At 45.9% G+C, this 139,870-nt stretch overlaps 6 protein-coding genes, 1 non-coding gene and 1 pseudogene across 20 annotated transcripts; 5 read left to right on the top strand and 3 right to left on the bottom strand.

Annotated features, from left to right (window-relative positions):
• The first annotated feature begins 816 nt into the window (after positions 1-816).
• On the top strand, positions 817-24,986 carry CUNH14orf93 (chromosome unknown C14orf93 homolog). 2 transcript variants are annotated; one of them, XM_036281100.1, is made up of 8 exons: positions 817-875; positions 14,103-14,246; positions 14,327-15,145; positions 17,275-17,595; positions 21,934-21,995; positions 22,228-22,331; positions 23,864-23,976; positions 24,255-24,986. In XM_036281100.1, exons 3-8 carry the CDS (start codon positions 14,552-14,554, stop codon positions 24,672-24,674), a joined length of 1,614 nt encoding a protein of 537 aa, XP_036136993.1. In that variant the 5' UTR covers positions 817-875; positions 14,103-14,246; positions 14,327-14,551; the 3' UTR covers positions 24,675-24,986. The 2 variants fall into 2 exon arrangements, with proteins under 2 accessions (XP_036136993.1, XP_036137002.1); XM_036281109.1 differs by lacking the exons at positions 817-875; positions 14,103-14,246 and having other exon boundaries at positions 14,256-15,145.
• Positions 24,987-30,416: 5,430 nt separating this feature from the next.
• AJUBA (ajuba LIM protein) lies at positions 30,417-41,247 on the top strand. Its single transcript, XM_036247381.1, has 8 exons — positions 30,417-31,695; positions 34,482-34,583; positions 36,247-36,314; positions 36,425-36,487; positions 37,904-38,034; positions 38,116-38,167; positions 38,850-38,918; positions 39,831-41,247. The coding sequence occupies exons 1-8, from the start codon at positions 30,660-30,662 to the stop codon at positions 39,954-39,956; spliced, it is 1,647 nt and encodes a 548-aa protein (XP_036103274.1). The 5' UTR covers positions 30,417-30,659; the 3' UTR covers positions 39,957-41,247.
• Positions 41,248-56,435: 15,188 nt separating this feature from the next.
• Positions 56,436-65,800, top strand: HAUS4 (HAUS augmin like complex subunit 4). The gene is made up of 10 exons (XM_036264147.1): positions 56,436-56,539; positions 58,271-58,338; positions 60,149-60,291; positions 60,382-60,513; positions 61,102-61,236; positions 63,502-63,598; positions 64,088-64,233; positions 64,622-64,752; positions 65,126-65,194; positions 65,336-65,800. The coding sequence occupies exons 2-10, from the start codon at positions 58,284-58,286 to the stop codon at positions 65,517-65,519; spliced, it is 1,092 nt and encodes a 363-aa protein (XP_036120040.1). The 5' UTR covers positions 56,436-56,539; positions 58,271-58,283; the 3' UTR covers positions 65,520-65,800.
• A 15,395-nt stretch (positions 65,801-81,195) lies between these two features.
• Positions 81,196-81,268, bottom strand: TRNAR-ACG. Its single transcript has one exon. It is a non-coding gene; the product is annotated as a tRNA-Arg (tRNA).
• Positions 81,269-81,505: 237 nt separating this feature from the next.
• On the top strand, positions 81,506-89,763 carry PRMT5 (protein arginine methyltransferase 5). The gene is made up of 17 exons (XM_036262275.1): positions 81,506-81,704; positions 82,361-82,479; positions 82,790-82,875; positions 83,043-83,177; positions 83,810-83,922; positions 84,069-84,118; positions 84,334-84,497; positions 85,165-85,326; positions 85,728-85,805; positions 86,029-86,087; positions 86,174-86,296; positions 86,383-86,558; positions 87,024-87,133; positions 87,381-87,474; positions 87,647-87,763; positions 87,942-88,006; positions 89,227-89,763. Exons 1-17 carry the CDS (start codon positions 81,595-81,597, stop codon positions 89,377-89,379), a joined length of 1,914 nt encoding a protein of 637 aa, XP_036118168.1. The 5' UTR covers positions 81,506-81,594; the 3' UTR covers positions 89,380-89,763.
• Positions 89,764-91,047: 1,284 nt separating this feature from the next.
• RBM23 (RNA binding motif protein 23) lies at positions 91,048-119,842 on the top strand. 6 transcript variants are annotated; one of them, XM_036262331.1, is made up of 14 exons: positions 91,048-91,160; positions 95,267-95,342; positions 96,223-96,323; positions 96,778-96,825; positions 96,958-97,128; positions 97,655-97,708; positions 97,875-97,992; positions 98,084-98,092; positions 98,319-98,456; positions 99,047-99,112; positions 100,954-101,152; positions 101,238-101,378; positions 101,477-101,561; positions 119,743-119,842. In XM_036262331.1, exons 2-14 carry the CDS (start codon positions 95,277-95,279, stop codon positions 119,825-119,827), a joined length of 1,281 nt encoding a protein of 426 aa, XP_036118224.1. In that variant the 5' UTR covers positions 91,048-91,160; positions 95,267-95,276; the 3' UTR covers positions 119,828-119,842. The 6 variants fall into 6 exon arrangements, with proteins under 6 accessions (XP_036118224.1, XP_036118180.1, XP_036118206.1 ...); XM_036262287.1 differs by having other exon boundaries at positions 98,084-98,236; XM_036262313.1 differs by lacking the exon at positions 119,743-119,842 and adding an exon at positions 101,641-107,147 and having other exon boundaries at positions 98,084-98,236.
• Positions 112,326-128,092, bottom strand: LRP10 (LDL receptor related protein 10). Of its 8 annotated transcripts, XM_036262203.1 has the most exons (12): positions 127,534-128,092; positions 127,097-127,141; positions 126,478-126,613; positions 124,633-124,823; positions 123,491-124,508; positions 123,018-123,147; positions 122,623-122,884; positions 115,872-115,952; positions 114,407-114,748; positions 114,089-114,162; positions 113,169-113,376; positions 112,333-112,822 (listed from the first exon to the last, which is right to left on the bottom strand). In XM_036262203.1, exons 1-12 carry the CDS (start codon positions 127,562-127,564, stop codon positions 112,527-112,529), a joined length of 2,814 nt encoding a protein of 937 aa, XP_036118096.1. In that variant the 5' UTR covers positions 127,565-128,092; the 3' UTR covers positions 112,333-112,526. The 8 variants fall into 8 exon arrangements, with proteins under 8 accessions (XP_036118113.1, XP_036118096.1, XP_036118104.1 ...); XM_036262211.1 differs by lacking the exon at positions 115,872-115,952 and having other exon boundaries at positions 112,335-112,822; XM_036262238.1 differs by lacking the exon at positions 112,333-112,822 and having other exon boundaries at positions 113,268-113,376; positions 114,504-114,748.
• A 2,565-nt stretch (positions 128,093-130,657) lies between these two features.
• LOC118622364 lies at positions 130,658-130,753 on the bottom strand (annotated as a pseudogene).
• Between the last annotated feature and the right edge of the window lie 9,117 nt (positions 130,754-139,870).

The following is a 139,870-nucleotide window of genomic DNA, read 5'->3' as shown; positions in this document are numbered from 1 at the left end:
AGAGGGAGGGAGAGGAAAAGAGAGAGAAACATCTGCGAGAGAGAACATCCACTGGCCGCCTCCTGCATGCCCCCCACTGGGGACCGAGCCCACAACCTGGGCATGTGCCCTGACCAGGAATCGAACCCGCGACTTCTTGGTGCTCAACCACTGAACCACACCACCGGGCTCGGGTGAGGATTAAAAAAAAAAAAAAAAAAATTCGGGTGCAGGCAACCATGTCTTCATGTAGGAGGTCAAGAGAAGCCATTTTAGTTAGGTTCTTAAGCATGTAGTCAGTCAAGTAGTGAAAAGCTGAGGAGTCAGGATGAGCAAAAACATCACCGAAAGTGGAAGCCACTTTCACCTGAAGGATACCTGTATGAATCTTCATTTAAAGGTGGGAATGTTAAGTGACAGACGTGACCCGGAAACATTCCACCTGAAATCATCAGCTCGGTTCCTCGGACCAAGTCCTTGTTGCTTAATCCCAGTCCAAAATTTACTGACCAGTTAACCAAATTCAGCAACTTGTCAGGAGGAACTCGCTCGGGGGATTCCTATTTATACGGGTACGCTGACCTCTTTGCACTGAGAAAAAATGATGGGAAAGGGTGAGAAAGTGAAAGGAAGGTGAGAGAGGTAAAGCGGACACGTGAGAGCGGGACCCCCAGAGTCCAGGCGGGAGAGAGTCCGGTCGGGGGTCAGGCGGCCCTCAGGAGGCCCCACGGGGCTCGCGCCTCCCGCGCCGCGCGTGTGCTCGCGGGCGGGGCGCCCCGCGGCCGCCGGTGGCCAATCCGGGCGGGCGTCCGGGGAGGGGCGGGGCTTGCCGGCTCGGGCGCCGCGAGTCCGCCTTTTTGCACACACACGAATACAAAGAGCCATACGACCTTCGGGTATCCTTTTTCCATTTTTTTCTCCCCTCTTTAATCTGTGTGCGTTTTCAAATTTTTAAAAATAGAGATCTGTGGCAGTGCTGGGGTGAGGAAACTGTTGCTAAGGGGAATTTGCGCTTTCCCCCATTTCTTTTTCTGTCTCTCTTCCTCTTTCTTTTTCCTGGTCAAGGTTTTAAATATACCAAGAAGTTGAGAAGCAGGATGGTCGTGTACAACTGTATCCAGCCAAATTTATAGAGATTTTTTTTTTCCTTTTTGCTATCACATTTAAGAACTGGTAAATTTTTAGGGTTGAGGGATTTATAAAATTTTAGCTGCTCGGGAAGTATACATTTCGTTTTTTAAGCGGGCTGAAGGGATAATGTAAATTTCTGCCACTGGCAACGTCAAAGGAAGGGCAGATTTAAGACTCCTTCACAAAGCTGTTTGCGTGCGTTTTACACACTCTCACGCAGAACCAAAAACAAGTGGCTTGAATGTGGCAATTGTCCAAGGCCAGTAGGTTAAAAATGTTTGGCTATTATAATTTAGACATTCATTTCCCTGGGGAGTGGGTCAAAGCCCTTTTTACAGTGTGTATTAACACACATTTTCATGAGTATATATGTGTTTCATGAAGTAAATATAAAGGTTTATCTTGGGGTTTTGTGCTTTGTGTATATGTACAGTGTGTGTATATGTGCCATATTAGATTTTGTTTTCAGAAGTGATTGCCTTTGGTTTTGTGTGTGCAAAGTAGCCCCTAGACTGAATTTTTTTTTTTTATGTTGTGTCCCCAAATGTGATCAAAACAGGTCTTTGTATGCAAATTTGAGTTTAGAAGAATTTCTATGCTTAGCATACTCCAGCACTTTCAATTTACTCTATTTTCCTGCTCCACTTCTAAAGGATCAGATTGGTGAATAATAATTGCCAGGGAGTATACAGTCCATGTAGTAAATGAGGGTAGGCAATTTATTGAATCTATGGTTCAAAACCTTTTTTAGTGACTGTTTTGCCTAAGTGGTTTTGCTTTTTATTGTCTCCTGTTCTTAAATGTACAGCTGTGTATATTTTGGCCTTTATGTGTGGTTTGGTTGGTGTATTCAGGAAGGGAAGTTCTCTCTTGGCTTTTTGACAAAATTGCCCTTTATATTTGGGATTTGTTTGAAAAGCTCCACAGCTGGCAAAGCATCAGGAAAATAATCCAGTCAAATCCAATTCTCAGAAACTGTTCATGGTGGTAGGTGGTGAGGGAGAGGGGTCAGGGGAGGCATAGGCAAATAATAAATAGGAGGGATGAGAAATGCTTTTTTATCATGTTGTATTTTTGAAATAAAAAGCCTGCTCATGTCTGAGTTACAGAGAAACACATGTGAATTAGAGGACAAGCTTAGGGCAGACCCTCCAGTTATTTAAACTATATTTTCACTTCACTCTGTTACAGAACCACTGTCTCCTATTAGGAGTCATACAAAAAATATTTATATTCAACTCTATGTTCCCACATTGGAGTGAAAGCATTGAAGTATATGGGGTGATGAGGGAGAAACTGGAATGTCGAAAGTGTAGTAGCAACCAAGAGATTAAAGGATCTAATGTAGAGTTCTAATTTCATTACCACAATGTGTATGATGATAATACATTTCCATTCTTCACCTAGTGTCCTAGTTTCAAGCAATATAGACGCCTAAATAACTACAGCGATAAAATTATTGGTACAGATCTTGAAATCCTTATAGTGAAAGTGGCCCTGTGTGGGCTCTGTTTCTTACCTGAACCAAATGTATTTTTATTCCCTAACAATGCAAGCCAGATTAGTGCTCTATAAATACAGTTTTAAAGGTGGATCATTCTACAAGTTTAGACCTGCATAACTTTGAAATCTATTGAAATCAGATTTTAGTGACTTTTGTGATGGTGGCAGTGCTGGAAATTTATAATGGAGTTTTGCCCTTTCTAATTATTTTCTGCAGCACTGCAGATCATCACATACACTTTTGCCACTTTTTAGATCCCTAGAGTAGGGAGGGCTCTTCCTAGAGTGAAACACAGCCCAAGCCCCTGACTTCCTAGGCTATTTGATTTTTATTAAGACCCTAGGCTCATATCCAATATCCTTGCTTTTGAGTTTCTTTCAAGAAAGATAATTCCTCTCACTAATATATCTTGACTTGGCCTTCCTACCAAAGCAAAGCAAAACTTAACTTGATTCTGCTTGGGAACCTGCGAGGCCCCTAGAGGTGAAAAGGTCTTTAAAGGTAACTGCCACTGTGCTAGTTGATATCTGAAAGATTTGTAACCAAGGCCGGCAGGACCGAAAAGCCTTCCACCTAAAGTAATGAAACCGATTTTGTGAGAAGAAAAAAACAAAAACGATTTGTAGCCATTATATTTATAACCTTGTACACGCAGCTTTTGTTAGCAGTAAAGAAACAAAAGCGAGTAAATAACAAAAAACCAAGTTAAAGATGGCGCCTGACGGGCCTCGAAAAAGCCTGCAGTCGTGTCCCTCCCTGAGACGGCCCCTCCCCTCCCTGGCTCGTTGAGTGACTGTGGATTGGAGCCAGTAGCGTCCCTGGCTCTGCTCCCCACCGTACTCTAACTGCCAATCGTAGGGAGCCAGAGGAAAGTGGGGCGGTGCCTCCTCGCGTGCGCGCGCTGGTCCGGTACACGGGCGGCGCCGTGGTCTCCCTCAGCCGCCGGCGCGCGGGATTTGGCGGCGCTGAGTCAGCTGGAGCGGTGGTGCGGGGCACACGTGGTGGAACACCGTCCGGCTGCCGTAGAGGGGCCGCAGGGGGAACTCCAGCGCCGCCCTCAGCTGAAGTCCGCAGAGCTTTCGTGGCCACGTAGTCTACCCACGGTATCCCAGCTAGATCCCCTAGCGCGCCTCGGGCCACCCTGCCGGCCGCCACCCCCTCGGGAATCCTGCCTTTCCCCGGGACTCCCAGGACGCACTCTACGGCTGGGTTCAAGGGCCGCTCGCTCTGCTTCCTGTGGCGTCGGAGGCAGTACTGAGCCCTGTTCCCCTGCGTCGCTGCGGTCGCCCTACCTGTAGCCGAATCACACTCTCTCTTCGGAAATAGTTCTGTCCCAGTGCCCACCTTGTCATCTTTGACTAATATTTAATCAACTAACATTTACCGAGGGCTTTCTGGGCACACGAGAAAGCTTTAGTTTTAAAATTTCCAGTTTCTCCAGAAATGCAGTAAGAATCCTTTAACATCAGGCACTTATATGAAAAGTTTAAACCGGAAAATTTAATTTTACCACGTTGCATTTTAGCAAATGTAAATAAAGACTCCTATACTGAGTTAAAAAGTCACCGCTCTACAATTATACTTGGAATTTTTTGGCTTAGGCAGAGTCCTTTTCATTTTACCCGATTCTGCCCTCTGGGTCTACATCTCTTTTTTTTACCGCTAAAAATGAGATCTTAGGTTTTCTTTGCAGGGCAGTAGTATTTTATATTTGCTTACCTACTCTTGTGTAATAAAGAGCTCATTTCTAATAGAAATAGATTTCCAGAGGATCTTTTAACAAGTGAGCCATTTTGCACCTTAAAGTGGAGGAGTGAGGCCGACCAACACAGCAGGAGCTTTTAAGTGGCCATTTTCCTTTTTTATTTCTTAAAATGAAAATTATGGCACGAATTGCCATGCTTTCAGTAATCACATTTAAGGAAGTCCATTGCTAGCATGACCCTGAATGAGTCAGGGGCCCATTATAAAAACATATATCATCAGGGTGATACCATATCATACACATCTATTAGTGAAAAAACTTTTATTTTTCACAGTTTGGAGGTGAACTCAGTCATGCAGAAAATTCAAACTCAGAATGGGTAGAAAGCAAGCAAGGGAGCTGCCAACTGTGTGATATATTTAGTTCTAACAAAAATACATGTGACTTGGGAGGAAAGGGGCAGTTAAGATTATGGACAGCCTCTCCCTGAACTGTCTGTCTGTCTAAAGAAAATGAGTTTTCATTATTTTTTAATCCAAATACTCGTGAGGAAAATATAAAAATTTTTGAAAAGTACATTTTCTAGGCTCCATTCATATGTATTAAAAATAGACCAATACTGAAATGAACCCAAACACATATTTTATGCAAACTTACATTTGACAGCTGCTGTCATTTTGTGTTGGCAACTCATAAGATTGAAGATCTTTTTCTGAACACTCAATTTTAAAAGTTGATAGCATTTTACAGAAGACATGTATGTTATTCCATGATGGTCAGTCTTAGTTTATTCCTATTTTTTCTTGAACAAAAATATGAACTCAATGTTAAAATTAATTAGCAATCTGAAGTTGCAAAAGTTGACAGTATCATTGTTTAATAATAATGTTTTAGACACTACCTGGTTAATTTACCACAGTTAACCATTGCTTTGCCAAACATTCCATGTATTGCTTCATGGGTTATTGAATTAAAGTTACACATTTTGAGAAGTAAAAGCAAAATAAATTTTAGGCATGTTAATGTGGTAGGGTTAAATGGGCTTCAGAACCTTCAACTAGTGATGGATAAAAGCAAGAATAATTATGTTAGGCCTGGGGTGTTATGAAAGAATTGAACAGGTTGTGACACAGATAATGTAGCAGTGCCTGTAAGAAAGTTCTGTTGTCAAATTGAATTATTCCTACTGAGGAAAGTCTGTCTCCAAAGTAAAAAGAATGTCTTTATATTATACAACTTTGTCTTATTCTCTCTACCTCAACGAATCTTTGTCCCTGCATACATGTTTTTCTTCTCTTCAGTCTCAGGGAAAAGCTCACCTTCCTTCCTCTCATATTGGGAGGATCCTTGCTAGGAGAAAACTTAAAACCTTTTCTAATAGCTTCATTCTTTACTTTCTCACTGGCCTTTTTCTTTCTGCAATTTAAATATACTAGAGCTTGCCCTGGCCGGTTCGGCTCAGCGGTAAGAGCATCAGCCTGCAGACCAGAGAGTCCCAGGTTCGGTTCCCGCTAGGGGCACATACCAAAAACAAATAAATACATAAATAAGTAAATAAACTAAAGCTCTAGAGCCCCTACTTTCCTATTTCCTTTCTTCCTTACCTAACTGAACCCTAGAAAACTTGACTTCATGTTTTGCTTTCATTTTCTTTCCATCAATTCCCCTTTCATCTACTACGTAGTATTACTTTCACTACAAATATATATATATATATATATATCTGGTTGTTGCCAGTGACCATCAGACACATTTTTTTTCATCTTTTTAAACCATTCTGCTTCACTTGTCACCATTGATTAGACTCACTTTCTTGACGTTCTGTATCCTTCTGCTTTCATAACACTTTTTCTCCCACCTCACTGACCATTCTTCTCTTTTAATGAAGCCTCTTCCATGGATTGGCTTGAAGTGCTGTCCTTGGCCTTTGGGTTTCACATTTCATATTTACCCCTTGGTGAACTCATTCACTCTCAGTTTTTACTACAACCTCCCACTAAAGATTTTAAATCTGTATTCCATTCCAGCTGGTGTGACTCAGTGTACTGAGCATCAGTCCCATGGACTGAGAGGTCCCGGTTTGATTCCCAGTCAGGGCACATGTCCAGGTTTCAGGCCCAATCCCTAGTGAGGGGTGTGCAGAAGGCAGCTGATTGATGTTTCTCTCACACATCGATGTTTCTCTCTCTCTCTAAAGTCAATAAATCTGCATTCCAGCTCTGACCTTCCTCTTGGTTGTCTTTCTCAGTCTTAGTTGCTTTTAGTACATTTTAATTTTTTTTCTTTATTGATTTTAGAGAGAGAGAAAGGGAGAGGGAGATAGAGAAACATCAGATGAGAGAGAACATCGATTGGCCACCTCCTGCATGCGCCCCACTGGAGATCAGGCCCACAACCTTGGCATGTGTCCTGACCGGGAATCAAACTGGCACTCTCTTGGTGCATGGGTCGATGCTCAATCACTGAGCCACACCTACTCAGTACATATTATTTGAAGATGCCACCAGTTGAAATTTAACATGTTAAATAAATATACAACTCTATCATGCTCATGCCTCCTCTCGATTTCCTCATTTCTATCATTATGTCAGTGGTGCCATCTTATGACCTTGAAGTTGTCTTTAACCAATATCTCTGTTCCTCATATTTATTTATTATTTTTTAATCCTCACCCAAGGATATTTTTCTATTTATCTTCAGATAGAGGGAGAGGGAGAGAGAGAAATATCAACGTGAGAGGGACACATCAACTGGTTGCCTCCTGCACAACCCTGACCAGGGCCAGGGATAACCACACCGAAGTATGTGCCCTTGGCTGGTATTGAGCCCATGTCTCATTGATCCATGGGCTGAAGCTCTACCGCTGAGCCAAACCAGCCAGGGCTACCCCTCATATTTATTAAGTAAAGAAATATTATCAGCTCTTCCTTCAGGATGTTGCACCTTTATATCCACAACCCTCTCATTCTCATTAACTCACTCCTTGATTACTTAAAGAGTCTCCTAACCTCTAACTTCCACTTTTAGGTTTCTAAAACAGGGGTCAGCAAACTAGCCCATAGACCAGCGGTTCTCAACCTGTGGGTCGCGACCCCTTTGGGGCTCGAACAACCCTTTCACAGAGGTCACCTAAGACCATCGGAAGACACATATTTCCGATAGTTTTAGGAACCGAGACACCGCTCCTCTATCCTTCTCCAGGCGGGTCCGCCCACATGCAGATATGCCCACATACAACATGAGGAACTGTATTCAAGGGTGGCAGCATTAGGGAGGTTGAGAACCACTGCCATAGACTAAATCTGGCCCAGCACCATTTTTGTATGGACCCATGAGCTAAGTATGGTTTGTATAATTTTAAATGTAATATTTTATATTTCCGTATCTGTAAATAAAGTTTTATCGGAATAACCATGCTCATTTGTTTACCGTATTGTCCATGGCTTCTTTGTGCCATAATGGCAGAGATGAGTAGTTGTGACAGAAAGCACATGGCCTGCAAAGCCTAAAGTGTTTTCTGTCTGGTCCTACAAGAAAAAGGATTGCGGATCCCTGCTCTAAGAGTTTCTTAACTTAGTTTTCAAAGTCCTCTGTTAGCTTTCCTTACTTTTCTCTATAAGCCCCTTTGTTGTGACCTCTCACTTGTATCCTGTTAATTCCTGTAACGGGTATTTTTTCTCATCTATTATGTCTTCTTACTACCCTACCAGTTCATCCTATAAATTACTCAAGGCTCAAGTGGAAGTTTTTCTTCTATAAGATCCCTTTCTCATATGATTTCATTTTTTGATTTTTCCTACTTTTAACTAACTCAGGAGTTTTTTGGTCTGTACCATATTTTTAGGCACTTATGTGTATTTTCCTTTGTTCTTTAGACATTCCCATTCTTACATACACGGTTAGCTCTTTGCATATAGGGACTTTGTCTTCTCTTTGAGTACTTAGACGTGATAATCCATTTTGCATGTTATTACATAGAAAGTTTTTAGAAACACCTCTTTTAAAAGAAATTTTTCATCATCTGTAATGGGAATAAATTAGTGTTTTTTTTTTTATCCTCACCTGAGGACATTTTTCCAATTTTTGTTCAGATAGAGTGGGAGGAAATAAAGAGGAAGAGAGAGAGAGAAACATCAACGTGAAAGGGACACATCGAGTGGCTGCCACCCACATGACCGACCAGGGCTGGGGACAAACTGCAACCGAGGTACGCGCCCTTAGCGGAAACTGAATCCGGGTCTCTCTGGACTGCAGGCTGACGCTCTAACCGCTGAGCCAAACTGGCCAGGGCTAGTGTTTTGTTTTTAATCATTATCCAGCATTTTTTTGGTTAGTAAATATTATAATATGAAAAAAAATTATACTTATTCCTTTATTCCCTGCTGACCCAGTTTCTTGTCCTTTCATTTCAATGTCTTAGAGTTTATGTGGGAGACTATAGAAGGAGGCAGGGAAATTAAGTCAGTAATATTTATGGAAACCGAAAAAGAATTATTTGAATTCCCATTGTGCTACAGTGTACTGTACTTAATAAAAGGAAACACCGTTTCTTGTCCTGGATGTGACATTCTAAAGTGGACATAGTATGTTAATACACAAAATAAAATGAAAAACAGAAAGAAATTGAGGAACAAAAAGAATTCATAATAGGATTATATAATTGTTATTAAAAGCTAGCAAAGTTTAATAATAGTCTTAGTCGAAAGCCATATATGATAGTAAATAAATTGCAAGTACTTTGTTTTCTTAATTATCTTTCTTATTTGCGTCATAGAAACTTTTATACCTATAAATGCATCTTTGTAGACTTATAGAATTTTGAGACTAAATTTTGGGGAAATCCCCAAATCCATTTCAAGCCATTGCTGCTTTTTTTCTCCCCTAAGATTAGGAAATCAGGATGGGTGACCAGGGTGGGAACACAAATGTTTCAGGAATAATCGTAATATTGTCCAGCTGCTATTGTGGAACACTGGCTGTGTGCCAGAACTCCTTTGATGCCTTGTTCTGTAGATAACAGCACTCTGTAGATAATCTTAACAAAAACACTCCAAGTAGACAGACATAAGAACTCTGGGCTCAAAAAAAAAAAAAAAGATCCTTTGCCCAAGTTCATACAGCTCTTAAGTGGTGCAGCAGGATGAGAACCTCCCGCCCCACTTTTTTTTTAAACTTCTAATTCAGTGCTGCTTTGAAAGGATGGCCTAGGAAAGATGGTTTAGTGGGGAGGGAAGGAGTCAAGGTAGGCACCATGCAGGTGGGGTAAAGGCCTCATGCAAGAAAGATCTTTGGGGCAAGAGTGTAGAAGTCACCAGTTTGGTATCAGAAAAGGTCCCCACCCAGTGTCCCAATTTGATACATTTTTTGTTGTTCAGATAGAGTGGGAGGGAGAGAGAGGGAGAGAAAGAGAGAGAGAGAGAGAGAGAGAGAGAGAGAGAAACAAACATCGACGTGAAAGGGACACATCGAGCGGCTGCCACCTGCACGACCAACCAGGGCCGGGGACAAACTGCAACTGAGGTACGCGCCCTCAGCGGGAACCGAACCCGGGTGTCTCTGGACCACAGGCCGTCGCTCTAACTGCTGAGCAAAACCAGCCAGGGCCCAATTTGATACATTTAAAAAATAATTTTTCTTTATTGATTTTAGCATATTTTTTAAATTTTATTTTTCCTTTATTGATTTCAGAGAGAGAGAGAAAGGGTGAAGGGGAGAGAGATAAAACCATCCATGAGAGAGAACATTGACTGGCCACCTCCTGCATGCCCCCCACTGGGGATAGGCCCACAACCTGGGCATGTGTCCTGACCGGGAATCAAACCGGTGACCTCTTAGTGCATGGGTAGACGCTCAACCACTAAGCCACACCAGCTGGGCCCAATTTGGTACATCTTAATTTCTGATTTTATAAATACTGAACCCAACTGACAAGCATTTGTATGTATGTTACCATTTACATAACTTTCCTTTTCTCACAACACCATGTTTCAGATTAAACTCCTTGAATGATGTTGGTTAAAAAAATGAAAAACCGCCACCTGGTGTGGCTCAATGGTTGAGCGGCAACCCATGCACCAAGAGGTCACCGGTTTGATTCCTGGTCAGGGCACATGCCCAGGTTGTGGGCCTGATCCCCAGTGTGGAGCATGCAGGAGGCGGCCAGTTGATGTTCTCTCTCATTGATGTTTCTATCTCTCTCCCTCTCCCTTCCTCTCTCTCTAAAATCAATAAAGAAAAAAAAATTAAAAGAAAACCCCTACAGGAACAGTGAAGGCTCTTGTTTAGGGAGGAAGAGGATATGTAAGTGATTCACCCATGTATTGACATAGGAGTCACTTAGTGCTTTCCTTTTTAACCTTTAGTTTTACTTTGGCTTTCACCTTTTGTTTTAGGCTTAGTTGTGCCTTCCAGTGACTCTAATGACAGAGAAGCTATAATTGATTTGAGTTCAGTTCTTGCAAGAAGTGACTACCTGGGCCATGGCTGGTTTGGCTCAGCAGTTGAAGCGTTGGGCTGCGGACCAGAGAGTCCTGGGTTCAGTTCCCGCTAGGGGCACATACGAAAAAAGAAGTGAATATCTGGAACAGAAAAACATTTTTCTTAGATTTCAAATGCTCCAGAGAATAACAGTTTTGTTTATTTTTATTTGTTTTATTGATTTTAGGAAGAGTAAGTGAGAGAGAGAGGTAGGGAAACACTGATACAAGAGAGAAACATCAATTAATTGCCTTCTGTACATGCCTGAACTGGAGATCGAACCTGCCACCTTTTGGTGTACTGGACAATGCTCCAACCAACTGAGCCACACTGGAAAGGGCAGAAAAGCATTTTTTAATTTTTTTTATCCTCACCTGAGGACATTTTTGCATTTATCTTCAGAGAGAGCGGAAGGAAGAGAGAGAGAAACATCAATGTGAGAGAGACACATCGAGTGGTTACCACCCACATGACCCCTCCCAGGGCCAGGGACAAACTGCAACCGAGGTACGTGCCCTTCACTGGAATCGAACCTGCAACTCATTGGTCCACAGGCTGACACTCTAACAACTGAGCCAAACCGATCAGGGCAAAGACTATAATAACCAAATATAATGAACATGCATTGTCAGATTTACACTTTAGTACCTCAGAGGCATTGATATTACCTATTTCTGAAATAAGATTGCTGATTTAAAAAAAAACAACTCAATGCCCGGCCAGCAGTGTGGCTCAGTGGATTGAGCATCAGTCCCATGGACTGAGAGGTCCCTGTTTGATTCCTGGTCAGGGCACATGCCTGGGTTGAGGGCTTGATCCTGGGTTAGGGGCATGCAGGAGGCAGCTGATCAATGTTTCGCTCTCACATCGATGTTTCTATCTCTCTCTCCCTTCCTCTCTCTCTAAAAAATCAATAGAAACATATTTAAAAAGAACCTCTCAATATACATAAAAATTTCCTACCTTCTCTCCTTTTAATTGTGATGTTATAATTTTCAGGGTAAGATAGAAATGTATCTCTTGAGGAAATTGTAAACATACTTAAGATTTTGTCACTTGGGGAACTACAGGCAGAAGAATTCTTTTTTCAATAATCAAATATCATTTAGAAAATGACAGTATGAAGTTCCTTGGAGTGTTCTCAGTGGTACAAATCAATCCTCCCACACCTTCTCTCTCTCTCTCTCTCTCTCTCTCTCTCTCTCTCTCTCTCTGTCTCTTTCTCTCTCGGAATAGTTTAGTTGCTTAACTATAGTGATTTCAAAAGAGAGGCAGTTTGGTTTATTATTGCTATTCTGTTTTATCCTTTTATGAGGATTGGTCATGTGTGCAAAGTGGCAGCACTTAGCTATTTAGACATGCCTGTTGAGCTTTACCTCTCCCTTAAGGAACACGAGAAGTGGAGATGAGGGACCCCAGAGGTGATCTCTCTGGGCCATGGGCTGAAAGATTCAGAACAGCTAGTTTCCTGTGCAGAGGTGGAGGCCCAGGTATACAACAGAGCAAGGGGCTCTGCAGCCCCGGGTTACCACAGCTCAATTCTCTGATCCAGTTGTCCTTTCATTTCTTTATCCCATCCCCAAAGCATTAATGATATAATAGTATGAGGTTGATGACATATTGGTGGCTTCAGTGACCAGCCTATTTCTTTTCTTTTTTTTTAATACTCACCAGAGGACATTTTTGCATTTCAGGTAAAGTGGAAGGGAGAGAAGGAGGAAGAGAGAGAGAGAGAGAAACATTGATGTGAGAGAGACACATCAAGTGGTTGCCACCCACACGACCCCAACTGGGGCCGGGGACAAACTGCAACCCAGGCACGTGCCCTTAGCGGGAACCGAACCTGAGACTCTGGTCTGTGGGCCGATGCTCTAACCGCTGAGCCAAACCGGTTAGGGCTCAGCATATTTCTTATTTAGGAGTCTTACTCAGAATGCATCTGTATGAAAATTATAGAGAGGATAGCCCTGGTCAGTTTGGCTCAGCGGTTAGAGCGTCAGCCTGCGGTCTGGAGAGTCCTGGGTTTGGTTCCCACTAGGGGCATGTGCCTTGGTTGCAGTTTGTCCCTGGCCCCAACCAGGGGTCATGTGGGTGACAGCCACTCTGTGTGTCTCTCTCACATCAGTGTTTCTCTCTTTCCTCACTGTATCTGGAGATAAATGCAAAAGTGTCCTCGGGTGAGGATTAAAAAAAAAAAGTAGAGAGAGGATAGAATCAGGATTATGTCAACAAAAAGTGCTATCAGCCCTGGCCGGTTTTGCTCAGTGGTTAGAGAGTTGGCCTGTGGTCCAGAGAGACCCAGGCTTGGTTCCCGCTAAGGGCATGTGCCTCGGTTGCAGTTTGTCCCCGGCCCTGGTTGGGTCGTGTGGGTGGCAGCCACTTGATGTGTCCCTTTCATGTTGATGTTTCTCTCTCATTTCCTCTCTCTCCTTCCTGTTCTATCTGAACAAAAAATGGAAAAATGTCCTCAGGTAAGGATAAAAAAATTTAAAAAATAAAAAAGTGGTATCAGTTCGCCCTGGCCAGTTTGGCTCAGCAGTTAGAGCATCAGCCCATGGTCCAGACACACCCGGGTTCGGCTCCCGCTAAGGGCATGCATCTTGGTTGCAGGTTGTCCCCAGCCATAGATGGGGTCATGTGGGTGGCAACCAGTCAATGTGTCTTTCTCCCATCAATGTTTCTCTCTCTCTCTCTTCCTCCCGCCCTCCCTCCCATTCTATCTGAAGATAAATGCAAAATGTCCTTCGGTGAGGATAAAAAAAAAAGTGGCCCTGGCAGGTTTGGCACCGTGGTTAGAGCATTGGCCCGCGGTCCAGAGAGTTTGGTTCCCGCTAAGGGCATGTACCTAGGTTGCAGTTTGTTCCCAGTCCTGGTTGGGGTCTGTGGGTGGCAACCAGTTGATGCGTCTCTCTCACATCGAGGTTTCTCTCTCTCTTCCCCCCTTTCTCCCTCCCGCTCTATCTGAAGATAAATGCAAAAATATCCTTGGGTGAGGATAAAAAAATATATATTAAAAAAAAAGTGGTTATCAGTTCAAAACAATGAATGCTAGGTTGAAAATAGATAACTAGATTCTGCTGTCTTCCTCTGACCTTAAAAAAGATATAATTTCTTCACATTGTCTCTTCTCTGGACCTGGTGTGTAATATATGTTTCCTAGAGCTGTCCTATGGATAAGATAACCTATGTGAAGTGTTCTGAACTCCTTAAGGAATGATATCAAATGCAATGTTGTTATTAAAGCAAAGATAGTGAGGAGGAGAAGACAGATCAACATTTTCTTCCTTAATCTTCTAATCTTTTCAGATCACAGAGGTCCTTTCGAGTCCCCTCTCTGCTCCTTAGGTTGGAATGAAGGAGGTTCCATCCTTGGGTGCAGGAAGAATACCTTCTACCCCCTGAAACTGTTCATCAGGAAAGCCTTTGTAGGCACCACCCTCTCAGAAAGGGGTGAGTGTGACATCCAGTGTGTTGTGCCAGGGGAGCACATGATCTGCAGACACAAGAAGGCATCTCTCTCTCCTCTGCAGGACAAGGAGAAGCAGCCATGGACTGTGTGCTCCTTCACGGCTTGCGTACTCCTTCACAGAATGCACCGCCTGGTGCTCAGGCTCCTCTGACCACCATCCATGAGGAAGAAAAGTGAATCCAAAGAGGCCAGTGCTTTCTACCAAACTCGTGAAGTTCAGTCGACTAGAGACACCTTTTGGAGCAGTCTAGCATTGTGAGCGTGGTTGTTCCTCATTCCATCAGCCATGTCCTTCAGTGCCACCATTCTCTTCTCCCCTCCCAGTGGCAGTGAGGCCAAGTGCTGCTGCTGTGCCTGTAAGAGCGAGACTAATGGGGGCAGCACAGGCTCTCAGAGTGGGAACCCTCCTCCCAGCACCCCTATCACAGTGACTGGACATGGCCTGGCAGTTCAAAGTTCAGAGCAGCTCCTGCATATTATCTACCAGCGTGTGGATAAGGCAGTGGGTCTGGCTGAGGCTGCTCTGGGTCTTGCCAGGGCCAACAATGAATTGTTAAAACGTCTCCAGGAGGAAGTGGGTGAGTTGAGGCAAGGGCAAGTGTCCACCCCAGATGAAGATGGGGATAGCCGGGCACATGGTTCACCACTTGAGGAGCCTGGGCCTCTCAAGGAGAGTCCCCGGGAAGCCTGCAAGGCTGTGTCTGCCATGGAAGAGGAGTGTGACAGCGTGGGCAGCAGTGTGCAGGTGGTGATTGAGCAGCAGCTGGGAGCAGCCTTGGCTGTAGGGCCTGGGCCTTTGGGCTTCCCAGCTGCTCAGAGAGATGTGCAGCTCCCAGGATGTGCCTTGGCTGCCAGCGAGGGGGCCCCGACACTCAATCCCGTGAGTACGGCTGCAGAGCAGGACACTAGTGTTGCTGCTGCTTAGTGCTTTTCCTGGCCTTCCTCTTTTTTCTCTCTTTCTGTATCACTCCCCCACCCCCACCCCTTAAGCCTTTCTTTTGGTTATATTTGTGAAAGAACAGTACCAAGTTTCCTTTGCCTTCAAGGATAATCAGCACTCTTGTTTTCTTCCCGAACCATAGGCTCTTTGGCAGGAGGTCATTTCTGGTGTGTTTGGTGATGGGGGTGCCCTTCCTTCCCTCTCAGTAGCTGCATGACACCTTCTTCTCTACAGCTGTCTCCGCTGCTCCATGCTCTCTGCCTCTCCTGGCAAGAATGCCTGCCGTGCACAGACGGCTCATTTATATTTTATCACGGGCCCTCTGCTTGCCAAGAGGAATTCAGTACAGAGAGATGGGAATGAGAGGGGAGAGAGGCAGAGGTGGGAAGAGCGAGAGAGAGAAGGAAACAGTGAGAGGGGAAGGACAAAGATAATAGAAGACAGGATAGGGAAGGAAAGAGGCAGGTGGAAATGAAGGGCTGAGGAAAAAGAAAAAGTGAAAAAAGGGAGCATAAAAGAAAGGAGAATCTAAATGGAAGAAGAATTTACGCAAGAGAATATGAGGTAAGGTGGGAAGCAGGTAGAGGAAAGGAACTGAAATGAGGAAAAGAAGTAGGTCACTGAGAGTTAACAGTAAGAGAATAATGTAAGGAGAAAGAGGGAGGCAAGCGAGCATATTTGTGAGCAGGAAAAGACATAAAAGTACTTTGTGTTATTTCAGTTTCTTTATTGCTCAAGGCCATATGAGCAGGCAAATCCTGGCTGAGTAGAGTAAAAACTGTAGAATGTCACACATGGAAGTATGAAAAGGAGATGGAGCAACTAGAGAGATCATAGAGATGAGAAAATAACAGATGTGTTGCCTCTTGAGAGACAGTGGGAGGTCTGTCACCTCTCCTCCACCAAGTTCTTCCTCTGCCCTTTCCCTTGTCCTCCTTGCCACAACAAGGCCCAGGCACCTAAGAGTAGAGGAGCAGATCATACAGGGTGGATGGAAGGGATGCAACACCCGGCCCATCTGCTGGATACGAGAAAGAGATGTGTAAGCTCCCTTGTCCCCCTCCAGTGTCACACTTCAGCTGGTCACTGCTCCCCAAAGTCCTAGCCACGTGGGTGGGTGATGACCACTGCTGCTCTCCCCAGTCTGTGCCTGGCCAGGACTGTCAGTGGTTTGGGGCTGTGGGAGGAGGAATTGGAAAGGTGGGAGGAGGCAGGAGTGTACCAGACCTGGCAATGCCCTGAGCTGTGGTTCCTTCAGGCAAGGAACTTCCAAACTGAGAATGGAATTACATTTCCCAGCGCAGAAAGCAGTTCACAGGTCTACAAATCTCAGCCTCTTCCCCAGCTTCTTTCTGTACTCCCCCCCCCCCAAACTATCACCGTTTAGTTTTCTTGGCTGCAGAAATCCCCCCTCCTTCTTCTTCCCCCTCTCTCCCTTCCTCCCTCCTTTCTTTCTCTGCCCTGTATGTCCTTGAGTGAGGGCACAGGCAGGCAAGTAGATGTCAGGACAGTGACAGCTGGATGTGGCCAGGACAGGATCAAGGTGAGGGCACAGTCTGGCCCTAAAAAGGGAATGGGGATATGGGGTTGTGGGAGTGGGTGCCAGCCTCTCTAGAGATTTCTGACTCTATCTCTCTCCTTTGCTCCCATTTTTCTCCTCTTTATTATTGTTACCATTTTATATTCTTGCTCCTTCTTTAGCTTGGTTTTCCTTTCTTGTCATCACTTCCTCCCCGAGTCCCTTTTAGACAAAACACTTACCTAGCTACAGTTCTTATACCCAAGAGCAAATCATAAATGACCCCTCACAAATAGAGCGTCAGAAACATGCCTTATCCTTGTAATCAGTCCTCTGGTAATGACCCAACATGAGAGGCCCTGTACACACGGAAATATTTGCCCAACACTCCCATAGGAGTCCCACAGAAACAAGCCATAGACCATTAAAGACTGTGCTAGATTCCCCCTGCTTTCCACTTTCTGTTCATTATCCTTGGCCAGAGATTGATGGTTAACCAGGTTCCCCTAAGCCTGGCTGGCTAATAGGCTATTCTTTTTTATGTTCTTAGCTGGTGGATGATTATGTGGCCTCTGAGGGTGCAGTACAGCGGGTGCTGGTCTCTGCTTATGCCAAGCAGCTCTCACCAACCACACAACTGGCTATCCAGCGGGCAACTTCAGAGACAGGGCCAGAAAATGGAACCAAGCTGCCACTGCCTTGCCCCGAGGACATGCTCAGTGCTGCTGCTGCGCTGGAAGGTGCCTTGGAAGAGTCAGGCCCAGGGGGAACTGGGGAGCTGAGACACTCTCTAGGGTTTACTGCTTCCCCGTGCAGGACCAGAGGGAGTGGGCAGAAGAACTCCAGGCGCAAGCGGGATCTGGTACTCTCTGTGAGTGAGCTCAATTTCTATGAATTTTTCTTCAATCTGGAAAGATAAATGAAGAGTAAAGTATGGGTTGATTTCAATTTCCCATATTGAATGAATGGTATCCTGAATCTTACTGGAGTGGGAGGGGCAAGAAGAAGATTGTTCCATAGCTCTAGAGTTAGGCAGTCCCCCTGCTACCAATGGAACTTTTTTAAGGCTTTTCCAGATAGAGTGATATCTTCCATTTTAAAATTGAGGCACATCTCCCAGGGATCTAATAATCCTAATGGGAAGATCTTTAAGGGATTGAGCAGTTCGACACTGAAGGGTAGCACTGGAAACTGCCTGCAAATTACCAGTGTTCAGGGTAAGCAGCAAGGAGCCCTTTGGACAGAAAGGCCAGTGTTCTGAGGTGGTCCCAAACCCCAAAGATGCAGAGGACCACTAGATACTAAGCTTCGTTATAAAGATTTGGGGATTCTGGTGAGCCAAAGAGCTCTTGGCAGAGAAGGAACTGGCCTGAACTAGTTCTGTCTAAAGCCTTGGTGTGGCATAAAGCCCTAGGAACATCGCTCAACATTCTACAGGGCCAAGGACAGTTCCCTACAATTGTCTGTCCTAAAATGTCAATAGTGCCAAGGTTGGGAAACCTGTACTAGGTTGACCACACTCCTATGGATTGACTCTATGCCCAAAAAACATCTTTCTGATGATCATGGGGATGTTCTTTAGCCATATAATGTTCATATTGACTGTAACGGGTTTCCATGCCCTGGATATTGGCTGATGAAGTAACTTGAGAGTTCTGATTAGGAGTGGAGAACACCACTCACATCCAACTGAAATCTTCCCACAGTATGCAGTATCACCCTTTTCTTCTTGTTACAGTTTTAGCAAAGATTGAAAACATTTATACCTCCTTTATTTACACTACTTCTTTCTTCCTTTCCCCTTTTCTAAGAGATCCTACTCTTACTCTCCATTTGATTTGTTTTTACCTTGAGGGATTCTTATTTTCCCTCTAGGAAGGAAGACACCATAGTCAGTATCAACTGATTTCTAACCTTCATTTCAAATTTTGGTTATGCTCAGGGACATCTCCCCACTTATCAAGAACAGGCAATGGGTTTAGTTTCTTTGTCATGAATTTCTGGCCCAAGAGATCCATTCTTGCAGCCAGTGATAGAAATGGAGGCATTTCAAAGGATTTCTGCAAATTTCATAGTGTTTAGGTTATGAATAAATGTATGATAATTCTAATTTACATAAAATAAGGATTTTTCTATCACTTCCATTCCTCTCCTGCCCATTGCCTCCAGTAAGAGATCCACTGTCAAAGCCTGCTTCTTCCTGCCCTTTGGGGATCTTGGTGGAACAGCAGACCTTCTGGGGAGACAGAATGCTCACTTAGTATAGTACTTGAAAAGGATCTAGAGGACCACCAGTCCGGGAACTTTGCTGCCCATCACAGAGGAGGATTTAAAATGTTCTTGTGCCAGCCTTAGTTTAAAGGAGGAGGGATACTTGTAGATCTTCACTATTCCAACCTTTAGCTCTGGGCAGGAATTAGAGAGGCATCTCTTCAGTCTTTTGAGGCTGCTGTGGATTGCTGGGATTGCTGCTAGGGATCCAAAAGCAACAAACCAGAACTCTTAATTCCTTGGAATGCTGTACATCCCAGCCACCCCTTGTGGAAGTCCACTTATTTTTAGCTCACTCAGGAGTAGATGAGCCAGCAGCCATTTTTAATACTTACTATTTTCTAGAGTATTTTCCCTTTCCACTTCAAGCCTGGTTTGATTTTTATCAGCTCATGGCTTCCAAGCCACTTGAATTGGAAACTATGTAACTCATTTTTTTTCTTTCTTCTTTTGCAACTCTTTCCATTTGTTTCTGGAGCATTCACACATCCCCCTGTGATTCCTTAAGTTTGGACTTCTAAGAGGTAAAATAACTCTATCAAATATGAAGCTAGTATAATAGTATTTTTTTTTATAGTGTGGAGACCCTAGCCACAAAGAATTAACCGTAATTTCCTAAGTTGATATGGTCAGTCAGCCATAGAGGTAGAAGGGTAAATTGGGCATTTCTGAATATGAAGCTGAAGTCTTGATATCAGGATATGAGTTCATCACCTTGGGACTGGGTAACTTCCATTGACTGCAGGAGCTTGGGATGAAAATATAATCATAGCCCTGGCCGGTTTGGCTCAGCGGTTAGAGCATCGGCCTGCGGTCCGGAGAGACCCGGGTTCGGTTTCCGCTAAGGGCACGTACCTCGTTTGCACTTTGTCCCCGGCCCTGGTTGGTTGTGCGGGTGGCAGCCACTCGATGTGTCCCTTTCACGTCGATGTTTCTCTCTCTCTCTCTTCCTCTCTCTCCCTCCCACTCTATCTGTGCAAAAAATGGAAAAATGTCCTCGGGTGAGGATAAAAAAAGAAAATATAATCATAAACAATAGAACTAAATTTAATAGGAAGAAATATTAAATCCTGCATTAAAAAATTGTATTGCGCCCAGCCGATGTGGCCCAGTGGTTGAGCATTGACCCATGCACCAAGAGGTTGCCAGTTTAATTCCCAGTCAGGGCACATGCCCAGGTTGTGGGCCCGATCTCCAGTGGGGAGCATGCAGGAGGCGGCCAATTGACGTTCTCGCTCACATCTATGTTTCTATCTCTCGCTCCCTCTCCCTTCCTCTCTTTCTAAAATCAATAAAGAAAAAAAAAATTTTTTTTTTAATTGCCCTGGCCGATTTGGCTCAACGGTTGGAGCATCAGACCATGGACCAAGGGTTCACAGGTTCGATTCCCAGTCAAGGGCATGTGTACCTGGGTTGCAGGTTCGATCCTAGGCCCCGGTTGGAGCAATTGATGTGTCTCTCTCACCTCTCTCTCTCTCTCTCTCTCTCTCTCTCTTCCTCCCTCCCCACTTATCTCCCTCCCTCATTTACACTCTATCTAAAAATAAATGGAAAAATATCCTCAGGTGAGGATCAACAACAACAAATTTTTTTTTTTTAATCTGAAGAAATGGTGGAGATAGCAATTAAGCCTGTGAAAAATAAACTTGAGTTTACAGGTTGACTATGAGTGAACCCTATGACACTGTGAGTAGGGGTGGGAAGAAAGGTAACACCATCTTGGGTTTCATTCCTAGAAGTATAGAGTTCTACTCAGGGGAAGTAATGCTTCCTTTGGCCAGACCTCAACTGATGAGTTAGATTCAGTTCCAGGTGCCACTTGTGAGAGGGACACTGGCAAACCAGAGAACCTCATAGTTTCATGGTGAGTTTGTCTGGAAACTCTATCATGAGAAATGGCTAAAGGATGTGGGGGTATTTAGACCAGGTAAGAGAAGTCTTTGGGAGTATATGAAAGCTGTCTTCAAATATTTCAGGTGCTATTAAGAGCAAAATGGGTCAGATTTTGGAGCATCTAAGGTAGAATTTTTTGACAGATGTTCAACAGTAGAATAAGCTGATTCAAAAACTAGTGAGGACCCATCATTAAAGGTGTATGAGAAAAGCTGAAAGACAGCCTGTTTAATGGTGTGAAAGGGAGGCTGGGTGACAGTCCTTAAGGTCCTTTCCAATTCACATTTATGTTATTTTAGGTTTGTGTTTTTCAGACAATGGTGTGTGTACCCCTGGGATTTATGGTAATGTGCAAAGGGATATACCTGGGGCATTTTCCTGGGTTGTCAATTTTACTAGAAGACTTTAAAAGATATTTTTATATTAAAAGAAATACAGTCTTGGCTGGTTTTGCTCAGCGGTTAGAGCATCGGCCCACGGACCAGAGAGTCCTGGGTTCGATTCCGGCCAAGGGCACGTACCTTGGTTGTGGTTCGTCCTCAGCCCCGGTTGGGGTCATGCAGGAGGCAACAATTGATGTGTCTTTCTCACATCAATGTTTCTCTCGCTCTCTCTCTTCCTCCCTCTCTCCCTCCCACTCTATCTGAAGATAAACAGAAAAAAAAGAAAAGAAATACAGATGTATTGTGAAGCAAATTTTTAAAATTTGCAAGAGTAAATTTGCAATAGTCCTGATGTATATTCGCTTTCTCTTTGCTATTGGGAATATGTTTATGGAAATGTTTGAGACCCTCTGCTCTAGTGATCACATTCCTCAGGAGCAACAGTAAGACCAGGAATGATCTTGGAGTCTTCACACAAATTAATTGAAGGGTGCTGGCCATTAGAAATACTAACTTGGATAGGATCTCTGGCTAAGAAAGGATATTGACAGAAAGGATTCAGGCGGAGAATCCAATTGGGACAATGCATAGGGACCAGAGGAGGGTTTCATCATATCCATTCCTGGTTTGATTCTGTGTGTTTGTTTGTTTTTACCCCCTAGAAATTGGTCCACAATGTGCATAACCACATCACCAATGACAAGAGATTCAATGGGTCTGAAAGGTATGATCCACTTAAGGGAAAAGAGTCACACTGTACTTTGCCAAGGAGAGGGAAGTTGAAGGGGCTGCTGTAGTATATTAATGAGGCTAAGACTTTGGACACACCATTGCCTCTTGTATCCTGCCTTAGGCCATGGAGAAATTCACCACAAAGTTGATTAGTGCTGGGAATCTCCATTTGTCTGGTTTCAAAAATGCTGACTGCCTTATTCACTCTCTTCTCTTTGTGGCAGCATCAAATCTTCTTGGAATATTTCAGTAGTGAAGTTCCTTCTGGAAAAGCTCAAGCAGGAACTGGTAACCAGTCCCCACAATTACACTGATAAGGAGCTGAAAGGTGAGAAAAACTTAGTTAACTCCCATTTCATAACCCACCCCCCCCCCCCCCCCCCCGTTCCTGGTCAAAGGAGAAAAGGCATAGTGGAGATGATTTGAAAATGGTGGATAAAAAAATTGGGGGGAGGGGGTTCTTCTCACCTACAGTATTCACAGGATTCTCTAATTGCCTTTTTTTTTAATCCTCACCCGAGGACATTTTCCATTTTTTGTTTGATGGAGTGGAAGGGAGAGAGAGGAAGAGAGAGAGAGAAACATTGACATGAAAGGTACACATCTAATGGCTGCCACCCGCATAACCCAACCAGGGCTGGGGACAAACTGCAACCAAGATACGTGCCCTTAGCGGGAACTGAACCCGGGTCTCTCTGGACCACAGGTCAACGCTCTAACTGCTGAGCCAAACCGGCCAGGGCTCTAATAGCCTTTTTATTCCCCTACTCAGTCTGAAATGAAATGGGAGAAGGAAAGGGCTAGAACATCATTATATAGGATGTTTATAAAGGGCCTGAATCTAGGGTGCTATGAAAAGGAGATCAGAATCCAGGCCAGCCCTTTTGTCCCTAAGTAGTATATCCAGGGCTTTCTATTTCCTTGCTCGTCTGTTACTTGTCTGTAGCTAACCCTGAAGCATTAAGAACACTTCTGCTGAAAAGAGCCAATGTCACAATTCAGTAGAGGTGGCAAACTTTTCACCTGTCTGAGTCAGGAGGGCTCCTAGTTCTCACTGGCACTGCTAACCAGAAAACAGACGGACCAAGAGACAAAAATCAACTTGCTTAAAACCACCTGGCAAGTCAGTCGCAGAATCAGGATGGGCCTGATGGCTCTGTCCACCCCCAGTCCAGGGAGTACACCATATCACATGTAGCTTTGTTGGACTCAGTCCTAAACAGAGACCTGGCACCTCCCCCACATCCAGTCTACTTGGCTCTATCTTGGGAATGCTCTGGCACCAGGGCAGCAGTCTCCAGACTCATGGGCTTTAACCCCCGCCCCCTGTAGCCCCTGCCTGCAGCCTCTCACTGCTGGTGGGACCCAGAGACTCAGGCATGTGGTCTGTTAATGACCCCAGTGGGTGGGGCTGACCCAGCTTCCAGGGACTGTCAGTGTGTATGCCAAAATGGCATAACTGAGATAAAGTGAATAAATGACAAATAAAGCCACCTTTTTACAAAAAAAAAAGAAAGCTTCCACTGAAGAAGCACTTGTAATAGACTATCAGCAGAGTAGAATGGGGGTTAGTTTAATTGGGGGAGGGGGAAGGAAGTTACAAAAGCATTGGAGTTTTCTTTTTCTAGTGGGAGATACGGGAGGAGTTAGTGTTAGAGATTGATATGGTCAGGGAGAGCTAAACCAAAGATGAAGTTTTGAAAATAGTGGATTTAAAAAAATTGTTTGCTGATGGGTGATTACTCCAAGAAAACCCATCCTCTAAATAGTGATACTGACCCCCCCATCCAGTAGTGTCAGGGCAGAAGAAAGGGCTGAGAACCACTGCTCTTTGCTCCCTCCCTTCTCTCTCCCCACCAGGAGCCTGTGTAGCCTACTTCCTTACTAAGAGGAGGGAGTACCGCAACTCCCTGAATCCCTTTAAAGGCCTGAAGGAAAAAGAGGAGAAGAAACTTCGAAGTCGCAGATACCGGGTAGGTTTCTAGACCTTCCTTTTCAGGATGCTAAACTCTAAACCCTAATAAGCACCAGTGGGAAGGGCCAGAGGTAATGGCATCTGAGAAGAGAGTTGAGAGCCAGGAATGTAGGCAGACAGAGGAGGAGGAAGCTGAGCCAGTTCTAAGATTTGACTTGGGGGCTGGGTCCTCTCAGGCACAGATTTCACACAGACTTCCTCCTACTCAAACCCTCTCTCCAAACATAATTCATAGTTTGTTTCTCTTCCTAATCTCTGCCTGGGTTCCTACAATAGCTTTTTGCCAACCGATCCAGTATCATGAGGCATTTTGGACCTGAGGACCAACGCCTGTGGAAGGACGTGACGGAAGAGCTGATGTCAGATGAAGAGGACAGTCTTAATGAGCCAGGGGTCTGGGTAGCCCGGCCTCCTCGTTTCCGGGCCCAGCGTCTCACAGAGCTCTGCTACCATCTTGATGCCAACTCTAAGCATGGCACTAAAGCCAACCGTGTATATGGGCCTCCCTCAGACCGATTACCTTCTGCTGAGGCCCAGCTCCTTCCACCAGAACTTTATAATCCTAATTTCCAAGAAGAGGAAGATGAGGGAGGTGATGGAAATGGACCTGTCTCCCTATCTTTTGACCAGTCCCACAAAACCTGCTGTCCTGACTTGAACTCATTTATTGAAATCAAGGTGGAAAAGGATGAGTGAAATCTATAACCAAGAGTAGCTCTGGCTTCTGCCACTGCCCATGTCCCAGAAACGGCTATGGGGCTTCCCACAATGAGTTGTTCTCTGCAGTCTGAGAAAGCAAGTCTGCCTCTCCTCTTAACACAGTTCCTACTGGAAGTGGAAGCTGGTAGCTCTGGTGGGATAAAAAGACTTACCTGAAAGGGGGGAAACTCCCCCCACTGTGAATGGCAAGCCAGAAAATGCTTATTCCTAAGCATAAACAGTGCCTCAGAAGAGCCTGGGATGAGAAGAGGAGGATGGATCTAAGAAATATGAGGCCTTCTTGACATATGCTCTGGTCTCTGAGTTTTTTGTTTGTTTGTTTTGTTCTGTTATTTTTCGGGTTTCACTCAAAGCTCTGGGGAAGCAGCCCTGGTTGCACCTTCTGCTTCCCAGGACTGCTGGTCTTGCTCTGCAGCGGAAGCAGCTCCGGACCAGTTCAGGGTAATACTGCCACCTGGTGGGAAGTTCCAGTCATGGGCTTGATTCTTCTGAGCAGAACAGGGGCTCCATCCCTTTTTGGGAATTAGGATTTAGATGTAATAGTTTTATTGGATTATATAAAGCAGATTTTATTATTTGCATCTTACACATGAGAAAATTAAGGCTGAAAGAGTTCTCATGTCTCACTGGCACCCCCTCTCCCACTACACACTAGCACACAAAATTTGTGCATTTTTGAATAGATTGAAAAGTAAAATGGCTTTCTAGTCGGTCATTCATATAACATTGATTGCTTACTAGGTGTCAGATACTGTGATATAGACACACTGTTGATCAAGGTAGATGCTGATCAGAGGTTTTATTATGTAATGAGAAAGCCAGGCAATTAAATAGGCAGTAAAATAAACTGATAAGAGTGATAATGAGGGAGTGTAGGGTGCACTGGCAGTACACAGCAGGGGTAGCTAACCTGCTCTGGTGGTCTGGAAAGTCATCTCAGAGTGGTGTTTAAACTGATACCTGAGCCCTGGCCTGTTTGGCTCAGCGGTTGGAGCGTCTCAGCGGTTGGTTGGAGCATCTGCCTGGCCTGCGGATCAGAGAGTCCCTGGGTTCAGTTCCTGCTAGGGGCACGTACCAAAAAAAAAAAAAAAAAATCAATAAACTGATACCTGAAAGATGGGGAGGAGTTAACCAAAAGGGAAAGGGAGGCCAGGAAAGTGTTTCAAACATAAGGAACAACAGGTACTAGAGATCACAGACAAGGTACAATTCTACTACAGAACAATTTGGGGAACAGATAATGCTGAGAGGAGAGGCTGGAGAGGTAGAAAAACCTTCTAAAATATTTTAAAGAGTTTGGACTTCAATTCAAGGGCAGTGAGAAATCATTGTCAGGTTTTAAGGAGGGAAACGAGTTGATCAGTTCTGTTTTACCTCAGCTTCCCCCCCCCCCTCCAATTCTCTGTTTTTGTTTTTCTTTATTGATTTTAGAGAGAGAGGGAGGAAGAGATAGAAATATCGACGAGAGAACATCGATTGGCTGCCTCCTGTATGCCCTGTACTGGGGATCTGGCCCACAAGCTGGGCATGTGCCCTTACCCAGAATTGAACCAGCGACCTCTTGGTGCATGTCAACCCTCAACCACTGAAACACACTGGGCAGGCTCCAGTTCTGTGTTTTAAAAGAACCACTTGACCTTAGGTTGTGAGATAGCTTGGAGGAAGAAAGCCTTGGCAGTGAGACTTTTGCAGCGGTTCTGGAGAAAAAAGATTGTGGTCTGAGAGGGAGAGTGGTGCCGAAGGGAGGGCAGATTTGAAAGATATTTAGGAAGCAGAATTGATAAGACTTGGTGATAGGACTTAGCTGGATCTGAAGTTAAGGGAGGAGGACATAGGTTGATGTTCAGGTTTCTGGCTTAAGTAGATGAATGGTGAATGGTGCCATTTTCTCAGGGAATGCTGGAGGAGCCAGTTTTGGGAGGCAGGGAAGGTGAGGTCAGTTTAGGGTGTTGTATGCCTTTGAGACAACCAGGTAGAGATATAGCAGTCAGATGAGTTTTTTAAATCCACGGAAGTCTGGGCTAGAAATATGGATTTGGCAGTCATCAGTATGTCTATATCTACCTTAATTAAAGTCTTGGGGGTGGAAAAGAGGACCTATGGAGTTCCTGGCTCCAGCTCAGACTATGAACTGGTTACCCCGAGGTTGTGAGCACTATTGGAGCATTCCCTCAGTGTACCCCTCTCCCTCTTGTGTTGGCTTCCTATGTATGATCCCCTGAAAACACAGGGTGTTGATCCCAAATGTGCTCACTGCTACCACCACTAACTCCTGGGTGGGCCTCCTTTAATGGATTTTTAACTTTTCTTAAGATTTACTCTCCCTGCCCTGGCCAGTTTGGCTCAGCGGTTGGTTAGAGAGGGTTAGAGAGTTGGCCCTCTGACTGAAGGGTCATGGGTTCGATTTCTGGTCAAGAGCATGTACCTGGGTTGCAGGTTCGATCTCTGCCCCGGTCAGGGTTGTGTGGGAGGCAACTAATCAATGTGTCTCTCTCACATCGATGTTTCTCTCTCCCTCCCTCCCTTTCACTCTATCAAAAAATCATTGGAGCCCTGGCCGGTTTGGCTCAGCGGTTAGAGCGTCGGCCTGCGGTCCTGAGAGACCCGGGTTCGGTTCCCGCTAAGGGCATGTACCTCGGTTGCAGTTTGTCCCCGGCCCTGGTTGGTCGTGCGGGTGGCAGCCACTCGATGTGTCCCTTTCACATCGATGTTTCTCTCTCTCTTCCTCTCTCCCCCTCCCACTCTACCTGAACAAAAAATAGAAAAATGTCCTCAGGTGAGGATAAAAAAAAAAAAAAAAAAAAAAAAAATCATTGGAGCCCTGGCCGGTTTGGCTCAGTGGTTAGATCATCGGCCTGTGGTCCCGAGTTCGGTTCCCGCTAAGGGCATGTACCTCAGTTGCAGTTTGTCCCCGGCCCTGGTTGGGTCGTGTGGGTGGCAACCACTCGATGTGTCCCTTTCACATTGATGTTTTTCTCTCTCTCCCTCCCACTCTATCTGAACAAAATATTGAAAAATGTCCTCGGGTGAGGATTAAAAAACAAAACAAAACACTGGAACCCTGGTCAGTTTGGCTCAGCAGTAGAGCATCGGCCCTCAGACCAATGAGTCCCAGGTTCAATTCCGGCCAAGGGTTATGGTTCGGCCCTGGCCCTGGTCAGGGTCGTGCGGGAGGCAGCTGGTAGACATGTCCCTCTCACATCAATGTTTCTCTCTCTCCCTTCTTCTCCCTCTCTCTCTACCTGAAGATAAATAGAAAAATATCCTCGGGTGAGGATTAAAAAAAAAAGATTGCCCGCCAGTGTGGCTCAGTGGTTGAGCATTGACCCATGCACCAAGAGGTCACCGGTGTGATTCCTGGTCAGGCACATGCCCACCCAGGTTGTGGGCCAAATCCTCAGTGAGGGGCATGCAGGAGGCGGCCGGCCAATCAATGTTTCCATCTCCTCCCTCTCCCTTCCTCTCTCTCTAAAATCAATAAAGAAAATAGACCTGGCTGGTTTTGCTCAGTGGTTAGAGCGTCGGCCCATGGCAGAGAGTCCCAAGTTCAGTTCCCACTAAGAGCATGTACCTCAGTTGCAGTTTGTCCCCAGCCCTGGTTGGGGTCATGTGGGTGGCAACCAGTCGATGTGTCTATCTCACATTGATGTTTCTCTCTCTTCCTTCTTCTCTCCCTCCCGCTCTATCAAAAGATAAATGCAAAAATGTTCCCGGGTGAGGATAAAAAAAAAAGAAAAGAAACATTACAAAAAATATATTTACTCTCCCACCCTCATCCCAGTGGAGCAAATCTTTCAAATATTAGAGGCTGTGCAGATATTTTGGATGTAAATAATTGGGAGGAAGAATTCAGATCCTCCTTCCCCATTTGGAGACAGGAAAGGATGGAGAGCCCTATGGTTAATTCTGAAGATGTTACCCACAGCAAATTCTGGATGCACTCTGATAACTCCCCTCTATTACTAATGTTTTCAGCCCTCCTTGCTTCCAGTCTGATAGTAAATTCTCCTCTAGATCAGAGAAAAGCTGTAAGCCTGACCATGGAAACAGAGGCTGATTCTCAGGAGAGATGAGGTCAGGGAAACAATGCAGCTAGGACAAAGAAGCCAAATAGTTTTTGCCAAATTAATTTCCCAAAAGATATTAACCTCCTTTCCATCCCCATTCCCTAAGGCTACACTAAGATTATAAAAGGTATTCAAGCCCTGGCTGGTTTGGCTCAGTGGTTAGAGTGTCGGCCTGTGGTCCAGAGAGACTCGGGTTCGGTTCCCCCTAAGGGCACATACCTCTGTTGCAGTTTGTACCGGCCCTGGTTGGGTCGTGCGGGTGGCAACCACTTGATGTGTCCCTTTCACGTTGATGTTTCTCTCTCTTTCTCTCCCTCCCACTCTATCTGAACAAAAAATAAAATAAAAGGTATTCAAAATGTTGAGACAAAAAAAATATGCATGATTTGTTTGCATATAATTTTCATACTCTTTTACTATCTAAATATAAAGGAGTAATTTTCCTTCTCCATTCCACTTCCTTCGACCCTTACCCCTGGTGTGTTAGTCTGGGCAAAATCAGTTGGTTGGTATTTAATTTATTATTTCAGCCTCAGCCACAGTTTCTTCTTTTCCTTATTCTTGATCCTTCTAGTATGGCCAATATCAGCCTCTTTTCCTTTTCCACCCTGATCATTTTCACTTACTATCTTCTTTAAATGGCATTTCTCTATTCCTCTTAATACTTACTTGTTATCACCACTCTGGGCCAACCAAAGGAGGCGTTCGCTAGCCCTAAAACCAGACCTTCTATCCCATAGGAGCCTGAAATGTTTGCTAAAAATCTCATTTCTCAACACCAGGGGGTGTCTGTCTATCCCTCTATCTGTCCTAACCTGAAGGTATAGATTAGTTCCAAACCTTCTCCTCCTTTGACAGAGACTCTAAAGCTCCTCTCCTCCCTAAACAGAACTTTGGGTTCAGAAAGTGGTATCTTTTTATTGCAGTTTGTCTTTTTGTCTTATTCTCTCTGGACTTGCACACATTTGTCTTTTTTCTTAGTCTATTCATCCTTCGGTCTCTGCTCCACCCTTAATCCCCTTTGCTCCTTTTCCTTTCGCTATGTGTCTTCCACCACCTCTCTATATGGGCTTCCTCGCTTTCTGAACTCGACCTAGGCGTCTCTGAAACTCTTTATGTCTACCTTCTTTCTCCCAGTCTTCCCCTTTATGGAACCCTCTCTGTCTCACCACTTCTACAACAGTCTCTCTTCTTCTCGCCCAGTCCCCCCACTAGGAACAAAGTCATGGTGTTTGCGCAGAGCATGCCTCGAGTCGCCCCGTTCTGAACCGAGACATTACACCGTGCCCCTCCGCGCATTCCAACTGCAAACAAAGAGTCCCACCATGACTTTTTCCTGCCTCAATTATTGAGCGATGTAGTAGCAACTGCCCAAACTTGCCCTCCTCTGCTCTTCTGGCGGCGGATCTCCACCTCCAGGACAGTTAGCACCAGCTCCCACCGCCCCATTCAGCGCACCAGAGATCCCTGCGCAGACACCCCCGTTTCTCTTGCACTCGGTGCTCCGCCCATCCAGGAAAGTAGATCCGGCCAGGCAGACAAAAGTTTGGGAGAGAAGTTCCGTCCGTGCTGAGTGAGAGAGCGAGGGGGGCGGGGGCTGGGGAGAGTGGGGTGGCAGGGTGAGTCGACGCGTGGATAGACCTGCGGACGGGACAGCTGCGGCCGTAGGCCCTCCAAGCCCTTCTTAACCCCTGATGCGCGGGGGGACGCAGCCCCTCTTGCTGGGGGATGCTGTGGGATTTCTGGTGCCGGGCATCCGGGCCGCCTGATAAATCCGTGTGCTTACCCAGTGCCCCTGGGGAACCGGAGTCCCGCCGCAGGGGAAGAGAAGCGGCGGCCGAGACGCTGCAGCGTACCGGGCTGGAAGGGGGCTGGAAGCCCCAGGCCCGAGGGCATGGAGCGGTTAGGAGAGAAAGCTAGTCGCCTGCTGGAGAAATTAAGACTCTCGGACTCCGGCAGCGCTAAGTTCGGCCGCAGAAAGGGTGAATCTGGCCGGTCTGTGTCTGATGGGACCCCCGGGCCGGGCAAAGGGCGCCTGAGTGGGTTGGGGGGACCTAGGAAATCAGGGCCCTGTGGAGCTACCGGGGGACCTGGGGATGAGTCTTTGGAGCCAGCCCGGGAGCAAGGCCCCCTGGAAGCTGAGCGGAACCCGCGCAGCTCCTTTGAGGGGCAGCGCTACGAGGGCTCCTTTTCCGGGGGTCCGACTCCCACCCGGGCCTTGCCTCTACCTCAGTCACTGACCCCAGACTTTCGGCTGGAGACCACGGCCCCAGCCCTAAGCCCCCGCTCCAGTTTCGCCAGTAGCTCAGCCAGCGATGCGAGCAAACCGTCCAGCCCCCGAGGCAGCCTGCTGCTGGACGGGGCGGGGGCTGGCGGTGCCGGAGGTAGCCGTCCTTGCAGCAATCGTACCAGCGGCATCAGCATGGGCTACGACCAGCGCCACGGCAGTCCCCTGCCCGTCGGGCCATGCCTGTTTGGCCCACCTCTGGCCGGGGCTCCGGCGGGCTATACCCCTGGAGGGGTGCCGTCCGCTTACCCGGAGCTCCACGCTGCCCTGGACCGACTTTGCGCTCACCGGCCCCCGGGGTTCGGATGCCAGGAAAGCCGCCACTCGTATCCCCCGGCCCTAGGCAGCCCTGGGGCTCTAGCCGGGGCTGGAGTGGGAGCGGCAGGGCCCTTGGAGAGACGAGGGGCGCAACCCGGACGACATTCGGTGACCGGCTACGGGGACTGCGCTGCGGGCGCCCGATACCAAGATGAGCTAACAGCGTTGCTGCGCTTGACGGTGGGCACAGGTGGACGTGAGGTCGGTGCCCGTGGGGATCCCTCGGGGATTGAGCCGTCTGGTCTCGAAGAGCCGCCGGGTCCATTCGTTCCGGAGGCCGTCCGACCCCGAATGCGGGAGCCGGAGGCCAGAGAGGACTACTTCGGTAAGTGAGAAAAGTGGTTAGGGAATAGAAGGGACCCGTCACCGCATTCTGTGTTCCTCACTGACCCGACGGCTCAAATTGCCGGGTGGTCGGAGGCGGAGACGTGGGGCTAGAAAAGAGGCGAGAGGGACTTCCCCTTCCCACTGGGTTTCAAATGGACTAGGGGCACCTATCCTGCTGAATTCTAATCTCTCCTGCTTATCTCGTGAGTCCCAGTTCCCCAAGCTTTAGAGTCTTGGTTTTTCGAGGTAGCAGGCCTCTTTGGGAGGGGACCATGGGGCAATGAGAGCATCCCCCATCATGCTCCCCCCTCGGTGGCGGTGCCCCTGCAGGCTTCTGCGCGCTGAGCCCCCACGCGGGCCCAGGCTCCGCCCGCAGGAATTCGGGGAATTTGCAGGGGGGCCACGGGGCGGGCGGGCCGCGTGCGTGCCGGCTCCTGTCCCGGCGTTCCAGGTGCCCGCGGGCGGGGCCGGCCGCGCCGCTGTGGGCTGAAGGGCGGTGTGCGGCGGAAGGGGGGCGGGGGAGTGCTTCCTAACACGCGCGGAGCTGCGGCTGCTGTTGGGCAAATGGAACCTGGGAGGGAGGATGAAGCGCCCTGGGTCGGAAGGCAGGAACCCTACTGCTGCTCGCCCCAGTCATGCTGGCTCGCTGCGTGCGTGGGTTTTAAAGCAAAGACCTGGTGGTGTCAGCTTCTATTTTCACCATCTGGAAGCCAGGGCAGAAGGTGTGACCTCCCGAACACCACCACCCCGATGGATAACAACGCTGTGTAACTGCCAGAATAACCTGGCCTTCAGTTTTGACCTTAACCTGCTCAGAATTCTGGCTGGAAGTAGCCTCTTCTTTCCTGCTGCTCTTAAGGAAACCTGGTGGTTGTCTCTCTCCCCCACGTGGTTATCTTTAGGAAGTATTGATTTATTTTATGTCTCAGCTATGGGGGCATATTGGGGTCTTGAAATATCTTCTAGCCAAGACCTACAGGCACCACTTCACTATGTAAAGAAATACTAACCTGATTGTGATAGAAAGAACAGAAAAAAGTGGAGGGCTCAACCCCCAGGGCTATGGGCCTCTTCCAAGCATCTTCTCACCTTTCTCACCATCCAGGTTTCTGCTCTAGACCCCTATGGCTAGAAATGTGAATAGGGAGAGAACCCTAGCCAGGGAGGGAAGGCTGGAGAGGAGGTACAGAGGTAACAGCGCTGCAGATGAAGTGGCCTGCCTGGTTCAACCCACCCCCTCCCATCCTTTCCCTCTGCCCTTACTTGGAGGGGAAAGCCCAGAGCAGATAAAGTTTTGGTCAAGGGAGACTAAATAAGAGGGTCCTTATTGCAATTTTCTTCTGAGGCCCGGGAGAAATGGCTGTTGAGTGGAAAGAGGTCTCTTTGCCTAAACCATCAGAGCCAAAAGGAAAAATGAACTCAGAGAGTGCAATAAAATGGCAGGTAGGACCTAGGTGTGGATATCCTGGGTTAGAAGCGGTGAGGCAGACATGCCTGAGCAGTTTGCTCTTGTCTTCCGGTAAAGTCCAAGGCTTCCCAAAGAAATGGTTTTGACCAGGCCCCCTGGCATGGCAATCTTGAGGCAGATTTCCACTCTCGTGGGGAGGCCACATTTTAACCCCATAGGTAGGGGCCTCTTCTCCCTGTGGGTTAGGTTGCCTCCTCTGATAGACCCCTCAGCCTAACTCTACCCTCCTACTCCTGCCCTTAGTAGGGGCCCTCTTCCTTGGCTACAGCTTTGCCCAGCTGCCAGAGGGTGGGAGCAGGACAGGCCTGGGCCCATCAGTTGCTGCAGCTGCTGCACAGGCTCCCAAGCCTCTAGGCAAAGACTGGGATGGGCCCCAACAGGCAAGGAGTGTGGCAGTGTGCCGAGGGGGAGAGGTAGGGCGGGGTGAGGCGGGCCCGTTGGGATCTGCTCCCCAAAGACAGGCCCTCACCCTCACTCATGGGCCTGGAATTGGGGAGTGGAAGGAGGAAAGAACACACCCAGGAAAGGTGGGTGCCAGAGCCAGGTGTATGTATCTTACGGGGTTGCCAGGAAGGGGGGGCAGTTCATTTCTGTCCCTCCCATGATAGAAGATGACAGGGAGACATTAGGGGTTTTTACCACCCTTCCCCCTTTCCTATGCAACCCTCCTGGGAACACACCCTGCATTCTCAGCAGCCACCTCCCTTCAGGAGTCATGCTCACATGGTCCCCTCTGCATGGGTCCCACTGCTGAGCCAGATCCTTCTTTTTCCATCCTTGGACGCCTGATGTATAGAGCAGTGAGAAGTTATTCTGTAGCTGAATATCAGTTCATTTTACAGATGGAGAAACGGGTCCCAGAGAGGCTTTCGCACCTGGCCTGTTTTCTCTAGGGAGGTTTCTGAGTCTGCTACTGGGCATGTGGACTGGCATCTCTGACTATTTGTCCCACACAGTGCAGCAGGGATCATACTTTGTCTGTTTAGTCTTTTCTCCCCAATAGAAAGTAAGCATTTGAAGGCCAGGGACCATATCTTTGACTTTCCTTTGGTTTTCCACAGTCATGAGCACAATATTTTTGCTAGGCACAAAATAGATTCTCTGAAAATATCTGTTGATGAACTAATAAATAAGAATGGATCTGCTCAGCCAAGACCTTGTTTTATTCTATTTCTCATTATCCTCTTTTCCCAGAAGAGAGCCCATCAAAGGGAGGCTCTGACTTATGGTACTCTGGCACTATCAGGAAAGACCAGGAATACCAGGTTTTGAGCAGGGGGAGTAGGATGTGATGCTGACAACATCTCTCCCCTCAGGCACCTGTATCAAGTGCAACAAAGGCATCTATGGGCAAAGCAACGCCTGCCAGGCCCTGGACAGCCTCTACCACACCCAGTGCTTTGTCTGCTGCTCCTGTGGTGAGTGCTGCCCCCAGACCTGGACCAGAGCCTGAGGCCTCAAGCACTCCCCACACACATACACAATCACAAGTGCCTAGGGAAACAGGAGCAGAACAGGTGCCCCTTCATTTTCTCACAGAGCAGCTGTCCCCACCATGTGTCTGGAAGGCCACTGCTGCCCCACTTTCTCTCTTGCTTCCCTTCCGTGTTCTACCTGGCTTTCCCTCCCCTATGCTGGGTCTACTTTCTGGAGTCAGTCTTCCCTCAGTTCAGCTGCTTTCCTCCCTCTATTCCTTCCTCTCCTGCCTCCCTGCTCGCCCTGCCTGGACTCGCGCCTGGCCCTCCAGCCTCTCCTCTGTGGGGTTTGGTCTTGGGCAGCCGAGTTGCCTAGGGCGACAGTGAAAGACTGGAATGTAGGAAGGGTGGGGGTGAGCTGAGGGAGTGCGGAACCGTGGGGGGCAGAAAGGGGGGTTTTCTCTTGGCTGGTCAGAGTTCAGCCACCTCGCTGGAGTGCAGGCCACGGGCCATGCCAAGCTGATGACATCACGCTCCAGGAATGCCCGCTGTTAGCTCAGGAGGCCTGAGGCAGTGGGGGAGGGGACCTGCTCCCAGCAGCGGCCTTAACTCCCCAGCTCTTCCCTCACGTCCCTCATTACCTCCTCCCCACTGCTTACCCACTCTGATTCCTTCACTAAACCTTTAATCTCCTATCTCTGCCTGTCTGACTCCAGCACTCAGCTTTTCTCTCACCCCCGACCCCCTAGCCTCTGCCTGGTTCCCTTTAGGTTCATCTGTCTGTCCTGTTTATAGGGCCTCTTCTGGTACATCTCTTTTCCTCTCTACTCCTCTGTGTCTCCTGAGTTTCTAAGCCAGCTTTTCTACACCACCGAGCAGAGCTGGAAGTGGAGATTTTGATAAGAGGGCAGAGGTGGGAAAATTGCCCATTCTCCACCCTGGTCTCACTCCTCCTCTATTCCTGACAAGTTAGATGCCCTGGAGGTGTTCCTTACATGGGGATGGTCCTGCCTTGTCTGCTCATAGAACATCCTGAGCTGCCTCTGACCCTGGAGACTCTGGGTCCCTCTAAGCTTGGGGAAGCAGCCTCGTGCAGCAGGAAGGGGGACCGACTTTGCCCCCAAACAAAGCACTTTGTCCTCAGCAGTAACTCCAATAAGTCCTGACCTCCACAGAGCCTGGGGGTGGGGGGGTGGAGGGGTGCAGATAGGGCTAAGAGAGCAGGAGAGCTGTGCTCAGGCAAAGAGGCTCCTAAGTTGAAATATCCCAGAGGGCAAGCCCTGTGACAATGTAATCATCTCTGTGCACATGTACATCACCTTTTTCAGAGCTCCTTTAACCATGTACTCCAGCTCGTGGTGGGCTTTGCTTTCCCAGGTGGCTCCCCATGCACCAGGCACTGGAGAGGAAGGCACTCATTTAAGACAGGGTTGTAGAAAACTGCTGAGGCAGGAGCAGAGAACAGGGGAGATCGGCAGGAGTGAGACTAAAGCAAACTGGAATTGCATCAGATGGGATTCTTGTAAGGGGAGGGAGGACAGACAAGTTAGGAGAATAAGCACTAACATCCCGATTTAAATACATCACAACATTGGAGAGCACTGAATGGGGAAGCCCTGTTCCTGGACACCAGGATAGGCTACAGCCCCTTCTCTGCTGCTTCTAGGGCGAACTTTGCGCTGCAAGGCTTTCTACAGTGTCAACGGCTCTGTGTACTGTGAGGAAGATTATCTGGTGAGTGAGAGGGATCCCCTGGGCTTAGAATTGGCTCCCACACTGGTGGTCCAATGGGGTTCCACCCTTCAGGTTCTTCTCAGCTTGTAACATCCTCCCTTGGTCTGTAGTTTTCAGGGTTTCAGGAGGCAGCTGAGAAATGCTGTGTTTGTGGTCACTTGATTTTGGAAAAGGTAAGCAAACCGTTTTCATCGGAGACCGTGAGGCTGAGGGGTGGAATCGGGAGCTAAATGGGTACTGAGAAAAGGTAGGGGGGACACCTATCACCAGACAAATCACTTTCATCCATTCCTTCCCAGAGCAACTGTTCAGAGTGGCTTCTCTCTGCCTGTGATGAATATGCCTGGGTAATATTTCTGGGGTGGCACCCAGGCTTTGATGGTCATCCCTGGATGACCCTGGTCATTATGGCTCAGTTGGTTGGAGCATCATCCTGTACACTGAAATGTCATAGGTTCAATTCCTGGTCAAGACACATACCTAGGTTGTGGGTTCAATCCCTGGTTAAATGGAGTGCATGCAGGAGGCAACTGATCAATGTTTCTCTCCCTCTCCTTTCCTCTCTCTCTAAAATAAATTAAAGCATGTCCTCGGTAAGGATTTACAAAATAAAACGAAGTTATTAAAAGCTCCCTTGAACCCTGGCTAATTTGGCTCAGTGGTTGGAGTATCAGCCTGTGGACCAAAGAGTTGTAGGTTCGATTCTGGTCAAGGGCATGTACCTTGGTCGCAGTGCTGGTTCCTGGCCCTGGTCAGAGTCATATAGGAGGCAACCAGTTGATATGTCTCTCTCACATCGATGTTTTTTTCTCTCTCTCTCCCTCCCTCCCCTCCACTCAGTCTGAAGATAAATGGGAAAAAAATATCCTCAGGTGAGGATTTAAAAAGAAAAAGTTTCCTCGATGATTCTTATGCAGCCAGGGCTGAGAACCACTATTTTGGGTGCTCTCTAAAACCTTTTTCAGGCCCAGCCAATGTGGCTCAGTAGATTGAGTATTGTCCCATGGACTGAGAAGTCTCGGTTTGATTCTGGGTCAGGGCACATGCCTGGGTTGCAGGCTCAGTCCCTGGTTGGAGGTGTGTGTGCAGGAGGCAGCCGATTGATGTTTCTCTCTCACATCGATGTTTCTATCTCTCTCCTTTCGTCTCTCTCTAAAAAAAATCAATGAAAACATATTCATAAATAAAACATTTTTCAGGGTTTCTGCCTCCCCTCTTTTTTTAAAATTTATTTTTAGAGAGGAAGGGAAAAGAGGAGAGAGAGAAACATCAATGTGAGAGCAAAACATCAATCTGCTGCCTCTGACACACCCCCCACCAGGATCTGAGCCCACAAATCAGCTACGTACCCTGACTGGGAATCAAACTGGCAACTTTCTGTGCATGGGATGACACCCAGCCAACAGAGCCTCACTGGCCAGGGCTCTGCCTCCAGTTTAAGACTCCCTGGTCCCCTCAGATTCCATAGCATTGAACTGAAAGAGTAGCAGGGGGTTGGGTGAGTTTTGTGGGAGCAGCAGAGAACATCATGAGTAGCTGGAGAGGTGGGACTAGAGGAAGACTGATTCTCCTCCCACTCCACGAGCCAGATCCTACAGGCAATGGGAAAGTCCTATCACCCAGGCTGTTTCCGATGCATCGTGTGCAACAAGTGTCTGGATGGCATCCCCTTCACAGTAGACTTCTCCAACCAGGTGTACTGTGTCACTGACTACCACAAGTGAGTCCACCCCTTGGGGTATGGCGTGGAACCGGGGTCAGGGATTTCTGAATCTCAGCTCATCTCTGCCCTCTCTTTCAGAAATTATGCTCCTAAATGTGCAGCTTGCGGCCAACCCATCCTCCCCTCAGAGGTCAGTATGTCTGGTTCTCCTGCAGGGCAGCCAGTGCTGCTGCCTCTGGGGAAGGGATGGGGACATGCTGCCTGGACTCCCGAGGGATGTTGTGGTGCTGAGGAATGTATTCTGTGAAGATTCCCGTGTGACTCTGCTCTCAGGGTTACCACTCTGACCCTAACATCCGGGCCTGGATAAGTCTGACAGCCTCACTGGGCCCAGGCTCTGTCTCTTCTCTCCCAGTCCAGAGGAGGAGATTTTTCTTTTCTTTGAGGTTAAGGTCACCAGATCCCAGATGTAGGGGCTGGAAAAAGGTGGGGGAAATCCTCAGGGCCAGTAGGAAGAGGTTAGAAATTATTTATACTATGTGTGCTTAGCCAAAGCCAATGAGGAACCAGACTCCAATGGACCTCCTTTTCCCCAGCTTAGCCTACTTTATTTATATCACCTGTCCCTTTCCCTTCCCTCCACTTCCCCTATAGTTGGTAGAGGTAGGTAAGGCCAAGCCCCTGGAGCCAAGGAAGGTGTGGGGAGTTCAGTAGGATTTGCAAAGCCCATCTGAAAGCTGCTGATGATTGCAGAGAGGCTCTGGAGGCCCCTGTGTGATCTTCCCATTGGGGCGGGAGGGACCTGTACAGGGGAGAGTAGAGTCAGGGTTGTCATACTGCTTTCATCCTCATTGAAGTCTACGTTATTCCAGGGCTGTGAGGACATTGTGAGGGTGATATCCATGGACCGAGATTATCACTTTGAATGCTACCATTGTGAGGTGAGTGTTGGGGGCCAGGGCTCTTGGAGAATTGGAATGGGGCCCAGGGAAGAGTTAAGTCCTAGAACTTGACTGTAGGAGAGTTTAGAGCATGGAACACTAAGAAAGTGCTCTGACCTATCTCCAGTCTCTTCCTCATCCTCCATCCACACTCTCTGATCCTAGTTGTTTAGTCCTTTCTAAATCTGGCTTCCCCAAATGGACATAGACAACAATGCTGGTGGGGGCAGGATGAGGAGGAGAAGGTTTAGGGGGGGAAAAGGAGAAACATCTGTAACAAAAATAAATAAAAAATAACAATAAAAATAAAAATAAATCTGGCTTCCCCAGAATCAAGACTGGTAAAACCATAGGGCTTCCTGGTATCCACTGGAAATGGGAGCCTGTCTCATTATTTCTGCTATAGCAGCGACACCTGGTGTCCAGATGAGGTATTTTATCAGGTTTTTCTTTTGGAGAGTCCATCCCTTCCAACCCACCCTTTTTCCCCCAGTCTTTAGAAGTCTGGTGTTGCCCTGGCCCATTTGGCTCAGCGGTTAGAGTGTGGGCCTGTGGACCCTTTTGGATTTGATTCTGATCAAGGGCACGTACCTGGGTTGCAGGTTCCATACCTGGCCCCAGTTGGAGTCCTGCAAGAGGCAACCAATCAATGTGTCTCTCTCACATTGATGTTTTTCTCTCTCTCTCTCCCTCCTTCCATCCGTCCGTCCCTCCCTCCCTCTTTCCTTCTCCCTCCATCCCTCCCTCCCATTCTATCTAAGAATCAATGGAAAAATATCCTCTGGTGAGGATTAAAAAAAGAAAGAAATGCATGTCCAAAACAAAAAAAAGAAGTCTGGTGTTGAGCAGGGCAGACTCCTAAGTTGTCCAAGGTGCTTGGGTTGAAGTGAACTAGGTGTCCTTTTTCTCTAGGACTGCCGGATGCAGCTGAGTGATGAAGAAGGCTGCTGCTGCTTCCCTCTGGATGGACACTTGCTCTGCCACAGCTGTCACATGCAGCGGCTCAATGCTCGACAGCCCCCTGCCAACTATATTTGAGCTGCAGTCACTGCTACTGTCATCACCACCATTGACAAATTCCTCTGGCCAGTGAGCCCCTCTGAGGCCAGCTGAGGCAAAGGATGTACTTTGCAGGCCTGGCAGAAGAGTCCTATGGGGAGGGCCCCAAGGGCCAGAGACCCAAAGATCATGACATTCCAAATGGATTGTGGAGGAGGAACCTTTCAGTTACCATGGTGGGGGTGACTGGCCTTCTTTCCACATGTGCAACTTGTGCTGTAATATATACTTAGGCACGCACAGGCGGATTCCAATACTCTCTGAAGGCCTGATTCTAGTCTGTATCTCCAGTATACATCTGTGCATAAACCAAGCAGTTCTGGTTCTGGATTATAGAAAGAGAAGACATCATGGAAGCTTTTCACTATTTTGTACCCCACACGTGGGTCAGATATGAGGTCAGCCAGGTTCTTCCCTCACCACAAGATCTTATTTTTGTATCTAGATGAAGAGGTGGACCTTATTAATGAGTTATTCTTGGCCACCTTTTCTCCAAGGACTAAGAAAGCTGCTCACCCCTCTGCTGGGAATAAAGATCAGCTCCAGGTGGGCCTGCTGCCTGTATTGCCTATTTCTCAGGGACTCACATGGCCTGGGAAGACTACTGGGTGCCTATACCTTGTTCCTCTTCTGAGCTTGGGGAGGAGGTAATGAGTGGATCTCTGGGTGTGGAGTTGCTGGGGGAGACGTTTAGGAAGCTTCAGGCTATCCACATTCCCCAGGTGTAAGTGCACTGAGCCCTCCCGCCCAGTATGTGCACCCATGGGCATGTCCTCACACACACCAACTCCCTTCTTCTCAGGTCATTCTTACACTTGGTTCCCTAGCAGTAGCTCACTACTCCAGAGCTGCCATCTTTCAGAGGGATCCAGGATCACATCTACTGCAACTCCCAAACTCTGAGGTTCTGGGGGAGCCAGAGGGGCAAACACTGACTTGGTTCTAGTCAGTTTGGCTGAAATTGGTTCAACTAAAACTAGATCTCTTAAAACCAATTCACTGAAAACCTGTGTGTTTAAAGTTCCTATCACTGCCAAATGTTCAAATCCCTTTTAGGTTTTTTTTTTTTTTTTAGCCATTTAGGTGTTCTGTTCTTTTTTGCCGTGCTTTGGGTATTTCAAGGATTTCTATTTTCATCCAAGAGTACTTCTGAGTTGTTAGCAACATCAATGTATAAAATTTGCAGCACTTTGTAAATGATGGGATTGCTTCCTCCTACCTTGACCATTATCTCTTTTTATGTTATTTACTTTTCAAACACTTTTTTAAAAAGCTTAAGGTTTCTAGCAATAAACATAATTGGTACAAGCATTTTGTGTGTGTGTGTGTGTTTCTTAATCCAATGTTCATTTACAAATTAGATGCCTTGAAAAATGTAATGAAGCTCAATATGATTTTATGCTTTGGTCTAACTTCTACATCCATGCTGTTAAAAATGCCAATATTTTCTAAGAAAATGAACAGGTATGTGGCATATTCAGTTGACTAACAATTCAAGGTCATACAGACAACATCAATAAAAAGTGAAAGGGTGAATCTGCTAAATTCTTTTGAAAATGCTACAGATTTTATAAATATTTTAGACTGTCTCTAGGTAAATTGGTTTTAGGCAAATTAATATAATAATTAATCTTGGATCCTTAGTCTTCATTCTCTCTCAGAATTTGATAGTGGAAATGATGACTTCTGAGAACAGATTCCATATTTAGGAGTTACTCTAAGATGTCTGTGCCAGCCAACCTGGGAAATGCACAGAAGAGGCCTCGGTGAGAATGTGCAAGTTAGAGTTCAGATTCATACCACTGACTGCCAGAGGAGGTAATGCACTTTTTTTGGAAGGATGTGTCCTGATACTGATTACTTGGTCTACAGCCAGGATTACTTCTGAACTATTGTTATTAAATAAGTGAATACAAAGACTGTGACTGGGAGATTTTCTCAGCAGGGTGCTCCAGGCCTGGGAAATCCAGAGAAGTATGTGTAGCTTTATAGCCATCCCTTCAGTTCTGTCTTTTCTCTTGGGGGTCTTGTCCACTCTGTCATTCTGACCCTTTGTTTCTTACTCTGATTTTGACTATCTGCTGCTGACTGGCCGATTCCTTTCTAGGTCTATGTTCACCAAGACTGTTCTTGCCACTGTGGCTACTCTCTCCTTCCTGAGGAAAAGCAGTGCTAACGTATGATGAGGACGGGCCCAGGAAGGCAGGCTATGGCAGAATAGCAGCCCCAGCCACTCTACGTCACTGGCAGGTTCCCAAGTGTACCCTGCATCATAAGAGTTTCCTTTTTTCCTACTCACTGGGAGTTTGCTTACCCTTAACAGTTCTATTTAATTTACAGTTGAGTCTGGCTGGTGTGGCTCAGTGGTTGAGCGTCAACCCATGCACCAAGAGGTCACCATTTCGATTCCCAGTCAGGACACATGCTCAGGTTGTGGGCCCGATCCCCAGTGGGGGGCATGCAGGAGGTGGCCAATCGATGTTCTCTCTCATTGATGTTTCTATCTCTCCCTCTCACTTCCTCTCTCTCTCAAATTAATAAAGGGAGAAATTTTTAAATAATAATTTATAGTTGATAGTGAAAGATTCATAAGGTGCTGCCAAGGATATAGCAACAAGTAGACTGTGTTTGGCAGCTCACCACCTCATTTTCATCAACAGCTACTAGGCCTGAGATGGGGTAAAGGAGACAATAAAAGAATTATGGATCCATTTTGTATCGCTTTAGATTACAGTCACAGGACAGGGGTCAGGCTTTCACAGAAGACTTTGGCTATTAGCTCTGGCTAGCCCTGTTATAGGCCTGAATGTGGTTTATCAAGAGTAAAGCTGGCTTACTCCCTTCATCATCTAGAGCTCTCAAGACCAGGAAACCATAAGATTCCATTTATAACCAGGCTGGAGACTGTCCTTAGCCAAGGAGGAGAACAGTTTGTTTCTATTTTGTTTGTTAGTTTATTTTGTTCTTTATTTTTTTTAATTATTATTATTTTTTATCCTCATCTGAGGACACTTTTCCATTTTTTGTTCAGATGGAGTGGGAGGGAGAGAGAGAGAGAGAGAGAAACATCGATGTGAAAGGGGCACATCGAGTGGCTGCCTCCCGCACAACCCAACCAGGGCTGGGGACAAACTGCAACCAAGGTACGTGCCCTTAGCGGAAACTGAACCCGGGTCTCTCTGGACCACAGGCCAATGCTCTAACCGCTGAGCCAAACTGGCCAGGGCTAATTTGTTCTTTAGATTCCACATATAAGTTAAATCATATAGTATTTGTTTTTCTCTGTCTGATTTATTTCATACAAAAAAAAAAAGAGCTAATTCCAGGCACATAAATCCAGTTGGATGAGGTCCTTGAGATTGCACCTGCACAGAAGGAAATAAAAAGGTGAAGGAGCCCTGGCCAGTTTGGCTCAGTGGTTAGAGTGTCTACCTGCGGTCCAGAGAGACTGGGTTCGGTTCCCGCTAAGGGCACGTGCCTCGGTTGCGGTTTGTTCCCGGCCCTGGTTGGTCGTGTGGGTGGCAGCCACTTGATGTGTCCCTTTCATGTCGATGTTTCTCTCTCTCTCTCTCTCTCTTCCTCTCTCTCCCTCCCACTCTATCTGAGCAAAAAATGGAGAAATGTCCTCAGGTGAGGAAAAAAAAAATGGTGAAGGAAACTGTTAGACCTGAAATAAAAGGATTGGGAAGAACAAGTAAGCTAAAGCATTTTAATTTAATTTAATTTAATTTAATTTAATTTAATTTAATTTTTTTTTATCCTCACCCAAGGACATTTCCCCATTTTTTGTTCAGATAGAGTGGGAGGGAGAGAGAGAGAAACATCTACATGAAAGGGACACATCGAGGGGCTGCCACCCACACGACCCAACCAGGGCTGGGGACAAACCGCAACCAAGGTACGTGCCCTTAGCAGAAACCGAACCCAGGTCTCTCTGGACCACAGGCTGATATTCTAACCGCTGAGCCAAAACCGGCCAGGTCTTATTTAGTTTTTTAGAAAGACTCATACCTCAGAGCTGGCCTGGGGTCATTCAGAGCCCTAATGGTGAGGTTCCACAAGGACAAGGGTTCAACCAATCTTAGCCCTCTCCATCCTCTCTTCCCTTGCAGCAAGGAGACCTAAGACTGGGCCTCTGCTGTGACAATTGCTTGTGTAGGGCCCTTGGAATATCCACACTTGGCTCTAACTGTAAAAGATTAAGGTTTGACTTTGGAAATATGAGCAAGTTTCTTGGGATGTGTAGATTAGACCAGTCTAACTGTGATGGTAGGAAAATCATCAGAGGCAAAATTCTGTCTGTGGGTATTATTTCACCTAAGCTTAGAAAGAATCCTGCTGACTGTGAAGGGAGCCACAGTGCTCTCCAAGCAGGGAGAACTGGGTTAGGAGGAACACACTAAAAGGTACTGCTAATGCATGTATCCTAGAGACTTAGAGCCAAGCTGGATGTGATTTTAGAGATATTCAGTCACCTCATTTTACTGAATAAAGAAATAGAAACTCTGAGTGATGACAGGACTTACCCAACGTCCCATCTAGGAAATTACTTCTAACTTTTGAAGACCAACAAAGAGCTTATTTTCCCTCTTTCCTCCCACCCCCATCCCAGGTATTCCCATAGCACAGGTAAACTGTAAATGTGATAAGTACTTCATTATGATAGATACTTAGGGAAAGTTTTAGTGGGAAAGCCAGGGAACACAAGAAACAATAATGAAAACATTTGGTTCTTATTAGTGCTTTGTTGTTGTTGTTACTTAGAATTAGCAACAGCCAAAGTAGTTTTAAAATCATATTAGGGCCCTGACCATTTTTGCTCAGTGGTTAGAGCATCAGCCCGAGGACCAGAGAGTTCCAGGTTCAGTTCCCGCTAAGGGCATGTAACTCGGTTGCAATTTGTCCCACTTCCCATGGTGTTGAGTGGGTGGCAGCCAGTCGATGTGTCTCTCTCACATCGATGTTTCTCTCTCTCTTCATCCCCTCTGCCTCCCACTCTATCTGAAGATAAATGCAAAAATGTACTCAGGTGAGGATTAAAAAAAAAAATCATATTAGGAAAGACCCTGGCCAGGTAGCTCAGTTAGTTAGAGTATTGTCCCATTATGCCAAGCTCGGTTCCATCCCTGGTCAGGGCACCTACAAGAATCACCCAATTAATGCATAAATAAGAGGAACAACAAATTGATGTATGTCTGTCTGTCTGTCTGTCTGTCTCCCTTCCTTTCTCTAAAAATTGATTTTTTTAAAAAAGCACATTAGGAGAAGCAAAGGAAATATATTGCAGGAGAGTCGCTGCCTTTGAGGAGGTCACAGTCTAGCCAGGGAGAAAAATAAATAAAATGCCTTGATAAGATTACAAGTAACATGTTGACAAGTGCAAAGTGATTGAGAGTTACAAAAAAAAGACCTAATGCTGCAGGGTATAGATGACAAGGGTGAGATTTTTTTCTGGCTTGGATTGTAGATCAGAAAGTGGAGGCCCATAAACTAAATCCTGCCCCCCAATTCATTGAATTTGGTCCACTGGCAGTTATTTTTTATAAAACTAATTTGAACTCTAGTTGGGGGGAAAACACCAGCTACTAAATATAGAAAGAATGATAGAATTAGGAAAAAACAGCATTTTGTGAACTTAATAAAATTATTGATCTGGTCTGGCCAGTGTGGCTCAGTGGTTGAGCATTGACCCATGCACCAAGAGGTCGCTGGTTGGATTCCCGGTCAGGGAACATTCCCAGGTTGTGGGCCTGATCCCCAGTGTGGGGCATGCAGGAGGTGGCCAATCAACGTTCTCTCTCATTGATGTTTCTATCTCTACCTCTCCCTTCTTCTCTCTCTAATAGTCAATCAATAAAGGAAAAAAAAAATTTTTTTAATTATTAATCTGGCAAAGATTATTAATTGATGTTAAAACCATAGGTGACATGGTTGGTGGACAACTGGACATTCATATAGTGCCAAATAACACTATCAGTTTATAGTCTTGAGGCCAGAAATGTCACTGTATGTTGGAGGGATCAGACTGTTATCACTTGTTTCCTGGAAGGGATCTTGGTATCACTAACCAGTAGACCAATTGTGGTGTAAGGCAAATACATAACCCAACCTAGTATATATTCTAGCTACTCCCTACCCCCTTAAATAATTATTAGATGTAATTTTGCAGTTTACAGGAAATATTAGGGCTAGAGAAACAAACTAAAGGACACTAGGAGGAAGCAACTAGACAAATCTAAAAGGTGAGGCATTCTGCAGGGCACCTGACCAGCTCTCTTCAGCAAGTCAATATGATTTTTTTAAAAACATCAAAACTACTAGGTTAGAAATACGTAAGGTATATGATAACAACATAATGCATGGTCCTGGATTCCCATGCATATTGGTTTAAACAAGTTGCTATAAAAGATAACTGGGGTCACCCTGAGCAGTAGTTAGAGCATCAGCCTGCGGGTCCAGAGGGACGCAGGTTCGGTTCCCTCTAAGGGCACGTACCTCAGTTGCAATTTGTTCCCGGCCCTGGATGGGTTGTGTGGGTGGCAACCACTCGATGCGTCCCTTTCATGTCGATGTTTCTCTCTTTCTCTTCCTCTCTCTCCCTTCCACTCTATCTGAACAAAAAATGGAAAAATGTCCTCGGGTGAGGATAAAAAAAAAAAAAAAGATAACTGGGGTCAATTGGAAAATTTTTAATATGGACAGGATTAGATGAGATGCAAATTAACTAAGATGGAAAGGTCAAAATCATTAACAAAATGCAAGTTCCAAAAACATATATGCAGTGTAATCATATTTTGTTTTTAAAATGTCTATATATTTGCCCAGCTGGTGTGGCTCAGTGGATTGAACGTTGTCCTATGGACTGAAAGGTCCTGGTTCAATTCCCGGTGTTGTGGGCTCAATCCCCAGTAGGGGGCATGCAGGAGGCTTCCAATCAATGTCTCTCTCTCACATCAATGTTTCTATCTCTCTCTCTCTCTCTAAAAAACCAATAAAAATATATTTTTAATAAATAAAATGTCTATATGTTTATGAAAAATAGACTTGAAAGGATATGTACGAAGGTGATCTCTGGTGAAAATATCCTTTATTATTGTTAGCCTACATTTTCTATTTTCGATATTGTATATGAAGAGCTGGATTTCTAAAGTTTTTTGAATAATCAGATCTGTCACCCCTGGACTACCAGTCCCACGTGGTAGCAGTTGGTTGGAACCGGGTGATGTCTGCTCCTTTATTCAGTGTATTCTCTCCTTAGTTTTTCACAGTCCCTACCATTCTTTTTTCTGCTTCACAAATTACTTACCTGACTGACTCCCTCAGATATCTGAGTAAGCAACCCTTTTTTTTGTTTTATCCTCACCCTAGGACATTTTTGCATGTATCTTCAGATAGAGTGGGAGGGAGAGCGGGAGGAAGAGAGAGAGAGAAAAACATTAATGTGAGAGAGACAAACTGACTGGTTGCCACCCACGCAACCCGAACTGGGCCAGGAACAAACTGCAACTGAGGTAAATGCCCTTAGTGGGAACCAAACCCAGGTCTCTCTGGTGCGCAGGATGACACTCTAACCGCTGAGCCAAACAAGCCAGGGCAGTAACCCTTGATTTGAATTAACTTAGCGGGAACCGAACCCGGATCTCTCAGGACCTCAGGCCGAGGCTCTAACCGATGAGCCAAACCGGCCAGGGCGATTTGAATTAACTTAATGGCCTCCCCATCCATAGAGCCTCTCATTATTAGTCACTTGAAGGTACCGATAAATTAACTGACCAAGAAAATCATCTATTTCAGAATGATCTGTGCCTGTTTTTTTGTTGTTGTTGTTGTTTTTAATAAGACAACCCAGTCATGGGAAACCCAGATGTAATACTTCATCTACTTAGCTACCATGTTGCATACTGTAAATTAGTTTAACAAAATTTCTCTCTGATAAATGGAATATCTAGAAAGTATACTAAATTGTTAACTTCTTTAAGGTTTTGCTTTTTTGTCCTAACACCTTAATCATAGGAGGTGTTTCAAAATTTATAATATATGTTCTTCCAAAGCATGAAACTCCGAATGCGCTTTGGTTAGTCTGTTTCTCTCACTGGTTCTGTTACAATTTTTAAAGGAGAAAATCTCTTTCACATGCACCTCAGTATAAGACAGTGTCACCGCCCTGGCCGGTTTGGCTCAGCGGTTAGAGCGTAGGCCTGCGGTCTGGAGAGACCCGGGTTCGGTTCCCGCTAAGGGCACGTACCTCGGTTGCAGTTTGTCCCCGGCCCTGGTTGGTCGTGCGGGTGGCAGCCACTCGATGTGTTCCTTTCACATCTGTTTCTCTCTCTCTCCCTCCCACTCTACCTGAACAAAAAATGGAAAAATGTCCTCCGGTGAGGATAAAAAAAAAAAAAAGACAGTGTCACCATCAGTTTAAAATCCAAGGAAATACTCTTATCAGCCTGGCACATTTCTGCATTATAGCAGCACACTTAGTCGTTATAACAAGAACTGCACATCTTGTGCTTCACATCTAACTTTTCAAAATGATACGAGTTGTTTTCTTCTGAATCAATTTCCTTTACTGTTTCGTATTCCTTTGGGAAAAAAAAATGTTTCTATCTGTCCCTTTTTTGGAGCCAAATCCCTCAGCTTTTCTTTGAAATTTAAAATTCCCTGTTGAGCCTTGTGTATATTCTAGTACACAGTAGTGTCTTAAAGTAAAATCAGGCTTTTTCCAGATTGTACAACAAAAGTTTCCACGAACAAATAGCCAATCCTTGAAGCCACAAGGGGCTAAGTTAGATATCCCTTAGAAGGGTCAAGCAATTGCAAAAATGGCACATTATGAACATTTGTTCTAAAATTTTCACTTGATGTCATAGGTTGATTACATATTTCTTACCCACTTGTTTTCTCCTTAAATCATGTACTCACAATAGGCATGAAATATTCTAGCTTAATCATCAATAGTTGTGGCTCTGAATACCTTCATTTTCCAGTGAACATCCTTGAAAATAATTTTAAAATCTGAGTGCCTGTAAAATTTTAATTCCTGAAACTGGTTTCTGGGACTAAAATACCATAATACATTCCTGCTATTTGTCTTCAGATAGTTTCAAAGTGGTACTTTTTTTTTTTTTTTTAAGTGTAGTTCCACAGTCCAATGGCTATTTTAATGTCCTAACCTTTGAAACTGGTTATTTAAGCCCACCTTTTCAGTGTGAGACATATTCTACTCAAAAGTTTCCACTAGTTTGATAAGTAGAATACTCACCTGAAATCTCTATCTTTGGAGTACCATTTTGTTTCCTGGCTAGAGTGTGGGAGGCAGAGTCCCTGCAATGTCACAGCAAGTCTCCATTCTTTGCTGTAATTCTAAACAATGCCACAAAGGAATGTCCAAACCTGAAAGGGTAAGTAGACTTTTTCTTAGATTCCCATTTACATTTTTCAAGTTAAAAACATATACATCAATATTTTTAAATACTTGATCAAGAGCAACATCTTCAAGAAGGTGGAGCTAGCCCTGGCCGGTTTGGCTCAGCGGTCGGAGCGTCAGCCTGCGGTCCAGAGAGACCCGGGTTCGGTTCCCGCTGAGGGCACGTGCCTCGGTTGCAGTTTGTCCCCGGCCCTGGTCAGTCGTGCGGGTGGCAGCCACTCGATGTGTCCCTTCACATCGATGTTTCTCTCTCTCTCTCTTCCTCTCTCTCCCTCCCGCTCTATCTGAACAAAAAATGGAAAAATGTCCTCGGGTGAGGATAAAAAAAAAAAAGAAGGTGGAGCTAGATTGTGGGTAGCAATTATGCCTAATTTATCTTTTTACCTCCCCTCCCCCCCAAGAATCTAGCTCAGGAATATTTGAGCACATTGTTGGTTTATCATTAAAGAACAGAGTGATTGGCCCTGGCTGGTTTGGCTCAGCGGTTAGAGCATCAGCCTGTGGTCCGGAGAGAACCGGGTTCGGTTCCCGCTAAGGGCATGTACCTCGGTTGCAGTTTGTCCCCGGCCCTGGTTGGTTGTGCGGGTGGCAGCCACTTGATGTGTCCCTTTCACGTCGATGTGTCCCTTTCACATCGATGTTTCTCTCTCTCTCTCTCTCCCTCCCACTCTATCTGTACAAAAATGGAAAAATGTCCTCGGGTGAGGGGAAAAAAAAAAAGAAGTGAGTGATTGTATTTTGCATATGACATAGCAGAAGGTGAGAGGAACAACACTGATGAAGAGACAGACCTATAAAGGCCAAGCATTCCATAGAACAAACAAAACTATATAAAGTATTAGCACTGTGGGAGTGGTCAAAAATTCATTCTTTCAACAAATAAGTGCCTCTGTATGCCAAGCCCTAAGATAGATATCTTGGGGTCTTGGAGGAAGCAACCCCCTTAAATACAAATCCAAACCAATTAAGTTTTTAGAGAAGATTCTGTTCTACTTCTTAATAATAAAAAGACATGAACTTAAAACAACCATGAGGTATCACCTCACACCTGTCAGAATGGCCACCATCAACAAATCAGCAAACAACAAGTGTTGGCGAGGGTGTGGAGAAAAGGGGACTCTAGTACACTGCTGGTGGGAATGCAGACTGGTGCAGCCACTATGGAAAACAATATGGTGTCACCTCAAAAAATTAAAAATTGAATCGCCATTTGACCCAGTGATCCCACTTCTAGGAATATACTGTAAGAAGCCTGAAACACCAATCAGAAAGAATATATGTACCCCCATGTTCATAGTAGCACTATTTACAATAGCTAAGATCTGGAAACAGCCCAAATGTCCATTAGTAGACGAATGGATAAAAAAGCGGTGGTAGCCCTGGCCAGTTTGGCTCAGCGGTTAGAACGTCGGCCTGCGGTCCGGAGAGACCCGGGTTCGGTTCCCGCTAAGGGCACGTACTTCGGTTGCAGTTTGTCCCCGGCCCTGGTTGGTCGTGCGGGTGGCAGCCACTCGATGTGTCCCTTCACGTCGAAGTTTCTCTCTCTCGCTCCCTTCCTCTCTCTCCCTCCCACTCTATCTGTACAAAAAATGGAAAAATATCCTCGGGTGAGGATAAAAAAAAAAAAAAGCGGTGGTACATATACATAATGGAGTACTATGCAGCTGTAAAAAAGAAAGAGCTCTTATCCTTTGAGATGACATGGAGAGACCTGGAAAGTATTATCCTAAGCAAAACAGGCCAAGCAGAGAAAGACAAGTATCATATAATCTCACTTATTTGTGGAATATAATGAACATAACAGTCTGAAGAAAAGGATAGTCCCAGAGACGTGGAAGTAGGGTACAGACTGACAATTCCCAAAAGAAGGGGTTTGGGGGGGGAGATAAACCACAGAACTTATATGCATGTATGCATGACCAATGGACATGGACAACAAAGCTGGGGACAGGGCGGAGAAGGAGGGGGAGGAGGGTGTCAATGGGGGAAAAAGAAGAAACATCTGTAATAAAAATAAATAAATAGCCCAGCCTGAGTGGCTCAGTGGTTGAGCATCGACCTGTGCACCAAGAGGTCACTAGTTCGATTCCCAGTCAGGGCACATGCCCAGGTTGTGGGCCTGATCCCCAGTGAGGGGCATGCAGGAGGCAGCCAACTGATGCTCTCTTTCATGGATGTTTCTATCTCTCTCTCTCTCTTCCTCTCTCTCTAAAATCAATAAAGAAAAAAACATTTTATAAATAAATAAATAAATAAATAGCCCTGGCCAGTTTGGCTCAGCGGTTAGAGCGTCAGCCTGTGGTCCAGAGAGACCTGGGTTTGGTTCCCGCTAGGGGCACGTACCTTGGTTGTAGTTTGTCCCTGGCCCTGGTTGGGTCACGCAGGTGGCAACCACTTGATGTGTCCCTTTCATGTCGATGTTTCTCTCTCTCTCTCTCTCCCTCCCACTCTGAACAAAAAATGGAAAAATGTCCTCGGGTGAGGATAAAAATAAATAAAATACAATAAAATAAACAATACAAAACAAAAAAAGACATGAACTACAAAAATGAATTATTATACTAGCAATAACATGTATGAATCTCAGAATTAATTATGCTGTGAAAAAAGCCCAAAAAGAGTACATCTTTGATTCCATTTATATAAAATTCTAGAAAACACAAACAAATCTATAGTATCAGAAAGCAGATCAGTGGTTGGGATGCACCAGAGAGGAATTATAGTGGGGCAAAGTAAATACTTAAGGACTTAGGGGATGATGCATATGTTCACTGGCTGGATTGTGGTGATGGTTTCACAGATTTATAGTTATGTCAAAACATAACGAACTGTACACTTTATTTTTGTTGTTGTTTTGCGATTTTTATTAATTTATTTTTGTTACAGATGTTTCTTTCTCCCCCATTGACACCCTTCTCCTGATCCTGCCTCCCCACCCCAGCATTGTTGTCTATGTCCATTGGTTGCACATACATGCATATAAGTTCTGTGCTTTATCTTTTCCCTCCCTGCTCCCCCGCCCCCCTCTTCTGAGGTTTGTCAGTCTGTACCCTACCTCTGTCTTTGGGTCTATTTTGTTCTTCAGCTTGTTTTGTTCATTATATTCCACAAATAAGTGAGATCATATAATACTTGTCTTTCTCTGATTGGCTTATTTCACTTAGGTTAATATTCTCCAGGACCCTCCATGTCATCTCAAAGGATAAGAGATCTTTCTTTCTTACAGCTGCATAATATTCCATGGTGTATATGTACCACAGCCCTTTTTTAAAAATTATTATTTTTAATCCTCACCTGAGGACATTTTTCCATTTTTTTGTTCAGATAGAGTGAGAAGGAGAAAGAGGGAGAGAGAGAGAGAAACATCGATGTGAAAGGGACACATCGAGTGGCCGCCACCCGCAAGACCCAACCAGGGCCGGGGACAAACCGCGCTCTTATCGGGAACCGAACCAGGGTCTCTCGGGACCACAGGCCAATGCTCTAACCAATGAGCAAAATTGGGCAGGGCTACCACAGCTCTTTTATCCACTTATCTGTTGATGGACACTTGGGCTGTTTCCAGATCTTAGCTATTGTAAATAGTGCTGCTATGAACATATGGGTACATACATTCTTTCTGATTGGTGTTTCAGGCTTCTTAGGACATATTCCTAGAAGAGGGATGACTGGGTCAAATGGCAGTTCAATTTTTAATTTTTTGAGGAAACATCATATTGTTTTTCATAGTGGCAGCACCAGTCTGCATTCCTACCAGCAGTGTACTAGAGTCCCCTTTTCTTCACACCCTCGCCAGCACTTACTATTTGATGATGTGTTGATGGCTGAACTGTACACTTTAGATATTGTATGCTAAACTATCTCAATAAAGCTGATTTTTAAAAAAATCAGAACAAAGCCCTGGCCGGTTTGGCTCAGCAGTAGAGCATGGGCCCTCGGACCAATGAATCATGGGTTTGATTCGGGTCAAGGGCACATACCTTGGTTGTGGTTCGTCCCATACCCTGGTTGGGTCATGTGTCAGGCAAGCAGTCGATGTGGCTCTATCACGTCAAGGTTTTTGTCTGTCTCCCTCTCTCCTCTCCCTCTCTCCCACTCTATCTGATGATAAATGGACAAATATCCTCGAGTAAAGAATAAAAAAAACAAAAAACAAGAAAAAGAAGGGAGGGGGCAGTAGGAATGGGAAGAAAGAGAATAAATTCTAGGGCCTCTTGCAATCCTTTCTTGTTCAAGGACACCAGATGGTATCTGATTATAAGATCCCTTTTCAGTATTTTTGTTCAGTTTTCACTGCTAGGATGGTCTATCTGCTCAACTTTCTAGTCTTATGGAGAACTGGCCTATAAAATCTAGCACTTCAGCTGGACCAGTTTCCTCTTGGACCCAGAATGCAGCTTGAATTCCTTGTCTCTACCTCCACTTGCTGGAATGTTTCCTCCATTCTAAATGATCCAGATGTTCTCTCCTTTCAGGCCCAGGTAAGATAAGATTTCTTTCATAATCTTTCCCATCCATTCCTGAAGAAATAATTCTGTACTTTCGAGTTTCTCTAGTATTTGTAATCTAAACTGCTCTTTTGACACCTTTTTGCTGCTTTATTTTATTTGCTGTTCATGTGCATGTCTTATCTTTTCAACTACGTATATTCTGAACTTCTTCAGGTTTGGAACTGGGTCATATATTATCTTTGTGTCCCTCCCAAGGCACTTAGTAAATGCTTAATACGTGTCAATTTTAAATCATCTCACTTTGATAGTCTTTCCAAAGTACTTTCTGAGCCATTATCTCATTTGATCATTACATCAACACTATAAGATTGGAGGAGCTAAAAAAAAAAAAAAGTTATTTCTTCCTTTTGACAGATAAGGAAACTGAAGCCCAAGGTCACTCAGTTTGTCAGAGACAGAGATGGAACAGATAATTGCATATGAAGGTTTGATCCTATTCAAGGTTTCCCATGGCTCTCCGTTCTCCCCTCCCACCTGAAGACAGGCCATTGCACCCTTCACCATCTCATTTTCCAAATACTTCAGAGCTGCTTAGCCAAAGCTCTGTAGAGCCATATTAGAAAACTTGACAAATAGGAGACATGACATTTCAGTAGATTCCTGATCAGCTCTGAGTCACCAAAACACGCCTACTATTTTTTTCCAAGTGCCATTTGTTTGTGGCATTATGCCTGATATTTAATGATGCTGCACTACAGAACTGAGGAAGCATAAATGATTTTTAAAAGCTTTAGAAAATGACAGCACTTTAATATTAAACATGAAAGGTGGCAGCTAACAAGATGACCAGGTATATAACATTTCCGTACTGGATCACACTATTATTCTTTTTTTTTTTTTTTATCCTCACCCGAGGACATTTTTCCATTTTTGTTCAGCTAGAGTGGAAGGGAGGGAGGGAGGGAGGGAGAGAGAGAGAGAAACATCGACGTGAAGGGACACATCGAGTGGCTGCCACCCGCACGACCCAACCAGGGCTGGGGACAAACTGCAACCGAAGTACGTGCCCTTAGCAGGAACCGAACCCGGGTCTCTGTGGACCGCAGGCTGACGCTCTAACCATTGAGCCAAACCGGCCAGGGCTACACACTATTCTTCTATGTATTGCTAGAATAAGTCTCTAGTTGGTACTAAAAGAAAAGGTTAAACTCTACCACTCAGCACACCTAGCCTGAGATTCCTTCCCTACCACCCAGACTATCAGCTTCTCCTCTGGTGCAAGAGATTTGATAACCTTGGTGCAATTTACTTAGCATCAAATATTATTTTTGAAATAATTCACCTAATGACAGATTTCAGTCAACTTTGAAAAGAAGATGGTGATGGATTTAAGACAGAAAGGTGGAGGGACCCCCTTGAGAGGAACAATAACCTTTGGTAGAAGTCCATAGCCAACATGAGGTCAAGCCCATGGAGGAAGTCAGGAGAATTGTCCCCCTCCTCCCTTCATTGTCGGGTCTACCGTCAGCCTCCTGCTGGGATGTCCCCTTTGGCTGGAAACCAGTCAGGGAATATGGGATCCCTGAGGTCCTTACAGGTAGTCCTAGCCGGCTACATAGGACGTTGAAGAGCAGAATATGGATCTGGGGGCAAGTGACCTAGTCTGGCCAATGAAACACATGACAAAGTTTGGGGGGTGCTTCTGGGCAAAAACTTCTTCCTCTACTGTTATAGAAGGCTTTTCCCTTTCCTTCCTGCTTGGGATGGGTTGAGAAGCTCCAGACTTCTTGTTGGGTAAGCAATAAATGCCCCTATGTTGGGGGGGGAGGTGGGGAGAGGGGGGCAAGGATGAAAGATGGTGAGAGAGCGGCTCTGGGGCTGTTGGTTGGGTGTCATCCTGTGCACCGAGAGGTTGCGGGTTGAATTCTCGGTCAGGGCACATGCCCAGGGTTGCTAGTTCGATCCCTGGGTGGTAACCTATCTATGTTTCTCTCTCACATTGCTGTTTCTTTCTCCCGCTCCCTCTAAAATCAATTTTAACAAACCAAGCGAGGGGACAGGGCTGGCGGCCACTCCTGAGTGAGGAGACTCTCTGGCGGGGGAGGAGGGAGGGTCAGGCCTGGGAAGGTCCAGGTTTCGACTCTGCCAGCGTGCCCCCGAACAAGGCACTTAACCTCTCTGCCCCTTAGTTTTCCTTTCAGTAAAATGGGTATGATAGGACTCCCTCGTAGGACGCTGTACGAACTAAATGAGGCAAAGCAAGGCAAGTAAAACGCTCGGCACAGTGACTCATCGAAGGCCCTCGATAAAAGCTGGCAGTCATTACCATTTTAGCCACGTTTGCCCTCAACTTGGGGTAGGTAGCCCGGAAAAGCGGCTGCCTTTCCACCACGGACTCCAAAGCCGGGCTCTGCGGCCGTTGGCGGGTCTGGAGGGGCGCCGGAAGAGGGGCGGGGCCTGCACTTCCCGCCTAGAGCTTTGCCCCGCCCCCTCCTCGCCCTCGCGGTGCCTCGAGCCCCGTCGGCTCTCTCCCTGCCGACCTCCCCGCGGTCCCGCGGCGCCTAGGTTCGCCCCGCGCCTGCGTCGGGCCGAGTGAGAAGTTCCGGGGCCCGGACGCGAGCGGGTGCTGGGTGTCCCCGGCTCACTCCGCACAGCCCTGGGAGCTTCAGCCGCCCCTTAGTGTACAGGTTTGCTGGGTGGATGGGCGGCGCTGCAGGGAAGAGAAGCCCTGGGAGGGTCAGTCCGGCCAGTCCTGGGTCGGAGGCCGCCCTCGCCCTTGGGACTCTTTGGCCGCCCAGACGGAAGGGGAGTAGGCGCCGGAGAGCCCGCTCCGCATTTTGATTCATCTCGGGCCTTGTAAGGGTCACATCTTGTGAAAATACCTGTAAAATCAATTTAACGTTCAGTGCAGCGTGTAAAGACAGCTCTAAGAATTTAAAAGACGCCTGAGTCAGAACATTTAAATGCTTGGGTCCCTGTAGCAACGTTTTAACACGTCTGAGTGCAGAGGGTGGAGAATCGAACCTGATTGCTGCCACTGTTCACGCCCTCTAACATTTGAAAAGGGTAAAGAAAAGTACCCTAAAAAAAAACCCCAACTGGGCAATTCCCTTGGGGAGGCAATAATAACTGACTTTTTTAAAATTTAAGGTGGTCCTCATTTTCGTGAGTGAAATTTGTCTGCAAAACTTATTTGCAGCCTTAGGTCAACGATAAACGATTGTGAAAACACTGAGCTTACCTAAGTAGTGGCTTTTACTGACAGTCGATTGTGTTATTAATTCTTAGTGTCTCTCCAAGGCAGGACTCTTTATCTCAGTTTTGCAGGTGGAAAGAAGTTTGGCACAAAAAACAAAAACAAAAAAAACCATCTCCCTTAAATTTACACTGAACAATGGCTGAGATGCAAATTAAGTCCGAGCTTTTCTTTCTGACTCCTCAGTCAGGTCCCTCTCTAGACCATGTTACAAAACAAATGAGTAGTTACTTTGATGTTACTACTCATCAAACGAGGGAGCAAACCAAATGTTTTGTGAACATGAAATGTTAAATCATAGTAGCCTTCTATGTCTGTCCTGCTTTGGAAGGCACAGCTGTCCTTTGGAGTTTGATACCTTACAGGAGAGGATGAAGGAGCAAAATAGAAAATTATGTCAAGGGGAATTTTTTTTGTCTCAAGCCCAAATTGTGCCCATCTCCACTGCCCCTTTGTGTTGATGTCATCCTTTTCAGTGTACTCTATTGTCTGGCCCCAGCTGCATTAACTACACCTTTGCATTACTCTTTTGGCACTGACCTCCCTGTCTGTCTTATGCGGTTTCCTCCAGGTGTTCTTTACTAATGCTGTTAAGTGAAAACCAGTTGTTAAAGTGTGGAATGATTTTGTCACTCCTGAAGGGTGTTTCTGGAGTTGATAAAAAACTACCAACACATATTAGATGAAAGGACAAGTTAAAGAAGTGCAGGACACTATTGTGGAATTTAATAGCTGAGTGGTTGGGAGAAGTAGACTTTGATTTTTTTTTTCCTTTGCCCTGTTCACTCATAACTGGGAAGGAACAGCTCAATTTTAACTTAGAAATAATGGTGGGGAGAGGGGTGGTCATCCTCCTGCCTAAACTAGTGAATTGGAAAGTTTTCTTTCCTAAGGAGTCTTCCTTTTAGACAGCTTATAACAAGTGGAAATATTTATGTGGTTAGAATGCAGAATGTTTTGCTACTGATAAGTCTGTTTGTCTATAAAACTTGTATAGGAGCTTGAGATGCTGGATGTGTGCTATAGTCCCTCCCTATTAAGAGGCATCCCCAAGGTTCCTCCCCAGCTTGTAGACAACAGAAATTTGAACCCAAGAATAGTTTTCTCTGGAGCACCAGCCAGTTTATTTATTTATTTATTTTTCTCTTGCTCGATTCTAAAGATAAGAATATCAGATGGCATCTGGGGATTTCTGCTTACCTGGAGAAGGGATGGAAATACTCCAACAAGGTAAGGATAGCCATTTATAAGAGGCTGGATGACTTATCCAGAGAGGTCTTATCCAGGTTCTTACCTTTTATAATAAAAAAGACTTATAATGTTCACCAGTATGGTTTCTCTTACAGAAGCTTATGTGTCTAGGGAAATTAGGGTACATGAAGATTGTTCAACACTGTCTTCTTGGAAAACAGATTATACTGACTCCTGTTCAGTATCTGTTTGTGCAGTAGACTAAAAACACAAAATGCTCCCATGCTGTGTGAGCAAGCATATCCAGAAGATAAGGGTGGCCAGCAAACTTCTTAAAGGCTTTCTTCCTACCTATGTCTTGAATTTTTTAATATCTTGTCTCCAGAATCTCAGATCTTTTCAGTATCTTGAATTCTTTCCATATCTGAAGTCCTTTCTATATCTTGAATCCTTCAAAGACTTGAATCTTTTATATTTTGACCATTTCCGTATTGATTCTTCTGCCTTGGGGAGAAATAAAAGACATTTCTTCTTCTCTAAAAGGACTTTGAGTATGATGGTCAAAAGAATGAAAATTTGAGTGTGTGGTATGTGGGAGTAAAACAGAAGACCCCAGTAGAAAGCACATCAGAAAAGAGACAGAAAGAAAGTCCCTTTGAACATATGGAATTATGACGGGATCACAGTTTCTTGCATGTTTTCTCATGGATGTGCTGTTCTGCATCCAAATGGGTTATTCAACTCTATTTATAATAGGGAGGATTTGGTAAGTTAAATTTTTTAACTTCCTCTTAAGAAAAGTATGCTTTCTCTCAGTCGCTTATGCAACTAGAGATCATGTCCAAAGTTGGAACTTTACTTTTTTTCCCCTTCCTCAAGAACTCTAGTTATTCTGTGTGAATGAAACATTTTGGGTACTGGGTGATCCCTACTAAAGGGTCCCTTATTATTGATTGCTATTTGTCTCATACTTTCCAACTGCATTTCCATTTTCTAAGATCTTACTTTTATTAGAGACTTATTTCCTAATTCTTTTTTTTTATCCTCACTCGAGGACATTTTTCCATTTTTTGTACAGATAGAGTGGGAGGGAGAGAGAGGAAGAGACAGAGAGAGAGAAACATCGATGTGAAAGGGACACATCGAGTGGCTGCCACCGCACGACCAACCAGGGCCGGGGACAAACTGCAACCGAAGTATGTGCCCTTAGCGGGAACCGAACCCGGGTCTTTCCGGATCGCAGGCCGATGCTCTAACCGCTGAGCCAAACCGGCCAGGGCATTTCCTAATTCTTGATTAATATCCTTGTATGTAATATAAATGCTTGTTATTTTGAGTATTGCCTCTAGTTTATTTGTGGATTTTTAAATTTTATTAGAATTAGAAAACTTCCCTACCAAAACCTAGGGGTTTTTTGGAAGTGAGTATTAAGTTAAGAGTTATGCTCAGGCCCTGGCCAGTTTAGCTCAGAGGTTGAGTGTTGGCCTGCAGACCAGAGAGTCCGGGTTCAGTTCCTGCTAGGAGCATGTACCACAGAAGAAAAAAAAGAGTTATGCTCAGTCCGGCCGGTGTGGCTCAGTGGTTGAGCGTCAACCCATGCACCAAGAGGTCACCAGTTTGATTCCCGGTCAGGACACACGCCCAGGTTGTGGGCCTAATCCCAAGTGAGGGGCATGCAGGAGGCGGCCGGTTGATATTCTCTCTCATCTATGTTTCTGTCTCGCCCTCTCACTTCCTCTCTCTCTAAAATCAATAAAGGAAAAAAAAAAGAGTTATGCTCAATTATATAAATCAATTGAGAGTCCATGCCTTCTTTGCTTTTTGTCCCAATGGGGGACATCCCCTTAAGTGTGCAGCAAACAGCTTCCTCCTTGTAACCTGAGTGAAGAGGACCTGTTACAGAACCCACACTTCAGTAAACTGCTGCTGAGTCTCTCAAAACACATGGACGAAAGTGGCTTGAGCCTTTCCCTGGCAAAGGAGCAGGATCAGGTAAGAGCCCTGGTTGAACGGATGATAGGAGGAAGAAAAAAATCTTCTGATAAAGAGGTTCCTACCTGGGATTTTTTTTTTATTTTCTAGGCATGGAAAGAAGTTCGACTACATAAGACAACATGGCTGAGATCGGAGATTTTACAGAGAGTCATCCAAGAGCTGCTTGTGGACTACTATGTGAAGATACAAGATACAAATTTAACTTCCGAGGACAAAAAGGTGAGGCAGGAGAGATGAGGTAGAGGTTGGTTACCATAGGAATGAGCAGGCTAGCTATGCCTTCATCTGATTATATCATCTAGGAACTTCATATAATGGCTATCAAAAAGAAATGGATTATAGCCCTGTCCAGTTTGCCTCAGAGTTAAGAGCATCGACTCTGGACCAAAGAGTTGTGGGTTCGATTCTGGCTAAGGGCATATACCTTGGTTGCAGTTCATTCCTGGCTCTGGTCTGGGTTGTGCAGGAGGCAGCCAATCGATGTGTCTCTCTCACATTGATGTTTCTCTCTCTCACTCTCTCCCCCCCTCCCTCCCACTCTATCTGAAGATTAATAGAAAAATATCCTCAGGTGAAGATTAAAAAAAGAAAAAAGAGAAATGGATTGTAGTTATGGAGGGAAAAGGTGGGTGTGTTGTCAGGTTTTTGAAAAGAAAGATTAACAAGAGAAGGCACTGAGAGCTGAGAAGTTATCTGAAAGGGGTGACATATTTGAGGACTTTGAAAATGTGTGAAGAACTGGTTCATGAGGATGGAGGAGGTGGAATGAGATTTTATAGTAACTTGTTTTTGTTTTTATTCTCTCAGTTTCATGAAACCCTTGAACAGCGGCTACTTGTGACTCAACTAACACAGCTCTTAGGTCCTAGCCAGGAAAGGGAGATGCCTCCACTGCTAGGACTGGAGAAAGCAGACCTTCTGGAGCTCATGCCACCCTCGGAGGTTGGGAGCAGACAAATATTCTCTTAATTTCTCCTATATATTTGAACTTTTTTTGCTTAAACTTTATTGTTTTTTTTGTTTGTTTGTTTTCCAATCCTCACCCAGGATATTTTTCCATTGATTTGCAGATAGAGTGGGAGGGAGGGAGGAACAGAGACAGAGAGAGAGACATCAATTGGTTGCCTCCCGCATGACCCTGAAAAGGGCCAGGAATAGAACCACAACCAAGGTACATGCCCTTGACTGGAATCAAACCTGAAACTCTCTGGTCTTCGGGCTGACACTCTAACCACTGAGCCAAACTGGCCAGGGCAAACCTTTATTGTTTTTATAAAAACATACACGTTCGCCCTGGCCGGTTTGGCTCAGCAGTTAGATCGTTGGCCTGCGGTCCAGAGAGACCCGCTACAGTCATGTACCTCGGTTATGTTTGTCCCTGGCCCTTGTTGGGTCGTGCGGGAGGCAGCCACTTGATGCGTCCCTTTCACGTCGATGTTTCTCTCTCTCTCTCCCACTCTATGTGAACAAAAAGTGGAAAAATGTTCTCGGGTGAGGATAAAAAAAAATATTAAAAAATATATATACACGTTCGTGATGGTCAAATTTAAATAAATAAGAAAAATGTTACACAGAAGAAAGTAAAAGCTGAAATACTACATCTAGAAATAAATACAACTTGACATAGATAGTGTTATACCCTCTATGCTTGTATAGAGAGTATATGTTTTCACTTAATATATTTAGAACTTATTTTCAAGTCCATAAATAGATGTAAATAAGATGATACCTCCTAAAGCACTCTTAGCACAGTATCTAGGCACATTGTTAGTGCTCAGTATTATTATATCATTGGTTTAAATAACTGAAATATTCCATTGTATGAATGTAGCATAATTTGTTTAACCTTATTAATAGATATTAATTTAAAGTTATTCCCACATTTTTGCTGTTAGAAACCATACTGATATGAACATGCTAGTACATATGTATCTTTGCCTTTGTATGATTATTCCCCAAGTATTAGTGCTAAAAGTGGGATCATTGGGTCAAAAGATACACACATAGAGCATATTGGAACATATTGCCAAACTGTTTTCCAGAAAGGTATTTTTAGTGCCACTAGCTCCCCACATTTTCATCAGTATGGGATCTGGACAGTCATATTATTCTTTGCTAATTTGATAGGCTAAAAATGAATCTCCCTGTTCAGGCATCATAAACAGTACTCTGGTGATTTACCCTGATAATTTCATTTTTATGCATATCCCTATTAAAAACAAAAAAAATTTAAAAAGTGAATCTCCCTGTCTGGCAAGTGTGGCTCAGTGGTTGAGCATCGACCCATGCACCAAGAGTTTGTGGTTCAATTCCCAGTCAGAATACATACCCAGGTTGTGGGCCAAATCCCCAGTGGGGGGCAAATAGGAGGCAGCCAATCGATGTTCTCTCTCATTGATGTTTCTGTCTCTCCCTCTTCCTTCATCTCTCTCAAATCAATAAAGGGGAGAAAAAAATGAATCTCCCTAATGTTTCTCTCTCTCTCTCTTTTTTTTTTAAACATATTTTAAGTTTTTTAGAGAGATAGGAAGGGAGAGGGGGAGAGAGAGAAACATCAATGTGAGAGCGAAACATTGATCTGCCTCCTGCATGCCATGCCCCACACTGGGATTGAGCCCAAAACCCAGGCATGTGCCCTGACCAGGATTCAAACTGGCAACCTCCTGGTACACAGGATAACCCCCAACCACTGAGCCACACCAGCCAGGACTCTCTCTCTTCCTCTCTTTTTTTTAAATAATTCAGATGGACATCTAATACTTCCAACAATAAAGGGCGAGGATATTTTTCCTTTGATTTTTTTGGGGGGGGGATAGAGTGGGAGAGAGTGAGAAACATCTATGTGAGAGAGACACATTGATTGGTTGCCTCAATTGAGGTACATGCCCTTGACCAGGAACTGAACCTGCGACTCTCTGGTCCGAAGGCCAATGCTCTAACCACTGAAACCAGTCAAAGTTTTTTTTAATTGATGTTTAGAGAGAGGAAAGGAAAGAGAGAAACATCAATCAGTCGTGCACTGGCCAGGAATCAAACCCATCACCTTTCGATGTGCAGGAGGACATTCCAACCAACTGAACCACACCAGCCAGGGCTCCCTGATATCTCTTTAATTATCATTGAGATAGTGGTCATCATGTATTCATTGGCTGGATCTTCCTAGTTCTCACAGTCTATTTGTATCTCTCTTTGTTTCTGTGGCTGTAGGATTTTGTGTGGATGAGAGCTCGGCTCCCACTCGAAGTGGAGGAGCAGCTCAAGAAGAAATGTTTCACTCTGCTTTGCTACCATGATCCTAATTCCGGTGAGTGCTAGCTCTCTGTAGCTGGCCCTCAGGACTCCTGGCTTTCTCTTTTGAGAATAATATATTTGAATTTTAGATTTGGGACAGAAGCTGGGAAGCATTGGAGATGTTTGTTTCCTTGCTGGTAGAATAAAAGCAAGGACTTTTGTGAGGACTTTTATTCAGCAGGGTGCTAAACTGGAGTGTCCTCTGGCTACAGGGAGGGATGAATTCATTCTCAGGAGAATCAGAATAGAATAGAGAGGAAAGTTCAGCCTAATAGGTTTTCCCCTTGTCTTTTTTCTATGATTTAAGAATTAAAAGACCAAATCTAGAATTAAAGGTAAGAGTGAAAACAACATAATTATGAGAACTGGGCCATTTTTAACAGAGCATCAAAAGAAAACCTGGAAGAAGACAGAATTTCTAAGGCTAGATGTAGGATAGGAGCACTAAAAAATGGCCTTAAAAGGACCATATTACTGTCTAGTCCTTTGTCTTTTTGTCCAGATTCAGACCATGAAACCCTGAAGGCAGCAAAGGTATGGAAACTGGCAGAGATCCTGGTGAATGAGAAGCAGCAGTGCCAGGATGCCAAGAGCCAGCAGAAGGAGCAGATGGTCCTGCTGGAGAAGAAGAGTGCCACCTACTCCCAGGTTTGTCAGAGCAGTGGGATAGCCTCTGTCACCCGGACCTCCACCCGGACCCCAGGGGCACTTTTGCGGAAGCCAAGGATTTCTGATCTTTTTTTACTATCTCTTCTTTTTTTAATCCTCACCCGAGGACACTTTCACCTCTATCCTCAGATGGAGCTGGAGGGAGAAACATCGATGTGAGAGAGACACATCTCACATTGAGTGGTTGCCACCCACACCCCCCCAGCCGGGGCCAGGGACAAACTGCAAGCAAGGTACATGCCCCCAGCGGGAACTGAACCCGATCTCTCTGGTCTGCGGGCCTACGCTCTAAATGCTCTAATTGCTGAGCCAAACCACCAGGGCTTTACTATCTCTTCTTTACAACTTCTTCCTCCTGGGGGCTCAGGTGCTTCTCCGCTGCCTCACCTTACTACACAGACTTCTTCAGGAGCACCGACTGAAGACTCAGTCTGAGCTAGACCGCATCAGTGCCCAGTACCTGGAGATCAAGTGCAGTGCCATGATCCTTAAGCTGAGGTGAGCTATGACCCCTATGGATCTAAAGGACTCACCACCCCCTGCAACCCTCACCCTTATCTCTCTTTCCTCTCTAACATACCTAATACCTCGTGGGGATCTAGTTAAGTGTCACATAGCGATGTTAGCCTTCAGGCTACCTCAAAGTTTTCAACATTCCTCATTCATTCATTCATTTATTTATTTATTTTCTGATTCTTTTATTTTAAAGCTTTCTGAAATAGGTGCTTGACTATGAGATAAATTACTCAAGAATTCAGAGTGACCTTGTTTTCCTGTCACTGCTTAGCCCACACCTTTGACTATGGGCAGGTACTGTGTCCCATTCCTAACAGGGATCCTCAGCTTCACATTTCTTTTTTGCCTCTATCAGGATGGAAGAGCTAAAAATTTTGTCTGACACTTACACTGCTGAGAAAGTGGAAGTTCACCGTTTCATTAGGTGAGAACTCCTGAGAGCTTGAGACAGCTATTCAGAGCTTCCCACCCTCTCTAGACTCGTTCATTGTAACATGTTCCCATTCTTGTCCACTTTCTGAGGAGCCAGATCCTCATATTGTATCTTCTGTGCCTGGGCTCTTAGGGACCGTTTGGAAGGGGCCATTAGGCTACAAGAACAGGACATGGAGAAGTCCCGACAGGTCCTAAATACCTATGAGGTCCTTGGAGAGGAGTTTGACAGGCTGGTAAAAGAGTACACCCAACTCAAGCAGGCAACTGAGAACAAGCGCTGGGCACTCCAGGAGTTCAACAAGGCCTACCGCTAAATGTTGGCAGGCCAGGAGACATGGTTTGTGCTTTGGTGCTGCCTCCTCTTCCTCCTGCTAAAAGGACCTCCTCCATCTGGGGCCATCTTCACTCAAGGGAGAGTGGGGACACTTGCCTGAAACACTGCAGTCATTTAGACACCCTCCTGGTTTCTCTTCCTTGTTTACAATGATTGAATCTCTTCTGAAAAATGTAGCCAATTTATATGATTTTATGTAGAGCTGTTTTTCAGTGTCTTCCCTGTATGGTATTTGATTATCTCCTGAATAAAGTGATAATACTGATTTTTAGGCTTTTGGTCATTTTCCTTTGGGGAAAGATTGTAAAAGAATATCCAAGGCTGTGTGGGTGGAGGGGAACTGAGTGGATACAAATAGATAGATCTACAATGCTTACACAAAGGTTGGAAGGTAGATGTGTTAGCCTACCCACATGAAGTCTTTGAGGCTTCATTCTTAGAGAGCAAGAGTGGATTAAAACTGGGCTTGCTCTTGAAGAACTATAATCTCCAGGGGAGTGCTAGCCCTTAAGGCAGGTAGGGAAGTATTCTGTAGCTGTGGCTCTCAATGGGGTGTTGTGATAAAGCAGCCTGGCATCCAGCTCTTGTTACAGGAAAGGACACAAGCCACTTGTGCTCCTGGTTCCCTCTGGTGTTATTTGAGGGTTATTTCTTTTTCCAAAAGCAGAGGGTGGGAGGAGATCACTCTGAGGAACCAAATTCCATGGTCTACTTAGCTTAGAACAAGCAGGGCCTGACTAGTATAAAAGTCAGGGACTGAGTGCAGAAGACCATTCAGCCATTTTTTTTTTTTTTAATCTCATCCGAATATATATTTTTTCCATTGATTTAGAGAGAGTGGCCCTGGCCGGTTTGGCTCAGCGGTTAAGAGTGTCGGCCTGAGGACAAGAGAGTCCCTGATTCGGTTCCCACTAAGGGCACATACCTCAGTTGCAGTTTGTCTCAGGCCATAGTTGGGGTTGTGTGGGTGGCAACCACTCGATGTGTCTCTCTCTTCCTCCCTCTCTCCCTCCTGCTATATTTGTTTTGGGTTTTTTTTGGTATGTGCCCCTAGCAGGGACCGAACCCAGGACTCTCTGGTCCGCAGGCTGATGCTCCAACTGCTGAGCCAAACTGGCCAGGGCTCTCCTGCTCTATTTGAAGATAAATGCACAAAATGTCCTTGGGTGAGAATAAAAAAAAATTAGAGTGGAAAGGAGGGGAGGGGAGGAGGGGGAGGAGAGAGAGAGAAAATAAGAGAAACATTGATGTGAGAGAGACACATCGATTGGTTGCCTCCCATACATGCCCTGACGGGTAGGGGATCAAACCTGCAACCCGAGGTACGTGCCCTTGACTGGGAATCAAACCTGAAACCTTTCGGTGTAAGGGCTGACACTCTAAATTTGTTTTCTTTATTGATTTTTAGAGAGAGATAGAAACATTGATGAGAGAGAACATCGATTGGCCACCTCCTGCATGCCCCCCACTGGGGATTGGGCCCACAACCTGGGCATGTACCCTGACTGGGAATCGAACCGGTGACCTTTGGTGCATGGGTTGACACTCAATCACTGAGCCGCACTGGCCGGGCAGGGCTGATGCTCTAACTACTGAGCTATACTAGCCAGAGCGACCATTGTTATTTAGAAGAGCTCACTCAACTTTTTTTGTGTGTGTCTTTATTGATTTTAGAGAGAGCGGAAGGGAAAGGGAGCGAGAGATAGAAACATCAATGAGAGAATATCAATTGGCTGCCTCCTTCATGCCCCACACTGGGAATTAGGCCCACAGTTTGGGCATGTGCCCTGACTGGGAATTGAACTGGCAACATTTTGGTGCATGGGTCGATGGTCAGCCACTGAGCCACACTGGCTGGGCTCACTCAACTTCTTTTTTATCCTCACCGAGAACATTTTTGCACTTATCTTCAGACAGAGTGGGAGGGAGAGGGGGAAAGAGAGAGAGAGAGAAACATCAATGCGAGAGAGATACGTTGACTGGTTGCCACACACATGGCCCCAACAGGGGCCAGGGACAAACTGCAACCGAGGCTCGTGCCCCTAGCAGGAACCGAACCCAGGACTCTGGTCTGCAGGCCAACGCCCTAACCACTGAGCCAAACTGGCCAGGGCTCTCCCAACTTCTTTTTTTTTTTTTCTATCCTTACCCGAGGACATTTTTTGATATTTTGTTCAGATCGAGTGGGAGGAAGAGAGAGAGAGGGAGAAACATTGATGTGAAAGGAACACATCGAGTAGCTGCCACCTGCATGACCAACCAGGGCCGGGGACAAACAGCAACTGAAGTACGTGCCCTTAGCGGGAACTGAACCTGGGTCTCTGGACCGCAGGCCTATGCTCTAACCACTGAGCAAAACCGTCCAGGGCTCACTCAACTTCTTAAACCACTTTTCAGGGAGACTTGTGAGACATTTTTTTGCTAAGATCAAGTAATGATGGTCTTGAATTGATTTATGGGAAAAATTAAGGTCTGACTTAACTTGAAATAGTTCTCTAAATGGTGCTTACCACCATTTATCTATAAGCAAATGTTGGCCCACACAAAATGAAAAAATAACAAATAGTCCTGCCAGTGTGGCTCAGTGGTTGAGCGTCCACCCATGCACCAAGAGGTCGCTGGTTCAATTCTCAGTCAGGACATGCCTAGGTTGTGGGCCCAATCCCCAGTGGGGGGCATGCAGGAGGCGGCCAATTGATGTTCTCTCTCATTGATGTTTCTCTCTCTCTGCCTCTTCCTTCCTCTCTCTAAAATCAATAAAGGAAAAATATTTTTAAAAAGAAAGAAAAAATAAGGAATAAATTAATGGAAACTCTCAGACATAGTATTGCTTAGCTCTATAGTCCCCCCCCCCAACTTTTCTGGGGAAAGTTTTCAAACCCACAGAAAAGTTGAAAGAATAGTACCATAAGCACCAGTATACCTTTTTTTTTTTTCTTTAATAATTTTAGAGAGAGAGGAAGGGAGAGGGAGAGAGAGATAGAAACATCCATGAGGGAGAACTTCAACTGGCTGCCTCCTGCATGCCCCCCACTGGGGACTGGGCCCACAACCTGGACATGTGCCCTGACCAGGAATTGAACCGGTGACCTCTAGGTGCCTGGGTCGACACTCAACCACTGAGCCACAGCGGCTGGGCAGCACCAGTATACCTTTAACCTAGATTCAACAGTTGCAACCATTTGGCTTTTCTCTTTCTTCCTTGTTCCTCTCCCTCCTCCACCTTTCTAGATAGATAGATAGATAGATAGATAGATAGTTATACAAACATTCCCCCCCAACCACTTTATACTTAGTTGCAGATATAATATTTCATTCCCTAAACTCTTGAAAATAAGGGTATTCCCCTGAATAACTAATAAAATTATTATACCTAAAAACCAGTCATTTCATATCTATTATTGAGGTCATATTCAAATTTCCCCCATTTTTTTTTCCTGGTCTAGGGCCCAATAAAAGTTCATGTATTACATTATTTTTTTCTTTTAATCCTCACCCGAGGACATTTTTGCATTTATCTTTCAGATAAAGTGGGAGGGAGAGAGGGAAGAAGCAAGAGAGAGAAACATCAACGTGAGAGAGACATATTAAGTGGCTGCCACCCACATGACCCCAACCCGGGCTGGGGACAAACTGCAACCGAGGTACGTGCCCTTAGTGGGAACCAAACCCAGGACTCTCTGGTCCGCGGGCCAACACTCTAACTGCTGAGTCAAACCGGCCAGGGGCTATGTATTATATTTGAATATTAGGTTTCTTTCATTTCTTTTATTATTATTTTTTAAATTTTAAATGTTTTTATTAATTTTTTAAGAGAGAGTAAGGGAGAGAGATAGAAACATTGATGTGAGAGAAAAACACCACTTTACTGCCTCCTGCGTGGCCCCTAGGGATCAAACCCACAACCCAGGCATGTGCCCTGACCAAGAATCAAACCAGGACCTCTCAGTCCATGGGATGATGCTCAATCCACTGAACCACACTGGTCGGGTTCTTTAATTTCTTTTAAAATAGATTACATTCACTTTTTTTTTAATTGTTGAAACTATTACAGATGTCCCCTATTTTCCTCCTCTTTACCCATCTTCACCCAGCCTCCCCACCCCACCCCCACCCCCCACCCCCGGCCATCATCACACTGTTGTCTGTGTTCTTGGGCTTTGCACATATGTTCTCTAGCTAATCCCTTCACCTTCTTTCATCCAGTCCCCCTCTATCCTTCTCCCCTCTGACCTCTCAGTTTGTGCCGTGTATCCATGACTCTGGTTATACTTTGTCAGTTTATTTTGTTCATTAGATTTCACATATAAGTGAAATCATATGGTACTTGTCTTTTTCTCTCTGGCTTATTTTGTTTAGCATAATCTCCAGGTCCATCCATGCTGTCACAAAAGGTAAGAGTTCCTTCTTTTTATAGCCGGTAGTATTCTATTGTGTAAATATATGTACCACTTTTTTCTTTTTTAAAATAAAATTGACTTTCTGAAACAAGGTGTGTTACCTTGTAGAATTTCCCACTGTCTAATTGTTTTCTATAGTGGTTAACTTGTTCCTCTCCTGTTCTGTCCAATATAGTAGCTACTAGCCACATGTGGTTATTTTAATTCAAATTAGCCTTGGCTGATTTGGCTCTGCGGTTAGAGCGTTGGCCCATGGACCAATGAATCTCGGATTCAATTCTGGTCAAGGATACATACCTTGGTTGCGATTTGTCTCCAGCCCTGGTTGGGGTTATGCAGGAGGCAGCCACTCAATGTGTCCCTTTCATGTCGATGTTTTTCTCTCTCTCTTGCTCTCTCTCCCTCCCACTCTATCTGAACAAAAATGGAAAAATGTCCTCAGGTGAGGATAAAAAAAAAATCAAATTAAAATGAAATACAATTAAAGTTTCAGTAGGTTGATGGTTACTGTATTAGACAGTGCAGATACATAATATTTATATCATTTGCCAAAAGTCTGCTAGACAGTACTATAAGCCTACATTTCCTGTAAAATGGAAATAGATCTACAGGCTGTATTAGATTCAGGGTAAACACTTTTTTGCAAAGAATATTTAGTAGATGATATTATGTACTTTACATTACATCACCCTGGAGCCACATCAGGTCAGAATGTCTCACTATTAATTAGCTGAGTTTGATGGCTCAGTTAAGGTTGGTAACTGCCAGATCTTCTTAATATATGAAAATACACATTCCCTTTGTAGTTAGTAGCATCTGGAAATGAACATAAAAAAATCTCGAAATGTGGCCCTGGCTGGGTAGCTCAGTTAGTTAGAACATTGTCTAATACACCAAGGTTGTGGGTTCAAACCTTGGTCAGGGCACATACAAGAAACAACCAATGAATGCATAAATAATTAAAACGACAACCCTGGCTGGTTTGGCTCAGTGGTTAGAGCATTGGCCTGCAGACAAAAGAATTGTGGGTTTGATTCTGGTTAAGGGTACATACCTCAGTTACAGTATGATCCCCGGCCCTGGGTTGTGGTCATGCGGGAGGCAACCAATTGATACGTCTCTCTTACATCGATGTTTCTCTCTTTCTCTCTCCCACTTTGTGTGTGTGTGTGTGTGTGTGTGTGTGTGTGTGTGTGTGTATATATATATATATATATATATATATATATATATATATTTAGTTCTTCCTGATATTATGGCATTCATCATTTCTTTATTTAATTAGGGGTTCATCTTGAACCATACTAGGTTTTGGTATTTCAAATAATAAGGATCAGTATGTTAATTCTAGTTATTTCATAAAAAAATTACTGAGCTTATGAATTTAGTTTGGTAGAAAAAAAATCTTTCATAACAGTTCCATGGTGAGGGGAAAGGGACACAAGGTGTGTTCAGTGCCACCTGAAGAGAACACTACAGCAATTTGTCTGGGTCCTTTCATCCTTCACACTGACTGGAGATGGAAGGGGCCCTTTGCAAGAGATGCCCTTTACACGTGCTGTTCTCTATTTTAGAATAGATGGAAGGGAAGGCTCAGAAGGCAGGCAGTGTGACAGTAATTACTGAGGGTTAGCATCTTGGACCTCAGCTACCCTCTTTCCCCACCTCCTCCCACTTTTCAGAAAAGATTTACATTTACTGCCTTTCCTTCATTGTTTCACAGTCATTTCTCTTCACTAGTCTTTTACCACAGCTGATCAAGAATCAAGTGTTGTTGATTCTTTCTCCATAATGACAGGCAAAGTAAATTACCTCCAGAACTTGGAGTAGGATCACTCTCCATAAGGAAACTTGGACTCTCGGACAAACAAAATCTGTCTCCTCAGTACCCTGGCCAGTGGGTGTGGCTCAGTTGGCTGAATTCATCCCCTGCACCCAAAGGTGGCACGTTAGGTTCCCAGTCAGGGCACATGCCCAGGTTGCAGGCTCAATTACCAGGTAGGAGGTGTTCAGGAAGCAACCAATTGATGTTTCACTCTCACACTGATATTTCTCTCTCTTTCTCTGTCTCTCTCTCTTCTCTCTCTAAAAAACAATTTAAAAACAAGTCTGGCCCTGGCCGGTTTGGCTCAGCGGTTGGAGCGTTGGCCTGCGGACCAGAGAGTCCTGGGTTCAGTTCCCGCTAGGGGCACATACCAAATAAATAAATAAATAAATAAATAAAAACAAGTCTGTCTCCTCAAAGTTCTCAATGAACGGTGAATATCAGTGGTCTCCTAAGGAGTAACGCTGCATTCTCCCTCAGCCACCACAAATAGGAAACTCCCTAGAGACCAGCCTGATGCTCTCCAAAGGACAGGGGAATCTCTGTGGCTCAGCCTCCCTGTGGGGGGTCCCTTGCCCCATGGTAAGTCTTCACATTACCCATGTTTTTTTTTTTTTGGTACATGCCTCTAGCGAGAACTGAACCCGGGACTCTCTGGTCCACAGGCCCATGCTCCAATCCACATTACCCATCTTGAAGAAACTGACCTAGGTTTTGTTAAAGGAACTAGCAGGACTTCTCTACCTTGAGACAGTGAAAACATAGGAGTCAATTTATGATGGAGGAGGTAATCTGTAAAAATAATTTACCCTAAAAGATTATTTATATTTGAATGGCGGAGGTACAGCCAAAGTGGCTAAGAAGGACCTGGTCTCAGAAAAATACAACTGAAATTTAGAGAGACCTTCATGTACTACGCTTGGCTGGAAAAAACAACAAAATGTAACTCAAAGTAAATGAACAGCCCAAAGTTTAGAAAAGACTTACCTAAAGAGCAAGATCAGGCTTCTCCAAAGAAACAGGATCCATTACATATATAAAATGAGATTTATTTTAAGAAATTGGCTTGTGATTGTGGAGCTGGCAAATCAAAAATTTGTAGGGCAGCCCTGGCCAGTTTTGCTCAACTGTTAGAGCGTCGGCCTGCGGTCCAGAGAGACCCGGGTTCGGTTCCCGTGAAGGGCACGTACCTCGGATGCAGTATTCCCCGGCCTTGGTTGGGTCGTGCGGGTGGCAACCACTTGATGTGTCCCTTTCACGTCGATGTTTCTCTCTCTCTCTCCCACTCTATCTGAACAAAAAATGGAAAAATGTCCTCGGATGAGGATAAGAAAAAAAATTTGTAGGGCAGGCCACAGGCTAGAAAGTCACAAGTGATACTGCAGTCTCAAGATGGAATTTCTTTTCTAGGAAACCACAGGTTTTGCTCTTAAGCCTTCAACTGATTGGATGAGACCCACCCAGATTACCAAGCTACTGTACTTAAAGTCAACTGATTGCAGATATTAACCATATCTATAGAACATCTCTGTATTAGTGTTTTTTAAACCAGTGGTCAGTGGATCTTTTTTTAACATGTTTTTATTGATTTTATAGAGAGAAGAAGGGAGAGGGAGAGAGAGACAGAAACATTGATAAGAGAGAATCATTGATTGCCTGCCTCCTGTATTCCCCCTTCAGGGGACGGGATCAGACCTGCAACCAGGAATTGAACCTCTGACCTCCTGGTCTATGGGATGACGCTCAACCAACTGAGCCACACTGGCTGGGCTGCATTAGTGTTTGATTAAATAACTGTGTTATAGGCTAGCCAAGTTGACATACATAAAACTAACCATTACACAGATATTCCAGTTTTCATCCAGCCCAAAACCTATTTGAAAGAGTGAATTGAGGATATGAGTTAGGTCACTGGAGAGAGGGGCTACACTGGGCAGCAACAAGGCTTGGTTGCAAGCTCTCTCCATAAAACAAGAGCTTTGAAGCTTTAGTAGGCACCAGACATGACTTTCAAGCACATTGCGTGTAATAAGTCATTTAATTATCACAGCAAACTTCGATGGTAAGTATCACTATCATCTCCATGTTACAAATACAGAAACTAAGTAAGGTGTGGAGAGATCCAGTAATCTAATAAATTGAAGAGCTCTGGTATGACAGGCAGTCTGGCTCCAGAACCTGCTGTCCTGAGACCCTCTGATGCTCCAGGTCCAAGCATACATCCCTCCAAGCAACATTGTGTTTACTGACTTGATTATCCCTGACTCTGAGAAGGGGATGCCCCATACATCAGATGACTCCCTGCCACTGGAAACAGCTATCTCCTACAATGGCAATCTAATATACGAGTCTCTGGTAAGTGGTACAGGGAGTTGGAGACATAGGAGCTAACAAATGGAGGCTCTGGGCCCACAAAGCTAGGGCCAGGCCCTGAACCTGCAGACTTTACCAATGTCCTGCGACCCATGAAACCAGCCAGTGTGGCCAGTGGGCATCTTTCCCTTGCCACCATTCCATGGGTTAACTCACCCTTTCATGCTTTACTGATCTTAAGGTTTTATCCACCTGGCAAGAACTCTTCTCATAAAATCCTATTATTTTTGAGGTCCACCTCAAGTTATGCTTCCCCATTATCATTCCAGCTAGAAAAGATCTCACCTAGCCCAGCCAGTGTGGTTCAGTGGTTGAGTGTTGACCCATGCACCAAGAGGTCGCTGGTTCAATTCCCAGTCAGGGCACATGCTCAGGTTGTGGACTTGATCCCCAGTGGGGAGCACGCAGGAGGTGGCCAGTGGATGTTCTCTCTCCTTGATGTTTCTATCTCTCCCCCTCTCTCTAAAATCAATAAAGAAAAAATATTAAAAAGAAAAGAAAAGATCTCACCTATTTATTTTTATCCTCACTCGAGGACATTTTTGCATTTATCTTCAGATAGAGTGGGAAGGAGAGAGGGAGGAAGAGAGAGAGAAACATCGATGTGAGAGAGACACATCGACTGGTTGCCACCCACTCGACCCCAACAGGGGCCAGGGATGAACTGCAACCACAGTGCATGCCCTTAGCGGGAACCAAACCTGGAACTCTCTGGTCCGCGGGCCAACGCTCTAACTGCTGAGCCAAACCGGCCAGGGCTCACCTATCATTTAAATCCCCACAGCACTTTGTTACAACTTATTCAAGGTACTTGTCATGGTCATGCATGGCCTTGAATTTTTACACAATATTGGGAAGTATGTTTGATCCTATCTATAACAGTATAAGCTCCAGGAGGGCAGCTGGTGGGAAAGCAGGTGTTCTCACATTTTTAGTCTCAGGACTCCTTTACTCTCAGTGATTATTAAGGACTCCAAAGAGCTTTTGTTTATGTAAGTTTTATCTATGATATCTCTCTATTAAAAATCAAAACTAATGCCTGGCCAGTGTAGCTCAGTTGGTTGGGCATGGTCCTATGCACTGAAAGGTCGCTGGTTCCAATCCCAGCCAGGGCACTTACCCAGGTTGTGTCTTGATCCAAAACAAGAAAGAAAGAAACCAACCCCCACAATGGAGTACTATGCAGCTATAAGAAAGAAAGATCTCTTATCCTTTGAGACGACATGGAGGAACCTGGAAAGTTATCCTAAGTGAAACAAGCCAAGCAGAAAAAGACAAATACCACATGATCTCACTTATTTGTGGAATATAATGAACATAACAGTCTGAGGAATAGGGTAGACCCAGAAACGGAAGTAGGGTACAGATTGACTACCCTCAGAAGAGGGAGTGGTGGGGGGAGGGAAGAGATAAACCACAGAACTTATATGCATGTACGCATAACCAGTGGACATGGACAACGAAGCCGGGGATGGGGCGGGGGGGATTGGGAGGAGAGTGTCAATGGGGTACAAAAGGAGAAACATCTGTAACAAAAATAAGATAAAATTTAAAAAAAATTGTAGATATTATGAAAAAAAAAAGAAACCCCATATCCTTAAAAAAAAAAAAAGGACATAAATAAGCAGAAAGACCAGGCAGAAGTTACAGATTTTATACACATTTAAAAAAATGTTTTCCTTATAATATAAACATAATTATAAAAAATGTAGGAAATACAGTTTTTTCCCACATACTGATGTCATTCTGTATGTACAATTGCATGGATGATTTATTTAATCATATCTCTAAAATATCCAACCTGTTGTTTTACTTTTTTCATAATCATAAAAGCATGCTACACTAAGCATTTGTCTTAATTAATCTTTGTCCTAGTTTGTGAAGATAATCTAGGGTAGCTTTCTAGAAGGGAAGTTATAGATGGTGTGTCTTAAGGTTAAGATCAAAGGCTCTGGAGTCAGTTGATTCAGATGTATTGACTCCATCTAAATCCCTGCGTAGGGTGGCAAGTCATTTAACCTCTCTAAGATTTAGTTCCTTCATCCACAGACGAATACTTCCTACCTCACAAGGTTCTTGTGGAGATTTGGGGTTCTTGTGAATGTAAAGTGTTTTTCGTAGAAACTGACACAAAATAAGGGCTCAATCAATGTTAGCTGTTATTCCTATCACAAGTTACACTCATATATTTCTTTTATTTTATTTTTGCAGAATTATGTTTACTTTCTTTTTGAAATACTTTTTTACTTTTCAATTACAGTTGACATATAATATTATATTAGTTTCAGGTGATAAACTCATATTTAATCACACACCTATACACATACCACTAGTCTGTTTCTGGGCTGTTGGTTCTGTCTATTCTTGCGCCAACTGCACATTGTAACTATTTATTTATATATTGCTCATTTCCACAAAGGGTTTGAGGTATAGAGCAAATTTCCTCTCCTTTCTCCTGTTTTTAATTTTTGTCCTTGCTTTTCTTGTCTGCCTTTTTTTTTTCAATCCTCACCCAAGGATATTTTTCTATTCATCTTCAGATAGAGTGGGAGGGAAAGAGAGGGAGAGAAAAAGAGAGAGAGAGAAACATCAATGTGAGAGGGACACATCGACTGGTTGCCTCCCACACGACAGGGTACAAACTGAAACCAAGGTACATGCCCTTGGCTGGAATCAAACCCGTGACTCATTGGTCTGCGGGCTGATGCTCTACCACTGAGTCAAACCAGTCAGGGCTATCTGCTTTTTATTACAGATAAATGGTAGAATCATCTTATCAAATTCCATTTGAATTGTGATTGAATGTTGTAAAAGTGAGGCATTAATTGACTACGAATCAATATCTTTCAAAGATTCATTTTTTTCCCTAAGAATATAAGTCTTGTTCCATTATTTTCAGCCTTTCATTATATATCTCAGCAAAATTTTGTAATTGTCTTTACAGGTTCCTCACATTTTTCAGTAAGGTTACAGCTAAGTTTGGTGTTGTTATTGTAACCACTGTGAATGGAGAAAATACCAATATTACTATGTACTTTACTATATTAACTAATTTAATCCTCAAACAGCTCTATGAGATTTACATTTCCATTTTGTGGATGAGAAAACAGTCCAGAGGGGTTAGGTTCACATGGTTAGTAAATGAATGAACAGGGCATCTGGCTCCATAAGCCATGATCTTAATTATCATGTTATTGGGATTTAAAAAAATTAATTATGTCCTCTAATTAGTTATTTTTAATATATAAGAAGGCTACAAATATGTTTTATATTTGTGTTGTATTAAGTGACATCTCTGAATTCTATTATTAAATTCTCATTATTTTAGAATCGATTCTCATGAGTTTTTTATGTATACATAATTTGCAAACAGATAAATATGCCTGTCTGTCTCTTTTTTTAATTATTATTTTGTTTTAGAGAAATAGAAACAATGCAAAGACACGTTCATTGGCTGCCTCCTGCACGCCCCCTACTGGATCAAGCCCATAACCCAGGCATATGCCCTGACCTGGAATCCAACAGGGACCTCTCAGTCCATGGGACAATGCTCAATTCACTGTCACACTGGCTGGGCATAAATATATTTTCTAATACCTAAGCTTGTGTTAATTCCTGGAATAAACCCTAATTGGTCGTTGCATATAATTATTATTTTAATATACTGTTGAATTTTATGTGTTAATTGTAAATATTTTAGGACTTTGCATTTATATTCAGAAGTGAGATTGATCTATAGATGTGTGCGTGTGTGTGTAGGGTGCTATTTCTGACAAGTTTTGATATTAGGTATATTCTGGCTTCATAAACAAATTGGGTAGTTTTCCATCTTTTTCTATGTTCTAGAACAGTTTCTGCTTTCTATTTGTTTGACAGATAAATACCGTATAATAGAAGATGACAAGGAAGAGAATGCAAATCGACACAGATTATTTTGCCTCAGTAACTCTGCCACTTTTGTGGCTGGAGGACAGACTTAATTGTGAAGCAGCAATTTGGAGCAGTAGGAGTGTCAAACAGGCCATTATCTTGGTGTTGAAGAGTTTGGCTGGCTGGGCAGGCACAGAGGTGAATGAAGGTGGTCCTAGGGAGGGAGGTAAGTGCCCAGGGAGGAGGGTAGCACAAGAGAAGATGAAAAGAGGGTTTATAATGGGTTGGAGGTGTTTACACAAGGACATAAAAACAAGATCAGGTAGAAGAACTGGGCCTGAAGGTAAGGAATGTGGCAGGCCCATTAGAGGATGATTTGAGAGTGGGTACTCTTCCCTTACAGAACAGTTTCCAATCCTCTGGCCTGTTGGTCACTGGCTCCTGTTGGAGAAAGTAACGTTATTTCTCACCTAGGGTATTTGCCTTTTTGTTCTACCATCTATCTTCATTCTAGCCAAGGCCTACTTCCAGTGTAGGTGTATAGCAGTGATTCCTGCTTCTGAACACAGGAGTTCAGCATGGAGGGCAGAGCAGATGAAGCAGAGAGCATAGACAGACTTCAACAACTTTAACTTTATGGAAGAGTCCTTTACAAGGTTCTCTATTTCTTTTTTAGTCCTTTTCTTCTGCTTCTCTATAGCTCCTATAGGCAGACCCACAGTACAGGCTGTTTTTTTTAAGACACAGGAAAGTGCATAGGAAAGGTGGGGAGCAATGTGTGTGGACTTACTGGGAACTGTTCAGCATTATGTTTGCCATATAGCTGAGGTCATTTTGAACGGGAAAAGAACAAAAAACTCAAATACATAACAGTCAAATGAAATTCAGCCCATCTAAACTTACTTTAAGGACAGTAATAAATTCTAAGCTCTTTTTACATAAATATTTTTAAAAGTTATTTTAACTGATGGCAAAGCTGACATTACTGTTTTATAGATTTCCCCCCTCTTTCTCTCACCCGTGATGGGTTAGTTAACAACCAACAGAGCAGCCAGCTTGACTTGAGGAGGAAGATGCCAGGAGCACAGATGGTCTACAACCCAGATAATTAGCTTCTGAAGAAGAAACAACATCTACTAAGTCTTCTGTGAATGCAGTTTGGTTGGTCACAGCTGGGGCAGAGAACAAGCAAGCATCCTCAACAACTCTTTTATATTTCTGAAAATGTCAGTGGAACACTCACCCACTCCCTGTGGACAACCACCTACTCATAAGACCTGGAGGGAAGAATCCAAATAAATACTGTAGACACTCCACTCTAAAGAAAGAGAAGCATAACTCTCTACTCCTTAAGTGTGGGATGTACATAGTGACTTCCTTTCAAAGAGTAAAAGATGGAATGGAAAAAAGGGGAGTGTAGTTCTACTACTTCTGCCAGGTGATAAAGGGCAGTATCAACAGGCATAAATTATGTCCATAGTATGTTTTGTTTTTTTTAATTCTTGTCCATAGTATGTACTTTTGACATGATGTGATGAAAATGGCACTTTATGGTCTTTTTCCCCCAAATCCATAGTCCCAGCCTAATCATAAGAAAGCCATCAGACAAAGTCCTATAGAGGAGCATCCTACAGTATATCTGACCAGCACTCCTCAAAGTCATCAAAAACAAGGAACATCTGAGAAACTGTCACAGCCCAGAGGAGGCTAAGGAGACATGACCACTATATGTAATATGGTATCCTGGATGGGATCTTGGGACAGAAAGAGGACATTAGGTAAAAACTAGGGAAACCTGAATAAACTATATACTTTAGCTTATGTTTTCAATATTGGTCCATGAGTTGTAATAAATGTACTATAGTGATGTTAAGATGTTAATAATAGAGAAAGCTTCCCTGGCCAGATAGCTCAGTTGGTTAGAGCATTGTCCCAGTACACCAAGGTTGTGGTTTTGATCTCTCTGGTCAGGGCACATACAAGAATCAACTAATACATGAATAAATAAATGGAAAAACAAACTGATGTTTCCTTTCCTTTCTCTCTCTAGAACCAATAAAAAAATTTTTTTTTTTTTAAATAGGGAAAGCTGTGGGGAGGCATATGGGAATTCGCTGTACTTTCTGCTCAATTTTTTTTTGTAAATCTAAAACTGTTCTAAGGAATAAAATTTAATAATAACAATAATATTACCTGCAGGAATCTAATGAAGACTAAGATGGGACAAAAGCACCTCCAACCCTTTTTGGCTTCAGAGGCATTTTCTTAGTTCTTTGGCTTCTGGTCTTTTATCCTTTGGGGACACTTAAATTGCACACAGGGGTTCTTATTGCTTATCCTACCCACACCCTTCCCTTGTTTCCCAGGACTTGGTCCTCCATGGGTGATGGTAATTTCATTCAATCTCTTGGCTTCATTCCACTACTTTACTTTTCAAATCTTGTGTGGTTCAGGGCACTGTTCATCCAACTCTCTATTACACAGCGCCCCCTAGGCATCCAATTCAGCAGTCCCAAACCCATAACCTGATTTCTCCAGTTTCTCTCATTTCTTGTCTTACGAAGAGGCCAGAACCCTGGGCATCATCTCCTGAATTCTCTCTCTCATGTCTCTCTCCCGGTCGGTACCTAATTCTGTTAATGCCCCCTGCTTAGGGCCTGTTGTGCTGTGTTCTCCTTTCCATCGCCGCTGCCAAGTCCTCATCACTTCTGGGCTCCCTGCCTGGAGGTATTCCCCTTCTCCTCCCTATGTCTTTCCTTTCTTCATTCCTTTCCTTCTTTCCCATCCCTCTATCAGGTATTGACAAAGGAAAAGATAGAGCTTCTCAGGCCTCCGCCAAGCAGTTCATGACTCTTCTCTGCTGTAATTGTTCACCATGAATTTCTTTTTTCTTTTTTCCCGTGTGTGCTTGTGTTTTGGTGTGTGTTTCGGTGTTTATTTACATTTGTGTTTGCATAGAATCACGAGTAATTAGTGGCTGAATTGCCTCAATCTATTTATAAACAACAAACTAAGGCCGATACAAAGCCTATTTTAAGAGCACCGGGCATTAACCCTGTTCAGATGGATCTACGTAGTGATGCTTTTGAATTAGGTAACAGAAAAAGCATAGTGATGGAACTGTAGTGTAAGAAAGTAAGTACAGATTTCAGTGCATCCGTGTTAGTTGCAATAAGGAACCGTCTCGCCGAGCCAGCCAGGAGTCGAACCTGGAATCTTCTGATCCGTAGTCAGACGCGTTATCCATTGCGCCACTGGCCCTGAGACAATTGAGCTGGTTTCAGTGACGGTACTTCAAGCTTATATTGCAGGGTTTCATGGGACGTGTAGTTTCTCAACAAAATTCTGTGAATTCATGGGGTATTATGGGAGACTGAAGCTCGTCAAGAACCAGACCCTGAGATTGGTCGATCTTCCGGAGCCACACCGTACGTCACTGTACAGCCCGCGGATTGGCGGGAAGGTCCAGGGGAAGATGCTCTGGTTGTTAGGGCGACTTGTCCCGCCTTCCGGGGGCTTTCCCCCCTCGGCTTTGTGATTGGCTGTTAGTATTAAGGAATCCCGGCGTGGACAGGGCGAGGGGAAAGATGGCGGCGATGGCGGTTGGAGCTCCCGGTGGGAGCCGCGTGTCCAGCGGCAGGGACCTGAATTGCGTTCCTGAAATAGCTGACACACTGGGGGCTGTGGCCAAGCAGGGGTGAGGGTCCGGACCTCCGCGGGCAGAATGTGGGGTCCGAACTCGAGGACGGAGAGAGGCAAACTAGTCACCCCCGAGAGGCAGGGGTGAGGGGGTCGGAGTGAGTTAAATGGGAGGGGGCGGGGTACCAGTACAGCTTGTGGGGAGAAGCCTCGGGCTCTGGAGCATTAGAAAAAAAACTTATTGGGGTCGTGTGGTTACTGAGCCCTAAAGTCGGAGTTGTCGGGTAAACCCCAAAAGGGGGCGTACAGACCTCCAGGGCCCTGGAGAGCGAACTTATTATCTGAAAGTGGAAGTGTTAGGGGCCAGGGAGAGAATAGATAAACTTTTAATGGGGAGGCATGGGCAGTACTGGGGCAGATCTGGATGTGACAGTTGTGGAAAACCAGTGACAGCAGAGTAGAAAATCCACTTGGTGTGGATTCTCATCTTTTATCCTTACTCATCTTTTCCATGGCTGTGTTTTGTGGAGATACTGAGGCACAAGGCAACGGAAGTGATATGCCCCGAGGTGGGCTGAACTCAGCAGTCCAGTCCGTTGACTGATGGTGGCAGCTGAGAGGGTTGTGCAGAATCCAGATAGCCTAATCCAGTTGCTTGGATCTTTGGGCACTGCTGCTCTTTACATGACGACTCTGGGTCTGTCGCGGTTGTAGGTTTGATTTCCTCTGCATGCCTGTCTTCCACCCGCGTTTCAAGAGGGAATTCACTCAGGAACCTGCTAAGAATCGACCGGGCCCCCAGACACGATCAGACCTACTGCTGTCAGGAAGGGGTAGGGACCATCCCATGTAACCCCTAATTATTAGAGGCAGTAACAACTTCTGCTTTATCAGTGCCCTCATTCTTCTTTCCTGGCTTAGATATATTGATTGGTCCCTGGGATATAGATAACTCTTGTTTTCTCCTTGCTTACCTGTTAAAAGCCTTAGTTTCCTAATCTGCATCAGGCTGTCCCGTGTCTGTGATAGAAAAAGTCTTTGTCTCTCATCTCTACTCTCTATCCCCTGTTAAGAACTAGAAATTGAATGAGTCAAGTGCCTAACCTCATTAAGTCTTTGTCTTTCTTTGGTGGGGGAGTGCAGACTGGAATACACTAATTGTGGGAAAGCTTTCTCCATGGATTCGTCCAGACTCAAAAGTGGAGAAGATCCGCAGGAACTCTGAGGCGGTAAGACTATTTGACTTCTCTACTGGATCTTTCTAAAGATCAGGTTTGTAGTCAAGCTGGGTGAGGAGAGCATTTTTTCCCCCCATAACTCAGTAACTCTGATATAATGCAATTAAAACTATTTGGGTTACTGGCTCTTAACCTTTTCCTTTTGATCTCCATTCCAGGCCATGTTACAGGAGCTGAATTTTGGAGCATATTTGGGTCTTCCAGCTTTCTTGCTGCCCCTAAATCAGGAAGATAACACAAACCTGGCCAGAGTTTTGACCAACCACATCCACACTGGCCACCACTCCTCCATGGTAGGGCTGAGGGCCTCCTTTCCTGCTGCATATTATGGTAGTCTGGGTGTGCTGCGTACCTTCTTGTTCCTAACCCTTCATTAAGGGATGCATTTGGCAGACTAAAATGTCAGTACGGCCTGCCTCTGTCCAAAAGTGGTGAGCAGAGATTTATTTTATTTATGTATTTTTATTTTACTTTTTTGTATTCTCACCGGAGGACATTTTTTGCATTTATCTTCAGGTAGAGCAGGAGGGAGAGAGGGGGGAAGAGAGAGAGAGAAACATCGACATGAGAGAGACACATCAAGTGGCTGCCACCCACATGACTCCAACCGGGGCCAGGGACAAACTGCAACTGAGGTATGTCTCCTTAGCGGGAACTGAACCCCAGGACTCTCTGGTCCTCAGGCCAACGGTGAGCAGAGATTTATAAAAGATAAAGAATATATCATTATCCCCAGAAACTTATAGCTGAAATAAAGGACAAGGCCAATATTTACATAAGGATATACACAAGATACATGTACATATAATCACATATTTGGGGAAAGCCTTAAAGGGATTAACTTGAGATCTGGATCAAGGTCTTTTAATTGAGGGAAGCTTTCCAGACCCAATGAGTTCTAAACAGGGTACCTATTCATGAACAGTTTTGGATGCGAGTACCTTTGGTGGCACCAGAGGACCTGAGAGATAATATCATTGAGAATGCACCAACTGCGCACACAGATGAGTACAGTGGAGAAGAGAAGACATGGATGTGGTATGTCTCGTTTTGCTGCTGTACCAGGGCAAAGGGTAGGGTGAAGGGAAGTATAGGGTGGAACCTATAGGATGGTCTCCTTGAGCTTTGGTGATTGGTGGACCATATGTATTTGACGGTATTTTTCCGTGTTCCACTTTGGACAGGTGGCACAATTTCCGGACATTGTGTGACTATAGCAAGAGGATTGCAGTGGGTAAGTCCATGAAGGTCTTAGGATAGGTATCCCTTCTCTGATCTCCTATGAATAAGAATCAGGAGTTTTCTGTAGACTTGGTGTTGGGCAGTTTTGCTATTTTTCTGTGCCTCAGTCTGCTTCGCTTTTAAGGAGTGAACAGATCTTGCATAAAAAAGCAAGAAAAGGTTTCTTGCCTAACTGTAGTTGATAGGTCTTTCTTTTCTCTTGTGTAGCTCTTGAAATTGGGGCTGACCTCCCATCTAATCATGTCATTGATCGTTGGCTTGGGGAGCCCATCAAAGCAGCCATTCTCCCCACCAGCATTTTCCTGACCAATAAGAAGGGATTTCCTGTTCTTTCTAAGATGCACCAGAGGCTGATCTTCCGGCTGCTCAAGGTGGGTGGTAGAAAGGTTCCAAAAGTGCTCTGGCTAATTCTTTTGCCTTATTCCCATATGTGTGATGCTCTTTTTCCTTTGGGGCTGACTCCTTCCTCTCTGGTTTCTGGAGAACAATCTCAGCAACGTTGGGGGTCTTGAGAGGAAAAAGGAAAATGGCAGTAGGAGCCCCAGAAACATTTAAGAAGTTGCCAGATCTCATGAGAACTTTGCAGAAGGTTTCATTTAAGAAGTTATAGTGTCCAGCCAGTGTGGCTCAGCAGTTGAGTGTCAACCCATGCACCAAGAGGTTGCTGGTTTGATTCCTGGTTAGGGCACATGCCCAGGTTGTGGGCCAAATCCTCGGGGGGGGGGGCATGCAGGAGGCGGCCAATCGATGTTCTCTCTCATCGATGTTTCTCTCTCTCCCTCTCCCTTCTCCTCTCTCTAAAACCCAGTAAAGGAAATAAAAATTTAAAAAAAGAAGTTACAGCAAGGATCCATGGGACTCTTTGAGTCAGGCTGATGCATAGGGGCTTTATAAGTTAAGTTTATTGCTGCTTTTGTTGGTATTTGGAGAACTGCTGGTTCGGGCCTTATTTTATGCTAGGACTCTAGCTATAAACCATGATAATATCCCAGAATCTCGGTACAAGGACTGTGTCTGATAGTCTGACTTCTCTCACAGTTGGAGGTACAGTTCATCATCACAGGCACCAACCACCACTCAGAGAAGGAGTTCTGCTCCTACCTCCAATACTTGGAATACTTAAGCCAGAACCGCCCTCCACCCAATGCCTATGAACTCTTTGCCAAGGGCTATGAAGACTATCTGCAGTCCCCACTCCAGGTGGGTCTGGAGTACACTGAGAGGAGGGAGGTTGGAGGTGAAGTGGGGGAATGTCTTTTGAGAGTAGATGTTCTAAAATCCTGCCAAAATGTACCTCGGTTGCAGTTTGTCCCCGGCCCTGGTTGGTCGTGCGGGTGGCAGCCACTCGATGTGTCCCTTTCACATCAATGTTTCCCTCTCTCTCTCTTCCTCTCTCTCCCTCCCACACTGTCTGTACAAAAAATGGAAAAATGTCCTCGGATGAGGATAAAAAAAAAAAAATAAATAAATAAATAAATAAATAAATAAATAAAATCCTGCCAAAGCTCAGGAGGCAATAGTGGGAAGGTTTTGGTATTCTAATACATTGTCCTTGCCAGAAACTGGCTAACTTACTTTGCCTGTTTTCTCTCATTCATCAGCCACTGATGGACAATCTGGAATCTCAGACATATGAAGTGTTTGAAAAGGACCCCATCAAATACTCTCAATACCAGCAGGTACAGTGTGGGTCCCAGATTGGGTCAAGCGCAGGGTTGGAATAACCTAGTTAAGGATGGGGTTATAGCCCTGGCCGGTTTGGCTCAGCGGTTGGAGCATTGGCCGGTGGACCAGAGAGTCCTGGGTTTGGTTCCTGCTAAGGGCACATACCAAAAAAAAAAGAAAGAAAGAAAAAAAAAGGATGGGGTTATAGCCATGAGGTCTCCTCTCCTTCCTCGCCAGGCCATCTATAAATGTCTGTTAGACCGAGTGCCAGATGAAGAGAAGGACACCAATGTTCAGTGAGTAATCTCCCCATGATCCTGGAGAGTGTGTGCCTACTCTTCTATATGCTGAGTCAGCTTAACTCAATCTGTTTCTTTCTTAGGGTGCTGATGGTGCTGGGAGCAGGCCGGGGTCCCCTGGTGAATGCTTCTCTGCGGGCAGCCAAGCAGGCTGACCGGCGGATAAAGCTGTATGCTGTGGAGAAGAACCCTAATGCTGTGGTGACGTGAGTAGCAACCCTCTTGCCGGGAAGTTTGTCCCCAGTGCCAGTTTTTCTTAGTAGTATCCTCACTTGTATCATCTCTGTTTTAGGCTAGAGAACTGGCAGTTTGAAGAATGGGGAAGCCAAGTGACAGTAGTGTCATCAGACATGCGGGAATGGGTGGCTCCAGAGAAAGCAGACATCATTGTCAGTGAGCTTCTGGGCTCCTTTGCTGATAATGAGCTGTCACCTGAGTGCCTAGATGGAGCCCAGCACTTCCTAAAAGGTGCCTCCGGGCTGGGGTGTACTGAGTAAGGGGATTGGATTATCAACTGGGAAGGCATTGGGGGTGGGGTTATGGGAAGATTGGATGGGGGTATGGGGAGATTGGGTTGGACTTGGGTAGGTGCCCTTAGGAAATGAAGTAATCTCTCTGAACTCAGTGTTCCCATCTATACAATTAGTGAAGTGGACTAGAGCAGAGTGAAGTATGTGGACTTCCTGAGCTGCTGTGATACATACCTTTGGCTTACTTTTCATCAAGATCTCAAAGAGTTTTGTTACCTCACAAAAGTTAAGCACTCGATTAGAATATCTTGGGTTCCTTACAGTTTTAACCTTGTGTTGACCTGGGAATGTGACAGCATTGAGCTGCCTCGGTCGGTTTGGATATGTGAGGGTTGAGCTTTTAGTTAGTACAGTTATGCCATTTCCATCCCTTGGGAACTAATGTGACCCTCCTGCACTGCAGATGATGGTGTGAGCATCCCTGGGGAGTACACCTCCTTTCTGGCTCCTATCTCCTCCTCCAAGCTATACAATGAGGTCCGAGCCTGTCGGGAAAAGGACCGTGACCCTGAGGTAAAGAGCCACCTTCTTCTGGATGACTCCTCTCTTTAGTCCTTTCTTTTTCTGTATTAGCACCAATTATTTATTCTTCTGCAGAAGATGGGGAGGTGGAGGAGGAGTTGGGGATGTGGGAAAGTGGTTGAAGTGAAAATTTGTTTTCATTCTTTTCTGTGTACCTTAGACTTGAACTTCTTTCCCTGAGGAAGTAGGTATCTCTTACCTATCTTCTCCAGCTCTTGCTCTCTGTCTCTTGGGTCAGGCCCAGTTTGAGATGCCTTATGTGGTACGACTGCACAACTTCCACCAGCTGTCTGCGCCCCAGCCCTGTTTTACTTTCAGCCATCCCAACAGAGGTGGGTTCTTGCATGTCTGTCCTCTGACTTGGTGGGTAAGAGCTCACCCTCCTGGTTTTTTCCCTTGCTGTCTTGGGTCTGCCCTGTCTAAACATCCCTTGTTCTTGCTCATGCTTTACCAAGTTGTCTAGGACTTTTGACCCTTTGTCACCACACAACTCTTCCCTGACAGATCCTATGATTGACAACAACCGCTACTGTACCTTGGAGTTTCCTGTGGAGGTGAACACAGTGCTGCATGGCTTTGCAGGCTACTTTGAGACTGTGCTTTATCAGGACATCACTCTGAGTGAGTGGGGCAGTGGATGGTGGGGTAAGAGCATGTACTACCTGGGCAGTTACAGGAAGCCCAGGAATGAGTAATGGGGAAATTTGATTACTTGTTTCAAAGTAATCCAAAAGATTCTTCATCCTAGTCAAAAAGCAGTTATGGAGACCTCAATTTTTTCATTATTTTGTCCATATAGGTATCCGTCCAGAGACTCACTCTCCTGGGATGTTCTCATGGTTTCCCATCTTCTTCCCCATTAAGGTAGGAATCACCTTTAGAACTCCATAGGTTAAGGAGTAACTTCAACAGTTGGGTTATAGATGATGCTTGGCTATGACCCATATCCTGCTGCTCTCACATGCTTGGATCCCAGTTTCAGATGTTGAGATATCTGCAGCGGCCTTCTACCTGGCTTCCCACATCTCTAGCTGCTCTTCTGTCTATTTTCTACCTTGAGTAAGAGTCATCTTTTAAAAACTCAATTCTGATTATATCTCTTTCCTGCTTAAAACCGTTCCCACTGTCCTTAGGGTAATGGTGAAAATCTTAAGCGTTGCTTATAAGACTTGGTGTGATTTAGTTTTAGCCTGCCTTTCCAGCTACTGTCCCCTTGATTACATTGTTTGACTGTAATGGAATAGTTTTTGGTTCCTCTAATTAGAGCAGTTCTCAACCTGTGGGTCGCGACCCCTTTGGGGGTTGAATGACCCTATCACAGGGGTCACCTAAGACCATCAGAAAACACATATTTCCGATGGCAATTCATAACAGTAGCAAAATTACAGTTATGAAGTAGCAATGAAAATAAATTTATGGTTGGGGGTCACCACAACATGAGAAACTGTATTAAAGGGTCGCAGCATTAGGAAGGTTGAGAACCACTACTCTAATACCTAATCTTTCCTGCCTCAGGCTTTCATACCCTTCTCTTTTGCCTGTAAAACTCTTTGCTTACCTCTTTACCCAGCTAATCCTCACCCGAGGATATTTCTAAGTTTATTTCCAGATAAGAGTGGGAGGAAGAGAGAGAGAGAGAGAGAGAGAGAGAAACAGAAACATTGACGTAAGAGGGACATATCGACTGGTTGCTTCTTGCATGACCCCGACCAGGGCCAGGGTCAAACTGCAACCAAGGTATGTGCCCCTGACCGGAATCAAACCTGCGACTCATTGGTCCGTGGGCCAACGCTCTAACCTCTGAGCCAACCCGTCCAGGGCTCCTTAAATATTCTTATTGTCAGGTAACTTTCTGATCTCCTAGACTAAGTTAGCGTTCTCCCTGTGCATGTTCACAGCACTGATCATATTTTAGATTGTTTGATGTCTGATTTTTCAGTTCTGATTATTCTGATAGATTTCAAATAAACCTCATGAGGGTTGGGATGTCATGTTTTATGATTTTATCTCTTCACCTAGCTCAATACATTGTCACATATAATTCATTAGCTCCACCCTGAAATTCCCTGTCTTTCTTCCTACAGCAGCCCATTACAGTGCGTGAAGGCCAGACCATCTGTGTGCGTTTCTGGCGATGCAGCAATTCGAAGAAGGTGTGGTATGAGTGGGCTGTGACGGCACCAGTCTGTTCTGCTATTCACAATCCCACAGGCCGCTCATACACCATTGGCCTCTAGCCAAGCTTGCAAATGTCTGGAAGCAGCTTCAGGTTCTGCTGCTGTAGCACAAATAGTGCAGTATATCTGTGGGCTGTAATTCCCCTTGCCCATCAGAGAAGAGCATTTCACTCTGCTTTCCTGCCTTACGTCAAGGTAGGCAAAGGAGAATTAATTATAAGGCTCAAGCCACTGTATGTGAAGACTTCAGGCCAAGGCATGAGGAATTAGTGTGAGATCTGAAGCTCCTCCGACAGGCACTCAGCCTCAAGCGCTCCCTGGAATAGCCCTGAGAATGTGCAGATTGAACACATTTTCAGCCCTTTCTCTGCCCATCTCTCTTCCTGTTTTGATGGTTTTGTGTGGGAGGAAATACAAATAAAGTGTAGTTGTGGCCTTTCCTGCTCCAACTCTGCTCCCTTGCCTCTGTTTTCCCACACCTTAATTAAACTTGGGCATGTTCAGGTCTGTGCCCTTATCCAAGACCCAAAGGTGCCCATTTGGGAAGCTTAGTGGTGACTCTTGGACTCCTTGATATAGGCCTTTCTGACTAGCTATGGAGAGGTCTTGTCCCTTAGGACCTCTGATTAGGCTTTTGTTTGGGGAGGAGGCATAATTTGCCACCACAGAGAAAGAGGGTTGTATATAAAGCCAGCTTCCACCTTCCAGAGCTTCTGAATTGCCAGCACCTTTGTTACATCTTAGGCGAGAAACAAAGACATCCAGGCATATTTTGTTGGAATAAAGTCATAGGGTTAGAGTCCTAAGAGATCATCTAGTCAAATTCTTCATTTTATGAGGAGGTATGTGAAGTTAGTGCAATAATATGAAGTGAATATTCAAATCCAGACTGGAACATAGGTCCTCTTGACTCTGGCTCTCTCCATGTTAGAACCAGCTACCATTTTAGAGGCCTTGGGTTTGGGGGTGGACATCAGTCAGTTCCATCCCTTTCTGGTTAGAGGGCTGAGTACTGCATGGAAGGAGTCACTTGAGAAAGTGTCTCAAGTTTATCCTTGCAGGGTGAAGTGTGTGGGGTACTGATTTGAACTGAAGGTATGTGAGCTGTAGGATCAGACAAATCTGTGACAAGACTTCTGTTGCCCGGGTCCCAAGCCCTGAGGCAGGAGAAGACGTTTGGGACGGTTTTGAAGACAGCTCCTTCAGAATGGGGATGTGGAGTGTAGCATCTTGCCCAAAGTGATGCAAACGCAGTTGCCCCACAAAGCTGTCCCAAGACCAACATGACCCCTTGAGAAATCTACAAGGGAAGCCAAGGACGTCTATTGCTTCTCGTTGGCTCCGCCCCTGGCTTTGGCTTAATTAACCCGAGCACGGGGAGCCGGGTAGGAAGGTCCTTACCTCTAGCTCTCCGCCCGGCTTGCCCGCCTTCCGCAAGTAATAACCAATGAGAGCGACGGGTGGCTGCCTAAGTCCGCTTACATTTTCCGGAAGGGTCGGGGGAGGTTAGCCAATCAATGGGAACTTGATGGTTGCCAAGAAACATTTGAGTTTGGCTCCACCCATGCTTGAGATTTTAGCCCAATGAAAAACTGTAATTCGGACTGTTGCCGCGAAACCACTGAGGTTAGTTCCACCGCCTGAATGTTTTGGCGCCTGCGCAGATTGGGGAACGTTCTGGAAGAGAGCGGAGCTACCGCCATTTTGCGGGAAGAAGAGCAGCTCGGGCTGCAGTGCTGCTTTTAGTGCTGAGATCCTGAAGATATCAGTGCTTCGCGGCCCACAACAAACTCAAGGAGAACAAAGAAGACCGGGACCCCCACTGCGGGGACCCGGAACTGGTGAGAAACCCTGAAACCCGGCTTCCTCGCGACGTCACCTATGCATGACGTTGCCGCGCGGCGCCTGCCCCTCACGTCACAGGCAGAAAATGGCGTCAAGAGCCGAATGAGGCAAACTTTTAAAATTAAAAAAAATCTTTTTTGTTATCTTTGCTTTGGAAGTGTTTGCTACGTGAATGCACCCCACCGGCAGAATTTTGAGCATCGGCATCCTCGTGGCTGTATCTTAACGATGGTCAAGGGTCCGTGTGACTGCAGGATCTCTTTCCAGGTTCCTGCAGCCCTGACGTTTAGGGTCGCCCATACTGGGGAATGAGCATCGACCCACCGCGCTCTGAGAGAACACGTGGGATCGGTTTTCAGCTCTTGGTGCCACCACTCAGAGACATGAGGGAATTGAGATTTCTTCCTTGATCTTAAGTTTCTGGAAGACTCATTTCAGTATGTTGGTCTCTGTGGGCATTTCCCTCTTTCCTTTTGTGACCACGCTTTCCGTGGCGAAAGAGTATAGAGCCACATAGGAGGTTTTAACATTGGGATACCCGCAGAGATGATGTTTATGGGACTTTTTCCTCTTAATTAAAAACGTTTTTTTCCTTTTACTGATTTTAGAGAGAGAGGAAGGGAGAGAGAAATAAAACCATGGGTGAGAGAGAATATAGGTTGGCCACCTCCTGCATGACCCCCACTGGGGATTCGCCCCACAACCTAGGCGTGTGCCCTGACCTGGAATCAACCAGCGACTTCTTGGTGCATGGGTGGACTGCTCAACCACTGAGCCACACTGCTGGGATCCTTTTTTTAAAGCATAGTCTTGACTTGTCACAGATCGTGGGGAATGTTTTTATCTCTTATTGTTCCTGTTCTTAATTAAGCTGCTTCAGTTTAGAGATGTTTGTGCCAGCTCAGTGACTGGACCTAGGATGTGGCACTACCATCACCCCTGGTACTCCAGCCTTTGGTAAATTCAGCCTGAACTGGGCTGACAGTGTCCCTTCACTTTCCTTTGCTCCTGCAGGAGTGGGGCCTAAGCGCTGGCTTGGGTCTTGACCGTACAATGACAGGATCTAGGCATTGCCATGATTGTGGGCCCCTAATGCAATTTTCTTTTCTTTTCTTTTTTTTTTATCCTCACCTGAGGACACTTTTCCATTTTTTGTTCAAATAGAGTGGGAGGGAAAGAGATGAAGAGAGAGAGAAACATCAACGTGAAAGGGACACAACGAGTGGCTGCCATCCGCACAACCCAACCAGGGCCGGGGACAAACTGCAACCGAGGTACGTGCCCTTAGCAGTATCCGAACCCTGGTCTCTCCGGACCGCAGGCCGCCGCTCTAACCGCTGAGCCAAACTGGCCAGGGCCCCTAATGCAATTTTTGGAGTATGCAGCAATGGAAGAAAGTTCTGCAGTGTTTGAATGGATGGGGTTGAATGGACTTTGACTAATAAGTTTGGACAGGGAGAGAGTTTGAAAGCTACCAACCTGAAAATCCATAGTATTTGGGATTTTAATAATGCTTTTAGAACATCAGAAAGCTATACACATTGAGATTAGAAGTTTCAAAATGTGCTCAGGTTGTGTATGTCTATGCCTAAGTCAGTTCATTCATTTCCAGTCCAAGTGACAACTTGACTCCATAATTGGGGGTTCACCTGTCAACTTAAGTGAAAGTTTTTGTGTGTGTGTTAGGTTACCCCAACCCTTCACTAACACTCAACAATTCTTGAAATCAGAAGCATTTCATTTAGGAAGGAAAAAGCGTAAAAAAGATAGAGAAGAACTTTATGACATTTAGAAAATTTGTATAGACTTGGCAGCCAAAATGACTGAAAGGGACAGTTTGAGGATCAAAAACTTTTTAGAATAATTTTTTCATAATAGGCCAAATAGAGTACATTGCAGTTAGCCTGGTTCTTGATGTTTTGAAACATACACGACAAGGTATGGCTAATGAGACTGATTGCTTTCATAAAACTATGAGAACATTAATTCTTTAGATAAGTTCATTTAAAAATAGACATCTTGGTATGCTGTGTATTTTTTATTTAAGTTATAAACCTCTAGAGAGAGCTAACCAGTATAGTGGGATAGAACATTAGACTAGGGTCAAAAGACTTGACTCACAAGTCAGCTCCTGAATTTTGTGACTTTGGGCAGTTCACAAAACCTCAGTTTTTCATCTGTGCATTGGATCTGATATCTGGTAGTAGTATATGTTACCTTTGATTGTTAAAGAAATCTAAGGTGTTACTATTATAAGAGATTGAGTTCACTGGATTTTAGACATACCTATATGATTTTTAGTTTGATTTCCATTTTAAGTCTTAAATTTGTTTCAAAGTAATTATTGTTTTACTCTTTTGAACAATTTTGTCTCTGTAACTTGCCTAGCAATATTCAGTACTGTAAATGATGTGTCATTTACATTACATTATTATGTTATTATGTTATTATTACTCTTATTTTTGTATTAATTTATTATATTATTTTTGTTACTTTCTAATATAATATTTATATTACTCATTTTATTCAGCCATAAAATAGGCTATGGGTTCTGAGGACAACAAGGACAGCATCATTGAATGATGCGTTAGCTGCTTTAAAGAAGAAGACAAAGCTCTTGTGGATGTGGAAAGTTTGACTGTGATTAACCTCCTAGCATAGAAATTCTTAAGATTAGTTGGAGGGGGTTCAGCTTTATTGAGGTATAGTTGATAAAAATTGTACACATTAAAGTACATTTTGATGGGCTTTGCTGTGTTTCATCCATGAAACATCACCCCAATAGTTTCCTGTACCTTTTTGTAATCCTTTCCTCCTAGCCCCTACCCACCTACTCTTATCCCTAGTTGAACACTGACCTCCTTTCTGTCACTACAGGTTAGTTTGCATTTTCTAGAATTTTATATAAATGTAATCATACAATACGTACTTTTCTTTTTTGACTGCATAATTATTTTGAGATTCATCCATGTTGTGTATATTGATGATTTCAGACTAGTAATTTTTAAATAATTTGTCGTTTTGATTTTGTTTAGTATCTTCTTTTTTTCTTATTTACAGACCTGTGGTAGAAAGACTTGGGAAAGATAATTAATAGATGTGGAAGCTTGGGGAAGGTGAGAAGTCTCACCTTGCCTGGTAGACAAAAAGTCTTCAAAGTGGGATTGGTTAAGCCTATCTTAATTATAATTTGAGTTATCTAATCTAGTTGGTATTGTATAGAAAATGCTTAATGATGAGTCCCCTAATGATTGATGTTTGTGACAGGGGTGTGGGAAAGAGCTTAGGGCAAATCTGCATTTTTCAGGTGTTGCTTTTTCTTCTTCTTCTTTTTTTGGGGGGGTATGTGCCCCTAGCGGGAACCGAACCTGGGACTATGTGGTCCGCAGGCCGATGCTCCAACCGCTGAGCCAAACCGGCCAGGGCTTATTCTTCATTTTTATTCTTGCATTGTTACCTTTTTTTTTTTGGAGATACATGCTTATTTCTGTTATTTAAGTTAGACCACTTATTTATTTGGAATTTTGAACAGTAGAATGGAGGCCTAGTGTTCATTGTAAAATGAATGGTAATTTTGAGTACCAGCATTTTCTCTTCACAGGATAGGGCAGGGTCTGTATTATTTTGTCTCTACCCAGCTCCTTGTAGACCCTTGACCTTAAAAGTTCAGATCTATAAGGTGTGAAAATAAACCTAGGGTAAGCAATAGCTGGTAAAATCCCTTTGGAAACAGAACTATATTCTGGCCCTGGCCAGTTTTGCTCAGTGGTTAGAGCATCAGCCTGTGGACCAATGAGTTGCGGGTTCGATTCTGGTCAAGGGCACGTACCTCGGTTGCAGTTCATCCCTGGCCCTGGTTGGGTCATGTGGGAGGCAACCAGTTAATGTGTCTCTATCACATCAATGTTTCTTTGTCTCTTTTTCTCCTTGCCTCCCGCTCTATCTAATGATAAATAGAAAAATTTCCTCAGGTGAAAAATCAAAAAAACAACAGAAAACTATATTCTGAAGTCTGTTTCTTGGAGGGTGAAGGGAATGTGGGGTGCTGGAAGGGTAGAAAAAATATAAACGAGGTTCTTATGTGTTGATATCCTCTCCTCAGATCTGCTGCGATGGCATCTGATGACTTTGACATAGTGATTGAGGCCATGCTGGAGGCTCCCTATAAAAAAGAGGAGGTAATAGTCCCACCTCACTCCTGGAATTGGGTTACTAAGAAAAAGCAGTTGTGGATCATTGGTTTCAACATTTTGTGAATTCTGGTTTTTTTTTATTGTGCACAGTGGGTATTCATAAAAGACATAGTCTTTTAGTAAGCTGTGCTAAAGACCTGTACTCAAGGGCCATGCTTTCATAGTGGGCCCCCCAAAATGTCAGGGGGCCACAAATGTGGCAGGAATGAGTTCTTTGCTCATAGCTCTCAATGATACAGTAGAAGGTCAGTGTACCTCACTCTCCTGACAAATAGATGTTGAGTAGCTAAAATTTTTTTTTTTTTTTATCCTCACCCGAGGACATTTTTCCATTTAGGGAGAGAGAGAGAGAGAAACATCGATGTGAAAGGGACACATTGAGTGGTTGCCACCTGCACAACCCAACCAGGGCCGGGGACAAATTGCAACCAAGGTATGTGCCCTTAGCGGGAACCGAACCCAGGTCTCTCTGGACTGCAGGCCGATGCTCTAACTGCTGAGCCATACCGTCCAGGGCAGAAGCTGAAGTTTTGACATCAAAATCTGTCCCTCTGATCTCTTCCTTTTGGGTAGTTTTCTCCTTCCTCTCTCTTTTTTTTTTGGTATGTGCCCCTAGCAGAAACCGAACCCGGGACTCTCTGGTCTACAGACCAGTGCTGCAACTGCTGAGCCAAACTGGCCAGGGCTCTCCTTCCTCTCTTAATTCTTTTGTTAGGAGATCCAGGAGCTTAAAAGTTGGTGAGATAATTGAGAGCTTTGATTTCATATGCTTTTTTTCTTGTCCTCTTTTGTTCTTTCTGTGCCCAATGGAATCTCTGTGTCTGCCACCTTGAACCTTGTGCCTTTTTTCTAATGAACCCCTCAGGATGAGCAGCAGAAGGAGCTTAAAAAGGACGGCCCTAGCAATACCAGCAGCAGCACCGGCAGCAGCGGCAGTGGGAGCAGCACCAGTGGGGAGGCAAGCAAGTGAGTGTGGTGTAAGGAAATGGGTTGGCCACTTGGGAAGGGAAACAACCTTGTCCACTGGAGAAACAGCCAGAACAGGGAGGTAGTTGCTTCTAAGACTGCTTTTAGTAATGGCTCCACTGGATCTTGGGTATAATGGTGATTTAGTTTAATGATGTAATTTAAGCTTGTTAGTGTAGATTTGTGGATTAGTCCCAGCATTGATATATTTTATTTGAGTAAAATAACAAGAAGACTCTTACTTTGGAAACACCAGCTTTGGCTGCATCAGATGCCTGATGGCATCCAGGGCTGTGTGTAAGTTGGTGTTGTGCAGTTGCTGTGAACTACTGCTAGATCATCTGAACTTTGGCCCTTTATTGCTTTCTGTTTCACCTTGGCTATACTCTCATTCTTTTTACTTGGGAGAGATCATGAAACTTTCTCAATACTAAGAATTTGCACCCTTTCACAGGAAGAAGAGGAGTCGGAGCCATAGTAAAAGCAGGGATAGAAAGCGCAGGTCAGTCATTCTACTGGCTGTTGGGTTTTGAGAATTATTACAAATGGAAAGATACCAGGGAGAGCTATACATTAAAGGCCAGAAGAGGTTGGTTGGTTCTTTAACAAACTAAATAGTTGTTTCTGTCTATAGTCGTAGTCGAGACCGGGATCGACATAGGCGAAGAAACAGTCGGAGCCGAAGTCGTGATCGGCATCGTCATCGTAGCCGTAGCCGGGATCGTCGACATAGTAGTGAGTGCCGAAGTCGAGACCCGCGTCGTGAGAATCGTGTGTGCTACAGGAGTCCACCACTTGCCACTGGGTATCACCTTTTGCTAATAAACTCACCTTTGTATTGTAATCTGTGTAAAGCACGTGTTGTGGTCCCTGCATGTGGATGCTTCTGTCCCGCTGTGATAGGAAGGAGATCCAGTTACTGCAGGGGTGGTATTAAGAATTCACATGTTGCCCTGGCTGGGGTGACTCGGTTGGAGAATCATCCCATACACCAGAAAGTTAGGGGTTCAACTCCTGGTCAGGGACATACCTAGGTTTTGGGTTCTGTCTTGGTCAGGACATGTACAAGAAGCAACCAGTCGGTGTCTCTCTCGTTCCCCCTCTCTTCCTTTCTCTAAAATCAATAAAAGCTTGTCCTTGGATGAGGATTTAAAATATATATATATCAATAAAAAAAACACATCCTCCGGTGAGGATTAAAAAAAAAATTCACATGTGAGAGGAGATGGTGGGTGGAATCTGGTTTTCTCATGATGGCAGACCTAGCATTGGACCAATGTGAATAAAATTGAGTGACACAATTTCCATTTTTGTTCTTCTCTGTTCCTTAGGCGTAGGTTTGGACACAGTAAGAGTCCTCATTTCAGAGAGAAGAGCCCGGTCAGGTGAGTTGATAATGAGCACTTTTTTAGGAATTGTGTGGTATGAATAAAGAGCTCTTTGAGCCATACTTTAGGAACGTGTAGTACTTGAGATACAGTACTCCAGATACAGCTGGAGAAAGATGACCAAGTATTGGGCAGGTGAGTCCCAATAAATTTTACTCTTTAGGGAGCCAGTTGATAACCTGAGTCCCGAGGAGCGTGATGCCCGAACAGTTTTCTGTATGCAGTTAGCTGCCCGCATTCGGCCACGAGACCTAGAGGACTTTTTCTCTGCTGTTGGCAAGGTAACCTTCCCCTCTTTAGTTTTCTGAGTTATCTACTGTACATCCATCCCCCTTTATGCCCAACTTAGGATTTCTTTTTTCTTCTGGATAGGTTCGTGACGTACGTATCATCTCAGATCGGAACTCCCGTCGTTCTAAGGGCATTGCCTACGTGGAATTCTGTGAAATCCAGTCTGTGCCTCTGGCCATTGGGTTGACTGGACAGCGGCTGCTTGGGGTGCCTATCATTGTACAGGCCTCACAGGTGAACAGGCTGAGAAACTGACATAAGAGAGCTTTGAAGGTAGGAGGTGTGGGACCTGATCCATCATACTCTCCTTCCTCAGGCTGAGAAAAACCGTCTAGCAGCCATGGCCAACAACCTGCAGAAGGGCAGTGGTGGACCAATGCGTCTCTATGTGGGCTCCCTGCACTGCAATATCACTGAAGACATGCTCCGGGGCATCTTTGAGCCTTTTGGCAAAGTGAGTAGAAAGTGAAAGAAACCTCTGAAGGGAATTGGAAAATGTAGGGGAGGGGTAAGCGTTCCTTGTCATTGTGTCTGACCATTATTAGTACGTAGTAATGGGCATATAGGTCCATGCTGGGAAAGTTAGGCTCCATTTCTCTGTTCAGACTGTTCAGTAGATAAATGAGTCAGCACCATGAAATCAAGTAAAGGGGTCCTGATTAAGTAAGGTTAGTCAGGAAAGGTGTTTTGGGGGGAAAATGGCCTTTGTCTCTTTTTTAAAAGATTTGGAGAGATGGCCCAGCCATTGTGGCTCAGTGGTTGAACATTGACCCATGCACCAAGAGGTTTCTGGTTTGATTCCCGGTCAGGGCACATACCCAGGTTGTGGACCAAATCCCCAGTGGGGGGCATGCAGGAGGCGGCCAGTTGATGTTCTCTGTCGTCGATATTTCTGTCTCTCCCTTCCTCTCTCTTTCTCAAATCAATAAAAAAGAAGAAAAAAAGATTTGAAGAGATGTAATTGGTGGCTAGAAAGTTGGAGGTATTAGAACTGTCTGGGTAGGAAGGGTCAAAGATTAATAATAATTTCTCCCTATTCCACAGATTGATAATATCGTCCTGATGAAGGACTCAGATACAGGCCGCTCTAAAGGTTATGGTTTCATTGTGGTAAGTCTCTAGTCTTTAACTTGTTTATTTTAATTTGGGTTTGTTCAGTTGTCTGATTTTGCAGCTTAGCTTCCTCCTCCTCCTTTAGGAACTATCTGAGTGACCCATAAACCCTGGTGCCTGAACCTTGGACTAGCCTTCTGCCCCTTGAGATGAGTACATTGTTTGAGATCTTGACTTTGTTCCTACATTCTGTCAGTGGCCCTGGTATGGGGGCATCCAGGAGTTCAACCACCTTCTCTGGTGCTGCAGCTTGCTCTTTGGGTAATAGTAATGGTTCTAGGCTACAGCTGAAAGGTTGGGGGTATGAGGGAGGTTAGGTATGAGCTTTTATAGAATTGATACATTTTCTTGATGGGGTGGGTATAGGAAGTTGTATGCGAAATTTCCTCTGGTACTACCTGTTTAAAGCAGGTTTTCCATTGAGAAGTATCTTTATGTTTAAATCCCACTATAGGGAGAATAGTGAAGTCACCTAATAGTGGGCAAGTCTCATCTTTTCCTGGCACTCCAACAAAATTATTTCCAATTCCCATAACTGGTTCTTCTAGCCCCATGTGACTCCAGGTTGAGGACTGGCTGCAAGCCACAAAATCTGATAGAAGCTGATATTTTCTGGCCTCAGTCCAGGCAACATACACCCTACAGTTACCTGCAGGGCAGAGGGGAGGTAGGTTGTGTTCTACCATGGCAATTGCTCACCTCAAAAGTATCCAGTTAAAGGCACGCCACCTACCTGACCTGCCTAGGAACTGTCAGTACCACCTGCCAGGCCCTGGAGCAGGTGATACCAGAGTAAACAAAGCCAGCTGTGGTGTTCCTTGTGGAGTTCCTGGTGGCAAATACCTTTTCTTTTCTTTTTTTTTCTTTTTGGTACGCACCCCTAGCGGGAACCGAACCTGAGACTCTTTGGACCGCAGGCCAGCGCTCCAACCGCTGAGCCAAACTGGCCAGGGCAGCAAATACCTTTACCAGCTCCCTGTGTGACTCAGATTGAGAAAGGCTTCTGTGAGGCCTTTTTGCCCTTGTGTTGCTGCTTTTAGATCAACATTCTTGACTCTTAAACAGCAGACTGGGACTCCTTTTTTTTTCTTTTTAATCCTCACCCGAGGACATTTTTCCATTTTTTGTTCAGATAGAGTGGGAGGGAGAGAGAGGAAGAGAGAGAAACATCGACGTGAAAGGGACACATCTAGTGGCTGCCATCCGCACGACCCAACCAGGGCCGGGGACAAACTGCAACCGAGGTACATGCCCTTAGCGGGAACCGAACCCAGGTCTCTCTGGATCACAGGCCGCTGCTCTAACCGCTGAGCCAAACCGGCCAGGGCTGGGAGTCATTTTTATGCCAGGCTGCTGCTGATGCTGCTGATGAAAGGGGCGGGAGAGTAGAGACCTTGTGATCAGCAGGTCACTGTGGAGGAGGTGGAGGTTGGGTTCAGTCTTCTTTTCAACACCAGGATGTTTTTCCTCCTAAGGCTTTGGAGGTCCAGATTCCTTGTTCTTAACTGAGAACTGAAACTTAATCTGTCTGTCTTCTGTTTTGTATGCCCATTTGTGAGACAGCCTGTTAGGCTAAGCTCCCTATAGATAATAGACTTTTTACAGTGTTGGATTTTTAGTGGAGCTCGGAGATGGAAAAGTGCCATTGAGTCAATTGGAAAATACCTCTTTCAGAGAACAATTTTAGGGGGATTTGAGGTCACATTCCCTGAGAAAGAAAATTTTGTGCTTCAGCAAATGTGCAGTTTTCCTGGGATAGTAGGACTAGGAGTGTTAGTGGGGCTTTGAGAGCATATCTGTGGCTGAGAGGTAACTGATATGGCCTGGGTTTCTTATAGTTCTCTGACTCTGAGTGTGCTCGACGGGCCCTGGAACAGTTGAATGGCTTTGAGCTTGCTGGTCGACCTATGAGGGTTGGCCATGTGACTGAGCGACTGGATGGTGGCACAGACATCACTTTCCCTGATGGAGGAGACCAGGAGCTGGATCTGGGATCAGCAGGTGGACGTTTGCAGCTCATGGCCAAATTGGCAGAAGGTAGAGTTCCTGCAGAGTGAAGAACATGGAGTTGAATTGTAGATTGAGGGTTGAGAGTTAACCCCTCCTTTTCTTTCCTTTGTAGGCTCTGTAATCCAGCTGCCAACCACAGCTGCTGCCGCTGCCGCCGCTGCTGCTGCTGCCGCCACCACCGCTGCCCAAGCTGCTGCTTTGCAGCTGAATGGAGCAGTTCCCTTGGGGACCCTAAACCCAGCAGCTCTGACTGGTATGGACTTGGACTTGGGAAAGGGGGAGAGGGATTGGACCTGGAAAGAAGGAATGCTCTGTGCTCACTGACTCATTTTGCCTCTCTCTCGGTTTCAGCTCTGAGTCCAGCCCTGAACCTTGCCTCTCAGGCAATTGCCTCCCAATGCTTCCAGCTTTCCAGCCTTTTTACCCCCCAGACCATGTGAGTCTCAGGATCTCGCTCATTTTAGTCTCTGGTTATTTTCTTTTGTTTGGCTTCTATTTACCTCTTCTTGTCCCAGGTAAATCAGCAGTACGGTACATTGCCTCCCTCTGCCTCTGGGTCCTGCCGCTCACTTCTTCACATCTACCCTTCTATGGCCCCTTCTCTCCTTTTTGTGGACCAAGCCATCCTGAGGCCATGGACATTAACTCTAGGGGAATTGGGGCCATTGCCACCCTTAGACACCAAGAAGAGCTCCTCCTGCCCATGGCCCCACTGTGAATGGACTCTGATGAGCAACCACTAGTTGAAGAGGAGAGAATTAATGAACACCCGTTTCTCCATGTATATCATCTCCTGGGATGATCTTCATTGCCCTTCCCAACCACCTCTTAGTGATTCCTCGATTCCTCCTCTGTTGAGAAGGCTGTAGGGCATTAACTGAAGGAACTGACTTTTTCTCCTATACCTTTACCCTATACTTTTGTCAAGGAAAACCCTTAAGCTCTGTGGTCCAAGAGGACTTTGGAATTTAGGGGGCAGTGAACCTTGAAGGTTTTGGCTTGCTGCTGCAAGGGCCCTGGAAGATAGCTTGGACATGTATGTATATTGTAAAGCCTGCCTTAGACCTCAGGTTGGGGCCAGAACTACTTTGGGCTCAACCTCTTCCTGGGAGCTGTAGAAATGATCTATACTGCCAGGCATTTTGTATGTTTTAGGGGCATTTAGGAGTTTAGTGAAAGATGGAGGTATCTTTCCAGTATCCTCCATCTCCCTTTGTATAGTTAGTTGTCCTTCCTCCCAGGTTCTTCCTTTGGTCCAGGGTGGAAGGATGTTGGGGAGGCTGCTACTCTCCACCACTTCCCATGTGCCTCTACTGTGGGCTCCACCCCAGCTGTTAAAGCTGCTCCTCTCTCCTACTTGGGCACACATGAGCCTTTACTGGATTTTATACCCTTACGTCTGTACATAAATATACATAGATATATATATATAGATATATATATATACTTCGTACAAAAGGCAAGTCTTGCTGTTGTGGCAGCTGCTGCCCGTGTGTGTGGTACCAGTTGTATGTGATGTTAACTTCTAATGAACCAAAACCATGAGTTGGTTCTAGGGATATAAAACATTTGTAATGCTATTGTGTTTTCTTTATTTAAATATCTAACCTTCTTTAGAAAGAAAAAAGGTGCACACCTTTATACAGATACACCATCTGTATCTGCATTATACTCTCTTCCCCATGATCTCTTTCATCTGTCTTCATCTTAACTATCTCCAAACCTACCTGCCCACTATCAGGCTCTCTCTCTGCCTAAGGACAGATCTTGTCTTTCCACCAGATGGCAGTGTGACAGTAGCACATTCTGCACCTTCCTTTGGGTGTTTTATGATCTTGAGAGCTTAAGTACCAGAGAAGCCTCCCAAGCTCAACATTCTTACCATTGGTCTCCATACTGCCTTGAGCCTTGTTTGTAGTAGAAATCCCAGTCCAGTATCCAAAGGGATTGAGCATCATACATCAAGATTCTGCAGGCCTTAAGTCTTCTATTCTCCCAGCCATTTCAACTCTTGCTTCCCATATATAGCTCTGCCTGGGACCAGTGATTTTCCAGGGAGCTGAGTATTCTAGGAATGGCCCTACCAAAGGGGAGGCACACCTTCCTTCGTCTGCCTGCTTTGTAAGGCTTATTGTTATAAGGCAATGGAGTCAGAGCCTGGCTCACCAGCTAGAAACCAGCCAAGAGGAGGAGGTCTGAGGTTCAGGGGCAGGGCTGGTGGGGCTCTTTCATTTTTTACTGGTCTCTATGGCAACGAAGTGTTAAGACTTTATTGTCTTGCTAAAAATATGGATAATTACTGTTAAGTTTTAATTTGTCAGCTCTCAGACTTCTAAAGCAGAGTGATAGTTTTTTGGTGATGTTATCTTCTGGGGTTGCTTTTAACACTGAAGTATTAAGTACTCAAAGCCTATTTGTGGCATGAAAGACCACTGGGATTCAGGACTAGCCCTTGATTCTTTTAGGCTGCTGCACTCTCCTTCCCTTTCTGCTGCTGTTTCTTTTGCTGCCATCCCCACCCCTTCCCTAGTTTGCTCTCTGGACCTCCAGAAGGGAAGGAGAATGCATTATTTTTAGGTAGGAGCAGCTGGCTGTGGCCCAGTCCCTCTGTAGTTATTGATTTGGCTGCTAATGCATCCTGAGAAGCACAGTGTGGACCATTTTTGTAAGTCATCCTGAAGCTATGGACCAGGCCTCCTCATGGCAGTCTTGAACTCCTCCAAACTATAAATACCCACAGGCCTCACCTCCCTGCCCTCCTGTGTTGGACCTTCATCTCTGCTTGGTTTCTTTATGTCCTATTTTTACCTACTTGGGGCTTCTTGTACTTTGGCTCCTTTCACCTCAGTTCTTTCTGGCCTCCTCGTCTTCCTCATACATCCTCTTGCTGGGAGAGGACAATGGTGGAAGTGAAGACAGCATCTCTAGTCTTAACCTATGTAAGGGAACTGCATCTACTGGGTGACAGCCGGTGTCTCTGTATGTGACTCAGTGCCTGTCATCCTTCTGTTGGGAGTGGTTGGAATGGAGAAAAGAGGAACAGTAAACAGCTTCTGCACCCACCCTAAGATAAAAGAAACTTCCCTCAACCTCTCCTGCCTGAGCATGGTGGCAAGGAGGGGAGAGGTGAGACTGGGACCCAGATTCTTTCCCAGCATGGTTGGAATTTTCCCACCAGTTCTCAGTTCATAATGGGATTTTCACCTGACTTTTGGCTTATGTAGCCTGTGCATCAGTCTCTAAGGCAGTGGCATTTCCTCTCTTTTCTTTAAACTGCTGTGTTCTTGACATTGGGATTTCAGAAGTTATATTTGGACAGTTAGAAGAGTCTATCCTGGCTCTGAAAAGTGAGTGGTATAATAATAACATTTATGCAGGATTTGTTGTGGGTTAGGCATTGTTCTAGTCACATGTATTGAATCATTTCATCTTTCACTGACCCTCTGAGGTAGATTATTTTATTGTCTTTACTTTGTAAATGAGGAAACTTATACCCAAAAAGGTTAATAATGCCCTACAGTTACAAAGTTAGCAAGTTTAGGATTCCAATTCAGGCAATCTAGCTTCAGATCCCTTGATTTTAATCTTAACCTGCCTCAGCACCACTGTGGAAGCTAAGGCCTTGGAGTCATGGGGAAATGTCACTTTTTCAGTCTCTATACCCATAGTTCTCAGTATATCCTGAATTTTTCCACTTCTGTGTCTGCTCATTTTGTTCTGTCTTCTGGGCCCTCTTCTGCTGATCAAAATCTAGCTCTTTATGGCTCTGAAATGTTCCTAGTTGGAGCTGAGTTCCTTTTTCAGTATTCTTTGTCCCATTATAGGTCTTATTGGCCTTTATTTACAGTTCTTTGTTTACTCTATTAATAGATGGTTATGGCCTAATCACGCCAGGCATAGACATGTCCTTTTCGTTATTGCTTTGCTTTACACATAGTACAAGTCTGTTGAATTAATTCCCTCCCTGTTCAGGTTGGAGCCAGGCTTTCTGAATCCTGTTCCTTCTAGCCTGCCTTCCCTGGCAGCTTCATCTATTCCTTCCTCACCTCTTCAAGAGAAGAGGCAGCTTTACTCTTTTTAGTGTTACCATGGTAGCCTGTGATGCTTTCTGTCTAAAATGCTGCTTGCCATCCACCAGAGACTGGTGTTTCCGTGGCAACCAGGTGAAGTCAATAGTCATGAGCTGGATTCAGGAAAGGAATTCTGGTCTGAGAAGCTGTTTGTCTGAATCTTCTGGCTTCAGTCATCCTTCTCCTCCTTCCCAGCTTTTGCAGTCTGTATCCAGAACTGATTTGCTCTGCTCTTGGTTGAGAGAACTCTGTGTGAGGTGAAGCAGACCAGCCAACTTAGATCCATGTGGGAAGGTGGAAACAAGGAAAGAGCTGATCAAAGATCACTTTAAAAGTTGGATGAGTTCTGTTCACTGCCCTAGATGATCTGCTCTCAAGAGCCCTTACAGAGTTGGCAGGAGTTACTGGAGAGCCATTAAGCAGTTATTTTTGAGGGCAATGGGTAGATATGGATGAGGTGTCTGAAGACTGGAAAGGAGCCAGTCACTGCTGGATTGCAAAGAAGGAAACAATGACCTTGGAAATCAGAGACTTGTCAGACTCTTGCCAGTGTTCCAGAAAGGATGGGAGCTGTAATCAGCTTTCAAGCATCATGATACCTACTTGTTTAGAATTAGTTTCCTTCTCCCAATTCCTGGGCCCAACCAAGCCAGGGGACGGCCACCTTGTAGCAGATTGGTTATACTCTGGAGCAACACAACATGGTTCAGATCTGCTATCTCAAACCAACTGTGAGCTTGGGTTAGTTACTCTGTTTCTCTAACTCAGACTCCTCATCTTAAAAAAAAAAAAAGATAACAATAGTACCTATCTCAGGGATGTGAGGATTAAATGAAATGATCCCTGTAGAGGGCTTAGAACTTGTTAGCTGGTCATTACTGCTGCCATCAGTATTCCCATTCCTCTGTATGCGTACTACACACTTGACTTTCTACCTGACCTTATTCTCCTCCCCAACTTCAGACAATGCTCAAGATTTACAGGGGGAGAAGTAAGAGTGGGGCCATGATGAAAATAAACCTCAATTGTTCCTGTGCTAGAAATCCCAGATTCACAAGGTCCTGGGTCAGGTACAACCAGCCTAGCTTTCAGGAAGACAAATACCACTGTCCAATCTTTTTTTATGCCTGAAACTTTATATAATCAGATTATGGCCAGATGGCTTTGAAAAATCAAGGTGAGCCCCCCAGGTACCTTCAGGGTACCTAATACCCTTTGCTTTTTCTGGCACTCATGGTTAGAGCCCTTTGCTAGTGTCCCACCTAACCTCCCAAGTATTTCTGTAGCGCCTGCTCTTGGTCTTCAGAACCTAGCCCTACTTGGCAATTTCCTTTCAGAATAAGTATTTTAGCCCTGGCCAGTTTGGTTCAGTGGTTAGAACGTTGGCCCGTAGATCAAAGAGTTGTGGGTTTGATTCCGATTAAGTGTACATACCTCGATTGTGTTTCATCCCTGGCCCTGGTCAGGGTCATGCAGGAGGTGACCAGTTGAGGTGTCTCTCTCACATTGATGTTTCTCTCTTTCTCCCTCCCTCCTCTCCACTCTGTCTAAAGATAAATGGGAAAAATATCCTCAGGTAAGGATTAAAAAAATAAGTCTTAAATCATCACAGGTTCTCCACCTAAAGACCAGTTGTCATTTGGACAAAAAATGGAAAACTGCAGTACAATACCATTACTTAGACTTTAGTTGTCAAATCTTACCCCTAGTCTTTCCTAAAACAACAAATCCAGTGATGGGTCACCTATGAATGCTGTGGGAGGCATGTGGGACCTTACAAACTGCAACTTAAACTTGTATTCCCAGAGTGGTGCTGTGCTTTGAGAGGTTAGCAAACTGCCAAGTACCTGAATAAGGGACCAGAACACAGGTGTCAGAAATATGGCTTCTGCCCGGCCGGTGTGACTCAGTGATTGAGCATCGACTCATGCACCAACCGGTTCAATTCCCGGTCAGGGCACATGCCCAGGTTGGGAGCCAAATCCCCAGTGCAGGGCATACAGGAGGCGGCCAGTCGATGTTTCCATCTCTCTCTCCTTCTCCCTTTCTCTCTAAAAATCAATAAAGAAAAAAAAAAATTAAAGAATATGACTTTCATTGCTTATTTATATAATGCTTCAAAAATTACAAAGATATTGGTGTTTTTATTTAATCCTCATGACTTTCCTATGAGGTAGGTGTTGTCTTCATTGTATGGTCAGGAGAGCTGAGGTTCAGAAAGGCAAAGGTTAAGAGTAACTTTTCTCCCTAGACCTCCATTCAGAAAGTAGTGGGCCTGAATGGGCTTCTAAAGTGTCTGCAAGGCCCCACTGAATTTGTTTTCAAATCTTGAGTTTACAAGGCCACTAAGGTATGGAGGCAAGGTATCAAGATTCAAATAGATGACAAGGGACCTTGAGCATATATGCATCAGAGAGTCTTCAAGATGATGAAGGACTAAGAAGCAGGACGCAATTGCCTGGTTTTTTGGCCTCTTGACAACTTGGCCACACCATCCACCTGACTTCTGTGTTGGGAAAGTCTACCTTACCATGGCGTGGGCTGCCCACCATTTCTCCTGTGCATTCCTCATGTAGTTTCACCATAAGGGTTTTTTTTCCTTCTTTTCTCCATCTATATACAATGTACATACATCCTTCAAGCCCCAGTTCCTAAAATATGTCTTCTAAAATTTTTTTTTCCATTCTTAGAAAATTTTAAAGCATATGGTGTTACCCCCAGTGAGATGGAATATGGTGTGTAGTTTGCTGCTGTTTTGGCCATAGTAGTGCTGTCACTACCTTGTTTTATCTCTGGGTCAATTGTAAGTTACTTGAGGGCAGGGATAGAGTCTTATCTGTATTTGTTTTCCTCAGAGGGCCCAGTAGTACTTGAGAGAAACAATAAGCAATAAGCATTTGTAGATGAAATATAACCATATCCAGGAACATTTTATTTGGACTGATGGGGATTGGAACTATATTAAATTAATAAAAGATGTATGTATGAGTGAACTTTCTGGGAGTGAGTGTTTAACCCAGAAGATTTGTGAAGTTGTGCCTGCATGACTCTGGCAGCCTTTCAGATGATAAGAGCCCCTGCCCCAGTCTGTGTAGACTATTAGATGCATCAAGGCCTAAGAGCAGAGGAATAGCTTTCAAGACACAGGACTGACCTCACCTCTGGCCCCTCAGGGGAGGGCACAGTGTATACTCTCAGCCAATGACAAGGCCTTATGAGTTGGGGGAATGGGGACAGCGGGGTGGGCAGGGGTTGGGCTGGTAAGAGCATAGACCCCAAGACAAAATAGACAAAATCACAGTGGTTAAAAGGAGCACGAAGGCAGAGGAGACTTTATCTGGCACAGGCAGCTCAGGTCCCAGGGCCCTTAGCTATCTCTCACACCAGTCCACATCAGCAGCCAAGGCTTACTTTGCTTGATCAGAGGGAGGGAGAAAAATGGCCTGACTCTCAGAGAAGACCCCACCTCTCCCAAGTCTGGCAGGAGTGTGACTTCAGCTTCCTTCTGCTCTGAGCTCTTCCCTGTAGGCGTCTGGAGGGAACACACAGATGGGTCCGCTGATAGGACTGGCTGGGTTCTGGGGAAGGAAGGCCTATGGTGTGTGTGGCTCCCGACGTGGGGAGGTCCTGCCATCATCATCTTCAGACTTCTACATGAAAGGCACTGGGCCTTCTTGTCATCCTCCCCCCTTGTCAACCTTTGACTATTGGTGGTACTCTTCCTCTAGAAAAGCCCTCCTCCCTTGGCAGTAGTCTACATGTTCAGTCCTAGTTTTTCCTCTGCCTCTGTGGTAGCTGTATTTCTACCCTTTTTTTTTTTCTTAAATTGATTTGAGAGAAACATCGATCTGTTGCCTCCTGTACGTGCCCCAACTGGGGATTGAACTCGCAATCTGGGTAAGTGCCCTGACCGAGAATTGAACCCACCACCCCTCTGGTGCACGGGATAATGCTCCAAATGAGCCACACTGGCCAGGGCTGCATTTCTACATTCTTTACCTGCCTGTCCCCAAGACTCTCTTTGGTCCCTCTTTGGAACACCAAGTTTTCTTTTTTTTGTTTGTTTTATTTAGTTTTTGAACAGGGAAGATATGCCATAGTTAAAAAGATAGAAGAGGGGTGTGCAATGAGAAGTAAATCTCTCACACCTGTCCTTCACCCACCCAGTTCCCCTTCTCCTCAGCCATCAGTACTAACCTGGTTTGTAATTTGTTGGGTCACAGACCCCTTTAGAAATCTAATGAAATTCATCACCCTTATTCTAAGGCAAATGTGTGACTGCACAAACATGTCAGATTGTACCATTTCATAAGAATCACAGGCCCCTAAAGCCTATGTATATGTGGTTTGAGGCTAAGAATCCCAGCCTGTGTCACACCCTCTTCCTTAGTATCTTAGTATAAATTTGTGGGTCCCCATGTAAAATGAAGATGCAGGGCTCCTTGTTTAAAGAATTTCAAGATAGCAACAGCAGAGCATTAAACTAAGCATAGGGCCCTGTGTGACTGCACAGGTTACACATTCCTAAAGCCTGTCCTGTATATCATCATTTCCTCTGGCTCTTCTACTTCCATCTTTATAGCAATTAACCTCATAGCTGTAACTCTTTTTTTTTAATCCTCCACTGAGGACATTTTTCCATTTTTTATTAAGATAGAGTAGGAGGGAGAGAGAGGAAGAGAGAGAGAAACATTGACGTGAAAGGGACACATCGAGTGGCCGCCACCCGCATGACCCAACCAGGGCCGAGGACAAACTGCAGCCAAAGTACTTGCTCTTAGCAGGAACCGAACCCGGGTCTCTGTGGACCGCAGGCTGACGCTCCAACTGCTGAGCCAAACCGGCCAGGGCCGTATCTGTAACTCTTAACCACAGCTTGTTCTGAATTTCAGACCCAGCTGTCCAGGGAACTGCTGACTCTCCATGTGGATATTCTAACATCTCATACTCAGTCTCCAAAATAGAGCCATTTACCTTCTTACTCTCTGCCCCTTAATTTTATTCCTTAACATCCTCCCACAGCCTGCAATCCCTCCCTCTTTATATCCAGACACTCAGTTGCCAAGACCCATCTATTTTGACTCTCAAACCCATGCTGCCTCTGCTTTCCCACTGTCCTCTCTTTCGGGATGGTCTTTCATTGCCCACCATATGTAATACTGCAATTGACCCCTACACTCAGGCCCTCAGGCTTTGCCTCTTCTGTTCCAATCCAGGCACACCTCTCCCAGCCTCCTCTTCCCCAAGAACCATTCTCATCATGTCATTTCCACATATAAAGACCTTCAGCAACTCTCACTGCTTACAGAGTTGGGCACTAACTCCTTTGTCAGCATTTAAAGTCCTTTGTAGTAGGGTTTCAGACCTTTTCCATGCTCGTCTCTTACCCTCCTTTTCATGTCTCCGAGGTTTCAACTTAACTGCAGAACCATCTGGTCTCTTAATGGGCCCAGTGTGTTTCGCTGCATTTTAAAATTTAAACTATATTTGTTCATGGCCTCAAGAGATTAGAGCTGGTTTACTCTACTACAGCCATGTAATTGCTCTGGCCCTTTCACCACAGCCACTGCCTAGGCCCTGCTCATTGTGTTGTCTGCATTTCTTCTGTCACTCTTCCTCTTACCCCCATCCTTACTGGAAGGGGAACCTCAGATGCAAAGGTGGATAAAATCACCATTAAGTATCAAGCAGACATGAGTAGAATCCCAGCTCTTGTTTGCTTGACCTCTCAGACAAGTTACTTAAACTCTGTTTCTTCCACAGTAAATATAGGTAGTACTATCTTATATAGTCATTAAAGAATGAACAGATGAAGTGAATAAAGTTCTAAGGATGGTGCTGCTATCATATTATCTCATGCTGGGCTGGTCTCACTTGGCTCCTCCACAGCTGTAAGGACTCAGAAGACATCTCATCCCTCTTTCCATCAAGTTCTGGGAACCTGAGTGGGGTGAGGTGGAGGCCTGGCCCTTGGCTGCTCAGTAACTGTATTGCATGTTTAAGTGTGAGGGGAGCTGCTGCTTCTGTTCCCTTTGTTCAGACTCACAGCTCAGGCAGCAGCAGGCGTGGGTGTCACCAGGGAAGGCACTGACAGCTTCAGTTCTCACCCAGGCTTTGCAGATGACAGCTGGGGTGGTGGGGCCCTGTCGGGATATGCAGACTGACACCATCATGACCCAGCTGGTGGGCCTCTCTGGTGGATATGGGCCTCACCTTGAATCAGTCCAGGTCATAGCTGAATGTAGCTTTGGGAGCTAAATGTAGCCTCTAGCCTGTTGCTTGAGGTGTAAGGGAGGGTAAGAAGATGGGGACTTGGTACCACTGTGTCACCAAATTACTAAATAACTTCTAGCAGGTAAATTCTAGCTCCTCTCCAGGCCTGTTTTCTCATCAGCAAAGGCACGAGTTAGACCCAGTAATCTCTAAGGGGCTGTGGTCACCTGTCACGGACTACATCAGCACTAAGTCAGTTCTGAAGCTTCCCTAGAAATTTAGGTTCCTTGCTCCTCTGGGCCTGAGTTTTCTTGTCTCTAACAGAGTTTCTTACATCCATCCCTTCTGTTGGAGTGTTGAGAACAAATTCAAAGTGAACAGGTGCAGTAGAAAAATTCTTTATTGAAAAAGAAAGGGTGACCCCCTTGCTGGTACCTCCTGGGCCCTGGCCAAAGGGGGGGGGGGGTTACCACCCGCTCTGCTCCTCACGCTGGTATCTGAAGGCAAAAGTCTGTCCACGCCTTACCTTTAATAGCCTTAAAGGGGAAGTGCCATGGTAAAATGATAAACCACAGAATCAATTCTCAAAAATAGCACTACCAGGCCCTTCTTAAAGGCAATGTGGACAAGTGCAGCAGATAAGAGCCAGAACGTTTTCGGAAAAGTCTCCAAGAAGGGTCTCTGTGTCTTTACCTTTAAGAATCTCTTAAAGGTGAGGCAAATTCGTGCAGAGTACAAAGGGAAACCCTGTAAGAGTCTACAAAGCACTTTTCCAGTTCTCGGTTTTAGGATCTCTTTACAGAAGAGATGGTCAAGCGCGAAGTATTAAAAAACAGAATACTATACCTTGCAGAACGATTTTCCTCCCTGCCCGCCGGCCGCGGCACGCCCACCCACCCTCGGGTGGAGTACTGCCTCCTACGCGCCCAGCGGCGGGCGGTATCTAGAGACCGCCCTCTCTCCACCCCCACCCCACCCACTGTGGTCACACCAGGGCGTCCTGGGAGTTTTTGGTTTCTTAGACCGTCTTCACAAAGGAAGTCGGACAGGGGCGGGGCGAGGGGGCGAGCGGAGAAAGTGGTGGCCATGGCGACCGCGGTGACCATGGCGACCGCGGCTCAAAGCACGGAGAGGTCGTGACACGACCTAGAGCGCTGCTTGAAGAACTTGGCGTTGCGGGGCACCAGGTTGGCAAGGAAGCGCTTGGCCTTCTTGGTGAGGCTCTCGCGGCGCCCGGGTGGCGCGGGGCCCTCGGGGCTGCCCCATTCAGGCCGCCGGCTCCCCGCGTGGCTCCGGCCCCTCCGCAGCCGGATCTGGCGTACAGCTCCCTCGAAGAGCTCCCGCGTGTTGTGATGCAGCGCAGCCGATGTCTCGATGTGCTTGCAACTCAATGTTCCTGCCAGGTGGCGGCCCTCTGCGGGAAGGGACTGGTTCAGGCGCGCCTAAGGGGCTGCACTGGGCCTGGGGCAGGGTGTGCAGTGGAAAGGGGTTGGGCCAAAGTAAGAGGACAAAGCAGGATTCTTGGGGAGGGAGAAAGGGAGGTTGGAGAAGAGGTAAGGGGGAGTGTAAAGAAGGGATTATCAGGGCCCTAGGCAGGGGCATTGAGAGACTACCTGTTATCAGGGCCCTAGGCAGGGGCATTGAGAGACTACCTGTAGCCTGGGGCTAAATGCAGTAAATTTTGTGCACCTGATGGTAAAAAGAGGTGACATGGAAGTTCCCTTAAGATTGCAAGCATGGATGAAGTTCAGGATACCCACCCTCCAATGAAACCTCTCGGGAACGGGCCAGGTCACTCTTGTTTCCAACAAGGATGACAGGCAGGTCCTGGTGGGGCCTCCCAGCCCGGAGTCGAAGTAGGGTCTCTGGAACTTTGGAGAAACTTCCTCGATCAGTGACTGAGAAGACGATGAGAAAGGCATCCCCGGTCTGAAGGCAGTGGTCCTGCAGCCACCCCCCTGCATCCCCCTGCAAATGGGCAGAGAGAGTCATGCAATGTCAGGGCTGGAGGCATAGGAGAACCTGTCCAGCACCTACATCTCAAGGATGAGAAATCAGGTTGTGAGGGAGTAGCCACTTGCTCAGAACAGCGGAGTTAGTTAAGGGCAGAATCTCCATACCCAGAGTATGTTTGTGGGGGAGGGACAAGTTAGTAATGTGAGCCCCACACTTGAGAAGTAGAGACATAAGATCCTAGACTAGTGTAGTCCATCCTGCTTTCGATACTTAAGCTCAAGAAAGCTTAAGAAATGACTTCTATTCAAGTGTATGTAATCTGGTCTCTCTATATAGTAACCATTTATGTTCAAATGTTCACAAGTCCTCACTTTTAAAATTTTCTTTCACTGATATTACAGAGCCCTGAACTTTTGTCCTGTCCGGTCAGATTCTTCCAGGCTGAAAAATGTATGGATAGGGTCAATTTCAGGATGTGTAGCCTGGCTTGCAGCTGCAGGGTTTGCCAAATTCAAACCCTAACTTTCCTCTGGGTCAGAAGATCCTAGAAAGACAGCAGCTCTCAATGCCATGATATGCACACTAGTGTGGACCTTTGCTCTTTGAAATGATAAAACATGCTGAAACCAGCGCCTGCAGTCCCACCAGCCTTGAGCCAGACTTTGCCCTTTCCCAGTTCTTCCAGGGTTTCATCACTTGCTTGCAGCCACTTCTTAGTTCTCACCTGTTCCCAGATGTCATAAACAACTAAAGTTACTTCCTCCTTATCCACCATGATGCGTCTCTCATAGGTATCCTCTGTTGGGAAATAAGAACAGGAAATAGAGCCCATTAGAAGGCTATCAACACTTGTGAGACCTGGTAACCAGGAACACCTTAGATCACAGAACCAGAGACCCTCACCCAGGGAGGCTGCCACAGAAAGCATTGGAGAAACTTCTCTTAGGTTCTGGCCTCCAGGGGTTGCTCATGCCTTGAGTTCTTCTATCCCTGACTAGGGTAGTAGAGGTACTCTCAACCCCTGCAGGGTTCCCCCAAATACCTGGGTTCTCTGGCTCATGAGCACTATCTCCCTGGAGACCGCCGAAAGTGCCTGCTAGGGTGCTCTTGCCCACGCCACTCTCCCCCACCAGCATGACCTTGAAGATGCCATCCGTTTGGGTAGGGGCTGCCTCCCCTGAACCCAAGGAGTCAGAAGAGCCAGAGGATGAAGCTTGAGGTGGCCAGTCAAGTTCATCTATAGCCTGGGCCCGCCGCAGCTGGTGCTTGTAGGGGACAGGCATACTGCCTCTTCGTCTGGGGACCCCTGGGACAGAAGGTGGCCCACTCCGGTCCAACCCTGCCAACAGTTTCTCTGACTTCTTCAGCAGTGTGGCATTTGCTTCTGAGGGGCAAAGAGAAAGATGCTATGAGCAAGGTGTGCCTACCATCTGCAGAGGACTTAATCCTGGTTATTCCAGCTTCAGAGGTCCAGTTGATGACCATGACCCAGAAGGAGCTGAGAATCTTTGGTCTGACCTCTTACACTGAAACTCCTCCACCAAGAAGCTGACCTGATGACTTGTCCAAAGTGGTTTCATACAGGGGAGACACCTGTGTGCAGCCTTGCACACTCACTCACACTGACATATGAGCACACCCCCAGTCTAGGCCTCTGGCCTCGGGGGGCTGCATCTCCTTTGGCCAAGAGGCCCTGCCCCTTCTGCTTCCTGCACTGACTCAGGGATGAGAAGCTGAAGCTGCTGCCCGTATTCTGGAGGGGTGGGTAGTGGTAGGCAAAAACTTTGTGGGGACCTTGTTCCAGGGAAGGGCCTTTGCTTTTTGAAATGTGTGTTTGGGGTCTTCATGGATGTGTGCATGAGAGGGGCTGCCTCTCCCTGTGCCCTGTAGGTGAGCATCCCCCAGCACATGGCTGGTGTGTGAGAATTCTACATCCCTCGCCGTCCTGGTGAGTTGGAGAAAATACTGTGTTTGTGGTGAGGTAAGAGGGAGGGTGGGAGAGGAGGAGAGGGAGAGAGAGAGAGAGCAGGAGCATGAGAGAGTGACAATGCATGGGTCAGGGTAACCGGAGGAGGATGGACAGACACAACAAAGGAGGATGGAGAGAGGCTGGAAATAGCCCAGGATCAATACTTGGCCAGCAGCCAGGGCCTCCAGAAGCCAGAAGAAACCTTTATAACAGATCCCCAGGGGAGCCCCTTGCCCGTGATTCCCAGGCTTCTGGGCTGCCCCTTCCCTTTCTCCCTACCCTCTGCCTGTGGGCTGCCCCCCCCCCCAAGCACCAATTTCCCCAGCAAAGCCCTGAGAGTGAGGGGGAGGGCGTTTAAGCAGCTCTCCCCCCACTTCCCAGTCCAGCCCCATTCCTAGTGGGAGTGGGAGGCTTCCCCACTTGCTCTTCCCCTCTTGTTTGGGTTCAAGCTCCTTTGCTCCCTAGTTCTGACCTCCCCATCAAAGCTTCATCTCCCACCCCCATGGTTCCAGCCAAAACCTGCCCAGCTCTGCCTCACCTGGTGTGGGTGTCCCCGGAGGGGAGGCCTGGTGGCTGCCGGAGGGGCAGAGTGCTGTGGTTTCTGTGTCCGTGTCCATGCCTGTGTCCAGGTCCGAATGCATCAGTGTGCGTGTGCCACCCGGCGACTCGCAGCACCGGCTGCTTCACTCAGCAGCACTGTCAGCTTTTCCCTTTAAATACCACCCCCCTACATGTCCTCCCCCCCAGACACCTGGGGGAATTGTCCCGCCTCCTGATGAGGTCACACATGCTAATGAACAGTGATGTCAGCGGGATTCCCTCCTTTCTATCCCCCACCCCTTTGTGTCGCTTCCCTCTGGGAGCACACACACTGCGGATCTGGTTAAGATATAAACAGAACAAAGTCAGAGGGCAGAAGAGACAGGTTCAGAGAAGTTGGGGCAAGGGGTCGGTGGGTAAAGGAGCAGAGGACAGCACGAGGAAGGACACAAGGACCGAGAGGTCCTTCTCCAGGAGCCAGAACTATGCGTCATTTATCTCTGAGTTCCCAGCCCCCTAGCCCAGTGTCCAGTCCAGAGTAGGTGCTCTGTGGCTAAGTGGAGGGGCTAGAGGCAGAAACCAAAAGAAATGCAGACACAGAGGGCAACCACTCTGTCACCAAACTTCCCTGCCAATCTCCTTCCACTCACCACTTCCTGGGCTAAGACTTACAAAAGTACCCATTTCCCAGCCTGGTTCCTAGGCAGGTGGGGGCTTTGAGGAAGGAGAGATGGCTGCTTTGTTTGGGCAGCTTCATTTTGTCAACTAGGTTCAGGTGATGCAAACCATTGTGGGGACTTCCTCTTTCTCTTCCTCCCTGCCAGTCCACCAACCTAGTGTTAATCAGAGCAGGAAAAAGGAAAAGACTTGCCCTGGCCAGTTTGGCTCAGAAGTTAGAGCATCGGCCGGCCCTGTGGACTGCAGGGTCGCAGGTTCAATTCCTGGTCAAGGGTACGTACCTGGGTTGCGGGTTTGATCCCCGGCCCTGGTTGCAGCCAATCGATATGTGTCTCTCACTTCGATGTTTCTCCCCCCCCTTCCCTCTCTCCTTCCTCCTTCCACTCTATCTTAAATCAATGGAAAATAAAAATGGGAAAGACTAATCCAAGGTAGGGTGTAGAGTGCCAGCCCCTCCCCTAGAACCCCTCTGAGGGTCAGGCATCAGGCCTTCTGGGCTACACAGGCAGACACACAATGTCTACCTCTTTGTGCCAAGCCAGGATAGCAGTCTCCTTTACTGTTTCTCTTATGCCTGATTGGTTACTCTTGGTCTTCCTTCCTGACACCTGCAAACACCCAAACATTCTGATTTCCTGGCCCCTCCTGACTCCATTTTTGCCAGGCATTGGGCTAAGCACCTTCCTTTAAAAAAAAATTTTTTTTTTCTTTATTGATTTTAAAGAGAGAGGGAGGGAGAGATTGAAGCATTGATGAGAACATCAATTGGCTGCCTCCTGCATGCTCCCCACTGGGGATCAGGCCCACAATCTGGGCATGTACCCTGACTGGGAATCAAACCGGCAACCTCTTGGTGCATGAGTTGATGCTCAACCACTGAGCCACACAGACTGGGGCTCATTACATGATCTCCTTTCATCCTCATGGCTTAAGGCTCAGAGTGGTAGGTGGGTAGCCTGTTCCCTAACCAATCATGAAGCTGGAAAAAAAGTAGGGGCCCTATAACTCCCACCCACATCTTTCCAATGCCAAAGATTGTTCTTCATCTCTACCCTATGCTGCCTTCCTTGTCGTAAATATTCCAACTGTCTCCTATTATTGGGAACAATTCATATTGCAATCTTCAGTGGACTTTTCCAGTCAAAGAGGAAAATGGTAATCTTTGGACTAACATGCAGGAACAGTTCTTTATCTGCAGGTCAACTACATTGTGGGGTCTAGTGGGAGCAGAAGGGTCTCCTAAGCAGGCACGATACTCATGCACTTTACTCATTAGATATACTCTCCAGTCTTCAATCATGACTATTTATCCTTACTTTATTCACAATTTTATTTTTAAATTTTTATTTTCTTTATTGATTTTAGAGAGAGGAAGAGAGATAGAAACATCAATGAGAGAGAACATTGATTGGCTGCTTCCTGCATGCCCCCTACTAGGGATTGGGCCCATAACCTGGGCATGTGCCCTGACTGGGAATCGAACTGGCAACCTCTTGCTGCATGGGTCAATGTTCAACCACTGAGCCACACCAGCTGGGCACTTTATTCACAATTTTAATGTGCCCATGTGTGTTCATGTACTCACAGATTAGCAGCACACTTAGAGCAGCAAGTGACCCCTGATAGCCTGGCAGCAAGGGAATCAACACCACAAGAAAACGTTTTTTTTTACAAAAAAACTTTTAAAGCAGTCATAAGCATTTAAAAAGGGCTCTATGCCCTGGCTGGCATTGCTCAGTAGTTAGAGCATCGGCCCAAGCACTGAAAAGTTGCAGGTTCGATTCCCAGTCAAGGGCACGTACCTGGGTTGCAGGATTGATCCCTAGCCCTGTCAGAGTTCATGGGGTAGGCAACCAATCACATCAGTGTTTCTCTCTCCCCCTCCCTTCCATTCTCAAAAAATCAATGGGAAAAAATATCCTCAGGTGAGGATTAACAACTAACTAACTAAATAGAGCTCTAAGGTCATTTGGCATAAAGGCAAATAGCCCCCTGATGCTATTATATCTTCTGAAAACAATGCAAAAGAGGAGCTATTGGTTTCTAGGAATGATCCTCAACATCCCAGAAAAACTTAGATTATATTACAGGTGTGCTGAAGATGAATGTAATGTTATAGAATGATTTTCTTCCAAAATGAGTTTTTAGAAAAGTTTTAAATTATAAAGAGGTGAGCTTGATGTAGCTGGAAAACTCAAGTGGTTGGACTCATTTTTACATCAGATAAGAGTGAGTCAGTGGCTGCAGACCCCAGCAAGGATTCTTGTCTATGACTTCTGCCTGCCCTCAAACCAGGTTTAGGCCATAGGAACAGGTTGGGTTTCACCTTGAACCATCATCTCTCTCCCCCACTAGTAAGAGTCTGTGTACTTGCCCACCCATCTCCAGGCTCCCTCAGGAATAGGAAGTCCTATGGAATAATGGGACAAGGGTGAGATTTGGAAGTGAACCAATCCAGGTTTAAATCTGCCTCTCTGTACACTGGACTAGTCTAATTCCTTGGGTGCTGCTTGTGAAACCTGTGAATTGGTTCATGGGGGTTATGATGTCCAGGGCACAGCTTTGTCATAAGGGTTGGCCACATAGAATAAAGGATCTGACACTTAGCAGGGTGCCCAACTATTTGGTGCTCCCATAACCTCTGCTGTGTGACTAGGGGACCCTCTTCCTTCTCAGTGGGGACTGGAGCTTGGTTCAGGCCCAGATTCTGTTCCTTAAGGGCTGAATTCTATTGTTAACTCAGATTCACAGCCAATCCCCCTCTCAAGCTAAGAACACCTTCCTCCTCCTCTTATACCCCTGATACTGGGCACCATGGATAGTGGTCTATCCTGTTAATATTTCAAGTTGCCTATCTTTTCCCTTGGTCCATGGTTAAAATAAACTTGGATGAGTGTTCCCCAATACCCCACCCTCTCCTGAGTAGCACCTTCTGTTTTAGTTTTCTCACCTAGAGAAGCTAGAGAAGCTTCTTTTAGGTTCATGAAGCTATACACACAGGCCTTCCCATTCTTTTACCTTAAATCATATCTGCTTTCTTTCTTTTTTTTTTTTTTGTTCAGATAGAGTGGGAGGGAGAGAGAGGAAGAGAGAGAAACATCGACGTGAAAGGGACACATTGAGTGGTTGCTACCCACACGACCCAACCAGGGCCGGGGACAAACTGCAACTGAGTTACGCGCCCTTAGCAGGAACCGAACCCGAGTCTCTCTGGACCGCAGGACGACGCTCCAACCACTGAGCCAAACTGGCCAGGGCTGCTTTCAAGATATATAAAAGGTCTGGAGTAGGACAAGGGATGAAGACAGCAAGCTGAAAGATTTTGAGATGGCTGTGGATAAGACAGCAGGAAGAGGGCAGAGACCAGGTGATGGAGACATGGGAGGGGAAATCAACATTCCTTGTTTCATCAGTTTTCTCTGGGCCTGACACTGGTGGAACCCAGGGATTGTTTGCATTTGGGAAGGAAGGCCCAAAGGGAAAACAGTAAGCAAGAATGAGGACCTCTGGAGCCCCTTCCCCAATCTCTGGAGAGGGTCTGGAGTGAAAGGAACATGGGTCTTTCCTGAACCAAGATGCCAGGGTCCCAGGACTGAACGATATCCCCTTTCTGCCATTCCTTATTTCTTGCTCACTGGGAAAGAGGAAACATTATGCAATTAGCACTACTTGTAAGGATGCTGACAGGGTGTAATCAACAGGGCCCTCTACCAGAGGGGTGGGGATAGGCCCGACCAGGCAGGAAGGGTATGGACAAGACTTAGGGTTTGTTTCCCTGGGGGGAATATGGGGTGTGTGTATTGTCAGGGATGTCTCAGCTCTGCTCCTGGGGCACAATACCCACCCACCCCCTTCTATATCCTTTGTCCCTATTTTCATCTCTGGGACAGCTGTCACCTTGCTTATGAGGCTGAGTTCCAACATTTTTTCACAGATCATTCCCTCCTCCATCACCCTCTCTAGCTCTTTGGCTCTGGCCACTGCTTGTGCTCCTGCCCCTTTTCTGAAGAGGTCCAGGGTCCAGCCTACAGCCCTCACCCTCAAGTCTGCTTAGTTTCCTTAACCTGTGGACACTCACCTTGCCTAGAATTCAAAACTCTATTCCAGCCCTGGCTGATCTGGCTCAGCGGTTAGAATGTCGGCCTGCGGTCCAGTGAGACCCAGGTTTGGTTCCCACTAAGGGCATGTTACCTCGGTTGCAGTTTGTCCCTGGCCCTGGTTGGGTCATGCGGGTAGCAGCCACTCGATGTGTCCCTTTCATGTCGATGTTTCTCTTCCTCTCTCTCCCTCCTGCTCTATCTGAACAAAAAATGAGAAAATGTCCTCGAGTGAGGATGAAAAAACAAACCAAACAAAAAACTCTATTCCAACTACTGACAGCATTCTTTAGAATCTAGTTTGGGCCTTCTTCCAGGAAGACCTCTTAGATTTGGCCAAGTAGATGCCAGCATCTTCATAGCCTTAATGTTTATGATTTTTCTCTCAATTCACCTTTGTCTGCTTTGAGGCAGACTGGCTAAAAGTTCATGTCTTGCCCTGGCTGAGTTGCTCAGTGGTTAGAACATTGGCCTGCAGACCAATGAGTCATGGGTTCGATTCCAGTCATGGGCATGTACTTCAGTTGTGGTTTGTCCCCAGCCCTGGTCTGGTCGTGCGGGAGGCAGCCAGTCGATGTGTCTCTCACATTGATGTTTCCCTCTTCCTCCCTCCCTCCCACTCTGATGATAATGATACACAAAAATATCCTTGGGTGAGGATTAAAAAAAAAAAAAAAGTTCATCTGTCTTGCCTAGGTCAGACTGTAAGTGTCTGGTGGGGGTAGAGGGTGGAGGGCAGGAGTCATAGCTCCCAGGTTCTACCAGGGACAATCTGCTCCTGTGGTCTGTACTCTGGGGGTACTCCATAAATGGAAACATTTCCAGCTACAGGACCCAGCAGGTTCACCGGACTTCCGGCCTGGCAGTAAATAAAGAGGCTTGGTGCTCACCCTGTGTCAATGACTATAGAGCTGGGCCCCAGGTGGTGAGTGGAGGTGGAAAGGTTGGTTCTTAGGGTCTTTTCTTATCCACTGAGTAGTATAAAATCCAAGAGTGTGTGATTAGAAGATCAGAAGAGGGCAGAGCAAAGGCCTACAGAGGAAGGAGCAAAGTGAGGTGAGCATAAGCAGAAATGGGTAGAGAGGCAGGGCTCAGGCTCAGAGCTCATTTACAAAAATCTTAAATTTCTGATTCCTTTATTTTCAACCTTGACTTCTGGGCGATGACCTAGCTATGGGATAAAAGCATTTGTTGTGCTCTTTTTTTGAGCCAGGTCCTATAGGAAGGATCACAGTTGGCAAAACCACAGGCCCTGCCCAAATCCTCCCCTTGTGGGCTAGAGGTCTCCAGTCAATTAGCACACTGGTGCTTAAGGCCACTTTTGGGTGGGGGATTGGCAAGGATGGAGTGTTCAGGACTTTGACTTCTTAAGAACTTAACTTTTAAAAAAGAGCCATCCAAATGGTGATGGTGTGAGGAGAGGGTGGTGGTGGTGGAGACTGTGACCTTTGGCCAGGTGCAGAGGAAGCTATGTGTGGGCCCTCTCTCTGCCCAAGGGACACCTAACTTGACAGCAGCTACACAGGACCAAAAAGAGGCTCACCAAGTCCCCTCAGACCTAGGGTCAAGGCAGGAAGTAGTGGAAGGGAAGCTGAGCTGCTTTCTAAAAGGTCACTGTGACCAGAGCCCCAAGGAGAGCTGGGTCACCTCAGGCAAGCAGTGGCTCATCCTCTGCTTCAACCACCCAGACACCTGGCTCAGCCAGTGGCACCAACAGTACATCATCCTCATCCTCTGGGGACAGGACTATTGTGTGGGGTTCAGGTGGGGTTCGGATTGGTCCTGGGGACCGAAGGCTGGGCAGGAGGCAGCCTCGCAGGGCCTGCACCACTCCAGACAACAGTGATGGTTCTAGGGGCACTGAGGGCGGTAGCCCTGGGGCATCCGGGACAGTAGGGAGGGCTGGAGATATGCTGGCAGATGGGAGGGGAGCCTTGACAGGCAGTGGGGGTGCCTGTTCCCCATCCTGCCCACCTACTGCTCCAACCTCATGGGCTGGACCTGTGCTGTCATCTAGGGCTTCAAGGGGAGCGTCAGAAGGTGTGACCTGGGATCTGGTCTCAGGGGCCCGCGCTGGGGGGTTGGTTCGAGGAAGCAGGCCCCAGCGACGGAGACGGCGCACCAGGCGGCGCACAAAACGGCCCCGTTGGCGGCGGCGGGCACCTGAGGCACCCCCTGGAGTCATATCCTGGCGCAAGATCTGTAGCAGAGAACGCAGGTTGCCCAGCACTGAGTTCTGCAAGGAGAGGAGGCAGACATCAGAGTCAGAGGGGTGAGGAGGGCTAGAAGCCCGAAAGGAGGAGGGGACAGTGGTGGGACCACAGTGGAATTGGGAGCAGGATGAGCTAGGGTTGGGGGTAGTGACTTACATCATTAGGATTCTCCGTAGGGAAGTCTTCCACAGGTGGGATGGCACCTTGAGCAATGAGTTGCCCATAGGAGGGAGGTGCCTGCTGCTGCACAATCTCAGCCTCCATTCGAGTGAGGGGGGCAAAGATGCTGGAAGGAATGAGGGCTGTTCAGTCACAGGTGGTTCCAACTACAGCAGCCTGTCCCAGCCTGGTCAGGCTTCTTCCCTCCACACCCAGGACAGGACAACTGAACCTATGCTATAGCTTTCCCAAAAGTCATCTGAGGTCCCCTCCTTCCTTGAGATTGCTTTTAGAACCTGGACCTATCCGTCCCTCAGAGAAGCACCCCTTTTCCCAAGCTAGATAACCCCACAAGCTGACCCATAAGCTTGGTCACTGAAGCCTATCCCCGACATGGGCACCCTCATGGTCTCCTATGGCAGCACAGCCCTGTCTCACCCTCAATCCCCACTCCTCTACAGCCAGCTGACCTGTACTCCTGGGTGCGAATGGCATAGAGCTTGCAGGTGCAGCCCAGAGCAATGACCAGTAGTAAGCCGCACACAAGGCTGCCAATGACTGCAGCTGTAATGACCTTGCGGGGCAGGGCATAGGAGCAGTCCCACTCATCACTGCCGTCAGCACAGTCTGGCTGCCCGTCGCACACCCATGTCTCATAAACGCACTTCTCATCCCGGCATCGGAAGTTGCCAGGCTGGCAGTGCCGGCAACGTCTTTCATCGGCTCCATCAGCACAGAAGGTCTGGTAGTTACAGCGGTCAGCAGGCAGGTAGCAGGCTGTGGCACCAGGGGTGCCAGAAGCCCCACAGGGATAGTGTCCAGGTGGGCAGCTGGGGCAGTTGTCCTCATCTGTGCCATCGGCACAGTCCCATGAGCCATCACAGCGCTGTGCCTCACTGTAGCAGCGCTCACCCAGTCCCTCACTGGCTCCCAGGCCAGAGCCTAAGCCACAAGGCTGGTCCCAAGGCAAGCAGTAGCCCTGCACATGGTAGGTGGCATTGAAGCCCCGACCACTGCTCCAAGGAACTGTGTGGTAGGTCACGATGGCCTGGCCAGACAGTGTCTCCACGGTGACAGCCTTGCCATTGTTGAAGTGGGTGAGCCTGCGCAGCCGCCGGGAGGTCTCAGGGGGCCCAGAGCCATCATACACATGCACTGCATCTTCAAAGCCCAGATCCAGGGCTGTGAAGCGCACTGCCAGGCGCCGGCCATCGTGGGGGTCCAGCCGCCAGAGGCAGGACTGGGGGTGGGAAACTGAGGCCAGGTGTGAGTAGCCAGGGGAGGAGAAGACCCCATAGAAATCTTCCAAGGTGTGATTGCAGGGTGGGGTGGGGACAGAGGCTAGGGTCAGGTCAGGGAAGGGATCTGAACCGCAACCTGCCTCATCCGAGCCATCTCCACAGGTATCGACCCCGTCGCAGTGCTGGGCTAAGGGCACACAACGGTGGTTCAGGCACTGGAACTCTTCCTGCAGGCATAACAGCCGATCTGCAGAGGCACCATGGAGAAGGGCTGTGAAGCACCAGAATTGGAACAGGTGGGATCCTCCCCTCTTCCCTGGAGCTTCCACTATCTGTGTTAATCGCCTCATGGACATCCCTGTCCAGCTCACCTTGGCTGTAGGAGAGTAGAAAGCCCTGGCCCATGGGTGCTCTGGCCCCAGCATAGCTGTAGGTGATGATGACATTGCCCCCAGGTAGCTGCAAAGGGCTGGCAGGTGCCTCACAAAGAGAGATCTGTGGCTGGAGAGGGGAGCGCAGGATTAAGCGCTCTGAGCCACAGGCCAGGTGCAGTTTTTGGAACCTAGAGGATGGAAAGCAGAATGTGAGATTTTTTTTCTTTTTAATCCTCACACAAGGATGTTTTTTATTGATTTTAGAGAGAGGGAGAGGGAGAGGGAGAAAAAGGGAAGGAGGAAAGGAGGAAGGGAGAGAGAACATCAATGTGAGAAAGAAACATCGAACAGTTTGCCTCACATAGGTGCCCTGACCGGGTATCAAACCCACAGCCTGGGTATGTGCCCTGACCAGGAATCGAACCCAAAACCTTTTTGGTGTGTGGGACAATGCTCCAACCAACTGAACCACACCGGCTAGGGCTATGAGATATTCTGGACCATTGCTGGCTTCTCCCCATCCCAGGCCTTTTCTATCCCAAAAAGCACAAACATCTACTTATCCACAATTCAAATAGCCAAGTGAAAATTCAGTTATCCAAATTCCTTAGTAGTCAATGGCAATAGTCCTAACAGAGGCCAGCAGTACCATGAGACTATGAGATACATCCTAGAGCCCCATGGAAAAACTGACTAGTCTTCTGGGGCTTCAATAAGAACAAGTATATTGCTTTCCAATTGTTACAGCACTGTCACTCAAGTACAGTGTTAGCAGTAACTGGCAATTACCATACAGTTAAATTAACCAGAACTTGCTATCCCCTCCAATTGCCTGTTGGTGAGACCTGGGATCACCATGGCACTTTGACTCCTCTGCTCCAAAAGCCTTTCCACAAATTGCCCTCTCCCTTCACCTACACCTTTCTGGGTAAATTCATGAGAAGTAAACTGTGTGAAGCAAATAGCCAGGTACTTAATTAACATGTACCCCAACCCCATAGCCCAAGGTTGGAGAACCTGGGGAGGCCTGGATTACTCAAGAGATCTGGGGAGGCTGAGGAAGGTCCTGATTAAAGGAACAGCTCTGAACCACAAAACTTACATACATGTATGCATGACCAATGAACATAGAAAACAAAGCTGGGTGCCCTGGTCGGTTTTGCTCAGCGGTTAGAGCGTCGGCCTGCAGTCTGGAAAGACCTGGGTTCGGTTCCGGCTAAGGGCACGTGCCTCGGTTGCAGTTTGTCCCCGGCCCTGATTGGGTCATGTGGGTGGCAACCACTCGATTTGTCCCTTTCACATTGATGTTTCTCTCTCTCTCTCTCCCACTCTATCTGAACAAAATATCAAAAAATGTCCTCGGGTGAGGATAAAAAGAAAACAAAGCTGGGGATGGGGTGGGGGGGAAGGAATGGAGGGTGTCAATGGGGGAAAAATGAGAAACATCTTTAACAAAAACAAATTAATAAATAAAAAATAAAAGAATTAAAATAAATAAATAAATAAATAAAGGAACAGCTCTGAATCCTAGGCAAGGATGTGCAAGGACTGAGACTCTCCTTAGAGCAGCTACATAGGAGTCCAAGGACTATTTCTAGAGTGACTGTTGACCTTCAGAAATGACCAGGACCCAAGCTATATGTCCATCCCCACCCAGCTCCAATACACTATGTCTGGTCCAGACCAAGCCAGGCTTTTAGGACAGACTAGACCAAATCAAATTCTAGTCTTCCCCCTGTTGACAGGGATGGAAATTCCACAAAGAAGTGATCCCTGAAAGCTTTCCCATGATGAAGATGGGAGGGGCAGGGGAGAGGAATAGGGTCTTGCCCTGCTTCTCACCTAACTGTTACAGTCAAATTCTTGCTGGCAGGGATGAGCCAGGTGCAGTTGGCAGGGGAGCTGCGGCTGTCCCGGCCAAGCGGCCGCTGTAAGGTGCCCTGCAGTTCCGAAAGCACTGCTGGAGGGTCCTCACAGGCTGGTGAGAGAGGCAGTCAGAAACACTGGTTGAGAGTCTGTTACCCTCCCACCCATCCCTAGGCTTGAGGCCTCCACGGGCTAGGCTCTTCAAGACAGCAGACAAACTGCCCCCCTCATACTCTATATAGTCATAGTCTTCAGTGGGTCCCCTTCCTCCCCACACACATCATAGCTCCACCTTAAGTATCAAAAGCATAAACAATCTGAACCCTGCTTTGTGCCAGCCTCTCAGCCAGGAGAAGCGGAAATACTGTCTCTACCCTCAGATCTGGCTAGGGAGATCAAGCATGGACACTGGGAAAAACCCAAAATAGTACATAAGTACCCAGTGAGGGCTCAAAGGGTAGATATCTAAAGGGTGGATAATCGCCACTCAAAAACTATGATTGGTGCCAGAAGAATTCAGGGAAGAGAGACTCCTTCTCTTGGGTCTTCCCTCATTTTACTAAGCCCCAAGGTCCCAGAGGCACCATCTACTCACCAGGATTTGGGAAAATCATCCGATCTGGATGGGCCAGCGCGCCTCCTAGAGGAAGTGCGACAAAGGGCACCAGAAGGAGTCACTTACAAGTTTTCTACACCTGAACATCTCAAAGAGAAAAAGGATCCACCTGGGATTTCCGGGTAGTTCTGGGAGGGGTGGGGGAGCAGGTGGTGACTGCAGTGTGAGACCTCAAAGAGAGGTCGGGCAGCATGGCCTGAAGGGTAGGTTCGGAGCTCTAGGAAAGCCAGAGGGAGGATGAGGGCTGAGGGGGGCGACTAAGGGCTTCCCGGGGGCAGGGGCAGGCAGGGCTGGGGGCGCCGGCTGGCAGGGTAAGGTGAGCGGCCGCACAGGAGGAAGCGAGCTAGAGCATCTGGGCTTGTGACAGCCCTGGGGGCGTCGGGGGGCGGATGAGGAGTTCCGTTTCGGTTTCTTACCCAGGAGGAGGAAGAGGATGACTGGCGGCATTCCGAGTCGTCCGCAGGAGCCGAAGGAGTTCCGGAGCTTCTGCCGTCTACCCAGTGGGGAAGCGGTGCCGCTTCGTGAGTCCAGGCCCCTCCGTGCCGCCTCCCCGAGGGGGCTCCATGGCCAGGGCAACTCGACCGGTGCGCAGGATGCCAGGGCTGGGGGCGGGGAGGCGGCGGCGGCCGAGAGCAGGGGCGGTGCCTCTCGCCAACTTCGGAGTTGTCTTCCGGGCAGCCGCCGCGCCCTCAAAGCACCGGAGCTCGGCTGGAGGCCTCGCTCCGAGGCGCACCCTCCCCTAGAGGCCGCCCACAGGCCGCGAGCGCCCGGGTCCAGGCCTGGCCGCCACCTGCCGGGGCTTGAGGCCACTTCCTCTTCGAGCCAAACTTTGCCGACGGTCACCTGCACTGCCGGCCCGGGTGCGGCTCAACTTCTCCAGCGCGTCCAGTCAGCCGAACGCGGCAGGAGAGCAGGGACGGGGCACAGGCGGCACGGCCCAGCTCCCCGGCCCTCGCCCGGGCGGCACCCCAGCCAGCCTAGGGGTGGGAGCAACCCGGGCAGAACAAGGGGCGGGGCCGAGCCTGGCCGAGCCTGGCCCCGCCTCTGCTCAGCGACGCGCGCGCGCCCCGCCCGCCGGCTCGCCTTAACCCCTTTCCCGCCCTGCCTGGACTTGCCAGACCGGCTTCTGGACGAGGCGTTCAGTCTCCCGTTTTAACTCCTTTCGGTGTTTATTCCTTTCGGTGTAACTCGTTTGTGACAGGACTCGTTTGTCAAAGAACAACTGCTCATTCCGTAACTGTCGTATTTTTTCCTCGGACTCTTAAGCTTTCAGGACTTTTCTTGTCCCAGTGTCTGAGACCCGGCAGCACTTTTTGTAGTGAGCCTCTATTACAGAAATTACCACACGGTGTTATAACTATTTGTTTACTCGTCACTCCAGCCCCCGCTCCGCCTCTTCTTTGGAAACTGAAACTTCCTGTTTACCTTTGTACCCACAGGGTGTCTCCAGCTTCGACGCAGTAAGAACTCAATAAATGGTAAATAAAGGAGTAAATGTGCCTTCCCCACTTGCTGGCTTTGTGACCTTGAGAAAATTACTTAACCTCTCTGTGCTCAGTAAAATGGGGATAATAATATTGCATCTCCCTCCTAAGGTTGTTGTCAAATCCTTTAGGGAGGTAATGCAAATTGAGCATATAGGAAATGTTCCATACCTGGTAATAATAACACTTACAATTAGTCACAGGAGATATTTCTAATTTATGCGGGTTTGAGATTATCAATTTCCTGTGGCACAAATAGGTAATATTAATAAACAATACCAATAACATACACTTTCTGAACCTTTTTTTCACATTTCAGGCACAAATCTAAGCACTTTTCAAGTGTTTGCTCCTCTCAACAATCTTGTGAGGTGAAATACTGTTGTTACTTTTTTTTTTTTGGATACTGTTGTTACTTATATTTTATAGCTAAGGAAACTCCAGGTACAGAGAGATTAAGTGTTTTGCCCAAGATTATGGATCTAGCAAATGCTAAAACAAAGGTTGAACCTAGGTGACATTGCTTTGGATAGAACATACACTTAGGTCCTTACTACTCTCACCCCTTTACAAATGATACAAAACAGTTTTATATTAGTGATACTGGTTTTGATGTGCTCAAAACTGTGACCTCAGCAAGGCCTGAAGCCATAGAGTTGGTCATAAAAAGGCCCTTCTTCCATTTGAACCCATGCCCTTGGTCCCATGCCCTACCTCTCTCTGGTCCCTACTGCAGCCCTTGGGATTAATGAAGGGTGAAATAGAAGCCTGAATGTGGGAGGAGGGTGTTGAGGAAAGGGAAGAAGGGCAAAGAGGTTGGGGAAATTAAAAATATTTAAGTCCTAAAAGAGATCATGGAGCTTTTAATAGAGTGCGTGGCTATGTTCTCTATGCTAAGTACTTGGCTGATGCCTGGAACTCTTTAAAAAAAAATTTTTTTTTTCTTTATTGATTGAGAGAGGAAGGGATAGAGAGAGGGAGAGAGATAGAAACATCTGATGGCTGCCTCCTGCATGACCTGGGTCAACGCTTAACCACTAAGCCAAACCGGCCAGGTGATGCCTCAAACTCTTAAGACTTCACTTTAGCTTCAAGGAGCTTTCAGTCTAGTTGGAAAGAGAAGTCAGATACATAAATTCAAAAGCCAGAAAGCCATGGGGAGTACCCATGGGAGCCAGCATGTGGGTGGTTGGGAAGTGTGGAAAGGAAGCAGGACAGATGGTGGTGAGGTGGGAAGAGTTGTGGGGGCTGGGAAAGGTAGAAAAGAGCCCATGGTCTAGGTGCTGAATAAATAGAAATTTGCAGAAAATCAAGATCTATGCTGTTGGAGCAATGATCGTCATCATCAGAAAGAAAGAAACTGTACCAGGGTAGAACAAACTTTCATTTGATAAATATTTATTAGAATGCCTTGAGTGCAAGGTACTGTGCTAGACATATTTAAGAGTGAATTCAAGCAAAAAAAAAAAAGAGAGAGAGAGATGAGGAAGAAATTAATAAGGACCAAGGTGCTTATAATGAGTTTAAGCTTTAGTTTGTTTAGTGAGTTTAAGTGTCCAAGCTCACCTAAATCACATCCTAGACCATCCAATACATTTAGGAATTACAAAAAATAGTGGGAGCAGAGGAAAATGGGCAGATATTTGGTTTTCAAAATGATAACATATAACTTTTATAGAGTACTCATATGCTCAGCACTGTTCTGAGTACTTCACATATATTATCTCATTTAATCCTCACCACACCTCTAGGAAGTAGGTGTTATTTTTGTCCTTGTTTTATAATTGAGGAAACTGAATCATAGATAGGTTAGATAATTTGCTCAAGGTCAAACTACTAGCATGTGCAGGATGTACTGTCTGAATGTTTGTGCCCCCTCAAATTATTTTTCTTTATACTGAATCAATAAAAATACCAGGCCTAGGCCCTGGCTGGGTAGCTCAGTTGGTTACAGCAGCATCCAGATATGCCAAGGTTGCGGGTTTTATCCCCAGTCAGAGCACATACAAGAATCAACCAATAAATGCATATATAATATAAATAATACATCAATAAATACTTTTTTAAAATACCAAGTTTAACATGCATGAAGTCAGGAAATCCAACAGTGCCAGATACTGAATTTATATGGCACCGTCCTTTGAACACTGCCCCTCCAAATTCTTATATTGATTTCCTAACCTCCAAGGATGACAGTATTAGGAGGTGGGCCTTTGGGAGAAGCTTTGGTAATGAGGGAAGAGCCCTTAAAATGGGACTAGTTTCTTATGAAAGAGGATCCAGAGAGATCCCTAGCCTTTTCTGCCCTATGAGAATACACTGAAAAGGCACTGACTGAACCAGGAAGAGAAACCTCACCAGAAGGTGACCATGTTGACCCCTTAAACTTAGACTTTCCAGCCTCCAGAACTGTGAACAATACATTTCTGTTTATAAGCTACACAGTTGGTGGTATATATATATTTAAGAAATCTGAACAGACTAAGACAGAAACTTGTTTCTGAGAAGTAGGGGTGCATAGCAGTGGCTTTGGAACTGGGTAGTGGGTAGAGGCTGGAAGAGTTTAGAGGTGCATGCTAGAGAAAGCCTACATTGCCATGGATAAACTGTTAAGAGCAATTCTTGTGAGGGCTCAGAAAAGGAGAGCTGTAGAGAGAGCTTCAGTTTTCTTGGAGAATACCTATGTGGTAGTGAACAGAATAGAATGTTGGTAGAAATATGAACAGTAAAGGTTATTCTAGGAGGTCTTAGTTGGAGATGAGGAATACTGTATTGGAAACTGGAAGAAAGATGACCGTTATGTTAAAGTGGCAAAGAGGTCAGCTGAACTTCGAGTCCTACTGTTTTGTGGAAGGTAGAATTTGTGAGCAATGGATTTGGATATTTGGTTGAAGAAACTTCTAAGCAAAATGTTGAAAAAGCAGCCTGGTTTCTCTTGAAAGATTATAGCAAAATTTGAGAAGAGAATGATGGTTTACAGGTGCAATTTTTAATAAAAAAAGATGCAGAACTTAAAGATTTGGAAAATTCTTATCACTATCTAATATAGTATATATTTTGTTTATTTGCCATGTTTCCCACCTGTTTGTCTCACAAGAATATAAGTTTAATAGGAGCAGGGACCTATTTGTTTACTGGTATTTCCCCAGTGCTCAAAACAATGTCTGGCACAAAGTAGGTACTCAATAAATATTTTTTGTTTTAATCAGTCAATGACTGTCGGTTATAGGCAGTACATAGATTATAATTTTAATCCACTCAAATACCCTTTGTATTATTAGCCCCGTTATAAAGATGAGGAAATTGAAGCTCAGGGAGGATGGTATAACTTGCTGAAGGTCACCCCACTAGTGATCATAAAATTTTATTCAAACCCAGATTGTGTCATTCTAGAGCCCTTTTTTCTAACTGTGATACTGCCTCTTGTGAACTGGAAACTATATTTTAGAGATTGATAAAATTAATCCACAGGAGGGTGATAGGAATGGTGTGGGGTCTCTAAGCCATGTCATATGATAAGCTGTTTATGGAACCAGAAAGGTTTTTTTCACATAAAGAAAAACTTAACTTACATGAGGGATTGAATACACAAAAACTAGATCCAAATATTTGAAGAGCTATAGTGTAAAACAAGAATTTGTTTATTCTGTATTGTCTGAAGGGCGGAAACTGAAATTAATGGAGCAAATAAAGGCAGCCTACTCCCTGCTAGAGGTACAGAAAACTGAGGGGGCAGGTGGGGTTATTGCGGAGGGACATCTGTCCTGGGCCTTTAGGTCTCCATGACAACTATGGACTCATGGATTTCAGGATGGCATAACTTCCCAGAAGAGAAGGGCAAAGGGAAGTTCTGGAAGCAAGTTGTGTTAGATGGTAACATGAGGTAAAAAAAAAAATTAAAGGAGGTACATAATTGTGCTTCTATTTTTGAAGAGTAGAGCTCCTAAAATGGGATTACTGGGTCAGAAGCTATAGTCAGAGGGAGTACATAGTTTTGTTCTTTTTAATCCTCACCCAAGGATATATTTTTATTGATTTTTAGAGAGAGAGAGAGAGAGAGAGAGAGAGAGAGAGAGAGAGAGGGAGACATCAATTGGCTGACTTATATGTGCCCTATTGGGGATCGAACCACAACCGAGGTATGTGCCCTGACTGGGAATTGAGCCCATAATTTTTGGCGTACAGGATGATGCTCCAACTAATTGAGCCACCCAGCCAGGGGGAGAGTATTTCGCTTTCATTATAATAGATTGTACAGGTAACTTAAAAAAAAATGTTTGTATTGATTTTTTAGAGAGAAAGAAAGGGAGATAGAGATAGAAACATCAATATGAGAGAGATACATTGATCGGCCGCCTCCTGCAGACTGGCCGCCTCCTGCAGACCCGCCACCAGGGATCGAGCCTGAAACAGGAGCACAGCCCTGGCTGGGAATCGAACTGGGACCTCTCAGTTAATGGAATGACGCCCAGTCCACTGAGCCACACCGGCCATGCAGGTAACTCTTTAAAAACATATTAGAGCAGGTCACATTGCTATAAGTTTGAAAGTACTACTTTCCTATTATCCTCACCAGCATTGGATGCTACTGCTCTCATATTGTTTGATACTCTAAATAAACAAATTGGCCCGGCTGGTGTGGCTCAGTGGTTGAGTGTTGTCCCATGAACCAAGAGGTCGCCAGTTCGACTCCAGGTCAGGGCACATGCCTGGTTTGTGGGCCCGATCCGCAGTGGGGGGCATGCAGGAGGCAGCCAATGGATGTTCTTTCTCATTGGTGTTTCTATTTCTCTCTCCCTCTCCCTTTCTCTCTCTCTAAAAATAAATAAAGAAAAAAAATTTAAATAAACAAATTGTAATTGGTTTCTTTAATTTGCATATCCCAGACTATAGTGGGGTTGATCATCTTATATTTGTTAGCTATGTAACTTGCCTAGTCACTAGTACCCTTTAATCATTCCTTTTTGTTGTTGTTGTTAATCCTCACCCAAGAATATTCAGATAAAGTGGGAGGGAGGGGAGAAAGAGAGAGAGAAATACATCAACTGCTGCCTCCTATACGACCCCCAACCAGGGCCAGGGCCAGGGCCAGGGCCAGGGATCGCAACCGAGGTACATGCCCTTGACTGGAATTGAACCCACAACTCTGGTCTGTGGCTGACACTTTAACTGCTGAGCCAAACTGGCCAGGGCTCATTCTCCTTTTGGGTTATGTTTTCTTACCAATTTGTTGACTTTTTTTTTTTTCTTTTAGAGATGTTAGCTCTTCAGTTTAGAAACATTTTTCACAATCTATTTTTTTTTCATTATTTTATTTTTGTTACAGATGTTTCTTCTTTTTTTCCTCATTGACATCCTCCTCCCCACCCTCCCTAGCCAGTCCCCGGCTTTGTTGTCCATGTCCATTGGTTATTCGTACATGCATATAAGTTCTGTGGTTTATCCCCCCCCCCCACCTCTTCTGAGGGTTGTCAGTCTGTACCCTACTTCCACGTTTCTGGGTCTACTCTTCCTCAGACTGTTATGTTCATTATATTCCACAAATAAGTGAGATCATGTGGTATTTGTCTTTTTCTGTTTGGCTTGTTTCGCTTAGGATAATACTTTCCAGGTCCCTCCATGTCATCTCAAAGGATAAGAGCTCTTTCTTTCTTACAGCTGCATAGTACTCCATTGTGTATATGTACCACAGCTTTTTTATCCATTCATCTACTGATGGACACTTGGGCTGTTTCCAGATCTTAGCTATTGTAAATAGTGCTGCTATGAACATGGGGGTACATATATTCTTTCTGATTGGTGTTTCAGGCTTCTTAGGGTATATTCCTAGAAGTGGGATCACTGAATCAAATGGCAATTTAGTTTTTAATTTTTTGAGGTAACATTTCACAATCTGTTAATTGTCTTTTCCATTAAATTTTTTTTTTTTTTTTGGTACGCGCCCCTAGCGGGAATCGATCCGGGACTCTCTGGTCCGCAGGCCGATGCTCCAACCACTGAGCCAAACTGGCTAGGGCGTTTCCATTAAAATTTTAATGTTTTTAATGTTTATTTTCTTTTCCTCACCCAAGGATATTTTTCCATTTACCTTTAGATGGAGTGGGAGGGGGAAAGAGAGAGAAACCTCGATTGGCTGCCTTCCGAACTACCCCAACCAAGGCTGGGGACCACGAACCGCACGCAACCCAGGCACATGACCTTGACCAGAATAGAACCCGTGACTCTTCTGTCTGCGGGCCAATGCTCTAACCACCGAGCAAAACTGGCCAGGGCAAAATTTTTAATTTTATGTAAAAAAAATAAAGAAAATGAAAGGAGGGAAAGGCCTGGGGTGGGAAGAAAGGGGTCAGGGTCAGGAAGGCTCTTTTTTTTTTCCCTCACTCGAGGACATTTTTTTCCATTTTTTGTTCAGATAGAGTGGGAGGAAGAGAGAGAGAGAAACATTGACGTGAAAGGGACACATCAAGTGCCTGCCACCCACACAACCCAACCAGGGCCAGGGACAAACTGCAACCGAGGTACGTGCCCCTAGCGGGAACCGAACCCGGGTCTCTCTGGACCACAGGCCGATGCTCTAACCGCTGAGCCAAACTGGCCAGGGCTCAGGAAGACTCTTTAAGGAACAGTTTCATAAATTTCCTTCCTTCCTTCCTTCCTTCCTTCCTTCCTTCCTTCCTTCCTTCCTTCCTTCCTTCCTTCCTTCCTTCCTTCCCTCCTTCCTTCTTTCCTCACCTGAGGACACTTTTGCATTCATCTTCAGGTAGAGCAAGAGGAGGAAAGGGAGGAAGAGAGAGAGAAACATCGATGTGAGAGAGACACATCGACTGGCTGCCACCCACATGACCCCAACTGGGGCTGGGGACAAACTGCAACTGAGGTATGTGCCCTTAGCAGGAACCGAACCCAGGTCTCTCTGGACTGAAAGCCAATGCTCTAACCAATGAACCAAACCGGCCAGGGGCAGTTTTGTAAATTTCTGAATATACTGGGTTAGGATACAGTTTGGGTTAAAAATAAATGACTGGAAAAGGAATGCAGACAGCCTTTGAAAAACCTTGGTTTAAGAGAAAGGGAGAAATTGGGGGAATCATTCAGGACTGCAGCAGTACCCAGGAGCGAGCTTTTCAAAATGGGGAAACTTCTATGTTTGAAGGTAATGGAGAAGTTGAAGACCCTACTACGGTTTACTTGTGCTTTAAAAAAATTTTTTTTTTCTTTATTAATTTTAGTGAGAGGGAGAGAGATGAAAACACCAATGAGAGAGAACATTGATTGGCCACCTCCTGCATGCCCCCTACTGGAGATCTGGCCCACAACCTGGGCATGTGCCCTGACCAGGAATTGAACTGGCAACCTCTTGGTGCATGAGTAGACACTCAACCACTGAGCCACACCAACTGGGTTACTTGTGCTTTGGAAGAGAATGAGATGCGGGGTTTGGGATATCCCTTCGAGGTTTGAGAGCGACCTCAATCATGTCGCAATCATGTCGCAATCATGTCCATTGTTTGAGCTTCTGGTAATAATGGAAGTACTTGGTATATTTTAAGCGTTTATATTTAACAAATGAAACGTTTAGCACAAAACAATAATATAGTGCTATTCATAAAATACCTACAGGCATTTTTTTTTTCTTTATTGATTTTTGGAGAGAGGAATGGAGAGGGAGAGAGAGATAGAAACATCGATGAGAGAGAACATTGATGGGTCACTTTTGCAACCCCCCTCCCTGCAGTGGGGATTTGGCCCACAACCTGGACATGTGCCCTGACTGGGAATCGAACCGGTGACCTCTTGATGCATGGGTCTACGCTCAACCACTGAGCCACACCAGCCGGGCCTACAGGCATTTTTTAAACTACAAAATTTAGGAACCTTATAAGTATGAGGCTGGGATTAAAGGATTCTCCTGGCCCAGCTGGTGTGGCTCAGTGGTTGAGCATCAACCCATGAAGCAGGAAGTCACCAGTTCAATTCCTGGTCAGGGCACATGCCCAGGTTGTGGGCCAAATCCCCAGTGGAGGCCATGCAGGAGGTGGCCAATCGATGTTTCTGACTCTCTCTCCCTCTCACTTACTCTCTGTAAAATCAATAAAGAAAAACATTTTCTTTTTTTAAAATAAAGGATTCTCCTGGCCCCAGGTGAAGATGAGTTTACCAGGATATAGAAAGGTTAGAGCCCCCGTCCCAGGCCTGGGCATGATCTCCAAAGGCCTCAGAGAAGTGTTACAGAAATGTCCCACCCTTAGATAAAGGAGTTACGGAGACCTGCTTGCCTTGGCTAGAGGGAGTTCTGTCATAGCATTCTGAAATCCAGGTGTACAGACCCACTTGGACCCCTACACCGGAGCCTAGGGGACATTTTCTGAGGCAGCCACAGGGGGGCAGTGTGACAACTCAGAGTTCTGAAGAGAAGGCTCCAAAGTGTCTCCCTCACTTCCTACCACAGACTGTCCCTTACCCCTTCACCTCCCTCTTCCTTCTCAGAGTTATTCGAAGGCTGCCCACCAACCCCCGCACAGGGACAGGAGATGGAAATTCTGACTTTTCCCTCTCTGCAGCTGGAAGACTAAGGCTTGTGATCCTGTCGCATCTATAGCCCCACCCCTTTAAGTACAGGTGTCCTGGGTGGAAACATGGAAAGTGGAAAGGTGGAAGGGACAGGCTGGTGTTACATGTGGTCCTGGGGTGGGAGGTGGGAGGTGGGAGGTGGGACGGTTGGCTTTGCCTCTGCTTGTTTCTTCAGGCTTGGTTTGCAGTGCCAATACCCATCACCAGGGGGAGCTACCACATTGCAAAACTTGCCCAGTGGGTCTCTGCTGCCCAGGGAGTGCATTCCCAGCTAGAGAGGAGTGGGTTTCTGGGATCCTTCTCCAACTTTCTTCCATCCAGAACTGATATGCCGTTTTGTGCAGGCATGAGATGGTGGGACCTGTGGAGCACAGGCCAGTAGAGTGGAGAAGAGACTGGGGACAACTGGAATGGAAATTAGAGGGATGTAGGGCAGAGAGACCCTGCTGCTGGGCTCTCTGGGTCTAGACTGGCGGTGCAATCAGAAGGATTGATATTTTCAGAAGAGGGCTGGGCCAATACAACCTAGTACTGACCACTCCCAGTTTAAGGGCAGGGTGATAAGGAGAAGACCTATAAGGACCAAGTAGTGGTTCTGGAGTTATGAACCTCTTTACCTCAATATATATTTTGAGAGAGAGAGAGAGAGAGAGAGGAAGGGAGAGAGAAACGTTAATGTGAGAGAGAAACATCAATTGACTGCCTCATGCATGCCTCCTACTGGGGATTGAGCCTGAAACCTGACTGGGAATCAAACCCTGACCTCTCAGTCCTTGGGAGGGCACTCAATCCACTGAGCCACACGGGCGGGCACTGTTTACTTATGTATATCACAGCTCTTATTGGCAATTCAAGCCAACAAACTTTTATTAAGTTAAGTGGCTTTTGTGTACCTAGCACCATCCTACTCTTCTGTAAGAAAAGTAAGGACAGTACATGTTTGTCCAGTGGCTCTGATGAGGTCAGTAGTATTATAAACCATAGTCATTCCTTGACAGAATGATATCATTAGTGCCTTGGAGGACAACGGCCACCTGTGTGATCACTTGCAGTGGCCGTATTTTTGGAATCTAAAGTGAGACAAATTGTCATGTCTGAATATACTAACTCAGAGAAAGAACCTCAGGAAGATATTATTGGATCCAAGGCATATGGTCGGGCAGCCACGCTCCTAGCACAGAGCCAAGCACTGAGTGGCTAAGGAGAGCATTTTTGGGAATTGATCCTGCTCTCTGGCCTGGTGCTACATGTCTCTGGAAGCTGGGCAAAGGGTGACGTCTTTAACCACAGGCGGATCCAAATGAGCTGGAGCCTGTTTAGTGTGTGTGTGTGTGTGTGTGTGTGTGTGAGAGAGAGAGAGAGAGAGAGAGAGAGAGAGAGAGAGAGAGACTCTGCTGGGCCTTCCAGAGGCACTGGTATTTCCCATTTCCTACCCATCCCCACTTTGTGGTCAGTCTGGCCTTGCCTCACTCACACCCCATGACCCCATCTTGCCCCAAATCAGGGAAGTGCCCCTAGTGGGAAATCAAGTGAGTGAGCAGGATGTGACCCATGGTGAAGCAGCTCCCAGACCTGGCCTGGTCCCTGAGTCAATGAGCTACTTCAGGCACTTAAGGGAAGTCCTTCCGCCAATTCACTACAATGTGGACACCTCTTCTGTCTCCTTTACTGCCCCTCCCTACCCAGGTGAGGGTCACTGGAGGCAGGAAGCCAATCTCCTCCTCCTCTAAGCCACAAAGGGCTCCTTGGAGGAATGAGACCCGGGGGGAACTGGCCTCGGCATGGAGTCAGAGGGAGCTTCTTCCTTGGAATGCGGTGACAGCTCTTATCTGGGGTGCCGGAGCCTGTTGTGGAACCCCTGGGTCCAGGACTGGTGGGGGACAGGGGCGGACAGAGGGGGTTGGGCCTGACTAGGAAAGGCTGGCCTGGAAGACACTCCGCCATCGGCCCTGGGCCAGGGTGGAAAGTATGTGTGTGAGCTCATTTGGAAGGTGGCTTCTGGCCAGTCGGGCCTGCCTTTCTCTTAGGCCCCTGCTACCCAGCCTCCTTTCAGGCTGCCTCAAGGTCTCCCCCTGTCTCTGGGTCTCCCCTGTCTCATCTCCCAAGACTGTCTGAGGGAGGAATGCAGAGACCCCAGACTAGGTGTATAGGAATTGATCTAAAAGAGGTGAAATCAGATTGGGGGGGTGGATAAGAAGGGGGACAGGAAATGCAAGACAATGGAGCATCCTTGACTGGGGTTTCCTTGGGGTTTTGGGGAATGGGAACTGCACCTGAAGGTCTCCCTCTCCCCATTAACAGCTCCCACCCCTCCCCCACCTGATCTGCTGCCACTGCCCTACTCAGTGCCTCTGGTTCAGAGTCCTGCTGCCTCCTTTCTTCCTCCACAATGCCTGCTCCTGCCCCCAGGAAGGGAGGTGACTGCTGGAAAAGTGGGTTTCTGAGGAAAAGCCCTTCTCCCCTTGCACCCCCAACCCCCATGCTGGTGCTGGATGCACCGCAGGGCACAGTGGGCAAATGCACACGTATGCTGACAGACCCCTCTACGCAGACACCCAGCTAAGCCACGTGGGAAGGGACACTCAAGAGACATGACCTGGGTTTTAATTTTGGAATAATGAACTGTGACCTCAAGCAAGTCTTTTCTGGACCTGAGTTATTGCCTCTGTAAAATGGAAGCAGTGTTAGTGTCTGTGTC

This window comes from Molossus molossus, unplaced genomic scaffold (assembly GCF_014108415.1).
Source record: "Molossus molossus isolate mMolMol1 unplaced genomic scaffold, mMolMol1.p scaffold_m16_p_1, whole genome shotgun sequence".
NCBI classification, from domain to species: domain Eukaryota; kingdom Metazoa; phylum Chordata; class Mammalia; order Chiroptera; family Molossidae; genus Molossus; species Molossus molossus.
Note: the sequence above shows the minus strand (reverse complement) of the source record. Positions and strands in the feature narration are given on the sequence as shown.

Excerpts from the sequence above, each read along its gene's own strand:
- RBM23 (XM_036262287.1), top strand. The coding sequence starts at position 95,277 with ATGGCATCTGATGACTTTGACATAGTGATTGAGGCCATGCTGGAGGCT. Across the intron at positions 97,129-97,654 it reads AGTCCACCACTTGCCACTGG|GCGTAGGTTTGGACACAGTA; the intron begins GTATCACCTTTT and ends TCTGTTCCTTAG. Across the intron at positions 98,237-98,318 it reads TCATTGTACAGGCCTCACAG|GCTGAGAAAAACCGTCTAGC; the intron begins GTGAACAGGCTG and ends CTCCTTCCTCAG.
- CUNH14orf93 (XM_036281100.1), top strand. The coding sequence starts at position 14,552 with ATGTCCTTCAGTGCCACCATTCTCTTCTCCCCTCCCAGTGGCAGTGAG. Across the intron at positions 17,596-21,933 it reads AGCGGGATCTGGTACTCTCT|AAATTGGTCCACAATGTGCA; the intron begins GTGAGTGAGCTC and ends TTTACCCCCTAG. Across the intron at positions 22,332-23,863 it reads CACTGATAAGGAGCTGAAAG|GAGCCTGTGTAGCCTACTTC; the intron begins GTGAGAAAAACT and ends TCTCCCCACCAG.
- PRMT5 (XM_036262275.1), top strand. The coding sequence starts at position 81,595 with ATGGCGGCGATGGCGGTTGGAGCTCCCGGTGGGAGCCGCGTGTCCAGC. Across the intron at positions 81,705-82,360 it reads GGGGCTGTGGCCAAGCAGGG|GTTTGATTTCCTCTGCATGC; the intron begins GTGAGGGTCCGG and ends TCGCGGTTGTAG. Across the intron at positions 83,178-83,809 it reads CTGGCCACCACTCCTCCATG|TTTTGGATGCGAGTACCTTT; the intron begins GTAGGGCTGAGG and ends ATTCATGAACAG.
- LRP10 (XM_036262203.1), bottom strand. The coding sequence starts at position 127,564 with ATGCCGCCAGTCATCCTCTTCCTCCTCCTGG. Across the intron at positions 127,142-127,533 it reads CATCCTCTTCCTCCTCCTGG|GAGGCGCGCTGGCCCATCCA; the intron begins GTAAGAAACCGA and ends CACTTCCTCTAG. Across the intron at positions 114,749-115,871 it reads TCCGGGGACACCCACACCAG|AAGCAAATGCCACACTGCTG; the intron begins GTGAGGCAGAGC and ends TTTGCCCCTCAG.
- HAUS4 (XM_036264147.1), top strand. The coding sequence starts at position 58,284 with ATGGCATCTGGGGATTTCTGCTTACCTGGAGAAGGGATGGAAATACTC. Across the intron at positions 61,237-63,501 it reads AGCTCATGCCACCCTCGGAG|GATTTTGTGTGGATGAGAGC; the intron begins GTTGGGAGCAGA and ends CTGTGGCTGTAG. Across the intron at positions 65,195-65,335 it reads GAAGTTCACCGTTTCATTAG|GGACCGTTTGGAAGGGGCCA; the intron begins GTGAGAACTCCT and ends CTGGGCTCTTAG.
- AJUBA (XM_036247381.1), top strand. The coding sequence starts at position 30,660 with ATGGAGCGGTTAGGAGAGAAAGCTAGTCGCCTGCTGGAGAAATTAAGA. Across the intron at positions 31,696-34,481 it reads GGCCAGAGAGGACTACTTCG|GCACCTGTATCAAGTGCAAC; the intron begins GTAAGTGAGAAA and ends CTCTCCCCTCAG. Across the intron at positions 36,488-37,903 it reads GTCACTTGATTTTGGAAAAG|ATCCTACAGGCAATGGGAAA; the intron begins GTAAGCAAACCG and ends TCCACGAGCCAG.